The sequence below is a fragment of the Ips typographus genome, linkage group LG5 (assembly GCF_016097725.1).
Source record: "Ips typographus isolate SLU linkage group LG5, UJ_Ityp_2.0, whole genome shotgun sequence".
In the NCBI taxonomy this organism is placed as follows: domain Eukaryota; kingdom Metazoa; phylum Arthropoda; class Insecta; order Coleoptera; family Curculionidae; genus Ips; species Ips typographus.
Genome location: NC_138426.1, coordinates 4,834,090 through 4,959,498, shown reverse-complemented (window position 1 = coordinate 4,959,498; position 125,409 = coordinate 4,834,090). Strand labels below are relative to the sequence as shown.

The window sequence follows — 125,409 nt, the reverse complement described above, 5'->3', positions numbered from 1 at the left end:
ATAGCCGCTGTACCTTTGGCCGCGTAAAACTTATTAGCCACGCATTCATCAATTAGCGGTTTTCCGCGACACATCGCTATGACCCGAACGAAAAGTAACCGACGTCCCGATCCTAAACTGACAAGAACGGAGAAAATCCGACTGTTGGAACTTTAGCAATTAAAATGATGATTCCGGTTGATCGATTTAATTAAGAAAACGGTAAAAACTTAGTAACTTCGTTACAAGCTTTAAGATACGGACAGATGTAAGCATGCCATTATTGAGCAGTTGCTACCCAATAGCACGTGGGTACTTACCGTGCTAGAAATAGGCATGCTCATTTTGAGAATGCTGAAAAATCGCCAGTCGTTTGATTTTCGAGCGTGCTTATTGTGGAGCGGGTGGAAGGGGGCATGCTTTAAGCACGTCTGAACAGGTTTGCTTATGAGTGTGCTACTAAACACATTGCAAGTGCTAGTTCAATGCACCTCAGTCCGCGAAAAGTGTGTTTAAAAATTGCAAATATTGGACGGATGAAAAAACATAACTTTTTTTACTCATTATCGGGCTCAAGAATGTCTGTGGAACACACGATTACCTCTACAAAAATAATATAGTACGCAATAATGCTTATGAAGTTTTAATAAATGACATGAACGATCCAAGTTTAACTATAAAAATAATTAAAACTAAAATCTAAAATTTAAGGTCTGTGTGCCATTCACACTATTTTCTTCCATTTTAGACCAGAGCTTGCATTTAACTAGCAGGTGTGGCGAGTGGTTTGCGCATGGTTAACTGGTGACCATATACCAGGTGTCCAAGAGCACCCTGGATATAGGAGATTAACATGGGGAAAAAGGTTTTGATTTTTATGCGCCTGTACGGTTGATTCGATTGAAAAATCGTATTAATGAAAGTTGTGGTACCTATCAGGGACTAGCTGTCTGTATTTTTTTCAGATCTCTAACTTGAGCCCTTTCGTCGTAAAACAGGAACAACAATGAGAAAATTCAAACTTTTACGGTTCCTCGACTGAAATCGTTGCTAAGCGTTGAATAATGGACTAATGATAGGACGAAATTTAATATTTTTTTAATTTTTTTTTAATTTGCATGTGGTGCGAATGGTAAATGTGTGTTACATGTGCAAATTTGGCGAGAGTTTTCGTACTGATGTGAACTTAGCAGCCAATTTCTAGCAGCCAATTTGGCGGAAACACCCGAATGACCAGTGGCGTCGGGTATTTTTTAAATCATCAACTAATTGCGTCAGAGGATTAGTTATGTTTATCATAACTAAATGTTTTGTCATTAACAACTAAGAAAACGTCTTGTCAGACCACTTGTTATATAATATATTTATAATATTCGAATGCTATTAATGATAAATATTCAAATGCTAATATCTCAAAATCTACACATACTAACACCTTACAAATTTCAGGACTAATAAAGTACTACCCGAGGTAACAGAATCTGTAGAGATCAGCCCTTGGACAGCCGTCAGACATTTGTTATAACACATTGCTTATATCGGTCGATAAATATTCAAATGCTAATATCTCAAAATCTACACATACTAACACCTTCCAAATTTCAGTACTAATAAAGTACTACCCGAGGTAACAGAATCTGTAGAGATCAGCCCTTGGACAGCCGTCAGACATTTGTTATAACACGTTGATTATATCGGTCGATAAATATTTAAATGCTAATATCTCAAAATCTACACATACTAACACCTTCCAAATTTCAGTACTAATAAAGTACTACCCGAGGTAACAGAATCTGTAGAGAACAGCCCTTGGACAGCCGTCAGACATTTGTTATAACACATTGTTTAAATCGGTCGATAAATATTTAAATGCTAATATCTCAAAATCTACACATACTAACACCTTCCAAATTTCAGTACTAATAAAGTACTACCCGAGGTAACAGAATCTGTAGAGATCAGCCCTTGGACAGCCGTCAGACATTTGTTATAACACATTGCTTATATCGGTCGATAAATATTCAAATGCTAATATCTCAAAATCTACACATACTAACACCTTCCAAATTTCAGTACTAATAAAGTACTACCCGAGGTAACAGAATCTGTAGAGAACAGCCCTTGGACAGCCGTCAGACATTTGTTATAACACGTTGATTATATCGGTCGATAAATATTTAAATGCTAATATCTCAAAATCTACACATACTAACACCTTCCAAATTTCAGTACTAATAAAGTACTACCCGAGGTAACAGAATCTGTAGAGAACAGCCCTTGGACAGCCGTCAGACATTTGTTATAACACATTGTTTAAATCGGTCGATAAATATTTAAATGCTAATATCTCAAAATCTACACATACTAACACCTTCCAAATTTCAGTACTAATAAAGTACTACCCGAGGTAACAGAATCTGTAGAGAACAGCCCTTGGACAGCCGTCAGACATTTGTTATAACACATTGTTTAAATCGGTCGATAAATATTTAAATGCTAATATCTCAAAATCTACACATACTAACACCTTCCAAATTTCAGTACTAATAAAGTACTACCCGAGGTAACAGAATCTGTAGAGATCAGCCCTTGGACAGCCGTCAGACATTTGTTATAACACATTGCTTATATCGGTCGATAAATATTCAAATGCTAATATCTCAAAATCTACACATACTAACACCTTCCAAATTTCAGTACTAATAAAGTACTACCCGAGGTAACAGAATCTGTAGAGAACAGCCCTTGGACAGCCGTCAGACATTTGTTATAACACGTTGATTATATCGGTCGATAAATATTTAAATGCTAATATCTCAAAATCTACACATACTAACACCTTCCAAATTTCAGTACTAATAAAGTACTACCCGAGGTATCAGAATCTGTAGAGAACAGCCCTTGGACAGCCGTCAGACATTTGTTATAACACATTGTTTAAATCGGTCGATAAATATTTAAATGCTAATATCTCAAAATCTACACATACTAACACCTTCCAAATTTCAGTACTAATAAAGTACTACCCGAGGTAACAGAATCTGTAGAGATCAGCCCTTGGACAGCCGTCAGACATTTGTTATAACACATTGCTTATATCGGTCGATAAATATTCAAATGCTAATATCTCAAAATCTACACATACTAACACCTTCCAAATTTCAGTACTAATAAAGTACTACCCGAGGTAACAGAATCTGTAGAGAACAGCCCTTGGACAGCCGTCAGACATTTGTTATAACACGTTGATTATATCGGTCGATAAATATTTAAATGCTAATATCTCAAAATCTACACATACTAACACCTTCCAAATTTCAGTACTAATAAAGTACTACCCGAGGTAACAGAATCTGTAGAGAACAGCCCTTGGACAGCCGTCAGACATTTGTTATAACACATTGTTTAAATCGGTCGATAAATATTTAAATGCTAATATCTCAAAATCTACACATACTAACACCTTCCAAATTTCAGTACTAATAAAGTACTACCCGAGGTAACAGAATCTGTAGAGAACAGCCCTTGGACAGCCGTCAGACATTTGTTATAACACGTTGATTATATCGGTCGATAAATATTTAAATGCTAATATCTCAAAATCTACACATACTAACACCTTCCAAATTTCAGTACTAATAAAGTACTACCCGAGGTAACAGAATCTGTAGAGAACAGCCCTTGGACAGCCGTCAGACATTTGTTATAACACATTGTTTAAATCGGTCGATAAATATTTAAATGCTAATATCTCAAAATCTACACATACTAACACCTTCCAAATTTCAGTACTAATAAAGTACTACCCGAGGTAACAGAATCTGTAGAGAACAGCCCTTGGACAGCCGTCAGACATTTGTTATAACACATTGTTTATATCGGTCGATAAATATTCAAATGCTAATATCTCAAAATCCACACATACTAACACCTTCCAAATTTCAGGACTAATAAAGTATTTTTTCTAATGTAACAATTCTGATATTATCGCCATATCGTGATACATCAGTAGAGGCAGCTTATAAGTTTTTATTAGAAATGGATCATTCTCTTGGAGAACCTTCGATACATAATAATTTGAAAAGTGAGAACCTATATACACATCTTGACGATAATGATCCTTTATATTTGAAAAGTCCATTTTATCACCATTTTAATGATATAAAAAACGAAATGCAAGTTGCCAAAAGCGGGGTAACCAACTCTTTTTATAGCTTAGAGTTCCACGAAATACTTTTAAATCACTACATGCCCTACGTGAGCCTCTATGGAGTGCTTTAATGATAACAGATCCTGTTAAAAACCGGTACAGTAACTCGTATGTAGAAAATTATTTTATGAATTTGAAAATTGGCTCACTGGATTAAGTGTGTCCTTACTAATGCACATACTAAACGAAGATTCTCGTACACAAATAGTAGATGAAATAATAGCCACAAAAATATTTTCTGATACAATGTACAGCGATTATTTTCTTAAAAATATTTATTTAGATAAACCAAAAATAGTAATGCCGCATATTGTTAATGGAAATCACTTCTGCCTAGCAATGGTCGACTTACAAAACCAAACATTCAGTAATATTGACCCTTATAGAAGCTCCTATGAAAAATCTAAAACAAAATTATTAATTCTACAAAACTTTCTTAACAGGTATAATCGTTATCATAATACTAATATACAATTTCAAAACTTAAAAATCAAAATAGAAAAACTCTTTTTACAAAAGGACAGTTTTAATTCCGGTCCTCTAATTATATACTTTTTTGAACAACTTCACAAGGAAGGGATGCAGAAGTCCAATGTAACTTGGTGGAATATAGAAAGTATTTAAAGACCAAAATTTTGAATAACGCCACCTGTGTCAATACAGTATGTATGTTTTGTTCCAGAAATTGTTTGTCAACCGACAGTGTTGTCAAATGTCAATCTTGTTTAAGAAAAATGCATTCGAAATGTATAAAGCTTGGTGATCATTGTTGTATTAAAAACGGAATATGCGAGTTGTGCTATTTGTATTAATAATTACCTTACAAAATAGTGAAGGTAAGTAGGTACCGAGTTTATAATACAGATCCTAATTTTTTTAATATGTACATAAAGTTAACCTAATCGAACATCTTGATTACTTCTTTTTTTTTAAATGCTGCAGTGTTTTTAAAATGCTTACTGTTAGTATACCTACCTATACAGGGTATTCCATGACGAAAGACATACGATCGATATACGAAAAACTACCGATAGGTAAGTTTTGAAAATTTGGTAACATAGTAAATCAGCAGTCAGCATGCTCAATCCAACTAAAACATTTTCAACCTTATAACATTACCGGTTATACCGGAAGTACCAACTGACATATTTTAAATGGAACACCCTGTATATTATTATATTTTTGAATACTCCTATCGCTTTAAAATATTTTTTGTCTATCATAACCTATAATTACCTGCAACGGTTTTCGAGATACTGACATTTTCAAAATTAAAAATGTTACCAAATGACTGATTTTACTATGGAATCCAATTTTCAAAACTTTCCTATCGGTAGTTTTTCTTATATCGATCGATGTCTTTAACAAATGTCTGACGGCTGTCCAAGGGCTGTTCTCTACAGATTCGGTTACCTCGGGTAGTACTTTATTCGTACTGAAATTTGGAAGGTGTTAGTATGTGTGGATTTTGAGATATTAGCATTTGAATATTTATCGACCGATTTAAACAATGTGTTATAACAAATGTCTGACGGCTGTCCAAGGGCTGTTCTCTACAGATTCTGTTACCTCGGGTAGTACTTTATTAGTACTGAAATTTGGAAAGTTGGTAGTATGTGTAGATTTTGAGATATTAGCATTTGAATATTTATCGACCGATATAAGCAATGTGTTATAACAAATGTCTGACGGCTGTCCAAGGGCTGATCTCTACAGATTCTGTTACCTCGGGTAGTACTTTATTAGTACTGAAATTTGGAAGGTGTTAGTATGTGTAGATTTTGAGATATTAGCATTTAAATATTTATCGACCGATATAATCAACGTGTTATAACAAATGTCTGACGGCTGTCCAAGGGCTGATCTCTACAGATTCTGTTACCTCGGGTAGTACTTTATTAGTACTGAAATTTGGAAGGTGTTAGTGTGTAGATTTTGAGATATTAGCATTTGAATATTTATCGAGCGATATAATCAACGTGTTATAACAAATGTCTGACGGCTGTCCAAGGGCTGTTCTCTACAGATTCTGTTACCTCGGGTAGTACTTTATTAGTACTGAAATTTGGAAGGTGTTAGTATGTGTAGATTTTGAGATATTAGCATTTGAATATTTATCGAGCGATATAATCAACGTGTTATAACAAATGTCTGACGGCTGTCCAAGGGCTGTTCTCTACAGATTCTGTTACCTCGGGTAGTACTTTATTAGTACTGAAATTTGGAAGGTGTTAGTATGTGTAGATTTTGAGATATTAGCATTTAAATATTTATCGACCGATATAAACAATGTGTTATAACAAATGTCTGACGGCTGTCCAATGGCTGTTCTCTACAGATTCTGTTACCTCGGGTAGTACTTTATTAGTACTGAAATTTGGAAGGTGTTAGTATGTGTAGATTTTGAGATATTACCATTTGAATATTTATCGACCGATATAAGCAATGTGTTATAACAAATGTCTGACGGCTGTCCAAGGGCTGATCTCTACAGATTCTGTTACCTCGGGTAGTACTTTATTAGTCCTGAAATTTGTAAGGTGTTAGTATATGTAGATTTTGAGATATTAGCATTTGAATATTTATCATTAATAGCATTCGAATATTATAAATATATTATATAACAAGTGGTCTGACAAGACGTTTTCTTAGTTGTTAATGACAAAACATTTAGTTATGATAAACATAACTAATCCTCTGACGCAATTAGTTGATGATTTAAAAAATACCCGACGCCACTGGTCATTCGGGTGTTTCCGCCAAATTGGCTGCTAGAAATTGGCTGCTAAGTTCACATCAGTAGTTTTCGTCTCTTCGAGTGTTGGTTGTGAGAGTTCGAGTACATTGAGGGATGACCCCAAACTTGACCTACCAGACCCCAAGCTTGGTAGGTCGAAAATCGGAAGATCCAAATTTTACAGCAGTATACAAGTTATTTCTGTTTAATAATATACATAGGTATACAGGGTGTCCCACGACGAAAGACATCGATTGATATTGGAAAAAGTATAAATAGGAGAGTTTTGAAAATTAGGCAGGATACTGATGTGGGCATGCCCAATCTAACTAAAATATATACGGACATGGGTGTATAGCCGGTTACCTGTCAATTGATAATTCTGTATTGGGTGTAACACTAACAGTTACAATACACTAACTTTGAAAAATAAAATTGTGCTAAGAGAAAACGCTAAAAATATTTTTAGCTCAACCGCTAGGTGGCGCAACTTATAGCAAGTGTTCCCTGTCATAGTTTACTTTTAATCATCATTATCATATGCAGCGTTAGCTATTCCATCTCTGTACATACGCCTACTTTCTACGTTTCCATTCCTCTCTGTTTTGCTTTGTATTCATTTATTGTACGCGTTCTTGTTATTGTAATTCATCCTTCCACCTCGTTTTGGGTCTCTCGGCGATCTTCTCCCTAGGGTGGGTCTCTATTCTGTGACCTTTCTACTCCACCTGTCGTCCGTTGTTCGTGTCAGGTGGTCAGCTCATTGCCACCTTGATTTCGCAACACACTCGGTTATATCTATGACTTTAGTTTTATCCCTTATCCACTCTATTGTTTTTCTATCTTGGAGCCTTACTGCTAGCATCGATCTTTCTATCTTTCTTTGTGCGACATTGAGCCTTCTGATAAAACTACACAGCCTTCTCCATAATAAATGTATTCTCCTCAAATGTTACTGAGGGCGTACTGCTCCACATGTTTCGAGCACATAAGTGTCCATCATCAGGAGCTCAGATGAAAAACGGGTGGACGTACTGTCTTTTTACAAAGGGTGAGACAGCAAGACCCAGGTTTGTTGATTTTACATTAGAGAAAAAATTTGACATTAAAGTAGAAAATTTGAAACATTAACAAATCTTATTTTGCAGAAAAAATTGTTACACGAAAAACGTAAAACTAAACTAAAACTAAAAAGGGCTTTATAAGCCCTGGGTCAGGATGACCCTTAAAGTTTTTAATTTTGACTTTCACACTTTTTCAAAGTTCATTCATGGGAAAAGGGTTTTGATTTTTTGCGCCTGTACGGTTGATTTGATTGAAAAATCGTATTAATGAAAGTTGTAGTACCTATCACGGACTAATTTTATATATTTTCTCTAACTTAATCCCTTTCGTCGTAAAACACGAACAAAAATAAGAAAATTTAAACTTTTTACCTGCACTGTATAAGCGGTTGTTGAGCAACCGTTTCAGCAACAATGACCTGTTTATCCCATTTATCATATGGTTCTTTCTTTTGCAGTGGTCACATTGGATGTTGCTTTTCTTATGTAGATGTTGGTCGTCGCCTTTTTCGAAAAACTTCTTATACTAACGACGATGCTTAAAATTTGATTTGGAGAACTTAGAGACTGATGTTGTTGGAGCGGATGATAATTTATTTCTCATTGTATTTAGCACTTTTAATCCAGTTGTAGGCGCAGACTTTAATTTTACATCGTGATCAAGCAACCGTGTTATAACAAATGCCAAATTTAAGATGTCTTCACTTAACATTTCCAACGCAGTGATTATACAATCATAGCAGCCTGTCTGTCTCGTCAAGTCTAGCTCCTGCAGCTATTAGTTCACTAATAAGATCATCAAACACTGTATAAGGTCTGGAACATTATATTATGTAATCTTTGGTCACTTTAGAGTTTTAAACTTAACAAACTCTTTCGTAATGCTAGTTGACTAGCAAAGCTACGCCTTTCAAAAATTTTATCCAAGTTTTTAATAATTTGAGTAGAGTAAACACTTGTTCTATCGCGATAGTTTATTAATATCGCGAATCTTAATTCTTAGGCGATTTATTGATAGTTAGAGCAAAATAATTACTCTGTATGAACGATCCGGAACAAGTAAGAGTGAAGTAGTAGTCCATGTTACTCGCAGTGGACAAGGTAAGTTTTATTCAGTGCTTTTGTAATAAACACATTCCATACACCATGTTTGTTGACAGCGAAAGACAAACACAAAAAAAACATTAATTTTTCATGGCAATGTCCTATGTCCAGGATTCTTTAAGCAGTGTTTTCATAGTATACGACTATGAAAGCTTTCACGGCCGGTCAAAACTGAAATATGAAGGTTAACCGAGTTTATAAGCCCTTATCCAATGGAATTTCTTCCTGACGTTTAGTCCACATCTGCGGCGGACATTATCAAAGACAATTACGTAACGGTCGAAGTGCTCTTCCGTACCTCTCGACGATGACTGGCTTGACTGCGCCATTATTAATGACAGGAAAAGTGGCCTCAGATAAGCGGGTCAAGCAAGACTACTGCTTTCTACCCTCCCATCGCTGTAGACCAAAAGGAGAGGTCCGGAAGAAGGACTCCGTTAGCAGTCACTAGCGTTTCCCTTTCGGGAATCACCAGTGTTGCAACTGCGTACGCTGTCCTGGGTGAAGGGTGCCCCGGCTGACAACGGGGCCCTTCTGCGCTTTTCTTGTCTTGATTTCTTCTTTCTTCGTCAGCTGGTCATCCTAGTGGAGGTCTTGGCATATTTTTGGATGATCAAAAGAGTTAGTGGGCTAATCATTTAATCAACCAAGAATATTTGTGGGGCGTTTGGACCGGAGGTTAGGAGGTTGATGTCCGTACCCTCTAGCCTATATGGGCAGGCGGGGGGAAATCTGGGAGGTGATCATGGCTGCTGGAGCGTCAGTTGTATTTATACACAACGGTTACGCATCGGCGCGCACGGTGTCTGGCGCAAGACATCTCGGTTCGACTTGAGGTTCGTTTCCACTCCGAATCTAACAAGGTGATCCTCTTCCTTTCTGTTAATGATGTTCTCGTGCTTAAAGATCTCAATGGCTTCTCTAGCTAATCTAGGATAGTAACGTTGTTATCGATCCAAAACTTCCACCTCTTCAAAACGAATATCGTGTCCTCAGTGCATGTTCCAGAGGACACGACGAGCGGCTTGTGTATTTTAGGTAAACCATAAAGTCTGGGTGGAAGGACCTCTGACTTCTTGAATTTCGAGATATCTTCAGCAGCGACAGTTGTGGAATCTTTAATAAGTTGGTTTGTGGTCCTAAGTAATCGAGCTGTTGGGTGACGTGGCAACTTGTTGTAGGTTATGGGATATAGAAGGGTTTCGATCTTCCGTACGTAGTCAGTAGTTGATATGATCACTGTTGCGTTTCCTTTATCAGCAGGTAAAATGAGGATTTCTTTGTCTATATTGAGTAACAGTACCCTAACAGTAACAGTAAAGGTGTAACTCATTCTGAGATATAATATATCTTTTGCACCAATATATTTTCGAAGCAAAACAGCAATATACAATAACAGTATCTATTACAATCTAATAGCACTTTAACAACTTCCTCTTTTAAGGAGACACTCTGGGCTCAAAGTGCAGGTCCATGTGATTCCTAGTTTTCATTGAAATGCACGAGATAAGCTTGAACTCCTTCACAGACTTATGACTGGAATAAATTTGAAAATTTCTCACTACATTGGCTACAGTCATTTTCAATAAAACCATAGCCATTCTTTGACCTATAATGTTTATCTGTAAACTCAATGTATTCACTAGTGACCTAATGGCTCACCTATACAATTTCGAGGCCCACTGGAAAATGGTAAATACGATCCTGGAATAATTTTTGACTGATTTTCTGGTAAAAATCGAGTAGGGTCAAATTTTAAAGGATCTTCCCAGTAGTCTAGGTTGCGATGAATGTGGAAGATGCTTATACCAACGTTAGTGCCTTTAGGTATAACTTTATCTTCTGCAAAGTTAAACGCATTGTAATATTTTCGAAACAAGAAACAATGAAAATTAATTACCAAACTCAATATCCTCACTGCAGTATCGGCCAATCAGGGGAACGGATGGTAGAATTCTCATCACCTCTGAAATAACTGCCTCAGTGTAAATCAGCTTTTCTAAATCTAAAGTGTCGATTTCTTTGCCTGCTATCGTGGACACTACCTCATCAAAAACTTGTTGCTGTAATTTCAAATTGATTCAAAAAAAACTAATATGTAAATCAAACAAACTGACTTGAACATCGGGATGCATACCAAGCAAAGTGAAAATAAATGCTAACGAGTGTCCTGTAGTGTCTGTAGCCTAAAACGTTAAAATATACGAAGTTCAACTTATGAAAGCAGTATAATACTAAAGATATTTTTAGTAAACTTACTGCAGCAGCAAATAATGTAAATTCTTCAAACACATCAGATTCTTCGTTAGCACCGTAACTCTCATTTAGTAGAAGTTCAACTAAAGGAAGATCGGTCTTCTTATCAACAAATGCTGAAAACCGTTAACTTAATCTTATACTATCTTTCAATTAGGGAAATCTATGAATCTGTCCATATGTTTTTGTCTTACCAGTAGCATTACTCATTTGTTCTTTCTTCCTAATTAAAATATCGGTCAGAATTCTTTTTAATTCTTTGCTATACTTTTGCAAATTTGCTCCTGGTGGCGTCTTAATCCAAACAGAAACAGGTATAATTGGGTTGACCAACAACTTTATAAATTCATCTTGAAACCTATTATTATTTTTGTAAGTTTTATTTTAAAATAAAAGAATGATTTACTTTCTTACTTGTCCACCATATCAGCAAACTTTACGACTTCTGATGTTTGTACGTCTTCTTCCATCCAGCCTAACGACGTCACTAATATGTTAATTTTTTGAAAAAATGTTTATAGTCAATATGAATATGGGTGTAAACTAGAAACTTACAGAAAAAGCCCATAAAGGCATGGGTATTAAAGAACTTAAAATGATCATCTTCTGCTCGTTTCATTTTTATTCGATCAAGCAATAGACAACTTTGTTGATACAAAGTGGGAATAAATTGGTTAATGATCCCAGTATTGAAAGCACTACGCAGATAACGCCGACGACCTTTCCATTGCTCTCCTACACATTAAAAATATAATCAAAATTACGTTTTCTTTGTAGGCAAACTTACCAGGTATAAGAAGAATGGAATTTTTGAATACATATTGCACATCCCCGTAAAGCTGTGCTTTATCTAGACATTTGGGGTTATTCAATAACACTTTGGCATCTTCAGCACTTTTACTCATATAATGACATAGGTGGCCAAACCAGTAGCAAACAGGCAACCCAAAATATCTCTCGGCGAACAATAATGAACTTAACATGTTTACTGAAACACAAAAAGAAATAGTTATGATCCAAAATATTTGGTCAATGGGTATTGGGTAAGTATATAAAATTATTAAAAACTACTTTATCGTATCATTGAAGATTAAAACGATTTTATATGAAATCTTTATTAATAATTATCAACATCATAAATGTACTAATTCCTTCATAAAACCTTAGTTACTAATAATACGTTAGTTACGAAGGACAACAGGTTCGATCACAGAATAATATTACAACGACTTTTCATGAATATTCAAAACAATGTTTTGACAGTTTTCAAACTTAACGGATACTCTACTGCCTTTGGAGTCCAGGATCATATTTATGTCTTCTGAAAGCTGATTAATGGCCGAGTATGCATTCCTTTCCATTTCATCCGGTTTCCCTAGGGCTTAATTCACTGCCGGAGACATCGCCGATTTGAATTTTGCGAGCAATGGAAACATTCTTGGACACCTCTAGCAACCTTTGTTGATTCCCATCCACCAAGTTCTTGTAAATCCAATATATCTCCTCCAGCATTAACAAGAAAATTTGCCGAAGATCTTCTAACGCAGTTACCAGTATACATATTAGGATTTTCAAGTGAAAGATACTCAGCTATTTTTTGAGGTAGTTTAGCGAAGAAATGATTGCCGCAGGGCTGTACTGTACATTTTCCTTTTCTATATGATAGAAACAATCTTCGGTGAGTAACATGGGCTGGTCTTAACATTGCATACTTTTTAAATAAAAGCACAGGATTGACTTTGCCCTCAGATACTATCGCGAACGTCCGTTTCTCGTGGGTTTTGGAGTCGGGAATAGTAACAATCAGCTTGTCCTCTAAAACGTCAACATCTATCGTGGTCATCTTGGTTAGTTCATTAGTTCGGCAGGCTCCTCCAATTCCAATTATAAAGGCCACTATTAATATCAAAAACTCCTTGCCTGGAGCAGAACGTCCAAATTAGTTGATTTGTTCTCTTGTAAATACTTTTGATTTTTTGCTCTATATCCGACGTTTTTCTTCTTGATAAAACGTATTAAAGCGCCGTATTTGGCGATTTCCACTCTTTCCTTCAATTATAAGGTCGCTCGTAACATGAAATATTTTGGCCATAAGGACGAAACAGAATATTCTGCAGCGAGTTTTTCAAAATCTGCTAGCAACACCGTTTCTTCTGCACCTCGAACTTGTACTTGGTTTTGCCACACACAAAACTGTTTATATTCTTTCTCATACTGGACTTTCCTGGAAGCATTTTTCTGGAAGCAAGTTCAACCTTATAGTGTTGGCTGCAGCCAATATATTATCAGGAATATCTAAATTTTGCATGATTTTAATGCGGATAACAAAAATTAAATGACAAACAATTTTGTTGATTTTGTTATTTTAGATAAAGCTTTGAATGTAACTCGATTATTAGCGATTTAACACAAAAAAGTATTATTTGCAATGTTTATAGATTAAAGAATATTCAGCTTATACAACTCAGCTATCAACTCAGTTACTCAGCTATCTACTAGTTTTATGTAGCGGTTTATCATGTGAACCAATAAACGACGTTTAAAACAACAAAACAAAAAAATCTTTAAGTAAAGGAGAGTTTACACATGCAAAGATTTACTTGCGCCAATAAAAACTGGTGTGCAAGTAAATTCAATTTTGCACGTGTAAACATCGACTTTCAAAGATTTAACTTGAATGCAAGTTGCTGTTTACACGTGCAAGATTGAATTTATGGACAGACCAGTTTTTATTGGCGCAAGTAAATCTATGCATGTGTAAACTCTCCTTAAGGTGACCAAGAAAAATATGACGTTTACTTATCTCTCACAGATTTCTCACGTTCAAAACATACTAGCATACTTGTGTATGTATTGTTTTGAAAAGTGCTTCTATTCAACGAAAATGGTATTCTCCAAAACTATGCTTCCTCACGATGTTTCAAATTCAATCATTTCAAACCGTTTGCAACCTTTTAAACGGGATTTTCGTGCTACATTGTTTCAAAATAAGTAATGTTCTTGCAACCTCACATTTCTTGTATTCAGGCCCTGTTCGGTGATAGCAATATTGTTTCAACCTTACTTGATACTGTTTTCCAAATCCAACTAAAATTTCTTCGGCTTCACAAGATTCATGGTGAACTATTTTCATTTTCGCCCGATGTCCTCGCTGTATTCTGTAGACGACGTCGTTCAGACGCTTTATAACGTCGTAGGGTCCCTCCCATGACCTCTGTAGCTTCGGTGACTTTCCTTTCTTTCGAGCTGGATTGTATAACCAAACCTGATCACCGGCTTGGAATCCGCTGCTGTGGGCCCTTTTGTCATATCTTGTCTTTAGTCGGTCGCTTGCAAATTTCAACTTCTGCCGGACTTCCTCATGGATCACGTGCAAGCGTTGCGCCAATTTTTCTGAATAGCTATCACAAGAGGCTGGGGGTTCTTCCGGTCGTCCAAAAAGAAGATCCATTGGCAAACGAAGCTCCCTTCCAAAGACAACACTACCTGGTGTTTTGCCAGTGGAATCATGTACTGCCGATCGATAAGCCATCAGGAACAACGGAATGTGCTGATCCCAATCTGTCTGATTGTTATCGACGACTGTCCTTAGGTAGTTGTCTAGTGTCCGGTTGAAACGTTCCACCATTCCGTCTGACTGTGGGTGTAATGGAGTAGTTCTGGTTTTCTTAATTCCCAATCGGTCACACACTTCCGTGAATACTGCCGATTCGAAACTACGCCCTTTATCCGAATGCAGCTCCCTCGGTACTCCAAATCTGCAGAAGAAGTTGTCAACCAGAACTTCTGCTACAGTAGCGGCTTCCTGGTTTGGTATTGCGTACACTTCTGGCCATTTACTGAAGTAGTCCATTGCGACCAAGACATAGCGATTTCCGGAAATAGTTTTGGGAAAAGGTCCAGCTACATCAACGGCAATCCTCTTAAACGGAGCTCCGACATTATACTGCTTCATACATCCTCGGCTCCGAGTTTTGGGACCCTTGCTACTGAAACAGTCTGCGCAACGCCGACACCAATCTTCTACATCTGAGCGGCTTTGTAGCCAATAGAACCTTTTCCTAACTTTATTTAACGTTTTGTTGATGCCAAAGTGCCCTCCACCAATTCCATTTTCTTTTTAGTAAATCTCCATCAATAATAAGGGACTCCCATAATGCCCAATATCCCTTTAATGTTGGAGACTTAGCGGAAATCTCCTTCCAATTTGGTCTTTCTCCACGCTCTTTCCAGTTAATTATCTGTCCTAAATCGGGGTCTTCTCGTTGATCGGCAGCCAAGTTTTCCCGATCCCATGCGATGTCATTTTTCAGAGCGATCCTTCGACAAGGCTTTCCAAATTCAGCTATCTCCAGGCGTTTACAGTGATTGCAACCTTCCACACAAGGTCTTCGTGACACTGCGTCCGCGTTTCCGTGCAAACGTCCCTTTCTGTGTTCAATCTGGAAGTCATATTCTTGAAGTCTTTGCAACCATCGAGCTATTTGTCCTTCTGGATTTTTGAATTGAAATAGCCATTTCAGAGAGGCATGGTCCGTCCTTAGTCTGAATCGTTGTCCGTACAGGTATTTGTGAAACTGCTCGACTGTTTTCACTACGGCTAACAGCTCCTTCCTGGTTACGCAATAATTTCTCTCTGGCTTTGATAGTGATTTGCTGAAATAGGCGATCACTCGTTCTTCACCATCTTGGATTTGAGATAAAACTCCGCCTAAACCAATATTACTAGCATCTGCGTCCACAATAAACTCTTCCCCAGGTCGTGGAAAAGCCAAAACTGGTGGAGAACAAAGGGTTACTTTCAGATCTTCCATGGCTTCCTGACATGTTGTAGTCCATTCGAAGGGCTGGTTATTCTCCGTCAATTTGTGTAGGGGTCTGGCTATATCAGCAAATCCACGAACAAACCTTCTGTAATAGGAACACAATCTCAGAAAACTTCTTAATTCGTGCTTGTCTTTCGGAACAGGCCAATTTTTTACAGCTTCAGTTTTCTTCGGGTCGGTTTTTACTCCTTTTGACGATATAACGTGTCCCAAGTATTCGACTTCTTCTTGGAAAAAGCTGCACTTCTTCGGATTTAATTTCAGGTTTGCCCTTCTGAACTTCTTGAAGATTTCTTCAACGTTTTGCAGGTGTTCTTCAAATGTTTTGCCCATAATAATGATGTCGTCTAAATAAACAAGACAGGTTTTCCAAGTCAATCCTCGTAGAACAGTTTCCATTAATCTTTCGACGGTTGCCGGAGCATTGCAAAGTCCAAAAGGCATGACGTTAAAATGCCACAAGCCATTTCTAGTTGAGAAGGCAGTTTTCTCTTTGTCCCGTTGATCCATCTCCACTTGCCAGTATCCACTTTTTAGATCTAAGGTGGAAAACCACTTTGCGTTAGCCAGAGTGTCTATGGTGTCACATATTCTGGGCAAGGGATAACTGTCTTTCTTAGTAACTTCATTTAGTCTTCTATAGTCCACGCAGAATCTTAACGACCCATCTTTCTTAGTAACAAGTACCACAGGAGAACTCCAAGGGCTGGTGGATGGCTCAATGACGCTGCGATCCGCCATGTCCTGTATAAGATTTTCCACTTCTGCCTGCTTAGCCAATGGGAGTCGTCTGGGTCTTTGCTTAATGGGCAAATAATCCCCTGTTTCAATTTTATGCCTCACTAAATGAGTTCTTCCCAAATCCGTTTCATTTAAGGCGAACACGTCCTTGTAGTCGTGAAGCAAACGGCCAAAAGTCTGTTTTTCTTGATCAGTCAAAATTGAGCTCGTCTTTTTCATTAAGTGCACCAAACACTCAGGAAGGTCACTGTCGGGGTTTGGTTTTGTTTCGTGCGACTCCCTAGTCACCATAAGTACTGGTTCGGATTTGGCTATTATATCGCCTTTTTTTAATCTTTGACCACATTCTTTCAAATTGGCGACTTTTACGTATGCTTGGCCGTTTTTCTGCTGGACTAGGGTGCGGGCTACAAGAACTCCCTTCTTCACAGCATCATCTTCCTCTTCATAACTCGGTTCTATCAGCTGAAGTTTGCTCAATTCCGATTTTCTATCCAAATTAACTTTAACGATGGTCTCTGATCTTGCAGGTAAGTTGACATCTTCTTGCAACGTGACTTTCCTCACACGCATATCTTGTTCGGGTGTCATCATAACAATCTCGTCTTGTCCAGTCTTGATCAGTCTATTCTCCAAATCCAGCTGGAACTTGTGTTGCTCCATAAGATCTAAGCCCATTAAGACGTCATCAGTTATGTTGGCCACAAAAACGGTATGGTTGAAGACATGTCGCCCAAGCTTCACTTCAGCTTCATGGATTCCCAGAACAGGCATTGACTCACCAGCGGCAGTTTCCAATATAAACTTTGTACCAGTGTCGCTAATCCTGCAGTGTTTCACTATGTCCGGCCTTACGATAGTATGGCAAGAACCGGTATCAACAACCATTTGGCAATCCCGGCCGCAAATCATACCGGTCACTATTAAGCTGATGTTGTTGGATCTTGTATGTATACTTGTGTGAGATTGGAAGTACATAAAACCAAGCCTAGACCTAGAACACATTATCGCAATAAGTTCCTAAATAGGTATATTTAAAAGTTTTATAAAACATGAAAGTAATCAAGTTTTCAATTATAGGTATTAATTGAAATTTGAAACTGGTTGAAATAATTTATATAATGGTCTTGATTTATTCTTCATCTGCTGCATGTGAATAAACAATAAAATTCGTTTACATTTGAATATATACCTACCTATATAAAAAGAGAAAAGAAAATCTACATGTAGGTAGGTCTACAAATCCTTTTTAAGCAATAATACAAAACACTCTTACTTATGTTTTACAAATAATATGTGTAACGTGAACTAATAATCTATATCTATATCTATAAGTACCTTATAACCTATAGATACTATTAATAATAATGGTTTTCTACACAGGAGAATTTATATCCATATCTGGGGGTAGAAAATGTTTATTTTCAAATCCAATTGCATCTTAATATACTTTTTAATAATAATCCCATAAATTAATTTAAAGTTATAATGCTTTTTTTTAGTTTTATGTCATATATTACTTCTATGGTTTAATGGCTTTTTAATTCTACATATTATACAGGGTGTTTCGGGTGGAAAGGGAAATATTTTAGGAATGCGTTCAGGAGGTTAAAATAAGATAAATGAACCCATATTGTCCGATTCTTAACCGTTGCTGAAATAATCGGTCCCTAAGTTTTGTATGACTGTTTTTCATTTCAAAAGCAATACAAACAAATAATTGTGGTCTAAACAACAAAACTAAACTAATTTAGAATATTTTCGAAAATACCCCCACCAACTTCAATACAAGCTGCAGCACGCTTGCTAATCGGTCGAGTGATACGCTGAATAGCTTTGGGATTGTTTCTAATAAAATTTGCAGAATTGAAAATTAATAAAATAAGTACACCAAAATTTTACCCACCTTCAAAAAAAACGACTCATTTGAAGTTAAATGATTTTGCTTTCTAAGATGGTCAACTAGGGAGTTCATACCGGCTATTTTAGACTCTCGTCGTTTTAAACAGGCCTGCAGAATTTTAGTCTTTCTTGACAACATTTTTAGTTTATCTTGAGTTTGCATCCAATAGCGTTTTCTCTTTATAGGACACTCAAGATCCTTTTCTCTAAAATCCCCAAGGAATACTGGCTCAACTCTGATTCTAAAATAAATCAGCAAACCTTAAAAACATGGTCGAGAACATGGTGTTCAAAGAGAGAGTAGTAAAACCCTCTTTTTTCAGTTTTAAAGCCCTATTTGTTTTATTTTAACAATACCTATAAAGGGATTTAGGTACACACTGCTCAATAATATAGCCTTACTTCCATACCTTTTCCTATGACTTGATTTTTTCACTTCGAGGACAGTCTGTGTTTTTAGTAAAACCTCTTTCTCCCCTGCTGTGGTTTGAATAACTTTGTTATCTGGCTTTGATGTGGTAATGTCTAAATTATTAAAATGTTAATGAAAAAATGTTGCCAGCAATATGAATCATGTTTGTTCTTTAACTTACCAAACTGATTAGGGCTGTACTGGGTACTGGCTTGCTCGGGTTCATCATTATTTATATTAGAATTACATACCTCAGCTACTTGCTTAGCTAAAGGCAACAAACATGTATCTATAAATAAAAGTGCATAGTTGAACAACCAAGTTTGAGAACACTATTTAATGATTACCTTCCTCATCTTGTCTTTTTCGAATTAACACTCTTCTAGGTTTGGTTGTAGGGGTTGAGGTATTAATCAATTTGGCAGGAAAGTTGAATAAAGAAGGGACTGCTTCCTTTTTCAGAACCTTAGTTTCCATCACAGTTTCTTTGTAATCACTTTCAAGAAAATGTTTTTGGCAAAGCACTGAAGTTTTGCTAGGCTTGAAGTTTTTTCTCTTAGTGGCGTTTACCCATTTTCTTTGAAGCACAGGATCTTTAGCGAACCTAAGGAATGTTTATTCACTTTAATAGAGACTTATGAACTAATTGGAAGGATTGTTTGGCACAAGTTCAGTGAACTTTGCCTGATGCTAAAATGGCCTAACCTAACCCCATACCTGTGAAACTTAATATTGCACCCGCCAATACTTTTGGATGAACATCCGAACGCAGAGCAACTTTGAACCATTGTTCAGTGGGTTAGGTTTTAAAAAAACCGTTTTTGAGGGTAGGGCTAAAAAACTATTAGAAAAATACACTTGAAAAAGTAACAACGACACTGAAAACACATACAATTAAATGGGTGGGCGTGGCTTGTAATACTGTACTGTAGATCTGTCTCTCTCGTTTAATCTCGATTCGTTCTTCTCTGTCTTTCGCCGCGTCCATTTTAATAATATGTCAATGACAACCATCAACTCAACCACTAACAAACCAGGCCTGGTTCAGCTGCTTCTATAGGCTTCCATGGTTTCTAGAAAGTTCCCAAATATTCATGAAATTGACTTTCTCTCTCACACTCATTAAGCTATAACTCTCTCTATATAAGCAACGGAGCCGGTAGATTTTCTAGAACACAGACAAAAGAATGTAGAACGTAAACAAAGCAACGTAACATACAGGGGTAACAACAAATAACTAAAGAAATCCTAACTAATAATCAAAAGTACGCTTCGCAACAATACATTTATTTCTGTAACATTGGCAGAAAGTAGGTCGTGCCACTGTAGCCATTGTAGGGCGACAGCCGTTATCCTCGGAAATAAAGATTGCTTATAGGTACATGAACTAAGTAATAATTATTTTTGATATAAACTTAAAAACCATTTGTATTTTGAAAACCTCGAACTTTTGAATAAGACAAATTTACAAATACCTAATGATATAATTTCGTAAAGACGTTTTTTCACATTAATTAGAAACTCCTTGCCCGCATCCATCTGACATTCTGTGTAAAGGAAACTGGTGGCCTCCTTAGCTTTTCTACTTATTTTTTCCGTTATTTATTTCTAAATCTCTTGAAAAATAACGAATCTCTTCAAAATCAACAAAAAACAATAAAACATGTTTTACAGGAAAAAATAATTATTTTCATTACCCTAACTGGTTACCCCAATAAGCTGATATTTTTTGTAAAAACAATAATATTTACATGGCTACTATAAGTAAGATATACCAGGTGTCCAGGAGAACCCTGGACATAAGAGATTAACATGGGAAATCAGTTTTTATTTTTTTTTGCGCCTGTACGGTTCATTTAATTGAAAAAAAACGCTTTAGATAAAAGTTTTAGAGCACAATTTCAGGTAACAACAAATTTTCAATACCGTAGGTTTGACAATTAAGACCTAAACGGCTCTACCATTCGGAAATTTAAAATCTTGCGCCAAGCGGTCGTTAAGGAAAATGCCACTACCCGCAGTGCTACTAACATTTTAAAATTATAACAATTTGCGGTCCTTCATTCTCTAAAATCAAAACATTCAAAACTAGTTTATTTACTAATAATTTTGAGTTACTACCTTTATAATTCAAAGAAATTAAAACGAAAATGTGACAAAGATACTTTATGAGTAGCCACAGCCCAAAAATCTGGTACGTTGCATTTATAACCTCATTCAATGTCACATATTTACATTGTAGCTAAGTTCTTTAAGAAAACACTGGTCTTCTTTGCAAATATTTCATAAAGACGACAGAATCACCTATCTCAAGCCTCTTCATAAAACTACAAACGATTTAAATGATGATGATTGATGGACAACAAAGGCCTGCAGATCTTAGATAAGTTGCTAATCAAACTGGCTATAAAACCTCTGAGAAACCCCTTCTATGAACAGAATATAGACTTACACGGTCAAATTATCAGTAGGGTGGCAAAAGTTTTAGTATTTGAGTAGGTTGTAACGAAGTTACTAATTTTTTTTTTGATATGTAGAATTAGTTTAAAGAAAACAATGCGCAGCCTCACACGCTTAAGGTACAATGCGTCTTCGCGACAGAATGGTGAACGCACCGCCGCGATCGATAAAAGTTCAGCGCGCAGCCGCGGTAGCGTAAACGAAGCAACATCGCGCCGTCGCGACTCGCGAGCTGGTAAACAGGTAATGCGCCGCGCGCTACATTGTTGAGTTCTTCCGGAGTTCTTACCGAACCGAACCGACCGACGCTGCAGTCAGTTCTTCCAGGACCGCTTCAACCAGCTGAACGGTAAATTTTATTGTTCCGGGGGGTAAGCTTTGAAGGGGAAGGTATTTCGGAATCGTTTCCTTCGGACCGCCAGTACAGGATGTTATAACACTGCTGGTTAACTTCGAGGGCCACGACTCCGAAAACCTCTCGGTGATTTGAGTTGTTTCCTCTGGACTCCCAGTACCGAATGTTATAACACTGCTGGTCAACTTCGGAGGCTACAATCTCACTATAGCTTGGTTCACATGAATCCGGAACATTCGCGGAATGCAGACAGCGGAAAGTCGTTCAGCCAATCAGCGTTCTTCCGTAAGCGTTCTGTCCGTCTATCCGGACCGGATTGCATATTTTGATATTTTCCGCGCGTAAACGTCGTAATCATGACATTCATGACAGGGACAGAAAACAAAACAGAAACAGCAAAGCAAATATGTCCGTGGAGATGAACGAAAACGATTTTAACACTACGCTAATTGATTTTGTCCAAAGTTACCCCATTTTGTGGGATTCTAAGCACCCTCAACACAAGGATAATAATGTCTTGAAGAAGGCTTGGCTTCAGATTGCCAATCGAATGAAAACAATGATAGGTATTCGGTACAGTCAGAGAGAAAAGCGCTGTCAAAGTTTGAACTGCCAGAAACACAGTTTGAAAAGACAGTCAGCGACAAAATCGTCTGTTAAACTCACTTGGAGTGAGAAAATGACAGTTTTAAGCACATTTTTGGAATCCTCATTAAGTTTCCTATCTACTAACCTAAAAAAACACTAAAAAATCGAGTATAGTCAGTTAGAAAAACAGTGTCAAAGTTTGAACTGCCAGAAACACAGTTTGAAAGGACAGTCAGAGACAAAATCGCCTGTAAAACCCACTTGGAATGAGAAAATGACAGTTTTAAGCACATTTTTGGAATCCTCGTTAAATTTCCTATTCAGTTAATTGGAAAAACCGTATAAAATGTGGTACAGTCTGGGAGAACAGCAGTGTCAAATTTTGAACTAAAAGAAACACAGTTCGGGACAGTCAGGGACAAAATCGCTGGTAAAACCCACTTCTAGTGAGAAAATGTTTGATTTAAGTACATTTTTGGAATCCTCATTAAATTTCCTATTCAACAGCCAAAAAAAACAAAAAACATATCGGTACAGTCATGGTGAAAAATGGTGTCAAAGTTTGAATTGTTAGAAACACAGTTTGAAAGGACAGTCAAGGACAAAATCGCCTGTAAAACCCACTTGTATTAACACTATTCCGTCAACCATTCCGCAGCTGTGTCACTCGTCACATGTGAACGACAAGGACTTTTCCGTGCGTAAAAAGCATTCATTCTGCACGTTCCGCACCCCGCGCTCCGTTATAATTCCGGGTACATGAGAACCGAGCTTATCGCCTAGGTATTTCCGAACCGTTTCCTTCGGACCGCCGGTACTGGATGTTATAACACTGCCGGTTAACTTCGAAGGCCACGGCTCCGAAATCCTGAAACCAAGCCTGAATTCACCCAGCGCTTTCCGAACTGATTTCTTCGGACTGTCAGCTTCGGCCGTTTTAGCCCCCAACTGGTCAACTCCGAGGGCCGACCTTTTGAAAGCTGATACCGATTCTCTGACCCCGTCTGTACCCCCAGAGCACAGTTTTCGTACCGTCCGAATCTATCATGCATACCGTAACCGTCTGTTTACCTCGGCTAGGAAAAACCGTTTCGAAACCATCTTAGTTTTCCGTACCGTTCGCCGTTCTGAACACTAGGTTGTGTTGTCCGTTTGTTTTCCGTTTCAAAGTTACCGTATTAATTTAGTTGGGATCTCCAGGTCCGACTGTACCGTTTATTAATTTGAGCAGGAGGCTGTGTGTTCTCCGTTTGTTTGGTTCTGATAGAGTTTTTAAGTAAGTTAGGAAATGAATGATTGTTAACTGTTATTTTTCCGGGTTAACACGACTGGTTAAGTTTTGCTGACAACCCTGTGTTTTCTTATTTTTGTCCCACTCCCTTCATCCATTTACAGATAAACGTGAACTCTGTCTTCGACTGTGTAAAAGCTCCCCAGGTATACGAAGCGAGTTCCTTAGTTACGCGTCCCCAAATAAAACTAAGGTGGCGCCCGAGTTTCGAAGCACCTACCCCTAGGTGTGGCAAAAACCGTACCAGGACCGGTACGTAAAGGCGGTTACAAGGTATAATCGGAAAACCAACTTTTCAATCGAGATATCTATATGAGCTGTCCTGTTCTAGGTTTATTAACAAAAATGTGCATCAATGTCTTTAGTGACATGTAGGTTAATTGGTAATGAACCAAATTTGTTTATTTTATAATTATGTTATTTTTTCCACACACTCAATTGTTCCAAATAAAACTTAAAACTTTGTACACTAAACAATTACTACGTTTATTTCGCATGCCCAATCCGGATTTACATACGATTATCTTAAAATCAGGTTTGAAAGAAACACCTGGGATTAACGTCTAATCCGGATTATAGCTGTTAAGTCAATCCGTCAAATTAGGAGGATTGGCTTATGATTTCTTAATCCAACCTGTGAAATAAACGTCCAAAACTTGGATTAATTTTTGTTGGTTCTAACTTCAGCTATTAAAACGACATGACATTGATACTTTTGACGTAAATCATGTCAATGTCATTTGTTTTTATTGTTTATTATAGTCACAAAACACACTATAGTAACCGTTTTTTTTAGATATATTATTGGGGTTGTGCATGCTTACTCTAAAGATGAATAAGAAAATAAAAATGAATGAATTTCGAAATTCCAACCTCAAAAAATAATTATTTTTTTATTTAAAAAAACGTTTGATAATTTTTGGTTATGTTGTTTGGATTAAAATACCATTTATATACAATCCTAATACTCTAAAATCATAGGAAATAAACTGTCACCTGTTATGGATTAAGGTTAAATCCAATCTATTCTTAATCTGGGTTAGAGGAGCGAAATAAACAAAGTAAGTGATAAACAGTGATTGTTCCACAGATGGAGTCCGAGTGGGTAAACCTTTTACCATACAAGCTATGCTAAAAACTACTTTGTCTTATTAACGTAATGTTTGCTTGGATAATAGTGGAGTTCGAAATTAGCAAAGGTAGGTGAAATGTAGTGATTGAAAGTCTCTAAAGAGAAACAATTTGCTTCTATTCTAAAACAACCATTTCACAGGACATACCTTTAAAATCAAATGTAAACTCGAGTTACACATTACTTACAAATAGACTATTTTTGGTTAGTAGAAATTTTACAAGTATCCTTGTAGGTGATTGATGTTCAAATTAACTAATAGAGCTAATTAAATATCAGTACCTATTTACCTTACCCTGTAGAACTATGGAAAAGCATGGTCCCTGTATAGAAAAGCAACTTATCTTCAAAGATGTGCAAGGCTTTGTTGTCCACTGTTATCATCACTTTAAATCGTTTTTCTACTCCTACGGAGATTGGTTCATTCCTTAACAGTTTAGATAACGGATAAGTAGGCAATTACCACCGGCTAAAAGAATATGGAATCCTAGACTTTCCGCAATGGTGCGATATGATATAAACCAATCACAGGCAATTTTCAGCGTGCGATATCAAATAAACCATTCACAGACAATCTTCAGCGTGCGATATGACCAGTTACAGTTAATCTTGAACGCAAACAAAATAGTTCTTTTGATCGTCATCCTCACTGACAACGGCCATAAGAATTTACAAAGTTATCATCCATATCTCGGAAACCAATGACGATAGATTTTTCTAATTACGTCATCATGTTCTACGTAAAAAAGTGCCTCAATAATATCTTAGTTTCAAAACTCTCTTTGGCTTTGTTAAAGACTGTTTTAAATGCAGCATCCGACGTTTTCCCAATTTTCCGGAAAATGGAGAAAGATAATTTAATTTGGAAACCGGAAATAAGTTTCACATAAAATTCTTTAAAACTTTCTCCATTTAACCGACTCTGTAGCTTTTACCGTTTTTGGGATCCCAATTTATGTAGAAGCAATTTGGGACACACTGTATAGCAAAAATCTAAGTAAATTGGAGTGACGAACCAGTGTAATATAGAAACATAAACGTTTTGAATGTAACATTTGTTAACGTTTGGTTCCTCATTTGCCAAACTCAAAATATTTATCTTTTTGTGTCGACGTAGAAGTCTATAGTGCTCTTCCTAGACATTGATTTGCCTTTCTATTAAATTACTACGTCATCTCAATTTACTTTGATTTTTGCTATAACCGTCAAATTGTCTAATACCAAACCAAACAATAGCAGGTGACAGCTATTGTCACGTTGACTCAAGATGATAGTTTAATTTGTGTGTGTTATTAGGTCTGTTCGTAGAGAGAATCCCCCCCAACTAGTAATCAGAGAAATAGATATATCCATTTTCCCAAGTCAGAAAACGTCATAGTCACGTGAGCATTCAACAAATGAAACTTGACATTTACTGTTTCTGAGTTGGAAACCGAACACGAACAGACCTATACTCTTTCGTTTTGAACTACTACCAAGTCGTAGAACAAGTATAGTATTCTACTCGCATGTAATGGCTATTACTCACTTGATGATTTACTACACTCGCCTACGGCTCGTGTCGCAAACTTCATGTTTGTCAGTAAAATCTATCATTACATGCTCGTTGAATAATATACTATTAACCGCTCGGTAGCGAATATTCCATTCTGAGCAAGTATAGAAAACCTGAGAAATGGTAGTAGGTACCCCAATAAACGAAATAAATATTCTTAAACTTGCACTCATTAGCAACACAATATTTATTGACTTTATATCGTTAAAAACCTCAGCAAAATAAACTGTACTAATTGATAAGCGGTTGTTATTAAGCTTAGTTCAAAATGCTATGCTAAATCTAAATTGGACGACAGCTGTCCAAAATATTAATAGAACCATTAGTAAACAAATGACATTTACCGACGTGGTTTGTGCTATAAAAAGTAAGAACAGTGATCGAAAATGGATAAGGCAAATGTCAAGAAAGCATTTTAGCAAATTAAATTAGGTGGTGTGTATTTAGTGTAGATTGTTCACGTAAGAAACGCTGTTAAGCGCAAAGTTACATAAAATCAGACAAATTACAATAAAATTCAGTTTTTAACACCGTTTAACAAACGGACCAATTCGAAGTAATTTATAACGAAGCAAAGCACTTAACTTATTTTTGTCATTTTTGCAATTAAGAGTATTATTTTGGTAACCACTTTTCCTTTATTAGAACCACTCCACTTTCCCCATTAGCTAACATTAGACATATGTAAATGATCCCCATAATTGTTGTACATTTTCAATACTAGAGTAATTAGGTAATGAAATTTTTGTTTTGCCAATAGAAAAAAATCGTAAACAAATTGTTTTTAAAGATATGCTGTTAAACCAGACGATTTTGAAGCAAAAGCAAATAGTTGTCCTCATTTTACCAATCTGGCATCATGCCCGATCCATATACTTTTAATATACCTCCAAATTAAAAAAAAATAATTAAATTTAATTTAATTTAAATTACAAGTAAAATTAACTATAAATTAATGCAGTTTATACTATTGAAGATATGTCAAATTAAATGACATACAGGGTGTTACAAATTCCATCTCAGAAACTATAATTCATAGAGCTTTAGTTAAATGGAGGCAAAGTTGCGCATTTTATTGCTAAATAATTTGGTAAAAAAATGTGTTTTAGTAGCTACAGACATTCCAAAGCTAATAATGTGTCACACTTGTCAAAAAAATATACCTAGTGTATTACGTAATTGGTACTTTAATTTTTGTAAGTAAATTAAGCAATTGAAATTGATATGTTGTCATAATGGGTAGATAATTTAGTTTGATATAATTTAATAATTAGGTTTATTAAATTTCAACCTGTTATTAGTCAAATATTCAACGCTTAGCAATGATTTAATAGTATATTACACACCGGGGTGGGAAGAGTTTCATTACTGTCGAGAGATTAGTTAGATAGCAGAGACGCGAAGCGTCGAGGTTTAGCTAGGATCTCGAGACAGGAATGAAACTTCCTACCGAGGTTTGTATACTATTTTATTTACAACCATCATATTTCTATCAAAATTTACAAATCATTGTTTCATTCTGAACATATCTAGAATATTACATTTAACAAAAAACTACCAAGCAGACATTTTTCTATATGCTTTTCTTCTGCTTTTCTGTTATGCTGTCCCAACGTGCCATGTCTTCTGAAGCTGTTGCAAGTAGTTCACAAACCTCAGTCATTCAGCAGCAAATTAATTTGTCGACCAAAGAGACAACTGTTGGAGACGCCAGTGCTGGTACTGGCCTAAATATTTCTATAAACACTTATAATAATTCAAATGTAACCATTAATTTCAATAAGTAGTTTGTTTTATAGATCATGTTAATTTTAGTATTGTAATGTATTATAGGCATTATAACCGTTAGAATGCATACAATTCGAGTTGTAATCCAGGACATCACAGGAGAGGTCCGGAAGAAGGACTCCGTTAGCAGTCACTAGCGTTTCCCTTTCGGGAATCACCAGTGTTGCAACTGCGTACGCTGTCCTGGGTGAAGGGTGCCCCGGCTGACAACGGGGCCCTTCTGCGCTTTTCTTGTCTTGATTTCTTCTTTCTTCGTCAGCTGGTCATCCTAGTGGAGGTCTTGGGATATTTTTGGATGATCAAAAGAGTTAGTGGGCTAATCATTTAATCAACCAAGAATATTTGTGGGGCGTTTGGACCGGAGGTTAGGAGGTTGATGTCCGTACCCTCTAGCCTATATGGGCAGGCGGGGGGAAATCTGGGAGGTGATCATGGCTGCTGGAGCGTCAGTTGTATTTATACACAACGGTTACGCATCGGCGCGCACGGTGTCTGGCGCAAGACATCTCGGTTCGACTCGAGGTTCGTTTCCACTCCGAATCTAACAAGGTGATCCTCTTCCTTTCTGTTAATGATGTTCTCGTGCTTAAAGATCTCAATGGCTTCTCTAGCTAATCTAGGATAGTAACGTTGTTATCGATCCAAAACTTCCACCTCTTCAAAACGAATATCGTGTCCTCAGTGCATGTTCCAGAGGACACGACGAGCGGCTTGTGTATTTTAGGTAAACCATAAAGTCTGGGTGGAAGGACCTCTGACTTCTTGAATTTCGAGATATCTTCAGCAGCGACAGTTGTGGAATCTTTAATAAGTTGGTTTGTGGTCCTAAGTAATCGAGCTGTTGGGTGACGTGGCAACTTGTTGTAGGTTATGGGATATAGAAGGGCTTCGATCTTCCGTACGTAGTCAGTAGTTGATATGATCACTGTTGCGTTTCCTTATCAGCAGGTAAAATGAGAATTTCTTTGTCTTTATTGAGTAACAGTACCCTAACAGTAACAGTAAAGGTGTAACTCATTCTGAGATATAATATATCTTTTGCACCAATATATTTTCGAAGCAAAACAGCAATATACAATAACAGTATCTATTACAATATAATAGCACTTTAACAACTTCCTCTTTTAAGGAGACACTCTGGGCTCAAAGTGCAGGTCCATGTGATTCCTAGTTTTCATTGAAATGCACGAGATAAGCTTGAACTCCTTCACAGACTTATGACTGGAATAAATTTGAAAATTTCTCACTACATTGGCTACAGTCATTTTCAATAAAACCATAGCCATTCTTTGACCTATAATGTTTATCTGTAAACTCAATGTATTCACTAGTGACCTAATGGCTCACCTATACAATTTCGAGGCCCACTGGAAAATGGTAAATACGATCCTGGAATAATTTTTGACTGATTTTCTGGTAAAAATCGAGTAGGGTCAAATTTTAAAGGATCTTCCCAGTAGTCTGGGTTGCGATGAATGTGGAAGATGCTTATACCAACGTTAGTGCCTTTAGGTATAACTTTATCTTCTGCAAAGTTAAACGCATTGTAATATTTTCGAAACAAGAAACAATGAAAATTAATTACCAAACTCAATATCCTCACTGCAGTATCGGCCAATCAGGGGAACGGATGGTAGAATTCTCATCACCTCTGAAATAACTGCCTCAGTGTAAATCAGCTTTTCTAAATCTAAAGTGTCGATTTCTTTGCCTGCTATCGTGGACACTACCTCATCAAAAACTTGTTGCTGTAATTTCAAATTGATTCAAAAAAAACTAATATGTAAATCAAACAAACTGACTTGAACATCGGGATGCATACCAAGCAAAGTGAAAATAAATGCTAACGAGTGTCCTGTAGTGTCTGTAGCCTAAAACGTTAAAATATACGAAGTTCAACTTATGAAAGCAGTATAATACTAAAGATATTTTTAGTAAACTTACTGCAGCAGCAAATAATGTAAATTCTTCAAACACATCAGATTCTTCGTTAGCACCGTAACTCTCATTTAGTAGAAGTTCAACTAAAGGAAGATCGGTCTTCTTATCAACAAATGCTGAAAACCGTTAACTTAATCTTATACTATCTTTCAATTAGGGAAATCTATGAATCTGTCCATATGTTTTTGTCTTACCAGTAGCATTACTCATTTGTTCTTTCTTCCTAATTAAAATATCGGTCAGAATTCTTTTTAATTCTTTGCTATACTTTTGCAAATTTGCTCCTGGTGGCGTCTTAATCCAAACAGAAACAGGTATAATTGGGTTGACCAACAACTTTATAAATTCATCTTGAAACCTAATGTTATTTTTGTAAGTTTTAGTTTAAAATAAAAGAATGATTTACTTTCTTACTTGTCCACCATATCAGCAAACTTTACAACTTCTGATGTTTGTACGTCTTCTTCCATCCAGCCTAACGACGTCACTAATATGTTAATTTTTTGAAAACATTTTTATAGTCAATATGAATATGGGTGTAAACTAGAAACTTACAGAAAAAGCCCATAAAGGCATGGGTATTAAAGAACTTAAAATGATCATCTTCTGCTCGTTTCATTTTTATTCGATCAAGCAATAGACAACTTTGTTGATACAAAGTGGGAATAAATTGGTTAATGATCCCAGTATTGAAAGCACTACGCAGATAACGCCGACGACCTTTCCATTGCTCTCCTACACATTGAAAATATAATCAAAATTACGTTTTCTTTGTAGGCAAACTTACCAGGTATAAGAAGAATGGAATTTTTGAATACATATTGCACATCCCCGTAAAGCTGTGCTTTATCTAGACATTTGGGGTTATTCAATAATACTTTGGCATCTTCAGCACTTTTACTCATATAATGACATAGGTGGCCAAACCAGTAGCAAACAGGCAACCCAAAATATCTCTCGGCGAACAATAATGAACTTAACATGTTTACTGAAACACAAAAAAAATAGTTATGGTCCAAAATATTTGGTCAATGGGTATTGGGTAAGTATATAAAATTATTAAAAACTACTTTATCGTATCATTGAAGATTAAAACGATTTTATATGAAATCTTTATTAATAATTATCAACATCATTAATGTACTAATTCCTTCATAAAACCTTAGTTACTAATAATACGTTAGTTACGAAGGACAACAGGTTCGATAACAGAATAATATTACAACGACGTTTCATGAATATTCAAAACAATGTTTTGACAGTTTTCAAACTTAACGGATACTCCACTGCCTTTGGAGTCCACGATCATATTTATGTCTTCTGAAGGCTGATTAATGGCCGAGTATGCATTCCTCTCCATTTCATCCGGTTTCCCTAGGGCTTAATTTACTGCCGGAGACATCGCCGATTTGAATTTTGCGAGCAATGGAAACATTCTTGGACACACTTTCTTCTAGATACCCTCTAGCGACCTTTGTTGATTCCCATCCACCAAGTTCTTGTAAATCCAATATATCTGCTCCAGCATTAACAAGAAAATTTGCCGAAGATCTTCTAACGCAGTGACATACATATTAGGATTTTCAAGTGAAAGATACTCAGCTATTTTTTGAGGTAGTTTAGCGAAGAAATGAATTCCGCAGGGCTGTACTGTACATTTTCCTTTTCTATATGATAGAAACAACCTTCGGTGAGTAACATGGGCTGGCCTTAACATTGCATACTTTTTAAATCAAAGCACAGGATTGACTTTGCCCTCAGATACTATCGCGAACGTCCGTTTCTTGTGGGTTTTGGAGTCGGGAATAGTAACAATCAGCTTGTCCTCTAAAACGTCAACATCTTAACATCAAAAACTCCTTGTCTGGAGCAGAGCGTCCAAATTAGTTGATTTGTTCTCTTGTAAATACTTTTGATTTTTTCGTCTTGATAAAACGTATTAAAGCGCCGTATTTGTCGATTTCCAATCTTTCCTTCAATTCTAAGGTCGCTCGTAACATGGAATATTTTGGCCATAAGGACGAAGCAGAATATTCTGCAGCAAGTTTTTCAAAATCTGCTAGCAACACCATTTCTTCTGCACTTCGAACTTGTACTTGGTTATTTTGCATGATTTTAATGCGGATAACAAAAATTAAATGACATACAATTTTGTTGATTTGGTTTTCGCATCGCCGTTGCCAATGATACGATAAAGCTTTGAATGTAACTCGATTATTAGCGATTTAACACAAAAAAGTATTATTTGCAATGTTTATAGATTAAAGAATTTTCAGCTTATACAACGTAAAAATTACGAATGTCTCCAAGGTTACTCAGCTATCTACTAGTTTTATGTAGCGGTTTATCATGTGAACCAATAAAAGGCGTCTAAAACATTTGGAAAATCGCTTATTTTACACTTTTTACAAAAAAATCTTTAAGTAAAGGAGAGTTTACACATGTATAGATTTACTTGCGCCAATAAAAACTGGTGTGCAAGTAAATTCAATTTTGCACGTGTAAACATCGACTTGCAAAGATTCAACTTGCATGCAAGTTGCTGTTTACACGTGCAAGATTGAATTTACTGACAGACCAGTTTTTATTGGCGCAAGTAAATATATGCATGTGTAAACTCTCCTTAAGGTGACCAAGAAAAATATGACGTTAACTTATTTGTCAGATTTCTCACGTTCAAAACATACAAGCTACTTGTGTATGTATTGTTTTGAAAAGTGCTTCTATTCATCTACTTACTTGATACTGTTTTCCAAATCCAACTACAATTTCTTCGGCTTCACAAGATTCATGCCTATCAATACTTCATTCGTTACCTTAACCACAAAAGACAAACAGTCGTTTCTTAAAATAACTTTATACTAATAACTTAACAAACTACACACTTAAATCACAAAAAATCAGGATGCTTATTTATGGATATCAACAAAGCGTTTGACAGTGTCTGGCATAAATGACTATTGTACAAACTACATGAGCTTAAGACACCAAAATATCTACTTCACATTATTATAAACTTACTTGACAACAGACAATTACCACCGATTTCAGAATACATAAACGATACAGCTTATAAACTGCTCGTCAAAAAGAATGGGACAGCAAAATTTTTGCTCTTTTTTGAGCGGCTGCTTCTTCAAATTGATTTACTTGATTCTAATAATTTTTTTGAGGATTAAAAGGTATTTTCTTCCTCTTTCTTTTGACCTAAATGATCTTTTTGAAAGGTGCCACGTTTACACATTAGTAATCCAATTCATATCTCTAGACGTTTTCGCCAGTTTGGCGATTAAGGGGCTTTTACGATATTAAAAAAATGGTTCTTTTTAATTCCCTTGTTTTAAATTCGAAATTATTGAATTTAAAACAAGGTCCTGCATTCTTCCATATATTGTTCATTTCTTTCTCTCCACACCAATAGTTGACCGTCAGATTCATACAAATTGAACCGACATTCATCTGTGAACATACACTTACTCCATTCATCAATTCCCCATCATGACATCAATAATGTCATTCGATGCCAAAAATTCAAGGCGTCGAAATAAATTGTCACTATTGACAATAGCGTGTTGCTATGGTACTCAACACACGTCTACAAATGCATGCACATAAGATTTTATTTTGATTTTTTTTGGTTCACTCTGTATGAATGAATGCAGTTTATAAGTTTTTACTTAAATTGGGTAGTTTTAAGTGTAATTTTTCTAATCTCGTATTTCATCCGAAAAAGATCTAAAGAAATAAATTGTTAAGTTTAAAACAAGGGAATTAAAAATAACCACATTTTAAAAAAAAATCAATAAATATCGTAAACGCCCCTTAATCGCCAAACTGGCGAAAACGTCTAGAGATATGAATTGGATTACTAAACAAATAGTGTGTTTCTCTATCCAATATCATTATTTTCCATTAAAATGACTGAACATGCTAAGATTTATGATAAAACATATGATTTTCTTTTCAATTTTTTTTTGGGTCACTTTGTATCTCGCAGTGTATGTTTTTTACTTAAATTGGGTAGTTTTAAGTGTAAACTTGCTAATCCCGCTCTTCTTCCACAAAAGATCTAAAGAAATTGTTTAATTTTAAACAAGAGAATCAAAAGTAACCACATTTTAAAAATGTTGCAATAAATTTTGTAAACGGCCTTTAATCGCCAAACTGGCAAAAACGTTTAGAGATATTGACCGCAAGACTCGATTAAGGCTATTGTAAAACGTAAAAAATTTTTTTGCGAGAAATGGCGTTAGACCGAATTTTTCATTTTTTGACTACACCTCATTCACACCCTGTATCCGTGGCACCTTTCAAAAAGATCATTTAGGTCAAAAGAAAGAGGAAGAAAATACCTTTTAATCCTCAAAAAAATTATTAGAATCAAGTAAATTAATTTGAAGAAGCAGCAGCTCAAAAAAGAGCAAAAATTTTGCTGTCCCATTCTTTTTGACGAGCAGTTTAGTTTACAGTACGCGGACGACACGGCACTCGTTACACATGATAAATCTACTAAAAAAGCAGTAGAAAGACTTCAGACAATGACGGATCGCACAATGGCGTGGTTTTCCTAATGGAGACTAAAACCTAACGCTACTAAAAATTAACTCCTACTTTCCAACCATAAAATTACACCGGACTCACCAACAATTTCAGCAGATGGTCAAAGAACTATCCCTAAAAATGACATTAATTATTTAGGAATGACTATAGACAACAAACTAAAATTCACTAAACATGTAAAAAATACAAGAACTGAACTCATTAAAAGAACAAAACATTTTAGATCACTGACTTACAAAAATAAAGGTATCAGTATGAAAACTGCAAACAATCCATCTGCATTTACAAATTCATCTGCAGACCACTTCTAGACTATGGAAACATACTAATGGCAAACTCAACTCCGAAAATTAAACAACACATACAAACAACGGAACAAATTGCATTAAGACTAATCACAAAAATTAGACACCCTGAAAACCCATTACACAACCCTTCTAACGAACTTCTCTATGATCGCACGAAAATGACACGAATTAGCGAAAGACTACTTCAAATTCAAGCAAAATATAAAGGCAACAGATATAACTGGACAATATTGTTACGGTTTGGGCCTACTATGCTCGCTTCGGGATGAAACCGATGCGCCGCAATATCTGGCCGGGCGCGTATTAAAGTAGGCCACAGTTAGGAAACGCTACCTGGAAGATTCTTGAATGGTCAAGGCAACCCGCGAAGCGTTTCGCGGTCATTCTAGAACGTGGTTTGCGAATATAAAAGAAGCGGCGTCGACGACAGAGAGAGTGTTGTGTAGTAGTGAATTTAGGAACGCGGTTAAGTTTAAATAGCGGAGTAATTGTGGAATTGTAGTAGTGTTTTTAGTAGCTGTGTTAATTATTGTACGGAGTGTTTTGAAGTGTAAATAAATTTATTAATTGTTCAGTGAAATTGACTTTGTGTGAACCCACGGGAAAATCGTAACAATATTAAACCCACTCTGTATAACGCGACAAACAAGACAATCTCGATTTCATTTTCCTGCTCAATCCTTGATAGAACACTTTCAAGCATAAAATATAAAATTAATTATTAATATTATTATTATTATTATTTATTATTTATTAATTATTGACACTACCAGCTAATGTCAAAAATAGGTACCCGCAATCTACTATCAAATGTAACAATCAGGTAAAGGTGAGAATTACTATCGATAAACATGGGATACCATGAAAGCAAATTTCTCTTTAATAATTAAATAGCTGCCAAACTGTTCAAGATAACCATACAACATGTTACATGAAATGTGATCAGAATGAGAGAGCGAATCAGAAAACGTCATTAAAACATGGTCATTCCATAAGAAAAAACATAACCTCAATTCATTGCCATATTGTGGCTCACCCTGTATATTCCTGAATGTCACCTAACGGTAAAACGTTTAAAGTGCGTCAATATTTATATAGGATATTTTTCAATAAGTTGTATATTTTGCGAAATAATTCAGGGTTGCCGGACTTTTTACACACAGTGTATATATAAACAATCTTTATTTTCAATAGAAAAAAGGCTATCGACCACTTGGTCTTTCTGCCTATGTTTACAGTGGGATTTTTTATGGTTTTAGTATACATGTTAACTTATTTCTAATTATTTACAATTTATTTACAAAAAAAAAAAAAAAAAAATCTTAGTTAAAGTGTTCTAGTAGGGTGGCAGTGGGAAAGAGGTAACGGGATTGTCTGGTTTGTCTTGTTATGCACAGTGGGTTTATTATTGTCCAGTTGTTTGGATTATTCTTCCATTTGTTCTGTAGTTGTATAAGTCTGTCTGTTATTTTGGTCATGTTTGTACGTTCGTAGAGAAGTTGGTTGGATGGGTTGTGTAGTGGGTTTTCTGGGTGTCTTATTTTGGTTATTAGTCTTAGAGCAATCTGTTCCGTAGTCTGAGTATATCTTTTAGTTTTGTCAGTAGCGTTTGCTCTAAGTAAGTGTCCGTAGTCTAAAACTGGTCTACAGATGGATTTGTATATTTGTGTGGCGGTTTTCGTGCTAATACCTTTGTTTTTGTATGTCAGTGATCTAAAGTGTTTTGTCCGTTTAATAGTTTCAGTTCTTGCATTTTTTAAGTGTTTTGTAAATTTTAGTTTTTGGTCCAGTATTACGCCTAAGTATTTTACGTCATGTTTGGGTTCAGTTATGTGGCCGTCCGCGGTTATGTTTGGGGAGTCGTCTTTGATCCTATGGTTTGGTAGTAAAAGTTGGTTTTTAGTTGCGTTGGGGGTCAGTCTCCATCTGTAGAACCATGTCATAGTATCGTCAGTAAGTGATTGTAGTTTTGACGCTGCTTTTGAAGTAGTTTTGTCGTGTACTATAAGTGCAGTGTCGTCTGCGTATTGTAATATGTATGCGGTTTTGTCAAATTGATTTTTGTCCTGCTTGTTGTGATTGTATATGTCATGGCAGTATAGGTTGTAAAGTAAAGGTGAGAGGGGTGATCCTTGGGGTAGTCCTTGTTCAGGACTGAAAGGAAAGGAAAGTGTGTTGTCTATTCGAACGTGCAGTTGTCTATTTTCTAGTAAATTTCTGATTGTGTAAAGTAAGTACTTTGGTGTATCAAGTTTATGTAGTTTGTAAAGTAGTCCTTTGTGCCAGACACTGTCAAAAGCTTTGTTAATGTCCATGAACAAACAAGCTGTTTTGTTGCCGTTGAGGTGCGTTGTTTGTATGTTGTTAGTTAAGATAAAAAGTGGATGTATAGTCGAGTGTTTTGGTTTAAAGCCAAACTGGTATGATGGAATGTGCTGTCCAATCTGTTCTTGAAGTCTGTTTTTTATGATGAGTTCGAGTAATTTGCTTAGTACTGGAAGTAGTGTAATAGGTCTGTAATTTTGAGTTTGTGTGTTGTCGAGTCCATTTTTTGGAATGGGTATTATTATGCCCGTTTTCCATGCATCCGGTATTATGTTGTGTCGAATGCAGTTGTTAAGTGAGTCTAGTATAAGTTTGTGAGTTTCGGGGGTCAAGTTTTTTAGCAATTTGCTTTTAATGTTATCCTTGCCTGGTGCGGAGCATAAAATATTATATTAAATTTATCCTTTTTTTTGTACATTTTTTTTAACATGTAAATACGTTTATTTCTGTAGCAATGGTCATTGTAGGTTGACAGCCGTTTTCCTCGGAAATAAAGATTGCTTATACCTACATACTAAGTAATAATTTTTTTTGATATAAACTTAAAAACCATTTGTATTTTGAAAACATCGCACTTTTGAATAAAACAAATTTTCAAATACCTAATGATATAATTCCGTAAAGACGTTTTTTCACATTATTTGGAAACTCCTTGCCCGCATCAATCTGACATTCTGTGTAAAGGAAACTGTTGGCCTCTTTAGCTTTTCTGTTTATTTTTTAAGAGAAAAAAACGCTTTAGATAAAATTTGTAGAGCACAATTTCTGGTACCAACTTGTAAATTTTTCAACACCGTAGGTTTGATAATTAAGACCTAAACGGCTCTAAAATTCGGAAATTTAAAATCTTGCGCCAAGCGGCGTTAAGGAAAATGCATACCCGCAGTGCTACCACCATTTGAAAATCATAACAATTTGCTGTCCGTCATTCTCTAATCAAAACATTGAGTTACTGCCCTTATAATGCAAAGAAAATAAAACGAAAATGTGACAAAGACACTTTATCAGTAGCCACAGCCCAAAAACTTAGTACGTTGCATTTATAACCTCATTCAATGTCACATATTTACATTGTAGCTAAGTTCTTTAAGAAAACACTGGTTTTCCTTGCAAATATTTAATAAAGACGACAGAATCACCTCCTATCTCAAGCCTCTTCATAAGGCTACAAACGATTTAAATGATGATAGTGGACAACAAAGGCCTGCAGATCTTAGTTGCTGATCAAACTGGCTACAAAACCTCTGAGGACCCCCTTCTAGGAACAGAATATGGACTTACACAGTCAAATTATCAGTAAGGTGGCAAAAGTTTTTGTATTTGAGTAGGTATAATAGGAAAACCAACTTTTCAATTGAGATATCTACATGAGCTGTCCTGTTCTAGGTTTATTAACAAAAATGTGCATCAGGGCCTTTAGTGACGTAGGTTAATTGGTAATGAACCAAATTTGTTTATTTTATAATTGTGTTATTTTTTCCACACACTCAATTGTTCCAAATAAAACTTAAAACTTTGTACACTAAACAATTACCACCTTTATTTCGCCTGCCCAATCCGGATTTACATACGATTAACGTCTAATCCGGATTATAGCTGTTAAGTCATTCCGTCAAATTAGGAGGATTGGATTATGATTTCGATATCCAACCTGTGAAATAAACGTCCAAAATTTGGATTAATTTTAGTTGGTTCTAACTTCGGCTATTAAAATGACATGACATTGATAGTTTTGACGTAAATCATGTCAATGTCATTTGTTTTTATTGTTTATTATAGTCACAAAACACACTATAGTGACCGTTTTTTTTTTTAGATATATTATTGGGGTTGTGCATGCTTACTCTAAAGATGAATAAGAAAATAAAAATGAATTAATTTCGAAATTCCAACCTCAAAAATAATTCTTTTCTTTTATTTAAAAAAACCTTTGAATAATTTTTGGTTATGTTGTTTGGATTAAAATAGGATTTATATACAATCCTAATGCTCCAAAATCATAGGAAATAAACTGTCACCTGTTATGGATTAAGGTTAAATCCAATCTATTCTTAATCTGGTTTAGAGGAGCGAAATAAACAAAGTAAGTGATAAACAGTGATTGTTCCACAGATTGAGTCCGATTGGGTGAACCTTTTACCATACAAGCTATGCTAAAAACTACTTTGTCTTATTAACGTAATGTTTGCTTGGATAATAGTGAAGTTCCAAATTAGCAAAGATAGGTTTTTTTTTTTTTTTTTTTTATTACTCCTAGATACATCAGCAATCTGCCAATAAGGCAATGAGCTTTACATTTGACAAAGTTAATGAATGACATGTAGAGTTTCACTCCAGTGAGTGATCTCTTTATAAATAGATTCAATTGCTACAACCTAACTATGTTTAAAACTAATTAACTAATTAAACTATTTGAGTACACTATAGTCTTAGTATTACACTTATTGTTGATTAGACCACCCGTTTGGACAGATCAGATGGCAACAGACGCTTCAGTCTGCGCTGTTCCCCAGCCTCGTCCGATTTTATTTGTCTAGCTAATGCGTTGGGATGCACTGACAGTCTCTCGCTGTATCTCACACTGTATCGTTGGACAGTTGCCAATACGGACTCCAATGGAATGTCGTGTAATATTATTTCGTTGGAAATGTAGAAAGGCGCATCAACAATCATACGCAATACTTTGTTCTGGAACCTCTGAAGTATAGCGATGTTAGAGTCACTAGCGGTACCCCATAACTGAATACCATAAGTCCAGATGGGCTTAAGAATGGATTGGTAGAGCAACAGTTTGTTGTCCAAAGAGAGTTTCGATTTGCGGCCTATCAACCAGTACATCTGACTCAGTTTCAGTCCTAGTTGTTTGCGTTTTGTGAATATATGTGAATATATGTTTTTTCCATGTAAGACGCCTGTCTAAATGCATGCCAAGATACTTAGCTTCTTCTGCTTGTGGGAGCTGACAGTTATTGATTTTTACTGGCGGACAGGTTTCTTTCCGTAGAGTGTATGTGACATGAACGGACTTCGTTTCGTTGGCTTTTATGCGCCATTTTTTTAGCCAGATTTGCAACTTGTTAAGGTTCAGTTGGAGGTTTCTTGAAGCAGATACAGGATCCGTATGGGAGGCCAAGACAACAGTGTCGTCAGCGTATGTCGCCACCGAAGTCGTCCTTGTTGTGGGTAGGTCCGCAGTGTATAATAAATATAGTATCGGGCCGAGCACGCTACCTTGGGGAACACCAGAATGTATGGGATATAACTTGGTGTATTCGTTGCCATGCTTGACTTGAAAGTGCCTCTCCGATAAATAAGATTCTAAGAGCAGATAGTAACAATGAGGAAATAGTTTCTTTAATTTTATCTGCAGCCCAGTATGCCACACTTTGTCAAAAGCCTGTGATATATCAAGAAACGCAGCGGAACAGTACCGTTTCGCGTTTAGATCTCTGTTGATATGACATACCACACGATGTACTTGTTCTATTGTTCCATGCTTGTTACGAAATCCGAACTGGTGATTTGGAATAATTTTTCTTTCTTCTATTACAGTGTTTAGTCTTTTGGCAAATAATTTTTCGAAGACTTTAGAAAGCATAGTAACAGTCAACAGCGTAGTAAACTTATGGGCCTGTATGACGAAACTTCCTCAGGCTTTTTCCCTGGTTTAGGAATCATGATGATTTGGGCAACTTTCCAGGCGGAAGGAACGTGATTGAGTCGCAATATGGCATTAAATATATAAGTTATTAGTTTAAAACAATTTTCGGGCAACTCTTGTAAAACTTTTCCAGATATTAGGTCAAAACCAGGTGCTTTCTGTGTATTAATTTCGTTCATAATTGTTTGCTTTATGTCAGCGATCTTGAACTTCCGATGACGCACATGTTCGGCTGCACAGGGACCATTTAGAAGGTCAGTTATATCTTTCTCTTCGGTAGGAGATAGTTGAGAAGGATGTGGTGTAAAAACATATTTTAAATGTTTTGCATAAGTCTCGGCTTTATCTTTATCACTTCGCGCCCATGTATTGTTGTCGTTTTTTAAAGGAGTATTGTGTTGTTGTGGTCTTTTTAACCTTTTAGTTGCTTTCCAGAGTGAATATTCTGTAGCTTCTGTTGGTGTCAGATTTTCTAAATACTTTTGGAATTCCTGGTTCCGGTTTTCCTGAATAAGATGTTTGAGTTCCTTGGTAGCTCTATTTAATTTTCTTTTATTGATTTCTGTTCTGTTATATTGCCATTGCTTCCTTAGTTTTCTTTTTTCTGCAAGCTTGTCTCTAATTATTGTTGGGATTTTACCATTAATTAAACGTGTTGTAACTGGGGGAGTTGCAGACCATGAGGCTGTTTGTATATTTTGTGTTAAATTTAATACAGCGTCTTCTATGTCTATTTTACTTTTTAGTGGCACGTCCAAAGAAATGAGGCGATTCAGATTACTTCTAAACGCGTCCCAATTTGTTTGAGAGCTATGCAAAAACGGTTGCCTTTCTTTGTTTAATATTTCTGTGTGAACTGTTAAGATAATTATGGAGTGATCAGAAGATAGGTCAAAACAACTTTCTACATTACATTTTTTGGCGTCGACTCCTTTTGTGACACAGAAGTCTATAACATCTGGTATTTTATGGGTGTCAGATGGCCAGTATGTTGGTTCACCAGTAGACAAACTTTGTAGGTTATTAGTTTTTATGGCTTTAAAAAGTTCTCTTCCTTTTGAAGTTGTCAGTCTTGAGCCCCATTCTGGGTGTTTTGCATTGTAGTCCCCTCCTGCAAAAAATTTATTTCCTAACGTTTGGAAAAAGGCTTCGAAATCTTCTTTTTTGTTAAGGTGTTTAGGTGGACAGTATACAGCAGACATAGAAATTGGCCCATGTTTTCCGTCAATAGCCACAGTAGTGGCTTGCAGATAGTCCTTGGAAAATTTTTCACTCTCATAGTGTTGAATATTATTTCGTATAATGATTGCAGTGCCTCCATGTGCATTATTGCTTGGGTGTTTCGTGTGATATAGGTTGTATTTGGGGATGTGCAAGTAGTGTTTGTCTGTAAAGTGTGTTTCAGATATCATCATAATGTCTATGTTTTCACTATTTAAAAATGTTTTTATTTCTTGGGCGTGTTGCTGAAGGCCATTGGCATTCCAGATAGCAATTTTAAACTTTAATATATCCATTAAGCTAGTTTACTTACAACGACAGTAAGTAAGTTAAGCATGGTGCTCATTTGTTCCATTAATTTACTCATCATTTCTTCGAGTTTAGTGATACTATTTACAGGTAAATGATTTGTTGGCACTTCTTGTTCAGTTTGTCTTTGATCACCGTTGACTACTTGGGCATAGGATTTTTCAGGTTGGTTTTGCAGACTTGATTCTATTTGAGTGTGGTGTCCTAGATTTCTGTTTTTTCTTAAAGTCGGATATAGTTTTTGTTGTAGCTGTTTGTGTACTAGGCATCCTCTATAGTTGGCGGGATGATCGCCACCACAGTTAGCGCATTTCACTTTGTCGTCGCGCGTTTTGCGAGTACAATTTTTGGTTTCGTGTTGGCCTGCACATTTGACACATTGAGCGAGTTTCCTGCAATACGTTTTAGTATGACCATAAGATTGGCATCTTATACATTGAGGAACTATTCTTTTTGTGTGTGGAGGTTCGCATTTGATAATGTTGTTGCCCAGTTTGTCAATGTTATACACTTCTTTATTATTTTCTTTTGGTTTTATGTCAACATAAAACATTGGTAGCGGATCTTTTGTGGTGCGGTGTCTAATATTGTGTACATTTACTACTTCATGTCCTTGATCGGCAAAACTTGCTTTTATGTCTTCGGTGTCTGTGGCATGATGCAGTCCTCTTAAAACAAACCGAAATGTTTTTTCACTTTTTGGCCTAAATGTGTGATATTGTGTTTTTTTAGAGTCCAGTTCTTTGATTAAATTTTTAAATTGTTCGATATCAAAGACTTGAATTTTTATTGTTTCATACCCAGTCGTCTTAACGGTGTATTTGCTGTTGGTTATTTTTTTAAGAAGTTCGTGAATGTGTTGAATTACACCTACATTATAAACAGTTACAGGTGGTGGTTTTGGGGCGTTGTTTAATTCAGTTGTATCTTTGTTTTCTTCATCACCATCTTCTGATAAATTGCTAAATTTATTGTTGGTTTCTATTGGTTTTTGAAGCCAATAGTCGCTTAGTCTTGTTTGTTTTCTAGATAGCGCTACTTCGGGACTTCTTAAGCGTTTCTTGTTATGTACAGTAGTCCAGTCTGATTGAATCTGTTGTATAAGAGATGAAGTTGAAGGTTGAACAGGTTGAGATAATATTGGTTGATGTTGGCCTATTGAATGAGGGGTTACCACTGGCTGCGTTAATGGAAGCGCTCCTTGTTGATATTCAATCTGTTGCAGTGTTGTTGGCCCAGATGTATGATTTTGGAGATTAGCCATTTTTGGCCAATCTCTTTATTAAAGTTGATCTATTTTCACATATGTTTTATTACACCTGTATTGTTTATTTATATTTTTTCCGCACGACCTTGCCCAGATAAGTCTTTGTTATTATTTAGTTTATCGCTTCGAACACTATTATAGATTATACTCGAAAACACGTCCGCTCTTTATGCTCGACCGAAGTGAACTGAAAGTCTCTAAAGAGAAACAATTTGCTTCTATTCTAAAACAACCATTTCACAGGACATACCTTGAAAATCAAATGTAAACTCGAGTTACACATTACTTACAAATAGACTATTTTTGGTTAGTAGAAATTTTACAAGTATCCTTGTAGATGATTGATGTTCAAATTAACTAATAGAGCTAATTAAATATCAGTACCTACTTACCTTACCCTGTAGAACTATGGAAAAGCATGGTTCCTGTATAGAAAAGCAACTTATCTTCAAAGATGTGCAGGGCTTTGTTGTCCACTATTATCATCACTTTAAATCGTTTTTCTACTCCTACGGAGATTGGTTCATTCCTTAACAGTTAAGATAACGGATAAGTAGGCAATTACCACCGGCTAAAAGAATATGGAATCCTAGACTTTCGGCAATGGTGCGATATGATATAAACCAATCACAGGCAATTTTCAGCGTGCGATATCAAATAAACCATTCACAGACAATCTTCAGCGTGCGATATGACCAATTACAGCTAATCTTGAACGCAAACAAAATAGTTCTTTTGATCGTCATCCTCACTGACAATTGGCATCAAAACATTGCATTTTGGTTTATGTTTTAAGGCATTGAAAAAGCCGTTCATATTTCAGTTAGTGTTCAATTAAAGAATAAAAACATCTACTTTATTATAAGTGAAAGCAAATGATACAAACTTACACTTTTCAATGAATCAAATCCATTCAACACCTCAACCTAAAAGACGAAGTTAATCAGCTGTCACACAGTGTGTCCCAAATTGGTTCTACATGTATTGATTTCTCTCTAACCGTAAGAGCTCGGTTAAAGTCGGTTAAATGGGGAAAGTTTTAGAGAATTTTATGTGAAACTTATTTCCGGTTTCCAAATTAAATTACCTTTCTCCGTTTTCCGGAAAATTGGGAAAACGTCAGAGGCTGCATTTTAAACACTCTTTATCAAAGCCAAAGAGAGTTTTGAAACTAAGACATTAGTAAGGCACTTTTTTACGTAGAACACGATGACGTAATTAGAAAAAATCTATCGTCATTGGTTTCCGAGATATGGATGATAACTTTGTAAGCCATCTTGAAGGCGGCCATAAGAATGTTTTTGACAAACGGACCAATTCGAAGTAATGTATAACGAAGCAAAGCACTTAACTTATTTTTGTCATTTTTGCAATTAAGGGTATTATTTTGGTAACAACTTTTCCTTTATTAGAACCACTCCACTTTTCCCATTAGCTAACATTAGACATATGTAAATGATCCCCATAATGGTTGTAAATTTTCAATACTAGAGTAATTAGGTAATGAAAGTGCGTTTGTTTTGCCACTAGAAAAAAATCGTAAACAAATTAAAGTACTTTATTACAGTTTTTAAAGATATGCTGTTAAACCAGATGATTTTGAAGCAAAAGATGATGAAAAGCAAAGAGTTGTCCTCATTTTACCAATCTGGCATAATGCCCGATCCATATACTTTTAACATACCTCCAAATTAAAAAAAAATAATTAAATTTAATTTAATTAAAATTACAAGTAAAATTAACTATAAACTAATGCAGTTTATACTATGGAAGATATGTCAACTTAAATGACATACAGGGTGTTACAAATTCGATGCATTAGCATTGCCATCTCAGAAACTATAATTCATAGAGCTTTAGTTAAATGGAGGCAAAGTTGCGCACTTTATTGCTAAATAATTTGGTAAAAAAATTTGTTTTAGTAGCTACAGACATTCCAAAGCTAATAATGTGTCACACTTGTCAAAAAAATATACCTAGTGTATTACGTAATTGGTACTTTAATTTTTGTAAGTAAATTAAGCAATTGAAATTGATATGTTTTCATAATAGGTAGATAATTTAGTTTGATATAATTTAATAATTAGGTTTATTAAATTTCAACCTGTTATTAGTCAAATATACAACGCTTAGCAACGATTTAAAAAATTTTTATTCACTAGATGTTTAAAAAAATTTTACCTACGATCTCAGTGTAAATAGCTAATTACGCATAGTTTTCCGTTACGTAATGAACCTCTTTACGCACAGTTGTAAAAAAGCGCACAGTTTTAAGATCGGCCACAAACTATTGCTCTAATGATAGGAAAAATTGATTTTGTGTACATTTCCTCCTTTATCAGAGTATGGATCATCGATGGAGATCATCGCGTAATGCATTGTTCATACAGTTTTAAGTAACTACCACTTTGTCTAGAATATTCTCTGCAATAGCAAACACATCAAGTAATATTACTGAAAGTTTTCCCTTTCTTCTTAATAACTGTAATGTAACCATAAATAATTATTTTAAGATCAACACTAATAATTATTTAAGTAACATGATTTGTGAATTTTTTTTATTACGTTAGTATTTTTTTCTTTAGTGGCACGTACGATTAGTACAAATATGATGTCAATACGTTGAAAATATACTTTTTTAATTAAAAGTAACTTTGAATTATATGAATTGCGAAAACAGGACTTTCCATTAGATCGTAGGTAAAGTATAGTACGTCACACCTGCTCTAAGGCATTTAACGCACTCATGGAATTACACACTCGCCGCTACGCGGCTTTGTGCGTAACTTTTTCCATATCGTGCGTAAAATGCTTTTTACAGCACTAGTTATGTAATATACTATTAAATCACTCTGAATGACATTGACCTATTTACAGATTTAAACAAACAAACATCAATGTCACATCTACGGGGCGCAGTGCAAATTTAATAGAACTGTAATTTTAGTTTTTTAAAATATAAGAAGTCGAAATTTAATAAAATATTGTATAAAACACGTGACTTAAACCGGTTTATTCACTCGTCACAAGTCCCTTGCTGTATAAATAACTATTATGTTTCTTTCGAAAAAGAGACTTTTCATTCATTTAAAAAAAAAAATATGTATTTGGTTAATTATTGATTTTTCATTATTCACCTGTTTGAATTCTAGGTTGTGTTTTGATGAAACAGCTTAAACTTTATTTTTAGTGTTAAAAAGAGCAAAACCTAATTATTAAATCATATCAAACTAAATTATCTACTCATTATGGCAACATATGAATTCCAATTGCATATTTAAAAAAAAAACAAGTTCCTAAGTACACTAGATATAATGTTTTGACAAGTGTGGCAAATTTGACTTTTTCGGTTTTTGGTCAGATATCTCCGGATGTAATTAAAATTTTTTGAATTTTTTTTTACCAAATTATTCAGCAATGCTCAACTTTGCTTTCATTTAACTAAAGCTCTATCAACTATAGTTTCTGAGATAGCAACACCCTGTATAGCCTGATTATTATAACTTTAGTTGCACGTCCGTCATAACACAGGTGATTCTATTGCCTTCCTAACTTACTGGAATGGAATAACATTGCATAGATACGGAAATTTAAATTACGCGTCTTAAAATATGTTTTCCTACGATCGTGCGGAAAAGTGTACTGTGCCGCACGATTTTTCATGGCGTAAGTACCACTTTTCCTCTCTAGTGTGGTAAAGTACTTTACCGCACGATTTTGATTGCATTGATAATTTAATGTCTTTCGTTAAATTAAACGTTATATTTAGATTTTTTTACATGTTCAGTTTAAGTGACTATTTAATAACTACTTGTTAATGCAATACAATGTAAATGAACTGTTTTGCCTGTTTTGAAAAGTATTTTGACAAGGTCTAAAATTTCAACTGACAACCCACCTGCAAGAAATTTAATTGACTGGTTTTCTATTGTAACCCCTTCATCTACAAATAGCATGACATAAACACTAATTGTAAAATGCTAATGTTGTAATAATGCTGTAATTGTAAAATGCTAATGTATTGTAGTTTTTTGCAGGATCGTAGGAAAAATATTGTACTTAATACGTGCCGGAAGTGTCTTTTCCGCACCCGATAGCGGAACGAACTCCGCTTCGCGTCGATCGGTTCAACTGCAATCAGCGTACGGAAAAATGTCACTTCCCGCACTTGTTAGGTAAATAACTATAGCAATTGGCGTTTCAATTTAAGATCGCAGCGCCAGTTGCGGTTGTTCCTAACCTAACATTATAAATAATGTGACACTGCCACTTTCATATTTATGAAACCAGTGCTAAATTCCTAACCAAAATCAATGTAAACAAACAGAGATATGATAGGTGGAATACCCGAAACTGTTTTCAAAACTGATCATCAGAGGGAGTATCTCTTATCTTGAAACGCCAATAGTGCGCAATGTTATCGTCTGTTTTCCGATTTTCTTGCTACCGAGCTATTCCGATCATCGATTATCTAACCCGATCCTTATACGTTTCGAAGTGTCAAAGATTGACGTAAATATCAACGTTTTCAAAATTTCTTGTGACTTGTGAACCTATTTTACTTTCCTGTGGTCATTAAACGGTTTACTTGTGGACAAACAACCTGCCACGTAGCTGTCTGTTATGCCAAAATCATCGAATACTGGATCCAAACAACTGTATTCTATTTTATTCAACCAATAAAAAAACATTGGGTTGTTAAGCCCCTACCTGAAAATCTACGCACATAAACATATCTCCATTATTACTCAAAGTTTATACACAAATGCCCAGTAAAACCCATCAAATCTCAAAACTCTCAACTCAGGGTCTAAACACGCTTAAACTAAGCTTCCCTCAATCTCAATACCCCAAAAGTTTAATTAAAACAGTAAAAACCACTCAGACCTTTCTGAAAATTCAATTCAAAATACCTATAAACAAACACGGTTCTGACATTAGATGTCACATTTGAAAGTAAAATCATATTAGTAAGTTTCACATTGTGTCATAATGAAAAATGAAGGGTTCACGAATTAACCCGATTCCATCCACAGTTGAAGATTGGTCAACTTTTAAGTTAAAATTAGTTTAGTGTCAATTTTAAGTATAGCTTGTCCTACGCTATACAAGCGTGTATCATCTTTAACTTAAGAAAATTATTTTGACTTTAATGAAAATTTAGTTTAATTGTTAATTTGGAGGTATAAACCGAGCATAACAACTGGTCCAGCAAAAAAATTGTATTTAATACCCAAATATTAATTTTACACTTTTGTTGGTATGTAATGTTTTTATCTTATGGCATTAGAACGTTCATTCTTATATACCCAGTTTGTCATGTATGTACATTTTTTAGCCCCAATCTTGAAAAATCAGCTTTGTCCTTATAAGTTGGATTTAGTATTCGAATTGATACGTTAAAATGACAAATCATACGATCTGGTTTAAACGGGCATATCGAATGCCAAACGTTTACAGCTTGATTTGAAGTCAACTTCAACGGTTAACTTGCCAATTTATAAAAACTGTTTTGTTTTGTAAATTATTTGGTTTATAAAAACTTTGTTTTTCTCCTGATTATAGATATAATAATTCGTCTAGACTGTGCTATTTTGCATCTAATCTGTCACATTCAAAACTTAACTTTGCTTAAGTTGTACTTAAAATCGACTTGGACGTGTCGGGAAAACCGGCATTACTTACCCTTCAGAAGAACGTACTCTGAATATACTATTCTCTTTTATCAAATATTAAATTTTTTTAGTGTATAATTCTAACCTTTAATTCCAGTAAACAAAGCGACGTAGGCATTTCCAGCAAAGGGTAGAAGAACAAACCATCGTGCTTTCTTATTCACGCTCCAAGAGAAGCAATATATTCGGAAGAACTTAACGAAAATAAACAAATTATAAAGAAACGTTAAGACCACTGCTAAGCATGCTACTTTGATTGTGAACACCAACATGTTTTTAACAAACCCTGATGAGAACTGTATTATGGTGATATTGCAACTTGAGTTGTTTCAAATCTATTTTAAACCTAGACGTCATTAATGTCTATTAAATACCAGTAGTGTTTTACTACCGCAAAAAAATTATAATAATTGGTTTCAATTCATTAGGCCAGTAGAATTAGAAACCAGGTAGGGAATATTTGCTACTAAAATTATATAAATTTGTTTTAATGTCTTTACTTGCTGCTCAATATGACTATCCAAGGAAAGATATCTGCAGGACTATACAAGTGTACTCTTTTGTGTTTTACGGTTATATCCAGTCATAAAGTTGACATATTTTAAATCCATGTAAAATGTAGGCCCCGAAAACACAGCTGATGAAACTGCCCCGGTATTATCGAAGATGAATTAGCTAGAGAGTTCGGGAAACGCTAAGCGTAAGTGAGTACTTTCCACCCGAGTGGAAAGTAAAAGCAGGTAATTTTCATCTTTCCACCTGGTTTACACATAAGAAATAACGTTTTTACATACCTGGTTAAAAATTAAAAAAATAACTCTCCGCGCAATCACTAATACATTTTGAGATGACGCAACAATGTAAAACCTAGTAGTATATTATTAACCAAGGTTTAGACAGAAGCTTTTATTGACCGCATGTCATAAGGTTAATACAAGCTGTCTAAACCGTGGATAATATAGCATTTTTTCGACTATTAGGTAATAATATTTTTGATGGTTCTTTTATTGAAAATTTAAAAATTTAAGATAACAACAAAACAACAACATGAAGGGACAACCCACCGCCCTCTATACTAGAAAGCCTAAAATGTCACTTTTAATGGCGGCGTTAGCGGTTTTCGTTTTATACACAAACGTATGCAGATGCAGTAAGAAATATGTTTTTTTTAATTATTTCGTGTAGTTGAGTGCAAGTTGTGAGTGAAAAATCAAAAAAATTTGAATTTCTGATCCAGATATGTATAGATAGAGCTTTTTTACACAATCAAGTCCAGCCTAAACAAATTGGTTACAACACAGAGCAAACTGGTTTAAACACAGTTCAGTAGAAGAAAATCTGTAAATCTTTGAAACTAGGTAAGCAAAGCTGGTAAATGGTTCTTATGTTATTACCAAGAACAATCATTCAAAATTATTTTTGTTGCTCTCACAATGAAGGATGCTTTAAAATGTAACTCACATACCTGTGCATGTAACAAGTACCTAATAAGTTTACTGTACTAAAAAGCTCTTGTACCTACCATTGAGTATAGTGTTGGAGTAAAATCATCCCACTTCAAAGTGTTCAACCACTGTGGAGTTGGATCCGGTTTTCTGTAAAGTAAAAACCTGACACGGTTGGGCTTTTTTCTGAATTGCTGTTACAATGTGGCTTGAAAAATTTATGAACGGCAGCAAACAAAAATAACTTACGCAAATAACCTCAAGTTTTGATTTTAAACCGTAAAAATTCATCTAATCCTTAAAAAACTCAATTTCCACAATACAAACTGTCACCACTATTCCCGCCATATTGGAATTTTTGACAAGCACCTTCTAGGCTTTCTAGTATAGTAGGCGGTGGACAACCTAATTTATCTGTCTCTGTCAAAGTCAAGTATATTTCATATGTCAGATGTCTTAATGGACATACAATTTTATTGATCTAGGTAAATAATAATGTCAATTTTGTGTTGTGTTATTGACCTAGGTCAACAATGACCATTAAGGTAGAGAAAACTAATTTCTCAAGTCACTAATCGGTCAATAATGGTATGTTTATTATGTTAGTAGTGGAAAAAAGTAATTATTTTGAAATTGACAAATAAAGAAGCAAACGTTCACCAACGTTACATTCAAAACATTTATGTTTTTATTACACTGTTACGACACTCCATTTACATACTTTAATTACATACATGTATCATACTTTTAATTCGTCATTAATAGGTACTGCTCGCGGGTGGCCCAAACCCGTGAGTAATAACAATGAATAATCTACTAATAACTCATTACTTAGAGGTGTAATTTTCTATTCAAAACTAGTGAATAATAAGCATATTATTAAACAGTCATAGAAAAACACATTTGGTTTTTCAACTTTTATTCCAGGTAACCAATTGTATGTATTTTAAACCATTTTGAGAATGTTGTTATGTAATTTGTCCTTATATTGGACACAAAAATAATATTAAAATTAAAGTTAACAAACTCTATAGAAGTCACGTATACACCGCCATTAAATATCCATTAGTAGTAAAACAGCATTACAATCTTTGAATTTCAATGTTTATTGATCATACAGTGTGGAACAGCCAAATGGAATAAATTCGATAACGAATAAATGAGAGCGTGTTGGGAAAAACGCTTGGACACGTCGATTTGTATTTTTAGATGCACATTTAAAAAAAAATAAAATTATATAGGGTGTGTCATGTGACAGTGGCCGATACCAACTTTCTTATTTTAAATACAACCCCCTGTATATTATTAGTTTTTTGGATTCTTCAGAAAATTCTAGACATAATTCATGTACAATGTCCCATACCTATCTTCAACTGTTTCGGAAATATTAAATGTTTTCAGATGTATTACAAAAATTAACATTAAAAAAAGAAAATGATTTTATTTCACAAATAATGTAAAAAAAAACAAAAAAAACATTAATTTCAATGTAAGAGATGTTCAAAATGTTTGCGAAAATAAGTATTGAGTGTAATGTAGCGAATTTGTGAAATAAAATAGTTTTTCTTTTTTTAATGTTAATTTTTGTAATACATCTGAAAACAGCAGCAGTGCACATGTCATCAGCATATTGAATTATCCTAATGTTGGTTTTTGAAATTTTATGAGAGAAGACCTCTGAGGCAATCCTATGATAAGCTTTCGCGGTCCCAAAATACTATTATACAGCAAATCTACATAAATTTCTTAAAAATGAGATTTTTAATATCGGTAGATATGCAAGCTTCTCCCAAAATATCATATAATTTATGAATGCTTACATTATCGTGGGCAGCTGAAATATCCAGAAAGACTCCCACCGTATACAGTCTAGGATGTGTATGCAGTCTATCTCCATTGAAATGGAATCTCGTGCACAAAGAGTGCCTGATTATATATCCCTAACAACAACTCCTTTAAGTGAAAGCAAAACTCAGAGTCGATCTCCACAAATATACAGGGTGATTCCAAAGTTGGTGCTTTCCTTTCAAGGGCGTTTTCCTGCGAATAGGGCTTCAAAAAATAAGTTTTTTTTTTCGTTGACGTTTTTTCGAAATATGAACAATAACGAAGATACAGGGATATGTACAAGATAGGGAAACCAAGAGAGAAGGCCCCAAGTAAGGTATTGAGAAGTATCTAGTCTGAATGTCATGTTCTTTCACTGAGAGCTTCCTGTTGACAAACTTCTTAAAGTGGTTGTAGTAGATTTTGTTAACTAAACTTACAGGGAAACCATTGTTGGTAGCTACAGTTCTGATCCATGAGAGTTCTTTGTTAAAGTTGGGCTCCAGCAGGGGTATGCTGAATAGTCTGTGGAAAAAGCAGTTCAAGGAGGCAGTCTTTTCGGAAAAGGGGTGATTAGAGGAAAAAGGAATGATACTATCTGTGCTAGTGGGTTTGTGGTATATTGAGAACTCTATATTGTTGTTTACTCTGGAAATCAGAATGTCAAGGAAGGGCAGTGATTGTGAAGACTCCAGTTCCATACTGAACGTAATAAAATTATGTAAGGTATTAAGAAAATCAACGGATTGGTGGAGTTCAAGCAAAGTGCCATTAAAGATGCAAAAGATGTCATCTACGTATCTCCTGTAGAAGAGAATTTTGGAAAATAAAGGAGATTTATTAAGGGATAATTCAATGTTCGACATAAAGATTTCTGATAAAAAAGGAGAGAGACCTGAGCCCATTGCCAGGTCGTCAGTCTGAGCATAAAATTTGTCTTTAAATTGGAAAAAGTTTTGATCAATGACGAGTGAAACCAGAGCAATTATGTCATTAATGACAGATGGGGCAAGATTACCGGGTTGGGAGAGAATATTTTATAGAAGGGGGATGCATTGTGTGGGGGGTATACTGGGAAACAAACTGGACACGTCAAATGAGACCATAAGCGCTGTAGATGGTACGTTAATATCTTTGAGTTGACCGCAAAGTTCTGTAGAGTTTTTGATAGCATATTTACTTTTAAAGTTAGAAGTAAGTAAAATAAAGTTATTCAACCATTCCGCTAGGCGGTGACATGGTGAGCTACAAAAGGAGATCACAAGTCTGATTGGAGTGTTCAGCTTGTGGATCTTAGGTAATCCATAGAGTTTAGGGACTGAAGGATTGACAGGGAGAAGTCTATATTTGTTACAGTTCAAAGAGGAGAGGGTGGTTTGTGCTGTGTTGATGACTGATTTAAACTTAGAGAGAAATTTGTCAAGAGGGGATGTAGATAAAACCTGGAAGGAGGGAGTATTCAAAAAATCAAGGACCTTAGTGTCATACTGTTCCCTGTCCATCACCACCACACAGTTACCCTTGTCCGCCCTGGTCACTACCAGGTCATGGTCTTTAATTCTGCGACGCAGAGACATGACATTTTTGTTGAGATTTGAAGGAAGGGGGGTTTGTGTTTGTTCAGAAAGTTGGCGGTGGTATCTGTTTAAATAAGAGGCATGAGGCATGACATGAGGAACAGACTATTCAGCATACCCTTGCTGGAGCCCAACTTTAACAAAGAACTCTCATGGATCAGAACTGTAGCTACCAACAATGGTTCCCTGTAAGTTTAGTTAACAAAATCTACTACAACCACTTTAAGAAGTTTGTCAACAGGAAGCTCTCAGTGAAAGAACATGACATTGAGACTAGATACTTCTCAATACCTTACTTGGGGCCTTTCTCTCTTGGTTTCAAATCCCTGTTTAAATCCTATGGCATCTATATCTGCTATAAAGTCTCACACTCTGCATCCCGTTTCCTTGTCAACTCCAAAGATCCAACTCCGCTCCTTAACAAGTCTGGTGTTTACTAGCTCTCTTGCTGCACAGCCAACTGTGAAGTTGTCTACGTTGGTCAAACAGGTAGAAAATTTGCCACTCGAATACATGAACACAAGAGAGAGTTTGAAAAATTTATTAACAACCAAAATTTGGACACTAGTTACATGAAATCACTATTTTCACGCCACCTTCGCCTCAACAACCATGACTTCAACGTTGAAGAGGGCTTCAAGCCTCTCCATTTCTGCGAAAAAGGCAATCTACTGGACCCTCTGGAGGTTCTCAAAATCAACAAGGCTTCATCCAACGATAATGTGGTCTGCCTTAATGACCAGCTTAGACACGGCTCCACCCCTTTCTTCAGATCCCTCAATTTCTAGTTTCACAAGACACTCTCCCGGTCCCCCTGTGCTAGATTTCTACCCCTTCTTAACCTGCCCACAATTAATTCCCACTGCTTGAATACTTACGTTTGCCTGTGACCAAGAACTATGTTTAAATCTGTACTTTTATGTCTCCAGTTTGAAGGTTGCTTAGGGTTTAACTTTAATTTTAATCTTCATTCGTTAACTAGCCATGTCATTATTTGTACAACCCTATAATTTAGCTGTCCGATAATTAATTTAATCTAACTTTGTTATTTGTTTACACTGTATTGTTTTGATGAAGTAGACCAACTACACATGTATTGTCACCTGTCAGCTGTCTGTCATGTCCGGCTTTCGGTTTTTTGACCTTTTCCGCTTTTTGGGGGATTTGGTTTTTTGTTTTTTTCGGATTTGGCAATATGATGCTGCCCCCTAAACTTCCGTTTCCTGCAGCCTGCCCTTGGCGTGTGGTAGGAACCATTTTGTCCACTTCATGTCCGGCTGCACCCAACCCATGAAGCCCCGCACGGTCACACTACCATAGTGATAAAAGGGAAAAGTCTCCCCCTCTTTTAACCTGTTCAGTGTCCAACTTGTGAATGTCCACCGCGGTTTTTGTTGTGTGACGTCCCTTTCGTGTCTACTTGGTCTCCTTTAGGTAAGATATGCAGTTTTGCCCTTTTGACTTATCTGCCGCCCCCATTACATATACTCTTCCAGGACATCCTACTTGTACTCATGTTCTTTTATTACAGATAAACATGCAGTTTTGACATCATTCAACTTCCTTGGGTTTTGATTAAGTTTTTTTTTCCCCCTTCAAGAATAAAAAACCAAGCAACCGACTTCTTCTTCTCTTTGACATCAACAGTGGGTTTTGATTAAGTTTTTTTCCCCTTTGAGAATAAAAAAACCAATCACCGCCTTAAGTACATCTGGGTTCAGCTCTCCCCCCTTGTAGAATGACAGCCAGCAGACTAGTGATCTAGTTAATGTAGGCTTCCATGTCCTTAGTTTTGTAAGTAATTAACTAACATACTGTACAACTTTCAGCCTCTGAAGATGGTGTCTGAATACATCCGAAACATGTTAGGCAGATAACAACTTATTAATATATATTTGTGGAGATCGACTCTGAGTTTTGCTTTCACTTACACTCGCTACTCCACTGTGTGCATATGGACCACTACTTTTCGAAACAACTCCTTTGCTTGGATTGGAAAATTCTTAATCATAGAGAAACATTGACCATTCCTGGTGATTTGTCCCTTTTACCTCTAAGTGCATATTCCAGTTCCAGTAGGGAGAATGGAGGATCTCTCTTCGAGCGATGATATTTTGGTAGTGAGCCAGTCTGGGTTCCGGGAAAACCATTCCTGTGAAAGTGCTATAGTAAATATGTGTGATATTTTTAAAAGAGAACTAGATAGAGGCAAATTAATATTGGCGGTGTTTCTGGATCTTAAATTGGCGTTTGAGACGGTGGACAGGAGCATACTATTGAAGAAGCAGTGTGTAAATGTAGGATTGAGTTGTTTGCTGACGATACGATGATTTACTTGGTTGGAGAGGACCTGGGTCGCATGCAGCAGAATGCAAACCATGATTTGGTTTGCCACACCTTCAGTATTGCTCCACAATTCTGTATGGTTTACCAGCATTTAAAATCGAACAAATTCAAATTGTGCAGAACGGAGCTATGCGAACAATACTAAAATGCAATAGATACACTCCAATCGCCACAATGACAAATGTACTGCAAGGGTTAACGGTAAATCAAAAAATATTATTTAATGTTTATGTTTTTATCTATAAAACTAAGAACAACATGTTATCTTCTTATATTTGTAATAGAGTAAAATGTTTTAAAGACGTACATAGGTATATATAACACTAGAAACTGTTATGATTTTATCTTGGTTGGAAAATGCAACAGTGAGCAGGTGCGGTTTCATATAGAGGATTACATAATTTTAATATGCTGCCAACAGAAATAAAAGACTGTACTGATTTAAATGATTTTAAAAAATTAGTAAAAATGCATGTATTGCGCTACTTTTAGAATTTATGGTAGTGCATAATTTTAATTTTCATTATATATTTATGTCTTTTACCTTTTTTTTTTGTTTTTATAACACTTGATATTTTATTGAAAAGCCTAGTGCTAAATAAAGATGTTATTATTATTATTATTAATTACATGTAGTAGCTGTAGAAAATGTACATTATCATATCATTTACGTATGTGCTCTTTGGGTTAGTTTTACGTTTTCTCAAAACTAATTCAAACCACTAGAAGCAGGTTAGTATATCAAATAAACTATTTGTATATTATTTTCTTTTTAATAGGCGTTTACTCTATACACAAGTATACACGGTTTTGGACCAGAGCATCTAAAAGTAGTTCCCAGAATAGTTTTACATGTTGAACCCGTCTAATTGTGTTTTTTCCGATAGGTTCTAATTTTGGAGATATTTAATAAATAAATATTTTGCAGGTTTTTTAGTTAGAAAATAATTTGTTCAACAGTAATCCCTCAGCATATTATCGCCTTAAAAACCTTGGTATCTTTTCTCGATTTTTGCAATATCTTGGTGTAGCTGTTGTCTTTGTTCATCGCTTGTATCACCCAAGTTTTAAGTACAAAAAAATAATAAATAATACCTAATATATTTACGGATTTCAGTTCAATCCACAAGAAATCGGTTTCCATGCAAATTATCTTTGAATAGAATTAATCTGAAGTGAAAGTACTGGCCCTAAATAATTATTTAGCCGCGAGAACTCAAAAGTGAGAATCAATATTGACAAACAGATTACAGATTTGGATTTGGCTTGTCAAATAACGTCAAAAATTGTTCTCATCTGCGCAGGTCCAAAAACTGAGCGAAATTTGTAAACTTGTGTAATCAATGTAACCTATATATATTTTTTTTAATCATCGTTAATTGTTATGAAACATGTATTGATTTAAGTAGGTTTTAAAAGTTCCACCCTGTAGCTATGGAAGAGAAGCTTTTTGAACGTCTATAATTGAGAGATATTTATAAAATGTGAGTGAGAGAAATACTTGGATGGTTTGGCAACCCTGCTTAAGGTACTAACCAAATCCCAAACCTAAAAATGCAATCCGCATGCTTTGAGCGTCCCTTCTGGTTCTCTTTTAGTTTCATTTCATGTTGGTTCGTTGCCTTGTTTAGGGTGTTACAGTTAACGCTTATTCAGTGGGTTAACGTAACTTACAGATTGTAGATTTTCTAATTTAATTTCTTCAGTAATTTACTCGAAAACTTCGTATAATAGTCAATAAAAAAGTTTATTTGAATAATACGTGTGTAAAAAAACTAAAAGATACTGAAAACGTTGGTACCTCGGGGTAGTTATTTGCAAAAGGGTCAAGTGAAGATAAGGACAAGACAAACAAGGTAATTATATTAAACTTATAGTTTTGAAGTAATAATGTGCAGCATTTGCGAAAATCACAGCCGTGTTAGTAATCTGCATCATTTAATTGCAAAGTAGTGCTGTGATTTCCGTCAATGCTGCATATATGAACTTACTGTAATCACTGATAATCTTTTGATAATATGACTTCTGGTATTTTGCAAAGTTGCATTACAGTAAAGTAAATTCACAAATAAATATACAAAGGGAGAATTATATTTTATAATGGTCATAGTAAGTAAAAAAATATATTTATTTAGCACCTGGCTTTTAGAAGCCAGTAAGAGCGGTTTTCAATTTGAAGGTCTCTATATAGGGACAAGAAAAACAGAATTTTTTTGGGTGAAAAAAAAAACATGGCCGCTAATCCCCTATTCATTGGAGCCGTATTCTTATTCTTTTAAATTATATGATACAAATTTTCAAACTAGTTCAGTTGGCTACAAATTGAAATATTGAAGTAAACCGAAATTGCACATTGAAACTAAATTAATCAGATCTAAAACTATAATAATTTTGAGCAGTATAGGTACTTAGTTCTTGTTAACAAAAAATGTCCGTGTTTACTTCTTAAAACGTGTTAGAAAATAATAATTAAGACCTTTGCAAGTCTATTATATCAACAGTCCAAAAATACAAAGGACTCACAGATTTCCGGTATTTCTTTACCTGCCTTCTGCCTTTTTGGGTAGTACACACACATTCCTAGTGGTTATTTAAAGCATGCAAAATCACACTCAGTGGCGGACATGACAAAATCAATATCGAACGCTTATACAGGGTGTCACAAATTGAAGTGTAAACGGTAACAGAGGTAAGAGATACAGAGTTGGTTAAATGAACGCAAAGTTGCGCAGCTTTGAGGTACAATCTTTTGCTTTTTTAACAATTAAAAAATTCCGATTACTTCCAGAGATATCCGAAAAAACCGAAGTTTTGGTAATAATTAGAAGAATAAATAACACTTTGCCGTTGCCACTTTTCCTCTTCTACAGCGTGGCAATATCATATTTGAGATCCGACATTTCGGTTTTTAGTTACCATCATCAACTTTCATTTTTCTTATGGACAACATATTGGATTTTTACATTTTTGACAGAGCTTTTTTTCTGGTTACGGTGGCGTATTATTAGTTATATTTTTTTCCTTTAAAAAATGATGAAAACCTATTTTTTAGCAGATTATTAAAGGGTTCTTATTTAAATGATGTTTAACACGTGAAGGGCCTTTTTGTTTTGAATTGAATACACTTAGATTGTGGTTTACGGATTGCCTACCTGGTTGGTGCATGGGTGTTTTTTGCTTGATTTTCTGCAATACTTGTATAAAAAGTGACATGTTTGGAATGGTGGTTTATCATTTTGACGATAAATGTTTACCTTTGCTTTGCTTATGACCGTGTCTATCTATTTTTAAACCAAAATTATTTTGTTGAATTTGTCTATAGCGTTGTGGTTCGGTTTTACAATATAAAGTGTAAATTTATTTTCTCCTACTGATTTGAACTATTGTAATTTTCCTTAACATCATTATGGATTTAATTATTGATTTTTGTAATCAAGTTTAAGTAACTTGTATCACGGGTAGTGATCAAGTTTTTTTTTAGTTGTTCAAATCAGTTGGATCTATTGAAATGTCACAATTTGGCTGTAAAATTCGATAGTTGTTTATTTTTTTTAATGCTAAACTTGAGGTTTTTAATATTATTATCCTGGCTCCTAATTAATGACTTTCCAGTTCATAATTTTGTTATTACAATTATTATTACTGAAGTTTTAGATGTTTCTGAATTTTTTTGGTCGGCTTAGTTGGCTAGAAGTATATTATGTTACTAGGAGTAGAAAGAGGCGATTATTATACTGAGCTCAGCGTTGCCAAAGCTACCCCGATCGGGGTAGATCTACCTCATTTCCAAAAACTTAAAACAGTCATTTTCTTACTCCAAATTATTCTATAAAACCACGTGATGTCTGTCAGAATTATCAACAATTTACTAGAATTTGCAAGAATTACATTAAACACAGTTTTCGAAACAAGACGATTTTCTGAGATTTAACAGTTTTTTGACAATTGTCACTTCATAGTCTAGCTAAATAGTTTTCCTAAATCACGGGACAACTGTCAATAACGTCAAAACTGTCAAACCATGCTCTAAAGTTGCAAAAATCAGGGTTTAGGAACGTTTTCTTGCAGTATTTGACAATAAAACGTATTTTTGACATTTATGACAGTTATTTTGACAATTGTCACGTGACCGTCTAGCTAAAGAGTGTTCTACGATCACGTGACACCTGTCACTAACGTCAAAACTGTCAAACTATGCTCTAAAGTTGCAAAAATCAGGGTTTAGGAACGTTTTCTTGCAGTATTTGACAATAAAACGTATTTTTGAGATTTATGACAGTTATTTTGACAATTGGCACGTGACCGTCTAGCTAAATAGTGTTCCACGATTACGTGACAACTGTCATTAACGTCAAAACTGTCAAACTATGTTCTAAAGTTGCTAAAATCACGGTTTAGAAACGTTTTCTTGTACTCGTAGTATTTGATATAAAACGTGTTTTGAAATTTATGACAATTATTTTGACAATTGTCACGTGAACGTCTAGCTGAATGGTGTTCTACAATCACGTGACAACTGTTATTAACGTCAAAACTGTCAAACTATGCTCTGAGGTTGCAAAAATCAGGGTTTAGAAACGTTTTCTTGTATTATTTGATATAAAACGTGTTTTTGAGATTTATGACAGTTATTTTGATAATTTTCACATGACCGTCCAGCTAAATAGTGTTCTAAAATCACGTGACAACTGTCACGAACGTCAAAACTGTCAAACTATGCTCTAAAGTTGCAAAAACCAGGGTTTCGGAACGTTTTCTTGTACTCGTAGTATTTGACATAAAACGTGTTTTTAAAATTTATGATAGTTACTTTAACAATTGTCACGTTACCGTCTAGCTAAATGGTGTTCTACAATCACGTGACAACTGTTATTAACGTCAAAACTGTCAAACTAAGCTCTAAGGTTGCAAAAATCAGGGTTTAGAAACGTTTTTTTGTATTATTTGATATAAAACGTGTTTGTGAGATTTATGACAGTTACTTTGAGAATTGTCACGTGACCGTCTAGCTAAATAGTGTTCTACGATCACGTGACAACTGTCATTAACGTCAAAACTGTCAAACAATGCTCTAAAGTTGCAAAAATCAGGGTTTAGAAACGTTTTCTTGTAATATTCGATATAAAAAGTATTTTTGAGATTTATGACAGTTATTTTGACAATTTACACGTGACCGTCCAGCTAATTAGTGTTCTAAAATCACGTGAACTGTCACTAACGTCAAAACTGTCAAACTATGTTCTAAAGTTGCTAAAATCACGGTTTAGAAACGTTTTCTTGTACTCGTAGTATTTGATATAAAACGTCTTTTGAAATTTATGACAATTATATTGACAATTGTCACGTGATCGTTTAGCTGAATGGTGTTCTACAATCACGTGACAACTGTTATTAACGTCAAAACTGTCAAACTATGCTCTGAGGTTGCAAAAATCAGGGTTTAGAAACGTTTTCTTGTATTATTTGATATAAAACGTGTTTTTGAGATTTATGACAGTTATGACAATTTTCACATGACCGTCCAGCTAAATAGTGTTCTACGATTACGTGACAACTGTCATTAACGTCAAAACTGTCAAACTATGCTCTAAAGTTGCAAAAATCAGGGTTTAGAAACGTTTTTTTGTACTCGTAGTATTTGACATAAAAGGTGTTTTTAAAATTTATGACAGTTACTTTGACAATTTTCACGTGACCGTCTAGCTAAATGGTGTTCTACAATCACGTGACAACTGTTATTAACGTCAAAACTGTCAAACTAAGCTCTAAGGTTGCAAAAATAAGGGTTTAGGAACGTTTTCTTGCATTGTTTGATAATAAAATGTATTTTTGGGATTTATGACAGTTATTTTGACAATTGTCACGTGACCGTCCAGCTAAGTAATGTTCTACAATCACGTGACAACTGTCACTAACGTCAAACCATGCTCTAAAGTTGCAAAAATCAGGGTTTAGGAACGTTTTCTTGCAATATTTGATAATAAAACGTCTTTTTCAGATTTATGACAGTTATTTGGACAATTGTCACGTGACCGTCTAGCTAAATAGTGTTCTACGATCACGTGACAACTGTCATTAACGTCAAAACTGTCAAACAATGCTCTAAAGTTGCAAAAATCAGGGTTTAGAAACGTTTTCTTGTAGTATTCGATATCAAGAGTGTTTTTGGGATTTATGATTTTGACAATGGTCACGTGACTGTTTAGGTAAATTATCCTTTATGACCACCTGGTCTAACAATTATTATTAAAAAAATTTAAAAAATCTGTATTTTTGAAGTACGGTTTTATTATTTATAGCAAAAATCAATAGTTAAAATTTTTGATTTATAATGTAAAATGAATGAATTTGTTTTGATCTACCGTTATCTACCGTTTTTTGAGTGATTAATCTACTGTCATTAAATATTTTGACTTGGCAACATTGCCAATAATAACAAACCGATACGGTGTGAACTCAGCAGGAGTAGGAGTTCATCCTGATCAAATTTGTCATCCTCAAAAATCCCCAAATATGTAATTTCAACAAAAAACTTCAAGTTGTTGGTGAGTTATTATAAAAAATCATTAAAAAAAAACTTTGAGTTCCTGTATTTCTTTTTCCGTTGACATTTCGTCTGAGGTAAGTTCTGCTGAATCAAATTTTTTAGTCCACCATTAAATTATTTACCATTACTTATAGGACAGCCCAATAATGACAAATTTATAATTTTGATTACAAAGTAGTTTTTTTCCGCTTTTGTCAAATGTTCCACACATACTTATTAATAAGAAAGTAAGAAATTTAAAAGACTCTAACTCCTGTATTTTTACCGTTTTAGACCATGCCCAGGTTCAACGAAGTTTCTACTTTGGAGACGCTGTCTATCAAAAGTGTAGGAAAGTTTATAGCCAATCTGCCGCGCCGAATACGGTCGGACATCCAGATTGATATCCACAAAAACCCCGATTGTTTCCAAAAATACCTTAAGAAACTCAGCGTCATTCTGATATCGCACATAAATTGCTACTTGTACGATACAGTAGCAGTTAAGGTGTTGCAGGCAGTGGATTGTTACGAAAATGAACAACTGGCCGAGTTGATGCTGAATTCAAGATTAAAACACTTGGATTTTTCAGGATGGCCTGAAATAGATCGGTCGATATTTTACAAAAATTTAGCAAAATTGCATGGTTTAGAAACGCTGAATTTGGGATCCGAGATTCCAAAATGGCCCACATTTGACTGCAAAACTCAAATTATAACAGCATTTAAAACAATGAAAAACCTACGTTTCCTTTGCCTGCACTGTGATTGTACCGATCAAATAATTCAATCAATCTCGGAAAATTGTAGACATATCCAGTTTATTGACGTCACTTTCTCTTGCTCAGTCACAGATCAAAGCGTTCAATACTTAGTTCAATGTCAGCAGTTACAGGAGGTTCACTTACATTGCACTTCAGTAACTATGGGTCAACACGCGATCTTATTCTCGCAGCTGCCATATTTACAAAGTGTAGGCAGGTGTGATTACTTTGAACGGATAGCAAAAAGCCTCAACCAGGGTCCTTACAACAACTTTAGAAAGGCAATTGTAGAGGTTTTTACAGCTAGAATTTTAGATTGGTTGGCCCCTCTTTTCCCAAAACTTGAGAGTATATGTTTACATCCGTTGTTTAGTATTCAAGTGGATTTATCAAAGCTTATCTATTTCAATTACTTAAAAGAACTGAAGTTAACCAGGGTTGGTCAATACATACAGTCCTTCAATCAGGTTATTAAATTAGTTGGGCCGCAATTAATGCACCTGCATTTGGAGGACTCTGAAGCAATTCCTTTAAACTCGTTGTTATTAATAGGGAATTGTTGTCATAACTTGACTAGCCTGGTTATACTCAACAGTTATTTTGTAACTTATCATAGCTTTGATGAATCTGTAAGTGACTTTAACAAACAAACTTTCAGTAAGTTAACAAAAATCTATTGGGATGTGCGCAACAGCGCAATCTTACTAGAAGACATTGTTTGCAACGCTGTCGACATTGAATATCTCCACGTAGGATACTCCACTCGCATTGAACACGAAAATTTTTTAAACATTTTATTTTTAAACCCAATGAAATGTTTAAAAGAACTGAGTGTGGAGCACAGTGATAATATGAATATGGACACTGTGCAAATTATTCTAGATAGTTGTCCCAATTTGGAAGTTTTATCCGATTTGGGGCAATGGTCGGCAATTTCCGAGGTTGACTTGAGAACTTTCGAGAATTCAATTAGATCAAGGAACTTTAAACTAAATGTCAGCTCTCCTTGGAAATCATTGTCATGTTGTTGTAGGACAAGCTATGGTTATAGCTGTTATCAATAATTATTTAACTTAAAACTATACATATAATTCTGTCTGTTAAAATTTCTGTGTGATAAGTAAGGTATAATCCAGGCAGCAATTTTGCGTGTGTATATTTATACTACATTTTACAATCTTTTTTATTTAGTTTATATATTTGTTTTTATATGTATATGTAATGTCTTTATCTTTGGTTAATTAACACTCGAGTTTCATACTGAAGAACATTTTTATTCCTCTCGGTTTACGCCATTACTCTACTACATTTCATGAGGCACAATGCGCGAAACCGTTCAGGTCCAAGCGCAGAACACTCGGTGACTTTACACTACGTCACACTCTCCCCTACTTAATTATAAAACATAACCGAAAATAATTGTTACCCTTATTATTTATTCCTATGGACTACATATTTACATATTAACAATTTTGTTTCTCGACAATTTCTTTTATAGCTAGTCGTATCTTAACCTGTCTGGTGATTTACGAGTTCTCTGAGGTCGATTATGTATAAGAAGTGATGTGCGAACGGATGAGTTGTTCGATGAAGATTGTCGCGATGGAACGGTTTCACTCTCGTCAGCCTTTTCATCTAACTCTAGACTCTCGTCAACGACACTTACAGACTCTGATACCGATCCCGATTGGGTGTGTGTCTCACATTGTCGCAATTGATTTTGATGTCTTTTCCAAGTCAAATCACTTTTATGCACTTTCACTAAATATACGTTTTTACCCAACACTTTAATCACATGACAGATTGTCCAAATCGGTTTTTGTATGTTACGATAATCTTTAGCGAAAACACATTGTCCAACCGTGAATATCTCCTCTCTCTTCCCCTTAAAATATTTCTGGTTTCGATCTTGCGACTTTTTTAAGTTATCAATCACTTCCGACGTATTTTTCGGTAGTATATTAACATTATCTGGTCTAATTAAATCAAATCGAGACCGAATCTGCCTACCCAAAAACAAACGAGAAGGTGACTCACCAGTTGAACAATGTTCCGTCATTCGATACATCATTAAAAATCTATCTAACGAACGATTTAAGTTTATAACGTTATTACATGTATTGAGTTCCTTAATTAAGAAGTTCTTTACCGTTTTTACACTATTCTCTGCTGCTCCGTTTGACGCAGCATGATAAGTTGGTGAAGTTATGTGTGTAACATTGTTTTGTGTCAAGAAATTTTTAAATTCATGAGAGGTAAACTGTGTACCATTGTCCGAACAAAGAGTTTTTGGTAATCCGTATCTTGAAAACAATCCTCGTAACCTGTCAATCGTCTGCTCTGACGTAATACTCGACATTAGGAATACCTCCAGCCATTTTGAAAACGCATCAATCACAATTAAGCAATATTTGCCCTTTATAGGACCCATATAATCTATATGAATGCGATTCCAAGGATAATTTTCAATTGGCCAGGATTGGAGTATTCCAGTGTTTACATTACGTTGAAAAGTCTGACATATATTACATGATTTACTAATGCCTTCAATATCATTATTTAGGTTTGGCCACCACACATATGACCGAGCCAGAGATTTCATTTTTACAATACCCATATGCGTGTTATGTAACATTTCTAAAACTCTTGATTGGAATGATTCCGGAATTATAACTCGATGACCCCATACCAACACATTGTTTACTATATTTATTTCCTCTTTTTTTCTAAAGTATGGTTTTAGTGCTGAATCTTTGGTTTGTTTCGGCCATCCAGACTTAACAAATGTAATTATTTTTGATAAAATATTGTCTTTATGTAAAGCACGCTCAATATCTAATAAATTTAAATTTAAATCACTAGCTTCAGTCAAATAGTTTATTTGAAGCGCATCGCTATCATCATTTTCAACTTCAGCAATGTGAACTGGTAATCTTGAAAGAAAATCGGCAATATTATTTTTTGTCTGCACATATTTAATGTCAAAGTTAAAACCACTTAAAAAACAAGCATATCTTTGTAATCTATTTGCTGCCATGGTGGGAATTCCTTTTTTTGGTCCAAAAATTGTCACTAAGGCTTTATTATCGGTTACTAATGTAAATTTGTTTCCAAACAAATATTGGTAGAATCTTTTAATTCCAAAAATAATAGCGAAGGATTCTTTATCAATTTGGCTCCAACGTTTCTGTTGGTCAGTCAACGTCTTAGAAGCAAAGCAAATTGGTCTTTCGACACCATTCTCAAAGATATGTGATAGTACTGCACCGACTCCATAATCAGAAGCATCTACTGTGAGTACTAAAGGTAATACAGAATCGAAATGTACTAAAACTGTGTCTGATATAAGAATGTTTTTTACTTTTACAAATGATTCTTGACACTCCCTGCTCCAATTCCATTTAACGTCCTTTTTTATTAGCTCGTAAAGTGGATGTAAAAGAGTTGGAATGTTAGGTATGAATCTATTATAATAATTAATTGCTCCAATAAAAGATCTCAATTGACTAACATTTTGTGGTTCTGGAATTTTACTAATCGCTTCTAGTTTATTTTTTGATTTATGTAACCCTTTTTCGCTAATGTCATAACCTAAGTAAGAAATACTCTCCGCAAAAAATTTACACTTTTCAGGTTTGACAGTCAAGTTATTGTCTTTTAAAATGTTTAAAACACTCTCTAAATTTTCAATATGTTCCCTGTCATCTTTGCCAGTGATCAAAATGTCATCCAAAAATACTGAAACACCATTAACATTCGTGAAAAGTTGATCCATTAGTCTTTGAAACTGACCAGGTGCGCAACTGACTCCAAACGGTAACCTACTATAATAAAATAAGCCTTTATGAGTAGATATTGTAGTTACTTTAGCACAATCTGGATCAAGTACAATTTGTTGGTATGCTGAACTCAAATCAATCTTTGAAAATCGTTTACCCCCACTTAATTTAGCATACAAGTCATCAATTCGTGGAATGGGATATTTATCGTCAATCAAAAATGGATTCAGAGTAATTTTGTAGTCACCACATAATCGAACTGACCCGTCCGGCTTTAAAACCGGTACAATGGGTGTACCCCATTCAGAATACTGAATTGGAATTAATATCCCCGAATCAACCAATTTATTTAATTCAAGTTCAACTTTGGATTTTAATGCATAAGGTAACGGTCTAGGTTTAAAAAATTTTGGAACAAAATTTTCTTTTAAATACAATTTTAGTTTGAAGTTTTTGAAACAACCGATTTTATCAGAAAATACATCCAAATATTTGCTTAATAATTTAGATTTGAAGTCGTCTGAAATGTAATTTATTTGCTTAAAAACAATCTTAAACTTTGAAATGAAATCTCTGCCTAGTAAAGCCGCTTTACTGTTTTTAATAACGCAAAATTTTATCTCATCTTTGTTATTGTTATATTCTACCGGAACACATATTTCGCCTAAAGGTGCTATTTTATCACCAGTAAAATTAACCAAAGTGATGTCGCATTTCTTTAAAGGCACATTCCTAAAATTATTAACATACATAAATTCCGGTATGCATGAAACAGCTGCCCCAGAATCTAGTTCAAATTTAAACGGTATTTTGTTAATATTTACGTTTATTATAATAGGCTTGGAAATACTGTCATTAATAGAGTAAACAGGAAAATCATTTAAATTAATATTAAAATTAGAAACCTCGACGTCACTATCGTCAAGATTTAAACTATTTACGTTCTTATTTTTGTTTCTACAATTGGACGAATTGTGTGTTTTAACTTTACAATAAGTACAATATTTAGAGGAATTTCGATAAAAACATTTATTTTCCTGATGTTTACCTTTGCGACAAATAGTGCACCACTCGCCTGTGTTTGGTTTCCTGCTTCCAGCGTTGCCAACGCCACTCGCCTGTCCAAAATTTCTATTAGCCGTTCGTGCACGATTGCCATCTTGTTCCCTTTGTCTCCAGCTCGTTGCATTTTCTCGGCCTCTTTGGAACCTTTGGAGTCGAAAAACTTCTTGTGGTTGTTGGTTTGCCGGAAAATTAATATCTGACTGTCGATTCACCCAGGTCGTTTCGGCTATTAATGCCATATTAATGGCCTCGTCAAACGTAATACTGCTGTTTTGCTCTAATAATTTTTCCAAAACTTTACCCGGATTCATTCCACAAATAAATCGATCTCGCAAAATGTCCTTAAGGTGGTCTCCAAAATTGCATCTCATACTTAAACTACGAAGCCTGACTGCCCAGTCTTGAACGCTTTCGTTTGGTGACTTGTGTGCCGAATAAAACTTACATCTTTCAGCAAATACGACACTTCTACCCTTGTAGTAAGTATTTAAACACCTCACCAGGTCTTTGAAGGTTGCTTCGGATGGTTTAGTGGGATGGCACAAATTTTGAAGTAGTATGTAAGCTTCTTGCGTCAGCCCATTTAACAAAATTGCCCTTTTCCTTGCCTCCTCTGTGATTTGATTAGCTACAAAAAAACTGTTCCAACCGGCTTATGTGGACACTCCAATCATGAACCTTGGGATCAAATTCCAATTGCAATCCAATGGTCGCCATTTTAACACTGCACTTTTACACGTATTTACTTTCCGTGAATTAGTGTTAAAAAAAAAAATTGTTTTGTAGTAACTATCTTTATACCACGAAGTCGAAGGAAAATCCTATATCCTCGTCGCCACTTTGTAATGTCTTTATCTTTGGTTAATTAACACTCGAGTTTCATACTGAAGAACATTTTTATTCCTCTCGGTTTACGCCATTACTCTACTACATTTCATGAGGCACAATGCGCGAAACCGTTCAGGTCCAAGCGCAGAACACTCGGTGACTTTACACTACGTCACAGTATATATTGTAATTAACTTTTGAAAAACATAAGAGTGCACGTCAAATACAAATAACTTCTAAGCCATTGAATATCAATAATTTACATAAACATACATAAAAGATGAAAACCAAATTGAACTATTCACAATATTGTTTCGCTTTTTAAATAAGTTACATCACAGTGACTAGAGTAAAATTAGAATGTCTAGTATTTTTGATACCACAAAAACTGCAAGAAACGCAATTCCCACTAAAATTTATTGGTTTGAATTAATTTTATTCATTTTTACCTTTCCTCTTGGAGGATTTAGAAATTAGCTATTACTCATATGTAATGTAAACATATCTTTAAAAAGTACCTGACTTAGAAATATGTGAACACAAATTACAGTTACTATAAAGCAAACTTTAACGTGTTTTTAAATGTATACTAATTAAAATTTACGGGGTTTCCATAATTAAATATATCGACAAATTTTCAAAAGCGTAGAGCGTTTCAACTTTTTGACTTCATTTTGAGATAAGTTTCTGATATCATATACAATACATAATAATACAAAGCAGCACAAAAAAGTAAAATCCCGCTGTAATTGCAACTTTAAGCTTTCTGTTAGACCATCAACTAAAACCTTTTTTCCCATACTTATTCTTGTCAAGTAGTCTTGTAGGCAATAATTCAGAAATGCAAAGATAGGTAAATATCTTAATACAAGTAGAAGATAATTGAAAGATGATTGAAAGCTCAGATATACTGATTTATTAAACACATAAATAAACATATTTCAAAATTCCCAAATTCCGCAGAAAACAATTTATATAATGTAAGCCTTTGCTACTATTTGTTGAATTCTTACTTACAACCTTAACTTTCCTTTATCCGATTTGCTTTTTTCTTTGTTTTGTGCTTATTTTAGTTTTTTTGTGCTTATTTACTGCTATTTTTTGTATGGTTTAACTAGTTTTTTACAAAACAAGCTTTTCAAGTTTTTAGAAATAAACTAAACTAATAACTGCTTTGACAAAAAATTGCTATATTGAGATATTGAAAAAATGTAAAAACATTCCAAAACACTATAAAACCTCTAAAATGTGTTGCAAAGCTTACAAAGCAGCCTAGAACCTTCTAAAAGCTTTTAGAACAGTCTAAACGTTCCTAATGCTTTTCAATTTATCTAGAAACTCTCAAAAGCTTCCGTATGCTTCTAAAGCAGTTTAACAGCGTCCAAAAGTTTCTAAAACCGTCTACAAGGTTAGAAATGTCTTAAAGGTAGTCCAGAACCTTCAATGCTCTTTAAACAGCCCAAACCCCTTCCAAATGCTTCTAAAGTAGTCTAAAAAGGTTTTAAAATACTACAGAAACTCTAAAATATGTCTAAAGCCTTCCAAAACAGGCTAGAAGCTTTCAAAAGCTTTAAGAACACTCTAAAGGCTTCCGAATAATCTTGAACTAGTCTAGAAGCTCTCAAAAAATTTCAAGGCAGTCTTAAAGCATCTGTATGCTTCTAAGCAGTTTAAAAGCTTCCAAAAGTTCAAATTCACATGTCTTAAAAGCAGTCCAGAGCCTTCAATGCTCCCAAAGTAGTCTAAAACAATTTCAAAATATTACAGAAACTCCAAAATGCTTCTCAAGCAGTCTAAAGCCTTTCAAAATAGTCTAGAAGCTTCCAAAAGCATTTAGAACAGTCTAAAAGATTCCAAATAATCTTCAACTAGTCTAGAAGCTCTTAAAAAATTTCAAGGCAGTCTAAAAGCTTCCGTATGCTTCTAGAGCAGTTTAAAAGCTTCCAAAAGTTCAAATTCACATGTCTTAAAAGTAGTCCAGAACCTTCAATGCTCCTAAAGTAGTCTAAAAAGATTTAAAAACACTACAGAAACTCCAAAATACTTCTCGAGCAGTCTAAAGCCTTCCAAAATAGTCTAGAAGCTTCCAAAAGCAACAGAACAGTCTAAAAGATTCCAAATAATCTTCAACTAGTCTAAAAGCTCTTAAAAAATTTCAAGGCAGTCTAAAAGCTTCTAGAGGAGTTTAAAAGCTTCCAAAAGTTCAAATTCACATGTCTTAAAAGCAGTCCAGAACCTTCAATGCTCCTAAAGTAGTCTAAAAACATTCCAAAACACTATAAAACCCCTAAAATGCCTTGCAAAGCTTACAAAGCAGCGTAGAAGCTTCTAAAACCTTTTAGAACAGTCTAAACGTTCCAAATGCTTTTCAATTTATCTAGAAACTGTCAAAAGTTTCCGTAAGCTTCTAAAGCAGTTTAACAGCTTCCAAAAGTTGAAATTCACATGTCTTAAAAGCAGTCCAGAACCCCAATGCTCCTAAAGTAGTCTAAAAAAAATTTCAAAACACTACAGAAACTCCAAAATGCTTCTAAAGCTGTCGGAAGTCTTTCAAAACAGTCTATAAGCTTCCAAAAGCTTTTAAAACACGCTAAAGGCTTCCAAATAATCTTCAACTAGTCTAAAAGCTCTCAAAAAATATTAAGGCAGTCTAAAAGCTTCCATATGCTTCTAGAGCAGTTTAAAAGCTTTCAAAAATCCAAGTTCACATGTCTTAAAAGCAGTCCAGAACCTGCAATGCTCCTAAAGTAGTCTAAAAAGATTTTAAAACACTACAGAAACTCCAAAATGCCTCTAAAGCAGTCGGAAGTCTTTCAAAACAGTCTAGAAGCTTTCAAAATCATGTAGAACAGTCTAAAAGATTCCAAACGCTTTTCAACTAGTCTAGAAGCTCCCAGAAGATATTAAAGCAGTTTAGAAGCTTTCAAAAAATTTTGTGAACCGTGTAAGAGATTCCAAATGTCTCTAAAGCATTCTAGAACCTTCAATATGCTGTTTAAACAGTCCAAAAACCTTCCAAATGCTCTCAAGTAGTTCAAAACACTTTTGAAAGTCTTCAAAACAGTCTAAAATCTTCCGTATGCTTCTAAAGCAATCTTCTAGAAGTTGAACTGAAAAAAACTTTGCATCTCTGCCTCTTTATGCCTTTTTGAAGAAAATAATTTTGCTTTTTGAGCGCTCTTTTTCAAGATTTTAGTACATTTTAATCCGGACTCTACTTATCTATTTTTGATTATCAAAAATTTGTCTTTTTATTGAAATTGATAGACCTTCAAATTTTAGCAAATCTCAATTAAACAATTTAACTGAACTTTACCTGAAAACCTAAATTTAACATGTTTCTACTTGTAAATTTACTAAATTTGGCTGAATATTTGAAAATAAGAAAGACCTAGATTAGTATATTTGCCGAGATATTTGCCTATCGATCTGACTTTCAAGAAAACTCTATCAATATCAAGCTGATAAAAGCAATCAAAATGACAGTGACACATTATTAACGAAGATTTTTAGTTTTTGATATTTTTGTTCACTTTTTCTTCTAAAATAACAACAACCTGTAGCGGAAATACAAAATAATTTTTTTTGTAACGACGTTTTCTATATCACACCTTTAGGGTTTGTCGATATGTTTATTGGACACCCTGTGTAACTATGCTCTTAGTAGAATAATTTTGTATAATTGTTGTTAATTCGTGAATATACTAAGACATTGTCAGATTTTTGATTCTAGTGATATTAGAAAGGTTACAATTTTGGTGTACATGTATAGCTATCAGTTTATTGATTGAATCTAGAAGCACTTGGTACAATATGTTGAATATGTGCTCAAATTAAAACAACTTCCTAGACTGTAACTGTAAATAATAATAATTATTAGCTTAGCCTGTAATTCTTTCTTCTTCTAACTAACTAATTAAGCTGTCTGGGCTCTAACTTATAATCTTTTACTTATAGTTCTCATATCCAGTTAACTTAATTCTTAACTCTATGCGTTATAATTTATTTTCTACTCTCTTTATTTTTTATATAATGTAATTTCTCAATCATTTAGACTGCTTGTTCATATTTTGAAGACTTGTTTTCATTTGTGTCTGAATTATAGTGTTCTTTTGCGCTCTTTTGTGCCTGTTGATTTCAAGCTTTGAATAAAAATTTGGCTTTCCTTGGTGTGTTTTTTCTGCTTGCTTTTGCGATTTTAGTGCTTTTTAACTTCTGAGGTGGAAATGGTAGTATTAATGAATAAGCTAAAATAATTTTAATAAACGTTTTGTCCTGTGCGTTTTTATGGAGGGAATGGTGGGGCTTTGCTTATATAGAATGTATAGTACAGCTATGGATAAAACTACATTTCAGGTGAGCTTTAGGCTGCGGTTCTTCTGTTTTACGTTTTTTTTAAGTTGAGTTTACAGATCGACACAACACAAGAAAAACCTTGTGCCCATCCAATCAAAATGAACAACAAAGTTTGATGAAAAGAAGGTTAATGGTCTAGCTCTGATTACTACATATGGATTGGTTTGGAAATGTAAGTATAAAGGTATGTACTGCTTATTTGAATTTAAGAGTTTAACACCGAACTTTCTGCTATGGTCACTGCTACAGTCAAAAATACCGGTGTGATTAAAAATTTTTTTAAACTGAACCAAGAATTCGGTTTTTGTGAAAGAGTAAAAGAAAAAAACATTTGAAAATAACATCAATCATCATGCCTAACTGTAGGCATTAAAAAGTCACTTGTGTTTCAAATTTAAGCTAAATATCTCAAAAATGGTTGGAGATATACAGGGTGATTCACGGTGATAAAAAGTATCTAAAGAACGAGTCAATATTTTTTGCTGAAATTTGGGTATATTGGTAGTCCAATATTTTGGACTTGGCGGTGTTGCCAAATCAGTCGGAAATAACACCAACTTTTGAGTTTCAAATGGAACACCATGTTTCTAATCTCATTTTTGTTTTTTGCGTATAGAATGATGTAAAATTTGGCTGGCATTATAAAAAAACTGTGCGATTGCGTTTAGTTTTGATTTTGAGTTTGAAGATTTTGAAGTTGCTATCAAAAGGGTTGTAAATTATCTAAATAAAGTGAAAAACATATGATAACATACATACAATAACACATTTTTGATAGAGCTTTTACTTAACTCAAAACTAAACGCAATCGCACGGTTTTTTGATTTTTTTTTATAATGTCTGTGAAATTTGACATTATTCTGTATGCAAAAATCAAGTAATGGAGTCAATAAATAGAACATTTTTTCCCGATTTTGTAAATTATAAAAATTTGTAGCACACTTCAGCAGTTGAATAATAGCACAGAAATTAGTAGCACAAAGCGCACTGATTGTCATTTGGTTTCCACAATGGCGGCGACATTTTACCATTGAAAAGCGCTTTCCAAAAATGCAAAAATTCAAGATGGCGGCCATAAGAATGGGCCTATCCCACATATCATACATTTTTGTTTTAATAAACGTACGTAATTCTGGACGATTTTATTGGGTGTTTCACGCCATCTATTTCACTTCTTGTCGCTGATTGGTTGATAGTGTAGTACGTCACCGGCGGCGGGCATTTTAAACATTAACGTTAACATTAATGTTGCTTTTATCATCATTTTTTTTCTATTTAGACTTAAAATTTTTGAAAACAAAAAAATACGGGTATGACATTTTCAATCCGTCTTTGTAAATATTAAATTTTAAAAAAATGTGGGACAGGCCCATTAACAAAGTTTATGACGATAGGTTTTTTCTAATTACGTGATCGTGTTCTACGTGAAAAAGTGCTCTAATAATGTCCTAGTTTCAAAACTCTCCTTGACTTTGTTAAGGAGCTGTAAGCAATTGTTTAAAATGCAGCCTCTGACGTTTTCCCAATTTTCCGGAAAACGGAGAAAGATAATTTAATTTGAAAACGGGGAATAAGTTTCACATAGAATTCTCTAAAACTTTCACCATTTAATCGACTATGTAGCTCTTACGGTCACCGAAATCCCTATACATGTAGAACCAATTTGGGACACACTGTATACAGGGTGGTCCAAATTGATTGCAGGATAGTTCAAGGGTAGAAAGAAAAGAAAAACATACAAAATGAAGTCCAAAGTGTCATATAAACTATAGTCAAAAAGTGCCTCCTAGCGGAGTTAGCGCACCTTAAATGTGAACCACTAAAACCATTTTTTATTTTTAATTCCTAAACGAAAAAAGTTACTGAAATAAAATTTGGCATGCATGTTCACCATTTTAAAGTTCTTCTTCTTCTTATTCATGTTTAAGATCTCGCGATCTGTTAGTTTTGCAGGTTCCTCTGGATCAGTTCCTGGGAGGTGGACTGCCAGCTGTCCTTCCATCTCTTAGGTGGTCCCGGGTGCTCTTTTCCCTATTGGTTTCCCTTCAAGTGAGATGCATGGCAGTCTTCCCTCTTCCATTCTTCTCACGTGAGCGTACCAATATATTTTCCTTTGTCTCCCCCATCTTACGATGTCTTACACCCCACATTGTTCCCTAATGTCAGTGTTCCTAATTCGGTCTATATTATCTACCTTAAGCTGCCCGACATAGCAGACGCTTTGTTGATCTGACTTCTTAGGTCTTTCACTGGGGCGTGATAACTCGACAGATCCATACCCAGATATTTTAATTGTGAGACTTGCTCGATAATTTTGTCTTGAACTACCACCTTACACCTTTGGGACCTTTAGCAAAGGTTATGCTTTTCGTTTTTTCTATAGATATGGTCATGTTCATCGCTTGTGTAGTTGTCTCTTTAGATCGTCCTCCGTTTCCGCGAAAATAGCTGCATCATCGGCGTAGCATACCATGCTGATTCTTTTATTCTGTCCCATTCTGTATCCCATATTTAGTGATAATACTTCTTCTATAATTCTGTCCATAAGAGATTGAACAGAAATGGGCTAAGGCTGTCACCTTGTCTGATGCCTCCTGGTGTGGGTATCTCTTCCGTATAAGTGTCTCCTGCCTTTACTTTAGTCATGTTGTTCATATTGAGACTGCGGACTGCTCTTACGATGGGGATTGGCGTTTCTTTCGCTATCAGAAATTTAGGCGAACCCTATCAAATGCCTTGGTCAAATCGATGAAGCAGACATATGCTGGTGTATTAAATTCGATTGATTTTTCTTTTAGTTGTTTGATAATGAATATTGCGTCGGTCGTGGATCTGTTTCGTCCGAAGCCTTGTTGTTCTTCCCTGTTGGTTATTTGTGTTTCAAGTCTTTCCTTCGAAATGCCGATTCAAAATGAGTTTCATGCTTGTGTTCATCAGCGTTATGCCCCTGTAGTTGTCTGGGTGCGTTTTCTGTCCTTTCTTGAATATAGGGATAGTTATAGTTTTGTGCCATTCCGTAGGTATTTCCGATGTTTCTAAAATTTTTTTGTAGAGGATTTTTAGATGTTTTCCTAGTTCACGTCCGGCATATTTCAGAAGTTCGTTTGGGATGAGGTCTGTCCCGGGAGCTTTACTGTTTTTCAATTTTTTTGATTTTTGCCATTACCTCCTCTTCGTTTAGTGTTATTTCATGGTTTGTCTCGTAGTTTTCGATGCTTATGGCTTCTTCGGTATTATACAGGGTGATTCCAAAGTTGGTGCTTTCCTTTCACCTGCGAATAGGACTTCAAAAAATAAGGTTTTTTTTTCCTTTGACGCTTTTTCGAAATATGAACAATAACGAAGATACAGGACGTCAAAGCTTGACTGAAAAAATAAAAATTTAATGATTTTGGCCAAACCACTTGAAGTAATTAAACAAAATTTTGTAGGTGTCAATAGCTACGTGGAAAGGAAATTTTCCAAGAAACAACAATTTTCTTGCGTTTACCAGTAGCGCGAGTACAATTTTTTTCAAACATTTTCGGAAAAAAATATTACCCTACTGGATTTTACATGGAACATAAAATTAGTTAAAATTAAATTTAAGTTATTTTTTATTTTGTTTTTTTTTCAGTAAAACTTTGACACCCTGTATCTTCGTTATTGTTCATACTTTGAAAAAGCGTCAAAGGAAAAAAAACCTTATTTTTTTAAGCCCTATTCGTAGGTGAAAGGAAAGCACCAACTTTGGAATCACCCTGTAGAGTATTTTTCCCATACATATTTGGTGACTCCTTTTGTTTTTGCACAAACTCATTTATTGTATTTTAAAGTTAATAATTTGTATTTTTTTAAATATTCTGGACATACGGGGGCTGTTCAAAGGGTTTGACAACTTTAAATTTCTTTAAGCTGTAATTTTAGAGCGTTCTAATGGGGCACATCTGGTAGACCATACTTTTTTCTAAGATAAGTTTGTCTAAACATTTCTTTTCATTTTGCATAGTTTTTCAGATAGTGACATTTTTATACGCGAATCCATAATGAAAAAAATTAGTATCTGTGCAGATTAGGTAAAAAAATTTAAAAAAACGCCAAATAATTATTTCAAAATGATGAACAAGCATGCCAAATTTTATGTGAGTTTTATTTTAAAAGTGATGGGAAAGAACACACTATTTTAGTTTATTAATTAAGATAACAAACTTTTTTCTTCGGGCACATTTCAACCATAGTTTATATGGCACTTTGGCTTATGTACTTATGGCTTATGTTTATTTTTTATGTACTTTCTCCCCTTTAAGTACCCTACAATCAATTTGTACCACCCTGTAATATAAACAACGTTTCTTGTTTTTTGACCTCTGCGCTACACTTTCTTTGATTATTCGGATTGTGAAGGTTTTATTCTGGTTACTTTGTTTTTCAATTATACATATGTATATGAATAAATATAAAACAAGTAAATAGAAAACTGTATAGTTATTTCTTATTATGTTTCAAGAGATTATTATTTGGCAAACTCTGCATAGTTCTTGTACAGTCTAAAAAATGTTCAATTTTTCTTGGAATTACTGGAAGTAATAAAAATACGGTTTTGAGAATACTCTGCACAAATATTGAAATATCCTGAGTAATTGTCCAAATGGTACCTACTAAAATCCATAAATAAATTTAAATTTGATCAATAAATCTGTGTCTGGTAATTGTATATTTTCTTCAGTTTTAGACCACTCGCAAGTTCAGGGGGACTTTTCAACTTTGAGTAGGAAATGCGTTAATACTTTAGGGGTCAGCTGCGGAATACTTTGGACCACTCACAGAGCAACTTTTAAATACTATCCACAAACATATCGACGCTGTATTCTAGTATCATACTTTCTGAAGTGTTGTAGCGGATCTTAATGAAGAATTTGAACACTTAACACAAAGGACTTTTTGACTGATACAAGTAAGTTTTGTGTTAGCCTAAATTATTCCCAAAAGTTATTTATCACAGTTTATAGGTGCAATTCGGATGACAATATCATTTGAACAGAGTTCATAAAGATGATCAACTTATATTGTGTTTGCTTGTGCCTTGACTGGATGTGCTCACCTTATTTGACGGTAACCCGAACTATAAAATGGGTGATCTCAAAAACATGTTTGCACATCTGGTTTATTAATCTCAGCTTCTCCAGCTCAGTTAGATCCCGAAGTCTGCAATATTTAATTAAAGCAGTTGCACTTAACGTGTTTCTTGCCCTGAACTATGGGCTTGGAGAATAACAGCAGAATTGCCGATTTTGAACTCTTTGTAAATTGCTTGGGCCAGGGTCCTTATAATAATTTATTATTGTAAGGACCCTGGTTCAGATAATTTACGAATTTTGACAACCAGAACTTTAGATGCTTCCGTCCAATTTAATTAATTTAATTCTTTAGTCCGGTGCCGGTGTCCAGACTTAATTCCAGTTTTCTGCATTATCAAATAATAATAAAATTAGGGGTAGCTGAGTAACACACAATCTTCTCTCTCTCTCTCTCTCTCTGTGTGTTACTCAGCTACCCCTATCTACTACGACTCCACTGAGTGACTATGGACTATACTTCACTCTTCAAACTGCTGGTCAAGCATTTCTGGTTCGTGAATTCAAGAAGAGCCTCCTCAAGAGGAAGCTTACACGTTTGGATGTCTGGTTCAACAGCGAGTGTCTTCGCAGAGGCCTGAAACCAAGGTACGTCTTCCTACGCTGCGGCGCGACCTCCATGGCCTCAACAACTGGCCACAAGGATCTGGATTAAGGAGATCAAGACATTTTTTTTTTGTGGAGAATATTGTGTTTTACTCATCTACCCCTATCTACTACGACTCCACTGAGTGACTATGGACTACTACTTCACTCAATAATAAAATTGGTTTTCTAGCAGATGACAGTAGTTTTTTTAAACCCTTTGTTAATTTTAGCGGCCAGCAAATATGAGTCCGACGACGAAAACATGATGTTCGATATACTGAAAATTATACATAGTTTTTAAAATCTGCTATACAGGGTCCTTCACCTGAACTACCTTATATGCGAATTGCAAAACTCGTTTTGCTCGTTCTGCAAACTTTCACATGCGTGCCTTAAAAACGCACTTTTAACACTCGTGTCATGAATAGCTATTTATGCGGTTTGAACAGTCTTGGCTTAATTTATTGGCTTTTTGCTGATGTAAAAAACATTTTCTTTAATGCACTATAACTGCCTAATACAAGTCAAAGAAGCGCGTGCAAAAAAGTGATATTTTCAAGTAGTCTCCAATTGACCATTAATTTTTTTAGTTTTGTTTTAACATAAGAAAGCGTTGTTTACGTCAATATTTCAGGACGTTTTTGGGCGTTTCTTACTTAGCGTCCCGTGTCTCAAAAAATGATGATTTATCCGAAAAAGACGACATTACAGTGCTCAAGCTCGAATTAAGTTATGGCAGCAGCTTTTTATGTGTCATTTTATTTGGGTGCAAATCCATTATAATCTGTGACATAATTTTAAAGCAACCCCATGACCAATAAGACTATACAGGGTCTCTGAAAAACTATGAAGTTACAGTCACTTTACTAATTAATATTTTTTACTTTTTTCTTATATAGCAGCTTGTTGCCTAGGGTAATGCCTCGGGACGTTTTGGAGAGTTTTTTAATTAACGTCGTGTTCAAAGATATATCTATTTTTGAAAAATTGATATTACAGTTCAACTTTGAATGAAGTCATATTAGCAGGTTTATATCTATCATTTAAATGTCGTTGTGTGTTCAAAATTATCTGTCTGAAAGAGAATAAATTAAGCCCAATGATAGTCCAAACCGCATCAAAATCTGTCGTTATGAAATTGGGAGGTTTTAAAAATGTCCCAAAAATATCACTGTCCCGGTTGAGGTGGCTCGCAGTTTAATTTGGACTTTGTGGTGTTGCCAGATCAGTCGGAAAGAACCCCAACTTTTGATTTTCGAATAAAACACCCTGTTTTTAATCTCATTTTTTAATTCCTTGCAAGAAGGCTAGTAATTATTCTTAATACCTACTTCCCTATAACTATCTTGTACCGCTTCTTAGATATTTCATAAAAATAGTCCAAAGTTTCAGCAAATCATTAGTCTAAACAATAATTAAATTATCAAGTCCTGAAAGGTTTGCAGGTGTGACATTTTGTCTTCAGGTAGACAATACTACATGGTTGAAAAAACCAGAGATAAAAAAATAAAAAAAAACATCTATCAGGTGGCCAAGATTTACCTTTTAGTCGGACAGATAGAAAAACTGTTAAAAGTTTGTTTTTTTAAATGGATCCATTGATGTTTTATGGTTTGTAATAAAAAAATATTATATTTAATAGACATCTATGTATACATTTCCTAGACCTAACTTCAAAGGATGACTTTTTTCTTAACAGTTTTTCGCTAAAGTGGACATAAACTCATACTAATCTGAAGACGGACACCTTTCCCCTCGTGAGCCACTTTTTCTCTCTACAACATGGCGGAGTCAACAACAACATGATAAAAATTATTTTCTGCTACTTCATCGAAATCTAGTCTATCAATTACAAGAAATGCTAATGGTTTGACCTGGAACAGCCGCAAGAGTGATTTTAACCTGGATTGATCTCTAGAAATATCTCATCTTCTTATTTTGGTCTTCAAAGTGGTTATATGGTAATTCGGAACTCATTAATTTTAGTGGGTATACAGTTTTATAAATAAGGTTTTCACAGTTCACCATAAATAAAAATGTAATGGCCAAAGATCTGGTGAGCGTGTCGGCCAATGGAACTCCATTATTTGCAATCAGTCTCTGTGGAAATAGTTCCTGCAAATAATCGGTTACCCCCTTAGCAATATGTGGCCATATGCAGAAGGATTTTTTTTGAAATTCTTTTATAATGCTGTAATCAAAACAAAAATCAAAAACAAATTTATCTAAAAAATGAATAAATTATAGGGTGTACCATATAAAAAAATTTGGTGTATCAAAACAAAATAGATTTGCATGTTTTGGTGACGGAAAAATGTGATTTGTAGTGACATAGTGATTTTTAATAATACAACGATGAAAGTTCTCAAACACTAATTTTTTTTAATTTAAATTATCGCCATTTTGTGTATCTGTCAGTGTCCGCCAAGGAACCGGAAAGAGGAATCACTACACGTGTACCCTGTGACACGGGATACATCACGTGATACATTATACTCTTAAGAGATAGTTCAGCTACGTGAGCAATTGTCAGAATCAATCCAATTTTCAAACGAAATTATTCAACGCCACAATTGATCTTGCATTCCTTTTCTTTTTTAAATATTATATAAAGGCATTTGAAAAAATTCTAGTAGTTTTGATAAACAGGAGAGTTAGCCGTAAGCATTTTAACTTGTTTATACATACAGGGTGCCCATCTAAGAATGCGCTTTACTGTATCTAGGAAACCAAAACTGATACATGTTTGAGACAAAAATTTTATTAAGTAATATGGCATAAAGAATACATCTAAAATATTTTCGTGATTCCAGCGTTGTCGCATCTACATGAAATCAGGGGCAACAACGGATTTTCGTTTGACAACCCTAGTAACTCATGCTATTTTTTTACTCTGTTGCTTAATCTAGTGAGTTTTTGTTGAAATCAGTATTTCTCTAAATGTCGTCGTTTTCGAGATATTGATTATTAAACATTGGAATTTTCACTATTTGTATTACACTTATGTGAAACCGTTTTGCTCTATCTTCAACCGTTCGCCTGCTACAGTAGTGAAAATTTCAATGTTTAACAGTCAATATCTCAAAAACGACAATATTCAGAGAAAAACTGATTAGAACAAAAACTGTTTAGAATCAAGAAATAGTATCAGTTACTAGGGCTGTCGAACAAAAATCCGTTGGTGCTACTGATTTCACGTAGATGCGGCAACGTTGGATTCACGAAAATATTTTAGACGTATTCCTTATAGCCATATTAACTTAATCAATTTTTTGTTTCAAACATGCATCATTTTTGGTTTCGGAGATACAGTACCTCGCATTCTTAGTTGACCACCCTGTACAGGGTGGGCCAAATTGGACGTATTTAAATGGGAAGTGCTCTTATTAATAGAGATAGCCAAAAACTAATGTCGGTGTCTGAAGCTGAAATTTGATACGAAACTTAATGACGAAAAGCATTGATTAATATCTGTCACCGTTTGACAGATGTTGTTTCTCAGAATTCAAACTTTTCTTCAAAACTTCCAGGTGCATTATTTTTTATTTCTAAAAATACATTTCTACAGCAACTTTTCTTGTAGAATCCAGTAATGTAAATAGTTTTTCTCTATTAGACACGGGTTTTGAGATACTCATTAAAAAGAAAAAAAATTGAAATATCAAGTGTTATATGTTATACCATGTACCATTAGAATGGTAATTTTAAGATATTTTCAGAAATGAAATAATATACAGGATGTTCCATTTAAAAAAATAATTTTTATGTGCATATCTCAAAAACCGTGTCCAATAGAACTACCAGTTATGCCCACCTTTATCACTTTGGTTTAGTTACTTAACGTATGTTATTTCTATAGGCGATGTCACTAGTGTTTAAGCAATGCTCTCTTTTTCCAACTTATTACTAAATATGCAGCCGTTCGAACCCATTTTAGTGAGTCCAAAACAAACAACAATAAACAACATGTGGCATGTCGTTAATTCAAAGAATAGGCATTTAACAAGAAGAGACAGTTGAAAAGAGAAAGTGAATTAAAGAGAGATGGACTCTTCCTACCAAAATTAAGAGACAATCGACTGATATCAGCTTTGATCGTTGAATATCAGAAAGACATTCAGGTTTGTTGAAGAACGTTCCCATATCTCAGACCACAACAAATATTTGTTTTAAAACGTCAGTTTAAAGCTAATAATAATTAATAAGGATTGATATCTTCCAATGATTAAGAGGCAAATTTAAAACACTTTGACTCAGAAGAAGAGACAAACTGCAACATGTTTCCTACCAAAGGTAAACTCAGGTCAGCCACAAACATCATCAAAACATGAAAGGATTTATGCCGGCTGTCCCTTCTTGTTAAATAGCTTTTTGGTTAAATGTTGCCTCTCTCTTTAGGGAAAACCACAAATAAATTGGTCGATGAATTGATTGTACTCTATACCAGGAATCATCAAAAATGCAACATTCAATTTACGGAAAATTAGATATGGAAATTGTAGTTAAGCAGCCAAAATATTTATTTTACATCCAAGAATAGTTAAGCACTTCTAATGACGCAGAAAAACTATTCAAAGCCAGCAAATAGACCTACGTACCTAATAAAACTTTTTTTATCTAAAGGAATGAAATGTGAATTAACATTTGTCCCGACTCTATTATAACATTTCAAGAACCGACATCATGAATATTGCCGATGCTCACATTCTGATACTTACTAAGTTTCTCAACATGCACCCATACGTTAAGCCTTTATGCAAAGTAATGAACGGTTTGATGGTTGTTATCTTTTTAGTGCAAACGTATGAGTTTAAGCAACATTTTAGTATTGATGATTTTTTTCAGTATTCATCATTTTACTTCGGATGTTTATATGTACCAATACCAAAGTGTTAGAGCGACAAGTAAATAAAATACAATTTTTAGGCAGGAACTATAAACTTATTGTATCCTATAGCAACGCAGATGTACACTGAGAGGTCATCATCACTCCAACTTCTGTTCTCTGATCTGAATTCTACCAGTGTTCAAAAGGAAACAAAATGCCAACTCAATACCATGAAAAAAGAAACTGAGTATTTATTTCTCACTTGGGTAGTTGTGAGTTTGGGTACTTTATCAGTACTCAGTTACAGTTATCTAATACATAGCGAAGATACTTTGCTAATTATGGTATTTTTTAAGCGGCACATTGGTTTAGGTATTTATTGCTTATCCTAAATCAATGTTTAGAAAGATATTATTTATTTTTTTAGATAATTTGCTGGCGCAATCATTCCCATGGTTGATTGTAATCTTCACTATATTTTTGTGCATTCCGTCAGTGTCCACACCTTTGTACTTTATTTATTTCGTATTCGATGCAAAAATGCAAATTTTGCTTTTAACAGATTACGTCATCAGTTTGAAAATTATTGGAAATGCTAATGAGTTGGATAGAGAAACATATATTAAAGAGTGTTTAAAAAATATTATAATAAAACATCTAGACGTTAAAAGGTACAGTTAAATGACTGTTTGAAAAGAAGTTGCTGCTTATTTGTTGATAGATTTAATAAGGAAAAAACAGCATCAAACCAACTGTACTACGCCATTTACCTTACAGTTGGACTTCTGGTAGGTGGTGTCAGTTGCTGTTCAGTGTATTCTGTAATTTTTCTCTTAGTTTTTTAGTTGAAACACATTTATAACGTGTAATTCTAGGCAAGATCGAACCTACTTGAAACATCAGCTTTATTTGCCTCATATTTCGTCTATGCATTTGGCATATGCAGTTACCTTCAAAGTTACGTAGATTATGTAAGTAATGTAAAGATAGTTTGAAAGTTTTTAACATTAAATTGTTCAATCCGTAGAGTGCTGACTTGGCAGCGGCCATACTCGATTTGGACTGGTACAAATGGGATTTGCCAAACCAGAAAATGTACTTGATTTTGATCACTAACATTACCAAGCTGATGAAAGTATCGTTGATTGTCATTATTGACATTGATCACATACTATTGGAAAAGGTATAACATTATTGTGTTATCGTTAGGAACTTGAAATCATTGGACTTTAGTAGAATGTGGTTCAGAGAGGGTCTTAAAGCATTATTACTCTTTTGAGATAACTTGGTTGCATTCACTACTAACATTGCCTAAACCAAATCCCACCATATTAAGTTCGTTCGATCTGAGCAAATATGTGACTCAATTTGGAAAATAGTGACAAAAAGGTAATGTGATCAACTGTTAGGTGATGTCACGTTTGTTCTTCTTGCCTAAACATTAAAAATTTTAGAAATAAAGATAGTGGATAAACTTTCCACGTCCTGTATACTAAGACAAGAAAAACATAAATAGCCTTATTTTGCACGTTAGAAACTAAGTAATGGTATTAACAAGTGCAACATTGAGAAGAAAAATTCAAGATGTAAGAACTCTCGAGGGTACGACTCATCATGTTCTACGTCAAAAAGAATCTTAATATGGTTAAGAAGCTGATGTTTAAACCTCATCTTTTTTCCCAATTTTCCGGAAAACGTAAATAGATAATTCAATTTGGCAACTGGTAATAAGTTTCACACAAAATTCTCTATAACTTGTTCGTCTCACAGACTCTGTAGCTCTTACAGTTACCGATATCCCAATACGTGTACAACCAATTTGGGGAAATCTGACATCACTGAGACTAAAATCCACCTTCGCAACTCATGCTCACTGAAAATCACAGTTTTAAGTTTTCCGAAAGCACGTTCTTCACGAGTGTCCAAAAGGCTTAAAGCTAACCCTACTGGCAAAAATACCAAAAAACCATACTCAGTTGCGCTCAGTTGCGTCAATAATGTTTCGATTAAGGTTCAATAATTTTAATAACATGTACTGTAGCGGAACTCCTGAAATATCGAATGTAATTATCTCGAAATCGAAATCATATCGGTTTCGAATAGATCGAAACGGCAAATGTTACCCCTGAAATGTTTCGAAATAACGTTCGTTAAATTTCGGGATATTACGATTTGAAACACGGTCCTACCAACCTTAAAATTAAAAGTTTCTAGCAATATTGTTTCTATCCTTATTTCTCATGTGAACATCGTTTGCAATATATACCCTGATTATTATAACTTTAGTTGCACGTCATCAAGGTGAAAATAAGTGGCGTTGCCAATGTTATAAAAAACGAACCAAAATTGAAGAATATGATTGGACTTATAAATGTGACATATGTGACCGATGTGTTTTACTCGGTATTTGTGTATAAACTTTGAGTAATAACGGAGATATGTTTGTTGCACCGATTTTCAGGTAGGAGCTTAACAAATCAATGATTTTTTATTGGTTGGATAGACTTAGTTATGCTAATAAATAGTAGTGCTTTACCTTTAGTATTTTTTAGATCAAACTATAGACCTAAGCTTCACACAATAATCGTTTCAAAAACTAGCAACGGCGTCTGCACGGCTTTCCAGTCCTTATTTAGCAATATATAACCGACGCTCACCCGCTCACCCTGTAAAAGAGAAAGCCGATTCCAGCCATTCACGGCAACAACGGGATTGTCTACGAAAAGAGGGGCAAAGCAGAAGCCTTTGCCGACACATTAGAGAGACAATTTCAGGAGAACGACATCGACGACGATGACGCCGACGCGTAAGAAAACATCGTGAACTTGCCCTCCTGTCGAACGACCAACCAATCCGGCACGCGACGTCAGAGTACAAGAAATCCTGCGGCACCTCAACATCAGAAAGGCACCAGGATGGGACGAGATAGGAAACATTGCGCTTAGAAAACTTCCGAGTTGCGGGATAGCTGCTCTGTTGAATATGGTTAACGCAATACTTTGATTGCGGCACTTTCCTGCTGACTGGAAGAGGGCCGATGTTATCTTGTTCCCGAAGCCACAAAAGGACCCGCTGTTTCCCTAGAATTATCGGCCCATCAGCCTCTTGCCATCATTGGAGGCAAAAAAGAGGACCTGCACGTCATCCCCGAAGCAATTTGGATTCCGGAGGACACTATCAACGGAACTCCAAGTCCTGAGGATGACCGAGTACATCACGGAAGGGTTCAACAGGAAAGAAGCGATAGGAGCCGTGCTGCCAGACGTCTCCAAAGTCTTCGACAGAATTTGGCACAAAGGACTTCTAATCAAGGATGCCGGCTTTTCAGTCGGCCTGATAAAACTAATTAGATCTTTTCTTTCAACTCGTCGCTTCCGAGTCAAAATCGGCAGCGTCTACTCAAGTTATAGGGAAATGGAAGCAGGAGTGCTGCAAGATGCAGTACTGTCGCTATTTCTCTATAACATTTAGGTTTCAGATCCGCCTAGAACTCAGCGAACCAGTTTAGCACTCTACGTGGATGACACTGCGATCATGGCCCGGAGCAGGAGCGGCCGACTTCTGACCCGATACCTGCAAGAGGAGACCACAGCATTGTAGAAATGGTGCAACAAATGGTGGCAGACCTAAACGCGGAAAAAACGCAGGGGATAGTCTTCAAAAGAAGACCAAAGATGAGGATAGAAGGCAACGTCAGGTTAATAGACATGGACATCGAGTGGAGCAACGAGGCGACGTACCTTGGGGTCAAGATGGACAAAAAACTCACGTGGGGAAGCCACAGAATACGCCAGACAGAAAGCCAGAGCGACCAGAGCAAAACTGTACCCCATGACAAGCAGGACATCGAAACTGGGCTCTGACTGCACTCCTGGCACTTTCCCCCGCTTTGCCTATGTCAAAGGGGGGAAAACCATCCCCCACTCGCCAGACCCTAACTCCCCAAAACTTTAGGATGTAAAAACAGACGGACAAAAGCCGGCTGTTTGGGCATCCTCTAGTTTGCCAGGACCACCAGAGATGGACGAGCTGACGAAAAAAGGGAGGAGAAGATGAGCGCCAGAAGAGCCCCTCCGCCAGCGGAAGCATCCTTCTCCCACGACAGAGGATGCCAATGCAACTCTGGGAACTTACCAAAATCGAAAATTCCTGGACTTGTAGCGACTTCCTCTTCCAGACCTATCCTTTTGGTCTATAGCGATGGGAGGGTAAAAAGCAGTAGTCTTGCTTAACCCATCTGTCCGAGGCCGCATTCCCAGCCAAAGAATATTGGCGCGCTCACCCTGTCGAGTCTGTCGACAGGGCGAGCCTTGTCAGTGTCAGGTGTCGGTCTAATTTTTAAATTTGTTCGGTGTTTGTTTTTGTTCGCTTTTGTATCAGTTTCCTGTGCTTTAAATTTAAAATTCGATTTATAAGCTTTGGATAGTTAGTATTGATAATACATAACTTGATTTTTCCATCCTTTTTAGACTAAACAAAGTGATGGTTAGGTATCTGCGCCAGAAATTAGAACCATATTAGCGACCAGCATGACGAACTTGTGAAATCCATCCAATGCTCAAGATATTTTGTACAGGGTGGCTAACTAAGAATGCATGGTACTGTATCTAGGAAACCAAAGATGATACATATTTGAAACAAAAATTTTCTTTTTTTTTCGTTTTTATTATTTCTTAGTGCGAAACAGATTAGAACAAAATCTGTTTAGATTAAGCAACAGAACCAAGATATACCATCAGTTACCAGGGTTGTCGAACAAAAATCCGTTGTTGCCCCTGATTTCATATTACTTCATAAAATTTTTGTTTCAAAGATGTATCGTTTTTGGTTTCTTAGATACAGTATCTCGCATTCTTAGATGGCCACCCTGTACTTAAAGATTTTATGCCACAGGTGAGTACCAACGCAGCATGGGAACTAATAGACTGTATGCTATGAGTCACCAATTAATAAGCAGAAATGTTGAACTTCCAGCGGAAAAAAATAGTTTAATTTAAAAACTCACCTAAATTTTAAGCCTGCACCTAAACATTGAGCTTTTCTCCAAAGAGCATACAAAAGGACACACTAACAAGTTATAAGAAAAACAGAGATGGCAGGAGGTTCGAAACGCTTTCGTCGACTAATGTGAATGTCTTTTCGATAGTCGTAAGTGTAGATTTCGAAATAATCTAGGGGTTACTGATTTCGGGAGTACCGTATTATCAAAATAGTATAGATATCAATGCTTTGTTGTCGTTTCGAGATTTCAGGAGTCTCGCTACTGGCGGCGTCCGTCTCGAAGGACCATGACTATACTAATGTATGAAACTAGATTATCATCAAACGAAATTTTGTTGTACACAGTAACTTTGGTTTAGTCTTAGAGTTAGATTAGTACATTTGTTTATATACAAATAGCTCTGTAATGTTTGATTAGGCCAAGGTTTCCTTGTCGGAAACAATGGCTTACGCCCTAGAGCTTTCGATCATTTTTGCGGTCTGTCTTTCAGGATAACGAACGGAAAAAGTAGTAACAATGAACTGTACTAGTTCTTCAGTACTTTTCATCTAAAAACCATTTATGAGTAAAACATTGTACGTACCATGGGCCGAAAGAAAGTTTAAAAAAAGTCTCCGCTTCGAAGCTCAAATTCGGCCGCAGGCGTAAACTTCTTCTTTCAACTCTTAATACGTAAATGACTAGTTTTCTTGTTTTATGGATTTCACGGCGTTCAGATGCCAAGACTGTTCGGTTGTACTTTTTTTTAAAGGGTCTTTCCTTAGATGTCTCAATTTTTTTCTTGATACTTTACGATGCGTCAAGAAAAGTGCATCATTCTAAACTCTAGATCTAAACGATATTACCGTAGTCAGGTGACAACTTTCGAATTATCTAAAATATGAAATTAAATTATCTAAGTATAAGTCTAAATATACAGGGTAATTCAAATTCGACCCTCACCATTGGGATCTCGGAAACTATAAGAGATACGAGAAAGTTTAAATTGGGGCAAAGTTGCGCAATGTAAAGCTCAACCAAATGCAGTTTTAAAAATTTCGATTTTCCGAGTACTTCCGAAGATATCCGAAAAAAACTGAAAATTTGATTTTTTGTTTTTATTTATTTCTAATCTTATTTGACGAGATATTCCAAAACTAAAAGCATCTTTTCATTGCCACTTTTTCTCAGCTATTCGATGATGGATTCAAATTTGCCACACGACGTTTCGTTTTTTGGCAGCCATCATCAACTTCCTTTTTTCTTATGGGCGCCATATTGGATTTTTAGCCCACCAAATAGTACGTTTTATTCTGATTTTAGTGATGTATAATAATTTATGATTTGCTTCATAAATAACAAAATAATTCAATAAAAACAATTTTTACTTTAGTTATTGGCTTTGAGTTAATGGGCCGTTTTATAAAATGTCATTATTTGACAGTACTTGTCAAACACGATAATTCGGACGATCATTAGAGCTTTTAGAGATTTTACCTTAGTTAGCTTTGTTAATGAGACGTTTTATGAAGATTACTTGGTAGTACTTGTCACACGCAATTGGCCTGAACATACTTAGTCACAAAGGTGTACACGTGACTTGACTTAAACCGGTTTATTCACTCGAAGAGCTTAGGCCACTCGCTACGCTTGTGGACCTAGTTGTTCTTTTCGTGAATAAAAAATGGTTTAAGTCACTTGCTGTATAAATAACTATTAAATCACTCTGAATGACATTCGCCTATTTACAGATGTAAACAAACAAACATCAATGTTACATCTACGGGGCGCGGTGCAAATTTAATAGAACTGTAATTTTAGTTTTTTTTTTAATATAAGAAGTCGAAATTTAATAAAATACTGTATAAGACACGTGACTAAAACCGGTTTATTCACTCGAATAAATATGAATGAATAAAAAATGGTTTGTTACTTACTGTATAAATAACTATAAACTTGCACTTAACATTATACAAAATTGAAATTTGGCAAAAAATTAAGTTCTTAAAATGATGATCTTTCTCTTGGAAACATAAATAAGCCTTTTAAGTTAGAGATAATGCTAACAAATCTCTTTTTCTGATTAACCTAAATAGTTCAGCAATGCTTGTATAATAATAACATTTTCTGCGGGGGTTTCTTTTCTAATTACATTTTTAACTATGATTGACGCTCTAATGATCATCCGAATTATCGTGTTTGACAAGTACTGTCAAATAATGACATTTTTTAAAACGGCCCATTAACTCAAAGCCAATAACTAAAGTAAAAATAGTTTTTATTGAATTATTTTGTTATTTATGAAGCAAATCATAAGTTATTTTACATCACTAAAATCAGAATAAAACGTACTATTTGGTGGGCTAAAAATCCAATATGGCGCCCATAAGAAAAAAGAAAGTTGATGATGACTGACAGAAAACGAAACGTCGTGTGGCAAATTTGTATCCATCATCGAATAGCTAGGAAAAAGTGGCATTGAAAAGATGCTTTTAGTTTTGGGATATCTCTTCAAATAAGGTTAGAAATAAATAAAAACAAAAAATCAAATTTTCAGTTTTTTTCGGATATCTTTGGAAGTACTCGGAAAATCAAAAATTTTAAAACAGCATTTGGTTGAGCTTTAAATTGCGCAACTTTGCCCCAATATAAACTTTCTCGTATCTCTTATGGTTTCTGAGATCCCAATGGTGAGGGTCGAATTTGAATTACCCTGTATATTATCACGATCTAATTTTTAGTCGTATGCGTCAGGGTAGACTTCCCTTAACTTTCGCGACCGAACCGTTTAGTTTTGCGAATAATTTCTAATTAACTTTTCCTCTGCTATTTATTGTAAGACATTTCGATCCCTTAGTCAGTTCAATTTCTTAATTGCTTGTCTAAGCACTTGGATGACTTATTGCTGACTGGCGATTGCAACACCTTCGCTAGCTTCCATTCTAAAAAGTTCGATTGCTTACTTTTCAATTTAAGTGGTCATCGACTTGTTTCGATCAATGGCTGGTTTTTTGCTGACTTGTTCATTAACGAAAATCCACTTGTGACAATATTATTTTTTCAGATATGTCGTTTTACGTATGGAATAGCCAATTGTTTCTACTCACTCAGACACGGATAACTTTCCTCACCGATGTTTACTGTATAAGTTGAAATTTTGTTTTACTGTAATTAAATAAGGCAAAAAGTATTCGCATTTTTGTTTAATTTCAAGGATTTTCGTCCACAAAAACAAACCTGTTTTTATAGGAACGCTAAAGTCATCAGGAATAAAACCACTTCATCATAAACCTATACTGTTCACTGCTGAACAAAAGCCTCTCCCATACTTTGCCATTCCCTCCGGTCCTGTGCCATCAGAGGTTACCACATTCGCAGTTTCCACTTTCCAGCGGGTCTCCCTATGTCGTTCGTTTCTTCATCGGGCTGGTGAGCGTCCTCTGTTTTTGTATACTTGTAACGCTTTTGTAACGCATTGGCTCAATACCTTCTTTTTAAACACCTTGTAAGGCTGGATCGGAAAACTTGTGTTAAACCTATTTTAAGCTTTATTTTGTGTGTTTGATTGTCTCTTGCAATACTTATCTCGTGTCCCAGGTATTTGTATAGGCCTACTTGTTCTATGTTATTGCTGTTAATTTTGATGGAATCACTCAAGACGAGATTAGTCATATACTGAGTATATTGTACAACAAGGGTGAAAAAGTTGTCCCTATCGGACGAGGACGAAGGCCAAAAGAATTATTTTGTTTACGTTCAAGATTAGCTGTAATTGGTCTATTTCTTTACATACGCTGAAGATTGTCTGTGATTGGTCTATTTCTTTACGCAACGCTGAAGATTGTCTGTGATTGGTCTAAATCTTACGCACGTAAAGATTGTCTAGGATTCTGGCAATTGCCTACTTATATGTTTCCTAAACTGTTAAGGAATGAACCATGTAACGCAATTATAACACGTAGGCGTTTATAGCACTACCCAAAGCAAATCGCTGCAACCTTCCTTAGCCCGAAACAGGAAGAGTGTGGATTCACCCAAAATATTAAGTTGTCTATAAACCAACTTACCAACAAATTTCCTCCCCTAGGTGGTGATTAAAATACTCTAGCTCAGACGGGGGTTCGTGAGGTTTTTCCCTCTGTATTTCAAACTGCTGCTTTGTCAAAATCGAGAATAAGTTTTAGGCGCCACCGAAATTTTGATTTAACAACTAAAGTTCTTTAAAGTTAGCTGCAACAAACCCTAAACAAAATATGGAAAACAAATACTGACTTGTTGCCCGTAATATGGCTTCAAAATCTAATCAAAGAAAGGCCACACCATTAAGTGAACAAAATACATTTAATCATTATCGGAATAATGACAAAACAAATAGCAAAGGTGTGCAGCAAATAATTACAACGCTGGGCACCCTGCGGACGCTACCAAACAGTAATAAAAACAATAAATGAGTGGGTTTACACCGCTGTAGGTTAAACCCTTAAAAATGTAATTACGCTACCAAATATAGCACTATGTACCCTGAGTACACCCCCAAAAGAAACCATAGTCGACTGTGATTAGCTTTTTTACACTGGGTCAAAGCAATTAAAATATGAAAACCCTTAACAATATGTTGAGCAAATACAAATTTGTAGAGCCAGTAATAAATGAAGTAATTAGTTGTTGTATGATCAAATTACACTAACAGAAACTTAGATATAGGTACTTATCTTGACAGACCTCCGAATCTAGTGACGTTTTAGATTAATTAAACCATCTATTGACCCACATATGAAGCTATCCCGATTGGTCAACTCGTGAAATACTCTGGTGACTTGTTAGGTGAAAAAGGTGCGTGAAAACGGTTCTCCCCAACTCCGGTCTCAGTGTTTCAGACCCTCCGTACATCCATAGACAAATACAATTCCCAATTTACCTATATGAACTAATCCAAACGTCTTTGGAAAAGCCTTCTGGACTAAATGACCTTAGTCCTGGTACTAGTTCCTGTAAGTTCAACCCTATATATAATACAAATACACAAACTAAAACCAATTATTTACCTCGTTTAACGAGGAACACCAAAAATTAAAGATCCGCGTCTTTATGACAACCGCCGATAATATAGCCGATTTAAAATGGCCGAAGTTCGAACCTTTATAACGCCACCATGCGGCTAATTAATTGCCTCCAGAACACAATGCGATCGCTAAAACTCATACGGCGATGCTACCAAAACTATGGCAATTAATTGATAAAAACAGAGGCTATACAAAGTCCCAATCAGTGGGGTAGAATCAATTCAGGATTCTAAATAGAATTGCCTCCATTTTTCGAACTTCACACGTGAAAAGGTTTTGTCAAAAGCCCTCTCTAGATTCCCTTTTCCCTCAACCAAAAAAGAATATCTCTACCAGCAAAAAAAAAAATGACCCTTCAACGACAATCTACTGTCCACAAGCCAAACGAAGACAGAGAAAGAATATCTCGTGGCAACGTCGAAGGCGCGATTCAAGAAGAAAGCACCTGTCGCGTCGATCAATACTCGTACCAGCAAGAGGGCGCAGACGCCTCAGAAAGCGGGCAGTACGTTAGCCCAATCCGGCGTAGGTACGACCGTATGTGACCGAAACTGCAATGCGATGTTGTCACGTAGAGCTGGTAATACTACGTACTCCCAGACAAATCTATTCTTGCCAAATCAACCCGTAACAACCAATATCCCTGTAGGAGTAGAAAAAATATTTATTTCTAGCTCTACCCTTTCAGTCGCCTTACAAAGGTTTTGCGTCCTAGTCTGTGCTTATGGCATGTTGTCTGTTACGAATCGAAATTATTGTCGAATTGCCGAACTCACCACAAGGTCAAATAATGAGCAATAAATGATAACACACCAAATAAAACATTTTGGATTAAAACAATAAATTAAAAAAATAATCTTGCTTTATACTAACCGATTTAGTAGGTACCAATATTTCTTACTGATCTGTTATACAAATAATACCAAGTGTTTCAGAAAAAATTTACAATATTTACACAAAACTCTATTTTGATAATTTTGAAAGATCGAATACTCATTAGTAATCCATCGTCTAATTTGATATTAACAGGTATTTTAGTCATCAGTGAAATCTGTGGTTCTTTACTAAGTTTATTCGAAACTGGCCAAATAGAACTTTGTCAAACCTTTGACCGCTGATTATAAGAATTTTGGACGACCATACATATTCAAATTATTACTGATCGTTATAAACAAAAATGGTGGATGTCGCAAAAATCAACCGTCAGGAGTTAGTTTTTTTTAACCTTACGTGATATTCCAAAATTTAATTTTTACAGCTTTGTCAAGTAGACCCTTCTGGAACATTTGGAATACCCTGTATATTTCTAAAAGCATTTTTGCAATATAAGGTTTCAAATAGACTTTTAGGGCGGACGTAATTCCTATATAAATTCCATCAAAATGCCTTTTTGGTTCAGTAGAAATTTAATTTTTTGCTCATATAATTCTGCCATAATTAGAATTTCCGCAAAAAAAATTAAATTAAAATCGCTAAATTTTATACTTTTTTTACCACGAGAGATTTAATAATAATCGATAATTTTCAGGATAGCATGTTTTACATATTGTAAGCAAAACATGCTAGAACGAAAAATTCTCTGTTTAATTCAAAGGCTCGAGCGGTATTTAGTGACATTATTACATGAAATCGTCTTATTTTTATTAGGTTGAAATATATTTGGGCATTAACCATTTTAAACAAACCAAACGAACAGTGGTATTATTATGATTCCATAACGACCTGAAATTCTCGATGTAATTTTCTCGAAAATTATCGAACCACTTTAATATTATTAATACATTAATGTCCGACAGGGCTATTATTTCATCAATAATGATACCTATTAAGGTCAATTATCTAAGAAATAATGCCCAAAGGCATTATTTTTATAATGCCCTATGACCATTATTTAAATACATATCTACAAAATGAAAGTCGGACATTAAACATTGAAGACATCACAGGCATTATAGGAAATAATGCCCTTGGTATCTTAATTACTATTTTTGCTCCATAAGGTTACCATGGTTGAGTAAAATAATCTAACATAATATTTTAAAAGATGCGTGCTACATTATCTAGCGGCTAGCGCGTTGTGCTTTTAAAGTTTCGTACATAGGAATAGAATAAAATGTATGTTTTTTTAAGCCAACGACTCCGTTCTGATAAAGTTTCTTATTATCAGCGACAAAATTATAGTAGGTTTATTTATTACTAATAACGTTTCCGCTATCAGCAACTATAGCAAAAGTTGCTGATCACCGTTTAGGTATTGAATTGAGTTCAAATATTGCTAAATTTTCGTCTTATTTTTAGCTAACCGTTCTAATAAACTTTCTTTTTCAGGGGAATAATATAGTAGCTTTATTAAATTCTTGATATTGAGTTAACTTGAAAAAAAACAACTGTTGAAAATGAACAAAAATCCGTTTTTCAACGTTAATAATAACATGCCAGTAAATAGCTATTTTATCGACGTTCCAGACTTATGGGATATTGGACCTGACGGATCCATACTAGTTCCCTTTTAACCATAATTTTAAATATTTTCGAAAAACGCTTAGTATTAACTCTAAGGGGCAGTACTTTCCCTTCAGAATAATTTTATTTGAAAGAAAATTTTTGTGAAAAAATCAAATCAGACTCTATTTTTGGTTAAATCTGTGATTTCTATAAAAATTATTCAATGAATAAACTTATCCATAGAGGAAAGTACCAGTCCTAAGTTGTTTTTTATAATACTTTTATTGACAGGTCCCAAATAGGCTTTTTAGTGTGATGCATACATAAATTTCAATCAAATTCAAAACATCTGCCATGATTAGAATTTTCGAAAAATGACCGACAATCGGTAATCTTTACCCCTATTTAACATACAAATTTTAAGTTAAATTTAAGTAGTAAAACTAAAAAACGTATACTTAACTTTTGACGACCGGATGACCGCAGTTCAGAAATATGTCTAATACAGTTTTCGACTTACTCGTAGTTGCACTTTACTGCACCGAATGCAAATCTGTTGAAAATCGTACGCACAGAAATTGGGTCTTTGGCTAATCATGCAAAGAAAAAAGAAAGAGACTATATTTGATAAATTTGCAATCATTAAAAAAAATTGTGCAATGCAAAATGGAATGCACGAACATATCAAAAATGGGGTATCAAAATTTCGTGCCCATCCCTAAAATATAGTTAAAACGTCATTAGTTTCATCTTCATCTATGGATGAATTGGAATTTCCAAAAGGTCTTCAACTAGTGTTAGTAGACAATTTTTTTTATAATGACTGCAAATTCATCAAATATACTTTCTTGCTGCAGTAATGGAATGTATACAAAGTTAGTCATCCAAACCGTTCATTAAAAGTTTATCAGGATCAAATATTTATAGACATTTAAAATTTTGGAAGTAAGATAAATTCGATGCGTGCTATATTTTAAGACGATGTCATCGGCGAAGCATAGGTGGTTTAATTTTTTCCGGTCATTATTAATTCCTATGTTGTCCCAGTTTATTTTGTTTAACATGATCTGTAACAAGGTGACGAACAGATCAGGAGAGATTGCATCACTCTGCCTCAGTCCTCTCTCGATTCTAAATTTTGTTGTGTATTATTCGATGGTTAATTTTACATTATTATATTTATAAAACCTCTTACATCCAATAAAATTTCAATCGTTGACGGCAGCATTTTACACAAACTATTCATAGTTGTGCTAACGAAATGCAGAGAGTAATCTAGGACGCGAATTATACAAACAGCTTGGCAAGTACATACAAGATTAGCTGATTAGATTTAATTCAAATAAAACTCAAAAGAGGTCGATAATGTTTCTTATACCACGTTCCAGTTACCAGTTTCTTACCAAACAATGGTCAAGGTCAACATAGACCCGGGGCAGTTTTCTGAGTCAATTGGACGAAGGCGATATGGACTGGAGTTTTCCAGCTGAACTCAAACCAACTACTTTTTTCTTCGTCGTTAAAATTAATTTTTTATTATTTAATCTGATGTATTGGTCCTTTTTCAAAACTTTTACGGGAGACAGGGCAATTTGGTGTTAGAGCCGTTGACCGTGTGGGTCGTCCTCAAGTTCGTAATGCTGCTGTTGAAGAGGACATTTTAAACAGGGTCGCTGAAGACCCAAATATTAGTAGTCGCCGTTTAGCACTGGAATTTGGCGTACCAAAAAGTACAGTTAATTGCATCACAAGACGGCAACTCCTTCATCCATATTATGCAACGCCTGTTCAGGAGCTTCTACCACCCGATTTTGACAAAAGACTTCGCTCTTTATTGAAGATGCGCGGGCATGTAACCTAAATTTTACCGGCAAAATTTTATTCACTGATGAAGCTGGATTTACTAGATCTGGTGTTCTTGATTCACATAATTTCCATCATTACGCAGAAGAAAACCCTTATGTGAGGCGTATTAACCATTTTCAGCTGGAATTCCGCATAAGCTGTGGGCCGGTATCATCGGAAACATTCTTCTGGGTCCTTATGCCCCATGGCTTGAATGGGGAAAATTATCTTGAATTCTTAGTGAATACTTTGCCTGTTCTAAAGGAGGATGTCCTTCTCAATGTGCGTGCTCAGATGTGGTTCATGCACGATGGTGCTCCTCCACACATTAATAGAAATGTAACTCATTTAAACAACCCAATTGGGGAGAGATGTTCCTGTCGAATGGCCCCCTAGGTCCCCCGACTTAACACCATTATATTACTTTTTATGGGGTGCCTTAAAAAATACAGTCTACGCTACTCCTGTGGAATCCGAGGAAGAGTTAATACGTAGGGTGCAGAACGAGGCGAACGTAATTCGGGATGATGCAGAAATGCTGAGGTTGAATTCAATTTCATTCGAAGGATCTAGCTATGCATCCGAGAAAATGGTGGGCATATCGACCATTTGTTGTAATTTCTATTTTTTTCTCTTCTGCTTTTGAGATCTGGCTGGTAGTTTCAATAGAAAATTATGTTTTTTGACGACGGACTTTGAAAGTACCTCATGTACGCTTCCATTTCAAAGCAGAAAGTGGTTATTCGCCGCGCTTGCGCAGAAAGTGAATCATTTTCTGCTCTAGAGCGTTTTCGCTTTCTACTAAGAATCTACTCACCAACTTTTTCGGCGTTTCCATAACAACGCTTGACATACCTGTTTGAAATAAAGCCATTCCGTCAAAGTGATTTATCGGTGACAATGAGTTCGAGCTACGAAAATGGTGTGAGTTGTCCTTCTAATCCACCCCACAGCAGTCGTCGAAAAAATATCGTCTATATTTTGAGCCGAAAGTACTTTTGCCGCTTTTACATGATTGCAGAGTTCGGCTTCGCCTCAAGCTGCAATTTTCATGTGCAAGCGGCAAATATGTGCTTTCCGCTCTTAGTATAGAATATACTATTTATTTGTTTTTTTTTTTACCAACGTCAAAACTTTGATAGTTAGTTAAGTCCATCGAAACGTTCTCCAAATATTTCTGAAAATAGATGTTTTTTCAAGAACTTTGACCATCAATAGCATTGGAGCCATATAAAAGTAACTACATGGGGATTTCGGAAACGGTAAATATATGACCCAATCAGGTCGTATTTTTCAAAAAACTGAAATATTTTCGTCAACTTTTAAATTTCCACGGATAGGATAGGGTCGATCTAAAAAAATCGTGAACAGCCTACATAAACTAATTTTATTTTCCAACGTCTTACAACATCAACTTTAGAATACCTTTCCTACACCTTTAAAATATTTTCACTTTTGAGGTAGCGCCGTAGGTATCCGAATTTGTTACCAACTTCAATATTTTAAATGGAACACCCTATATATTATTTTATTTCTAGATTCTCCTAACAATTTCAAGTATCTTTCAACATCTATATTCAACTGTTTTTGAGATATTCACGTTTAAAAATTACATTTTCACATTTTGGAGTGTTAGCTCCTAACCAGAACGAGTTAGAGCAAAATAGCTTACATGTTCTCTTCTCATCTTAACTTCTCCTAATTTATGATACTGTAAAGTTTGACAGGTGTACAATTTTTTTACTCTTATAAACTTTTCACACCTGTCAAAATTAAAAATGTTACCGAGTAATAGACCTCAAAAAGTTAAGATAGGAACATTCAAGCCATTTCGCTCTAACTCGTTCTTGTTAGGAGCTATGACACTCCAAAATGTGAAAATGTCATTTTTTAAAAAATCAATCACGTCAATTTTTCAAACCGACAGCGGTAGTTCCACATGGGACACCAGGTATATCTAGCTAGTTAATAGCTAATAACATATTGTTACGGTTTGGGCCTACTATGCTCGATACTTCTGAACGAGCACTCGATTCGGGATGGAATCAATGCGCAGCAATATCTGGCCGGACGCGTGTTAAAGTAGGCCACAGTTAGGAAGCGACACACCTAGAAGCATCTTCAATGTTCGACGTAAATCGCGAAGCGTTTCTAGAACGTGGTTTACCGAATATAAAAGAAGCGGTTTCAGACAGTGGAGTAGTGAATTTGGGAACGCGGTAAAGTTTAAATAGTGGAATAATTGTGGAATTGTAGTAGTGTTTTTAGTAGCTGAATTAATTATTGTACGGAGGGTTTTGAAGTGTAAATAAATTTATTAATTGTTGAGTTAAATTGACTTTGTGTAAACCCACGGGAAAATCGTAACAATATCTTCGAATGAGTAATAGTCATTACATACGAGAAGAATACTATACTTTTTCTAGCACTTTCTATGACAATACAAGACATACATTTTTAATAGTTTTATTAAGACATTTAATAGACTATAATAGAAATGTAACGGAACTAGATATCCCCATTAGAGCTAAATCTTAGTAATGGTGCAACTTAGCCTAAAGGAGCTTGGTCGCCAGGAATAATAATAGGTAAACTTATGGATATATGTTGCAAGATAAAAATGTAGAAAATGTATTAGTTAGACATTTTTTATGGTTTATGAAACAGCAATGTACAATTTTCGCAGAGTTTGAAGGTTTTAACAAGAAGGAAGATCAGTCTGTAAAAATATTATTAGAATTACAAGGTAGCTCTGACACTCCTGACACGTTTAGTGTATCAAGTGAAAGCATATCGGCTGAACTATACAGAAGAAAATAGTGGATATTCAGATGTCAGTACTAAAGAAGGTAATGAAGATGTTTTCGCAATCGGATGTTAGGATAGTGATAAGAGTGTCCATTTAATATACGATCTAAAGCGTGACAGAAGTAAAGTAAAAAGTAAAAGTTTGGGAGGATTTATGTTGGGAGGTATATAAGTATATAAAATGTTTAACTAAAAAATCTGTTAAATAGCATCTGGTTTCACTACAATACTATAACACTCCTAGTTCCTGAAAACCCCATTGATCTTGTAATGTAACGTGAATGCATAAATTTTGTTGGTGGTTGAATTTAAAACTTAAAATTACTTAGGACTGTTTTTTTTATTCCTAGTTTTGTGTACTCCTCTTAAATGTGCATTCAAATTACTTTTATCCGCAAAACATTTTGCGCACTCTGAGCATTTATAAGGTTTTTCGCCTGTATGAATTCGTAAATGAACCTTCAAGTAATTTGCATCTACGAAATATTTCTCACACTCCATGCATTTGTACGGTTTCAGGCCAGGGTGAGTTCGCAGATGATGAGTCAATTGTGGTTGAGTTGTAAAAGATTCATCACATTCCATACATTTATACGGTTTTTCGTCACTGTGAATGTGCATGTGATCTGTCAAATCACTTTCATTTGTAAAACATTTTTCACATTGTTCGCATTTAAACGGGTCTTCGCCAGCGCCAGTATGACTTCGTAAATGCTTCCGTAAGCTAACTTTATGTGAAAAACATTTACCACATTCATTACATTTGAACGGTTTTTCACCAGTATGGGTTCGCAAATGAATAATCATTTTTGATCTACTTATAAAAGATTTACCACATTCCTGGCATGTATGCGATTTTTCACCGGTGTGACTTTTCAAATGGATAGTCAAAGACCCTCTTTGTGCAAAACATTTTCCACATATTTCGCATTGATAAGTTTTTCTCTCAGAGGAATTTGGTATAGAATCATGTATTTCTTTATCAACACTTTTTTCAGGAGATTTATCAGAGCTCGGGTACCTTAAAAAATATCTTCCAAATTGGTGTTCAGGTGTATCATCAGTAAGGTAGTTTGCAGGATCAACTTTTATGTCATCGGGCTCTTGTTTAATATCAATACTCAATTCATCAGCAAATGTGCTCAGCTCACTCAACCTACAAAAAAGCTGCTCTTAGTAAATTCTAATTAAAACAGAAAGGAAACCAACACATTATCCAGAAACTTTTTTTCTTACGTACATTACTTAGTTATCTGCGTAAAAGTGTACAGGGTGCTGCATTTTCGATGGTTTTACGGGGTACAAAGAAAACGGTAATGGATAGAAAAAAAGTAGCATACGTGTTCTGATCTCTTTTTCTGAGCTGAGATGACTGGCGAAAAGTGGGCGGCGCAAACTTCTTTTGTTTCAAAGATACGGGGGGTTTTTGAAAATTGGTCATTTTGAAACCTCCTCTGTATTCATTTGCTATTAAAGTTATCGAAAAAGGAAGAACGGTTCCCGGTAGAAGTTTTCATGTAGAATCCAATGTGTTTTCATGTAGTCAGTTTTTTTCTATTCCGTTTAGTTTCTGATATATGACAGTAAGTTACATTTTTTAAATAGAACATCCTATATATTTTTACGTCATTTAATTCTGTTGATTTTTACCTTTTCAACGGTGTATTTTGCATCAGTGTTGTCAAACTGACTGAATGTACCGACTGGATTATAATTATTTAGATAACTTTGTTATTAGAACATTCCTAGGCCAGACGGTGTTATCAATCAACTCATGTGGGCATACTTTTGGAAAGCTTGAAATCTGTTCTGTCTTTTGTTTTCTATGACATTTTGACATAATTTCTCAAATAGGGGAGTAACAAATAACAAAGTTCAAGTATCTAAATAATTATAATCCAGTCGGTACATTCAGTCAGTTTGACAACACTGATGCAAAATTATGGCCTACTTAAAATTTTTGGAGGTGTTCTGTCTTTGTCACGCGCATGCAATCATCTGTGTGTCTCTGTCCGTTACACGGTTTTCCTATGGTCGGTTTTGGATTTACCACACCTGTATAAGTTTGTAGAGGTTAATCCTGTTATTTTAAAAAAAGACCTTTGCTAAGCTAGAAAAAGGCCAATATCTAAAATACCAAACAAAATCGGAAATCATATAAACTAACACATCAGAAAATTAAATATTTTTAATAAATCTGATTAAAAAATCTAAGTTCCAACCAGTTCTGCCGTCACTTTAATAAGAAAAGTGGCCATTTCTATTTTCTACTATTTTTAAGGTAGAAGTTGAAAAAACTGTGTATAAACGACATGTAACATGTTAATATGAACATAGCCAAATTTTGTTTTGACTGTGGGTATTTTTATACATATTATTTAGCACTTTTTTGTTAAGGAAACGCTTTTTTTTCTAATTACCAAGATTAACTTTTACAAACTTATATGTTTTAATACACCGTTGAAAAAGTAAAAATCAACAGAATTAAATGACCTAAAAATATATAGGGTGTTCCATTTAAAAAAATATAATTTACTGTCATATGTCAGAAACTAAATGTAATGGAAAAAAACTGACTATGCCATTGGATTCTACGTCAAAACTTCTACCAGAAACCGTTTTCCCTTTTTTGATAACTTTAGTAGCAAATGAAATACAGAGGAGCTTCCAAAACGACCAATTTTCAAAAACCCCCCGTATTTTCGAAACAAAAGAAGTTTACGCAGCCCACTCTTCGCCAGTCACCTCAGCTCAAAAAAAGAGATCGGAACACGTATGCTACTTTTTTTCTATCTATTACCGTTTTCCCTGTACCCCGTAAAACCATCGAAACACTGCATTTCACACTGCATTTTCACATTTTGCACGGAAACTGCTTTACCGACAGAGCAATCAGCTGATACAATACAAATATACACATTTGATGATAAGGTTTATCAAACTTTATTTGTATTTACATTTTGTCTATCACATTTTAGCAAAATATAATATAAAATCTAAAACATAATAATAAAATCTCACTCTTGAGTCTTACAGTCTTGTTCCTTTGTTTGTTTTTGGTAGTCAGTGATTCAATCTTATCCACATCAACAACCTTTCAATTTTGAAGACAGCTTTAACAAGTTGCTTCCAAATCCAAACTGTACCTCCAATTCTGTACGAAATCCATACTGTAGCTCCAATTGTGTCTGTGTTGTGCTGTAACTTCAATTTACTTTTCACTCCCATCTCTCAGACAACATTAGCCAGAAAAGAAAATCTTTCCACCCTAGAAACAGTACTTTTTTGGCGATGTTTTCGGTTTTTGTTTTATTTGTGTCTTAATGGCTTCTGTTCTGACCAGAACAATTTGCCAAACGGTTTATGCTGTGGGTTTATGTTTCAATTTTGATTTTGAATTTTCACAATTTAATAAACAACACTTGCGCTTGCCACAAAACCACAATACTTTAAAGACAGTGACAGTAGACAGCCGCCGATTGACACTAAAAGCCCAGTTTGAAGATAGTAGTGGCGCCGCCAAGTTCTTCTGGACGAACTAGAATCTCTCAGCCAATCCGTACATAAGCTTCGAACACTCTCCTTTAGTTATTATATCCTCGTTGGTAGAGGCCCTTTGCCAATTGGGAGAAGCAACGATAAAACGTTCTTTGAGTATTCATATTCACATTTCTTGATTTTATTGAACGAATTGGCTGGTGGTTGTTAGTGGGTTATTCACACAAAGAAACATGGTGGATATACTTGTTACGCAACACATAATACAGCAACATGGACTGATAATAAATAAACGAAATGCAAGATGTTAATAAATATAAGTTATTCATACAACGTGTTTAAAAAATACAATTTAACCACGCTTCAATTTTCCGCGGCATCCTGTATAGTCCTGGTTACTTTTAAAATGTGCCTACACATATTTGGATAGGAAATAAATCGCTAAGCATCCAAGTATACTGTATATAAAAGCAAAATCCTCAAATTGTATCCAATTATGGTCGCAGATGGGGCTGTTGTTGCTGATGGAAACAGTATCCAAGTAATCCCAATAACCGTGCTTGATGTACTGCTTTCTGGTAATGAGAATTCTTCACCCCGTAAGATATAAATATTCGAAAATTAACAAAGAGCAAGGACTATTAAACACACACACTGGGACAACTGATTTGGTGATGCATGGAGTTAATTAGGTCGAATAAAACTACAATAATAAAAACTGTTGTTAAACATAAACTGAAATTTATCATTTTATTGAACAGTAATATACAATATAACCTAACTTAGGTACATTTTTATTAGAAAACTATTATATTGCATGAATTAATTAAAAATACTCAAAGTGCCTTGAATACTACTAAACCCCATTTTACTTAAACCTATAGACAAAAAAGGAGTTATGAGAAGAACTGCGAGTTGAAATTTAAGTGAACTGTTTGTAAGTTTGTAATTAGTATAAAAGGTTGTAAATAAATTATATTTTGATTTAAATGTGTTTTTCGGAATTTCTTTAAACCTCGGTGACGTAAACCTTTCTAAACCCAGTTTTGCTGATCCTGGTGCAGATACAATTTTGTAAAAAAAAATTGAGAAAGATATTTGGAACATACAGTGCGTTTTTTTTAACGCGCAAGATTTTATTGTTTCATACTCCCTGTATGCATTGTTGTTCTTTGTTGTTTTTGATACTGGCAGAGCAGGTAGCAGGTAGAGTGACACATTTTGACTGCATCACGACCCGACATCTTTTGAACGTCAAAAGGGCATTTTATTTACATTTACATTTTACATTATATTTATTGTTTGGGATACTGTTTGGCTTCATACGGAGGTCACTTTGAACAATTCATTTATAAAAATACTTCTTTTGTTCTTAACTTTCTTGATATAAAGTTAATATTCGCATTTTGATCACCCTGTTTTACTTTCTACGCCAAATTTTACCTGCTACCTGCCGTGCCAGTATCAAAAATAACAAGCACCTACCATGCATACAGGGAGCATGGAAAGATAAAATCTTTTCAAAAAAAGATGATTTTTCGTTAGTTTGTAAATACTTTTTAGACCGAATTGGTAAACTTACTTAAGCTTCAGGGTACTAAACACACACCCGTCAAGTTTTACACTTGTAGTTCCAAAACAACATGGTCTAACATGGGCTTAAAAATTTAACACGTAAAATCCTATGTTGCGCGTTAAAATAAACGCACTGTATATACTATTTAACCATATGGATAAAGAAGCATAGTTGAAAGGCTTTAAAGCTTAAGTAAGTTTACTAATTCGGCTTAAAAAGTGATTAAAAACTTGGAAAAAATCATATTTTTTCGAAAAGATTTGATCTTTCCATACTCCCTGTATGTATGATAGGTGCTTGTTGTTTTGGATACTGGCACGGCAGGTAGCAGGTAAAATTTGGCGTAGAAAGTAAAACAGGGTGATCAAAATGCGAATATTAACTTTATATCAAGAAAGTTAAGAACAAAAGAAGTATTTTTATAAATGAATTGTTCAAAGTGACCTCCGTTTGAAGCCAAACAGTATCCCAAACAATAAATATAATGTAAAATGTAAATGTAAATAAAATGCCCTTTTGACGTTCAAAAGATGTCGGGTCGTGATGCAGTCAAAATGTGTCACTCTACCTGCTACCTGCTCTGCCAGTATCAAAAACAACAAAGAACAACAATGCATACAGGGAGTATGAAACAATAAAATCTTTTCGAAAAAAAATGATTTTTTGCCAGTTTTTAATTACTTTTTAGACTAAATTGGTAAACTTGCTTAAGCTTCAGGGTACTAAAAACACACCCGTCAAGTTTTAGACCTGTAGTTCCAAAATAACGTGGTCTAACAGGGGCTTAAAAATGTAACATGTAAAATCCTACGTTGCGCGTTAAAAAAAACAGTCCATAGGGTATACATACAGTATTCTTTAAGAAGTCTTTTACTACAAAACATGAAAATGTGAAGAAAATCTGGAGGACTAGAATATTATCACGATTAATTTGTAACCATCACTATATTTGACGTAACTGAAACTTTATTGGTAAAAGTGTTAACCTGAGTTTTCAGCTGTAGTAACAGCCTATCTCGTTTTGTCAGAATACATTAAAATAAGATACATGACAAGTAATACGATAAGATACTCTAATAATCAGACGTGTTTTGGTGTAAGCGTCTATCGCACTTTAACTTATACTGACAGAAGGGGATGATCTATGTTCCAAACTACGCCAAAATACGTCATTTATCTTTAACAGGCTTAAACGCAAAGCTGTATTCCGTTTCCAACTTTGATTGTGGTTGCACGTTCCGAATGACTTATCCTGAAAAGCCGGTTAAGATTGAAAGTTACCGGCGATTTTGGTTTTGTTAGTTTTGGATTCAGATTTGACAAAGCACAGTAACAAGACAAGGTTGAAGCAATTTAACTAAAAAAAATATCAAAAAAATCTGGAATTAATATAAAAAGTAATAAAACCTGGCAAATAGAAAACAAAAACAAATCGGTTAGGTTAAGATTTAAATGTTTTTTTTTTTTCATCACATGGATTGTCGAAACTGACTGAAGAATACTCAACAATACAAATACGAGTTAAACGGGATTCAATTTTGACTGCCCTATCCGCTTCCTTGATTGGATTATTGTTTCACAAAATAAACGTAGTCATAGAGTTAAGTAATATAATACAAAATTATAATCATCCATGTAATGTAAACAGATCCTCTTCAATCTTAAAATAATAGTATATTGTACAACAAGGGTGAATAAGATGTCCCTATAGCACGAGAACGCCGAAGGCGGACTGCTCAATCGGACGAGGGCGATATGGACAATTCGCCCGAGTTTTACAGGCTATTTTTTCTACGACTAATTGGACGTACTTTACCAAATTTTACACAAATAAACACTCAATGTTTGAAACGTTTCCGTGTTTACATTATCACTTTTGACGCAGCCAAAGTTTGACCGGTGTCCCGGATTGTCACTAGGTGATAGCTGATTAACAGGTCCACTAATCTCATATAGGCAATATGAAGCCTTGTTTTGGATTCTTTCGAGACCCAGGGGGAGCTACTGTATTGTTTTTACCTGTAGATGGTTTTGTGGTTAAGCAAAACAAAATGAAAAGGATGTACACAACTTTTGACAAATTCAAATTTTTTTAGACAAGTCTATTTATAAAAATATTGATATTACGGTTGAAGTTTTTAATTTATAACTGTGATTTATATATTCGTGCACGGTGTTTTTATAGTGTTTCTTTCGTTTGTGCAATTTTTGCACAATAGGTTTTTTTAGTTTCCTTTTTAGCTTTTGGTTGGGTTTTACAAAGAATTTTAACACTATGAGCAAGACGGGATGTGCCATAAAGGGATGCAGCCCTTCAAAACATTCCCGACGATTTCGTTTTCCTAACCCGGAAAAAGACAGTGTTACTTTTTCACTGTGGAAACAATTTTTAGGACGATTATTTATTTTACTTCTTTGTTCTAATATGGAAATTTATAGCAGGTAGGTTCTCAAGAAAAGTTCATTTTTATTCATTATAATGTTAAGGTAGTAAGAGGATTATTAATAAGGGTTTTCAAGGAGGCAAAGAGAAAATAGGTTTAATGATTTGTAGAACTCAACATAGCTCCTTAGTATATGACGATCATTTTGGTAAGTATAGTGTGTTAATCTATGCCAACGGTTTTCGCCATTAGGTTTTCTATCAATTTTGAGCTTCAAACACCGACATCAGTTTTTGCCTATCTCTATTAATAAGAACACTTTAAAATAAAACAAAATGGGTTGGATTTAGGTATAGGCAAGTAAATTGAAACGTATAGTATTTTTTAATGCTCAAAATGATTCCAAAATTTTTCATTTTTTTTAGTGACAAGTTTATGATTTTTTTTTTTGACGACCCTGTATACAAATGAGTCATTACGCACCCTCAGTTTAATAAAACGATATCTTTATTTACAATAACCCAAAGTTTCATTGCAAAATGAATTACGGTTTTGACAGAGTACAAAAATATATTGAGCGTTGCAAGTGTCACTTTTTTGGAAAAACATCAAATATTTCGAAAACGGCTAGAGATAGGCATAGGGTATTGTACACAAAAGTTGGTCAGAATTTTTTGAGGAATCCAAATATGTAATAATATATAGGGTGTTCTATTTAAAATAAGAAAGTTGTGATCGACTTCCGGTATAAACGGAAGTGCAACCATCTTTAAAATATTTTAGTTAGATTGGGCATGCCCACATCAGTATCCTGCCAAATTTTCAAAACTCTCCTATTTATACTTTTTCCAATATCAATCGATGTCTTTCGTCGTGGGACACCCTGTATAAATCATGGTCCAAAGATGTTTCGTTATGGATGTACAGGGTTCTAATTTTGGAATGAAAATCTAAAATTAATTATTTCTTCAGAATAGCTGCAGATATTTTCATAAAATTTTGTACGTGTCAACGATAAAGCACGTTTTGCAATAAAAAATATGTTTTTTTATTTTTTTACAGTGGCGTCCAATAAAACAAGTTTTTGAATATTTCTACATTAAAAGTATGTACGCCAGTGTTTCTCCACAAAATGCAAATCAGTTCTGAATTCCTCATTCAATTTAGAACAGAAAATCTGTCTAGTAACAATTCGGTACACCTTTCCGTTTTCGAATAAAAAATTAAAAATAATGAAAATATACTGATAAAATAAATACTAAATCATCGACTCTGTTTACTATTCAATTTCTAAATTTTTATTTACTCAATTTTTTCAAAAATTATATTCTTCATTCGATAGGAACCAGCAGTATCTTGCCATTTTTTCAATAAAAAATTGAAAAAATCAAAAATAGTGACGAAAGTCGAAGATTTAGTATTAATTGTAATGGTACTTTTGCATGATTTTTGATAATTTACTCAAAAATGAAAAAACTTACCAAAAAATTTCAAGATAGATTCAGAACTGCTTTGCATTTTTTGGAAAAACATTGGGGTACATTATTTTTTTTTCAAATATATTCAGTAATTTGTTCGATTGGACGCCACTGGCAAAATTTATTAAGAATTTATTAAAGAAATCATTATTAATTCTAAACGTCTTTTATTGTTGAAAGTTGACACCTACAAAGTTTTATAATAGTTATTTACATTACTAGTGGGGTATGAGCATTTTTATAGTCACGAGTGGGAGTGTTGCCACGACGAGGTCGTAGACCGAGTTGTGGTGATCACACGAGTACGTTAATTTGCCATACCCCACGGGTGATGTACAACATTTTATCTACGACCATCAGAAGCAGCGTAAAGTAAGAAAAAAATTCATATTTTGTGCAATGTGAACTATTTAGGAACGTCTCGTATATGCTTGCTACGGGTAGTTATTTGTTACCCTTAAATTTTGTCATCTACGCTGTACTGTTTTGGTGTTGTTGCTATGGTGGCCATTTGTTTCCACATATTACTTAAGCGACAATTTAACAGTGTCAGTCACAAATTTTTAAAAGTGCATTTCGTTATGAACATGTCTGAAGAACTTCCGTCAGATATTGAAGAAGCTGCCGCAAACGTGGTATCTGGCTTGTTGCCTGCCAAGTCAAAGGAGAAATATGAAAAAATGTATCAAAGTTATGTTTAAATTCAATAAACAATTACAGCAGAAATTTTCATTTAAAGTTGTTTTATCGCACTAGTGCGATAAAATCGATTATTATCGCACTAGTGCGGTAAAATCGCTCATTACGTAACTCAAAATGAGCTATGTAATGAATGATTACCATGCTAGGAGTAGATAATAGTTATTTACATTACTAGTGGGGTATGAGCATTTTTATAGTCACGAGTGGGAGTGTTGCCACGACGAGGTCGTAGACCGAGTTGTGGTGATCACACGAGTACGTTAATTTGCCATACCCCACGGGTGATGTACAACATTTTATCTACGACCATCAGAAGCAGCGTAAAGTAAGAAAAAAATTCATATTTTGTGCAATGTGAACTATTTAGGAACGTCTCGTATATGCTTGCTACGGGTAGTTATTTGTTACCCTTAAATCTTGTCATCTACGCTGTACTGTTTTGGTGTTGTTGCTATGGTGGCCATTTGTTTCCACATATCACTTAAGCGACAATTTAACAGTGTCAGTCACAAATTTTTAAAAGTGCATTTCGTTATGAACATGTCTGAAGAACTTCCGTCAGATATTGAAGAAGCTGCCGCAAACGTGGTATCTGGCTTGTTGCCTGCCAAGTCAAAGGAGAAATATGAAAAAATGTATCAACGTTTTGTCACCTGGTGCGAGACCAAGAACATAAAGAGTCCCTTTCAAGAAAAAGTGTTACTCGTGTACTTTGAAACCTTGGCAGCAACCTATAGTTCATCCAGCCTTTTTTTTTTTTTTTGTGTAAATTCGATCCAAGAACTTTCTAATTCAGGAATTCATTTCACTTTTAATATTTATAAAAAGTAAAATATAGTTATTATTTAAGATAGGTCTGTTCATGGTTTTATCAAAGTTATGTTTAAATTCAATAAACAATTACAGCAGAAATTTTCATTTAAAGTTGTTTTATCGCACTAGTGCGATAAAATCGATTATTATCGCACTAGTGCGGTAAAATCGCTCATTACGTAACTCAAAATGAGCTATGTAATGAATGATTACCATGCTAGGAGTAGATAAAAATATCTACAGTGGTTTTAAAAAAATAAATATACAGGGTGTTATAAATTCGAGGCATTAGCATTGCTATCTCAGAAACTATAGTTGATAGAGCTTCAGTTAAATGGAGGCAAAGTTGCGCATTTTATTACTAAATAATTTGGTAAAAAAAATAAAAAAATGTTAACTACATCCGGAGATATTCGACAAAAACCGTTTATTACCGACGTTTATATGCCCGTATTATGCCGTACTTATGCCCGTATTTATAAACAATGCTTCGCTCGTTCTCAGACTTGAGTCGTACTCAAGTACAGTTTTTTGTTTTATAAACCTAACTTAACCTCTAAGGCGTACTTCTGTCGTGCTTACATCGATACTTGCTCAAGTTAGGTATTGACCTGACTTGAGCATTGCTTGGTTTCATTTTTGACGTTTAAAAATAAAACTGTCTAAAATTGAAAATTAGAGGCTTTAAAAACTCAAATCAAAACACAATAAAAAAATCAAAAAGTTTGTGGTTTATTTCGTCAACTTTTCAGGAAATAGATACTGTGTAAGCATAGTTACCACAAATTGTTCAAGTATTAATCATAGATCTTCAATATAATTAATAATTGCAGTATGGCACATGCTGATATAGAGGATACAGATGAATTTTTGGAATACATCAATGATGAAAATATGTTACAAAGGTGGGCCTCCTCCAGTTGCTAGTCGGTGAAATGTTTGTTCTGTGTTTTGTCTTCTTTTTCTACGATATAAAATTATATAGAGCAACCCACATAAACATTTCTATTGACCATCTTACTTCTGTTTTAAATTATTCCACAGTTTCTTACGTTTGACAGCATTCCTGGGCACAGTTATTATAGATCCTTGGGAATTATACTCTGTAGCAATTTCTGTCCATTCTGCTTGTTTTTTTTTGTAGAGTTGCTGCGTCGTTCGTTTGTCCTCCACTAATTTGTGTTTGTCTACTAAATTAGCCAACAAAAGCTTCTCTTTTTGGGTATAGGCTGTTATTTTAGCCATCAAAAAATTTCTTTATGATCCTATAGGCATATAGATGGTAAAGATATGTATAAAATTATTGTTGAATACGTACCTCAAGGGAAATAATTAATATTTTAAAAAGAAAACCACCAAATCAAACCAAATTCAAATAACTTACAATCAAGGCTCAAACAACAACTTCCGCGTTCCAGGTAAATTGCCAAACATTTTTGACATTGGCAATGAATGTAACACGAAAGTTAATAGAAAATGAAGTTAAAAAATTAAAAATTACTAGCAAAACTATCTTTGGTTATGCTTTGCCGAGAATTACCGAAGTTTTGTTTATAAAACTTGTGTCGTACTCAAGACTCGAGACGTACTTCGCGAAGTTGTACTTGAGTCTGAGATTGAGATTCGTTTATAAATACGGGCATTAAGAACTTGTTTTTTTTTAGTACGCATTTGGAATTTTTATGTTGTCATAATGAGAAGATAATTTATTTTGATATAATTTAATAATTAGGTTTTACTCTTTTTAACACTAAAAACAAAGTTTAAGCTGTTTCAGCAAAACTCAACCTCGAATTCAAACATGTGAGTATCACATTATCTAATAAAAAATATTTTCATTTAAGAGCGGAAAGTAAATATTTGCCGCTTGCAGATGAAAATTGCAGCTTGAGGCGAAGCCGAACGCTGCAATCATGTTAAAGGGGCAAAAGTACTTTCGGCTCGAAATATAGACGATATTTTTTCGACGACTGCTGTGGGGGTGGAGTAGGACAACTCACATCATTTTCGTCGCTCGAACTCATTGTCACCGATAAATCACTTTGACGGAATGTGGTTATTTCAAACAGGTATGTCAAGTGTTGTTATGGAAACGCCGAAAAAACTTGGTGACTACATTGTTAGTAGAAAGCGAAAACGCTCTAGAGCAGAAAATGATTCACTTTCTGATCGCGCGCGGCGAATAACCACTTTCTGCTTTTAAATGGTAGCGTATATAAGGTAGGTACTTTCAAAGTCAGTTGTCGAAAAACATTTTTTAAACCTCTAGTGAGTAATAAATTGTTTAAATCGTTGCTAAGCGTTGAACAATTGACTAATAATGACACGAGATTTAATAACTTTAATACTTAAACCACTTTTTATTCACGAAATGAACAATTAGGTCCACGAGCGTACCGAGTAGCCTAAGTTCTAAATATTGTTACGGTTTTCCCGTGGGTTCACACAAAGTCAATTTAACTCAACAATTAATAAATTTATTACACTTCAAAACACTCCGTACAATAATTAAAAAAGCTACTAAAAACACTACTACAATTCCACAATTATTCCACTATTTAAACTTAACCGCGTTCCCAAATTCACTACTACACTACCCCTCACTACTACGCCGTCGTCAACGCCGCTTCTTTTATATTCGCAAACCACGTTCTAGAATGACCGCGAAACGCTTCGTGATTTGCCTCGATTCTTCCAGGTATGCCGCTTCCTAAGTGTGGCCTACTTTAATACGCGCCCGGCCAGATATTGCGGCGCATCGGTTTCATGGAGTATCGAGCATAGTAGGCCCAAACCGTAACAATATTTAATAAGGACGACCGAATCAACTATCTCAAGCCTTTTCATAACACTACCAAACGATTTAAAGTGATGAAAACAGTGGACAATGAAACCTGCCAAATTTTTGAAGATAAGTTGCTTTACTATACAGAGACCACAAAAAAGGGCAAATACTTCCCTCAAAAATGATGCGATTTAGTGACCTATGTGACTGCTAGTTTTATTGTATCCTTCTGTTTTGTAGTCTTGTCAACACACCATAGTGTTTAAGTGGTTTTATATTGTATGATATTAATTAAAAGGCATTTTTTATAACTGATTATCAATGTTTTTTCCTTAGTTCTACAGGGTAAGGTAAGTACTGATATTTAATTAGCTCTATTAGTTAACTTGAACATCATTCACCTACAAGGATACTTGTAAAATGTCTACTAACCAAAAATAGTTTATTTGCAAATGTGTAACTGGAGTTCACATTTGATTGGTAAAGGTATGTCCTGTGAAATGGTGTATTTAATTAGAAGCAAATTGTTTCTCATATGAGACTTTCAATCAGTACATTTTACCTACCTTTGCTAATTTGGAACTCCATTAATTTCCAAACAAACATTAGGTCCGTTAGACAAAGTTGTTTTTAGCATAGCTTGTATGGTGAAACAATAAATATTAAGTATTTAAAACTGTGTCTTATTTAGTCAATAAAATAACAAAAATTGGTTAATTAGCATAAGCCACTGTAAAAGTAAAGTAAGTTTCAACCTCCTACTATAGGTAGGTACATACGCCATTAAATTGGTCTCAGAAGTTTTTTTTAAGTAAGTGTATAACTGATTTTTGTTTTGTACACAATGGAGGAAGAAGCATAGAGAAGTTGAGAAAAGACACAATTGTTTTCTACGTAAATTTAATTTTTGTTTTTTTAGAACCCTATTTAATTTTTCGTTTAAAGATTGCTGTTTTTCTTTGCTGAAAGCAAAACTTTCCAGAAGTATCAAAAAATAATAATTACACACATTTCACTTCAAATGGTGTCCCACTCAAAAGGGCCCTTTAAGGGGATCGGTAGTGACTTTACGTGTTTTGATCGCGTGTAGGTTTGATGGCCTACACGTAGAAAAATATACCAGGTGTCCAAAAGCACCCTGGACATAGGAGATTAACACGGGAAAACGGTTTTGATTTTTTTGCGCCTGTACGGTTGATTTGATTGAAAAATCGTATTAATGAAAGCTGTAGTACCTATCACGGACTAGTTTTCTGTATTTTTTTTCAGATCTCTAACTTGAGCCGTTTTGTCGTAAAACACGAACAAAAATGCGAAAATTTTAACTTTTTACGTGCACTGTATAAGCGGTTGTCGAGCAACCGTACCAGCAACAATGACCTCTTTACCCGTTGCTCGACAACCGCCTATACAGTGCAAGCCAAAAGTTTAAATTTTCTCATTTTTGTTCGTGTTTTACGACGAAAGGGCTCAAGTTAGAGATCTGAAAAAAATACAGAAAACTAGGCCGTGATAGGTACTACAACTTTCATTAATACGATTATTGATACGATTTTTCATTTTTCATTTTTCAAAAAATCAAAACCGTTTTCCCATGTTAATCTCCTATGTCCAGGGTGCTATTGGACACCTGGTATAAAAAGCTGCGTTCGTTCGTTATTTCTGTCAACAAAACTACGGCAGTGTTAATGTAGACATTACTGTTTAATAAGCGACGATGCTCCTAGAGAGAGTGATGTGGAACAAAGACCCCTTATACATCGTAGGCTTAATCAAGGCGCTTGAACATATAAACGGCTTGAAAAACTGCGATATATACTCTACAAGCTGCTATCTCAAGCGGCTTATTCAAGTCAAGTCTCTTTTTTAACAGGCTTGAACTTACCAAGTTGTATACGGATTGTGAAGTTTTTAAATGACATTTGGCTATTTGCAAAATTTTTTGTAATAAATATCTCAAGATTTGGGGAATGTGCGAAAGTTATTTTTGTCACCAAAAAGTTTGGCAGGTAAGAAAAATAGTGAAATAATAATGTTATGATAATTCTTGCATTTTCGGAAAGTCGGAAAGTGTGGAGTTTTTCCTATTGAATTTCTTCAAGGTAGTGTGTGAGCAGTGCCAATTCTCCTGGGAACGGAGAAGGGACTAGAAATTCTAATGCTGTAGCGTATTTTTAGTAAATTAAAAAACTACACCTACGTCTTGTCAGCTTTGTGTGGAGAGCTGGGTCGTTGGTACTTACTAACAATTGTGACGAGTCACACAACTACAATCCCTCAAACTCTGAATGTAACTTCAGGGTTTCTTTTGCTTCCTTCTTTTTCTTGCTGAAGTGGGGCGCTACTTCAGCAGGTAGTGGGTGGCGGACGAAATTATCAGGGTATTCACACTTGGAAGTTGCAATGAAACTAAACTCGTGTGTATAAGTGATATAATCAGAGATTATACAAGTGCCTGAAGGGCTAATTACTGTTTTTAGTTACTAAAGTTCAAAAATGGTAGCGAGAGATTATATAAATGCCTGAAGGGCCAGTTATTATTCTTTGTTACTAAGTTTCAAAAATAGTTTTCATAAAGTCACAAAAAATTAAGTCTGATGGACTAACCACTTAGATGATTTTCAAAGTGAAACCCCCAACGCTAGGTGAAAATTCATGAACTTCCCGCACAAGGTTGGAAAAGTTAAAATATCTACGGTGGGTTACAAGTTTGTAAATTCAAAGGTTCCAAATCAAAAAAATCAAAAATTGAAGCGCTTAAAATTAAGTGTTTTCTCTTACGACTCCTTATCGGTTTGCTATCCCTTTATGGGGGAACCCGTCTTAGACCTATTTTTACGTGTTCACAACGGTGACGGCGAGGAAGTACGAATCAACTTGTCTGTACTCAGCATCCTCGCAGGGTGAAAGGTGTAGATCTCACCTACATGGTAGTTACCTCCAAGCCCACTTGAGGATTGAAAAAAAGAACCTCGGTGGAAATTAAGGACCCTATTTTAAATATCCCCAAATGAGTCAAAAGTCTGACAATTGCGACTGGCGATAGCCAGAATGAACACCCACCTAATCCACCAAATCAGGAGTGTGCCAAATCAGGAGTACCTATCCCAAAAGCTGCGGTGTTGAACTAACGCCTACATCGCTTTTCAAGTGTCGGCACAAAATGGCCGCTACCATACTTTTATCTAAACGGCGTAATACGGGAAAATAACAACCTGAATTTATACTATTGATAGGAATTACTGAAGATATGAAGAAGTCGACTCACCCAAGTCCTCAATATTCCAGGAAAGATTTAGGAGCTCACATCGGACGAAAGGATCGACCAGCTGGACGAGGTGTTTTAGGCCTACACAAATGTACTCAAACCGACCATAGATGTACGCATGGTTTCTTGAGTGCAATGAATAAAAAAATATAGCAAGAAGGAGCAATAGCAATCAAAGGGGGGGACAAAAATCGTTAGTTATGGCGGGCGTAAACTCTCAGAAAATCAGTGACGATAATCAATCTGCTGTTGCCCACTATTCACAAATCCACTCGTCATTAATAATTCGACTAATTTAAGTTTGTAAAAATTAACCTTTAACGGACCGAAAAGCAAAACAAACAAAAACAAAAAATCTTTGCGGTTTTTAACTAACCTGACGATCAGCTGCGTTCGAAGCGATCAACAACCGAGGTGGTACCAGAACGTAGGCAACCCCACGCACATAATATTATATAAAAGGAAAACGCTACAGGTACTCTCTTCAATTCAGCGGTTGATTGTACAAGTTGAAGCAGCCACGTATAGAGGGCGCTGAACACTGAAAATCACTGATATGTAAAGGAAAAATGGAAAGGGGAGAGCATTGTCTATGCCTTTCTAGGTACTCTCTTCAATTCAGTGGTTGATTGTACAAGTTCAAGCTACCACGTATAGATGGCGCTGAACACTGAAAAGCACTGATATGTAAAGGAAAAATGGAAAGGGCATAGCATTGTCTTTCTAGGTACTCTCTTCAATTCAGTGGTTGATTGTACAAGTTCAAGCTACCACGTATAGATGGCGCTGAACACTGAAAAGCACTGATATGTAAAGGAAAAATGGAAAGGGCATAGCATTGTCTTTCTAGGTACTCTCTTCAATTCAGTGGTTGATTGTACAAGTTAATAGATAAGTAATCATCTTGCAAACACCCCCTCGCAATCTGAAAGCTCTGAGGGCATAAGTGAAGCATTTTGAGAGGCATCGCTGTATTTGTTATAGAACTTAGGCCACTAGGACCAGACGCCCTAGATGACCCTGGGTATCTGTTGGCTAAAGACCAGCAGGATCACTAACCTTCTTAGCCAACCCTCATATACATTTTTCTTATTTTTAAATATTTTGAAATTCTAATAATATGTATGATAAACTAACAATAATAGCTATTATAGCCTAATGATCAGCAAATAAATTTATTTTTGCCAAAAACTTTTATAACACATATGGTAAATTAAATTATACTGGTTGGCATTGAAAAATTGAATAGAAAAAAAAAATCAAGGTAAAAATCAAAAGTTTGTTTAAATACAATCCTGTTTAGTAATACTGTAGTTAGATACATACTGTAGTAGTGGGAATTGGATAGTAGATACTGTTTGGGAAGAGTTGTCTTGAGGTTAATTTTGTCATTTTGTTCAGAAATTTAATTACAAAGATCAGTCTGGACACTCGCTAAGCTTTAAGTGATGGCAGCGTCACTATAAAAGCTCCTGGCATTCCTAATTTTTTAAAATGAAAATAATTGATAATCGATTAGTAAATTATATTCGAGGCTTTCTTTAAACTGATGTAGTTAGAATGGAAATTTTATAAAACTTTTAAAAACTTAAATTTTATTAATTTAACAGTGTCACGCAACTGAGACGGAAGCTAGTGTTGAGGTTTCTCCTGTGGCTTTCTCGGTCTAGTTTCTTTTTGTTTAACTGTTGCCGGCTTAGAAAGTCTAGTCTCTAGTGACTTAACATTTTTTTAACTTGACAGCTTGGAATTTATTACAGCTAGCAAAACCGGTCAACATACCCCTGAAGTTTAGAACCTTGAGGTTATTTATTTTTCCCTTTCAGTGAGATTTTTGCAGTGCACTTCGATTAATTGCAGTGGGTGGGCTGATTGCCTTTTGGGTATACTCCTTTCAGCTTTAACATTTATTGTCGGTGAGGTCTGGTGGCTGAGCGCGGTCCGGGGTGTCCCTCATCCTTTTGTGAGCCGACCACCGCGGACGCCGTTAGTGTACACTCATAAATATAACACCAGGCAACATCCTACGACCCAGTCTTCCTCAGAGGACACAGTCCTCATCGTCCCCTCTCGACCTGGGTACGACTCGATCGTTGACCGCAGGTTCGATTTCTAGTACCTCAGTAGGACTAGATTTTCCCCTTCAAATTATTACCAACTTGTTCAAACCGATTTAACTCAAGCGTCAGATTTCTTGCATGGACAGCAGCTTCGGAAGGTGGGAGCTACTTTGAAGTTCGGGGAGTTGGGAGGAATGGACACACCAAATTTGGACCATTTACAAGTCACCGGAAGAGACCGTGGTCATTTGGACTATTATGGGGCACTGAATAGAGCCAATATAGATAATTTAAGTACACAACCGTTCGAAATAAGAGAATTTGACCAGCTACAGTTGCTCTACGACCGCCTTTTCGTTGTCCACCGCTTGCGACTACCCTAGTTCCGATTGTTGAGGAACGGAGTTTCATCCCTTTGTTTGACGATTCTTATGAGGCTGAGCTTTTAAATCACGTCACTGCTCGTGGTAATCCACGTGCTATACCTGGAACGATTTCGGAGCCTCCAGTGAGGGTCTCGACGCGAGAGCAGCTTCCGTGCCGCCCCTTAACTGTTGGTTTAGCCTTGTATCCTGATCGGTAGATTCCTGATTTTACTTTGTCTTTTCCCGGTCTTCAACCGCGTGTATCTGTGAAACCCATGAGTTCCTCACACCCACCGGTGGGATCAGAGAGTAGTTTTCAGCGGGGTTTCGTTTACGCTCTGCGAGACACCCTGTAATCTTGCTGGCAACAGCCTTTCAGCCACTTGGAAATGTTTTAGGCCGAAATAACGACCCCGAACTTAAACATCCACCCCCAGATCGTATGGTAAATGATCAATTGACCAGCCTTTTTTTAAACCGGCTTATAACCGGTTTATAATCAAAATATTAATAAACCGGCACTGACTTGTAGTTTTACTTTTTCGGGACTAATTCATGAGAACCCCACATTATTTATAGAATATCTAAATGAGTATTTTAGGGAGGCCCAAACCGCCGCGAAAATCCGCATTGTACATTTTTGTTTTAGGGCTTCTGCACTAGACTGGCTCGAACCCCTGAGGCTTTATCCATTAAGAAAAACCGGAAAAGATCGATTCCGGTGTTGTTCTAGTTTGCATATTTGTTACTTCTACGTCTGTTGGGACTGGGACCCCATTGGACGCTGAATTTGACTCGTTCGTGGTCAATCTGTGCCAAATTGTATTCTTTTGTCTCAAAACGGGCAAAGATCGATTCCGGTGTTGTTCTAGTCTGCATATTTGTTACTTTTGAGCCATTCTACGTCTGTTGGGATTACATTGGATGCTGAATTTGACTCATTCGTGGTCAATCTGTGCCAAATTGTATTCTTTCGTCTCAAAACCAGCAAAGATCGATTCCGGTGTTGCTCTAGTATGCATATTGTTACGATTTTCCCGTGGGTTTACACAAAGTCAACTTAACTCAACAAGAAATAAATTTATTGACACTTCGAAACACTCTCTACAATAATTAATTCAGCTACAAAAAACACTAGTACAATTCCACAATTATTCTACTATTTAAACTTTACCGCGTTCCCAAATCCACTACTCGTCCACCGTCGAGACCGCTAGTTATGAACCCTTAAGTGCACATCATGCATAATATTGTTTAGAGTTAGGCTAGTTCTAGGATCTTATTGTTTACATTTAATATTATTATAAATATGAGTACGATGTTATTACAGTTAGTTATTATGCTTCATTCACGCAATACATGTAACTCCGTTCTGCAATAAATCATTTTTTTTAAGTGATTTTCGTGGTGATTGAATTTAACTGGCGCAGTCGGTAGGATTCTCTGATCGAACGGGGAAGACAAAAATCGCGGAACCGGTCTGTTTTAACAGTTCGTCGATCAAGAATCAACATCATCCATCAACCACCACACAGAACGTCCAGGGTGAGGTCCAACATCGACCAAACCTCTTGGAGCCCCTAGTTAAGCCGCCTGAGACTCCTGAACTGGTTCTTCTAGGCAATAGATTAAGGATCGAGTTAAAAAGACTAGAATGAAAAAATCAATCATAGGATTATTGGAGTAAGTGCTCATTATCCGTTTACCATTTTTCCTTAGTTATTTTCTATTATTGGTCAGTTCTATTTTTTATGTTTTATATATCAATTATCTTTTATTTATCAACCTTTACTAATTAGTTTTAAAGAAAAGTAATTTACTAATTAAATAACAAATTTAACCTAAGTATACTAAAAGTATATTTTCTTAATTTTATGTCTGATCCCATTGAGGCATTAACTCAGACTTTATCTCAGTTAAGTTTACCCGGAAGTCTACCAACTTCAAGTACAGAAGATCTTTACGAAACAATTTGTGAAAGTGAATCTCTTGAACAAATTAATACATCTCAATCCGAAATGAGTAACAATGATATTTCCCTTCTCAGATATCAAGCTGACAATATACCACATTTCGATGGTAATGCAAGATTGTTACAAAGATTTATTTGTTCTTGTGAAAATTTCTTGATAAACTTTCAAAATGCGAATGACCCAACTGATGCAATCAACATCATACTCTTAGACACAATTTTGGGAAAATTACGTGGGAGAGCAGCAGATCTCATTGGCTCTAGATCCGAATTGAAAACTTGGCAACAAATCAAAAACGCTCTGAACGTAACTTTCTCAGACCAAAGAGGTATTGATTGTCTTATCCAAGATTTAATTTCCATTAAACCTTTAAAAAATGAAACTCCTATAAATTTCGGAATGCGTATTCAAGACGCCAGAAGTCTCTTATTTGCTAAATTATGTTCTTTGATTGTAAACGAAAATGAAAAATTAATTAAAATTGCCCATTATGACGATTTTGCACTAAAAACATTTTTGGCAGGTTTACCTTATCATATGCAACTTGTAGTAAGACTAAAAAACCCAGAAAATCTTGAGCAAGCTCTTGCATATACAACCGAGAAAGAGAACTTTATTTACTTTAGTAATGGAAGAACTAACAATTCACACAATTTAAATTTTAAAAATAATGCACTACCATTGCACGTCCCAAAACCCCAACCATTTACCCCTTCAAGACCATCTAATTTTCAACCTAACTTTAATCATGCCAAACATCTAACTATGTTTAATCGTCCCTTCCAACCACAAAACAATTCCTTATTTAGAAACCCTCAACCGAGTTTTCACTCAAATCAAAATCTTTTTCAACAACGCCCTTTCCAAATGAGACCACCTCAACAGTTTCAAAATTTCAGAAACCCAATTGCTCCACCATCATTTAGACCACCCCAAAATTTGAATCATAACCCTTTCAGACCCCAACCTCAACAATTCAAACCTCAAAGTTCTGTAATGCGAACTCAACAACGTCCTAATAGTAATCTCGATAAAGTAACACCAATGGATACAAGATCAGGAAACACTGTATTATATAGTCCCCCTAAACCTAAGTATACATTTGAAGAGCTTTATGCTCAACAAATAAATGAATACCCATCTACATCCGAAGAAACACCTCAACATTTCGTCTTGCCTGATAATGATGCAACATCCCAGATTAATTCTGAAATTTATAATAATTCTCCTGAATATTTTTATGATGCTTCGAATCTAGATTACAACGAACTATATTATAATTCCCAGAATGACCATTATCCAGGTGAGCAACCCGAGTACCCACCGGTACTTGAACCCCAAGAAAATTTTTCCCAGATTCAGCAAATCAAAGACCAGACATAATACAGCTGAATACAATACGATCCGACCTTCCATATATTTATATTCCGCTAACTTTTTAGTTGACACCGGCAGTTCTCGTAGTTTAATAAACCCTAAACTTGCATATCATTATTATAAACATTTTATGCAATTTCAACATTCAACGCAAATGTTAACTTTAGCTCTGAAAAGATTGAAACACCAGACGTTAAAATTCCAATCATATTTGAGGAAAAACAAATTTCAAATTCTTCTAATTTTCAGAATAATTCAATCATAATTCCGGGAAGAACACAACAAATAATTAAGCTTCCAGTTACATTAAGAAACGGAATAGGTATTCTAAATTACATACACTTTGGCAAAAATTTGGAATCACCTAAGGCTTTAGTTAACGTATCAAATTACTATGCCATCACTTCAATAACAAATTCAAATGAAACCGATATTAAACTAAATTTTCATGAACCTTTCGACATTGAACCAATTAATATTTTTGATGTAAATTTTGTTGAAAGAATGGAGACAGACTTAACACAATATCATGACGATCTTCTTAAAGAAAATTTAAAGAACATCCGCCTAGATCATTGCAATCCTGAAGAGAAAAATGCCATAAGAAAACTATGCTTTGAGTTTAGAGATATCTTTTACTCCGAAGGAATTCCCCTTACTTTCACTAACAAAATTAGACATAAAATTAACTTAACAAACGACAGTCCCATTTTTACAAAAAGTTATCGTTACCCTGAAATTCACAAGGCTGAAGTAAAACAACAAATTTCAAAAATGCTTGAGCAAGGTATCATTCAAGATTCAGTTTCTCCTTGGTCCAGTCCAATATGGATAGTTCCCAAAAATCTTGACGCTTCAGGAAAACGAAAATAGAGAATGGTTATTGACTATAGAAAGCTCAATGAAAAAACTATTGATGATAAATACCCGTTACCAAACATATCAGACATTTTGGATAAATTAGGCAGAAGTCATTATTTTACAACTTTAGATTTGGCAAGTGGTTTCCATCAAATCGAAATGGACCCAGAAGATATTAAAAAAACTGCATTTTCCACCGAAAACGGTCATTACGAGTTTAAGAGAACGCCGTTTGGCTTAAAAAATGCACCATCAACGTTTCAACGAGTAATGGACAATATTTTACGCGGTTTGCAAAATGAAATTTGTCTTGTTTATCTTGATGACATTGTTATATTCAGTTCATCTTTGCAGGAACACTTAACTAGACTAAAACAAGTTTTTCTCAGACTTCGTGAGTCCAATTTCAAAATACAGT

The 125,409-nt window shown here is 35.1% G+C and overlaps 4 protein-coding genes and 3 long non-coding RNA genes across 10 annotated transcripts; 2 read left to right on the top strand and 5 right to left on the bottom strand.

Annotated features, from left to right (window-relative positions):
- Window positions 1-10,441: 10,441 nt before the first annotated feature.
- Window positions 10,442-12,372, bottom strand: LOC145729197 (cytochrome P450 4C1-like). Of its 2 annotated transcripts, none has more exons than XM_081979858.1 (9): window positions 12,138-12,372; window positions 11,906-12,085; window positions 11,765-11,837; window positions 11,545-11,708; window positions 11,354-11,466; window positions 11,212-11,280; window positions 10,995-11,157; window positions 10,757-10,936; window positions 10,442-10,703 (listed from the first exon to the last, which is right to left on the bottom strand). In XM_081979858.1, the coding sequence occupies exons 1-9, from the start codon at window positions 12,331-12,333 to the stop codon at window positions 10,534-10,536; spliced, it is 1,308 nt and encodes a 435-aa protein (XP_081835984.1). In that variant the 5' UTR covers window positions 12,334-12,372; the 3' UTR covers window positions 10,442-10,533. The 2 variants fall into 2 exon arrangements, with proteins under 2 accessions (XP_081835984.1, XP_081835985.1); XM_081979859.1 differs by having other exon boundaries at window positions 11,765-11,825.
- A 5,947-nt stretch (window positions 12,373-18,319) lies between these two features.
- Window positions 18,320-20,159, bottom strand: LOC145729552 (52 kDa repressor of the inhibitor of the protein kinase-like). 2 transcript variants are annotated; one of them, XM_081980355.1, is made up of 6 exons: window positions 19,949-20,140; window positions 19,579-19,835; window positions 19,413-19,520; window positions 19,230-19,344; window positions 18,824-19,061; window positions 18,320-18,765 (listed from the first exon to the last, which is right to left on the bottom strand). In XM_081980355.1, exons 1-6 carry the CDS (start codon window positions 20,017-20,019, stop codon window positions 18,724-18,726), a joined length of 831 nt encoding a protein of 276 aa, XP_081836481.1. In that variant the 5' UTR covers window positions 20,020-20,140; the 3' UTR covers window positions 18,320-18,723. The 2 variants fall into 2 exon arrangements, with proteins under 2 accessions (XP_081836481.1, XP_081836482.1); XM_081980356.1 differs by lacking the exon at window positions 18,320-18,765 and having other exon boundaries at window positions 19,037-19,176; window positions 19,949-20,159.
- A 9,279-nt stretch (window positions 20,160-29,438) lies between these two features.
- On the bottom strand, window positions 29,439-49,956 carry LOC145729397 (cytochrome P450 4C1-like). 2 transcript variants are annotated; one of them, XM_081980134.1, is made up of 10 exons: window positions 49,753-49,956; window positions 31,129-31,329; window positions 30,897-31,076; window positions 30,756-30,828; window positions 30,536-30,699; window positions 30,345-30,457; window positions 30,203-30,271; window positions 29,986-30,148; window positions 29,748-29,927; window positions 29,439-29,694 (listed from the first exon to the last, which is right to left on the bottom strand). In XM_081980134.1, the coding sequence occupies exons 1-10, from the start codon at window positions 49,937-49,939 to the stop codon at window positions 29,525-29,527; spliced, it is 1,500 nt and encodes a 499-aa protein (XP_081836260.1). In that variant the 5' UTR covers window positions 49,940-49,956; the 3' UTR covers window positions 29,439-29,524. The 2 variants fall into 2 exon arrangements, with proteins under 2 accessions (XP_081836260.1, XP_081836261.1); XM_081980135.1 differs by lacking the exon at window positions 49,753-49,956 and adding an exon at window positions 34,983-35,111.
- Window positions 49,957-58,466: 8,510 nt separating this feature from the next.
- On the top strand, window positions 58,467-65,351 carry LOC145729275 (uncharacterized). Its single transcript, XM_081979957.1, has 2 exons — window positions 58,467-58,718; window positions 63,683-65,351. The coding sequence occupies exon 2, from the start codon at window positions 63,686-63,688 to the stop codon at window positions 65,213-65,215; it is 1,530 nt and encodes a 509-aa protein (XP_081836083.1). The 5' UTR covers window positions 58,467-58,718; window positions 63,683-63,685; the 3' UTR covers window positions 65,216-65,351.
- Window positions 65,352-70,018: 4,667 nt separating this feature from the next.
- On the top strand, window positions 70,019-73,988 carry LOC145729286 (uncharacterized). The gene is made up of 2 exons (XR_014178327.1): window positions 70,019-71,826; window positions 72,584-73,988. It is a non-coding gene; the product is annotated as an uncharacterized LOC145729286 (long non-coding RNA).
- Window positions 73,989-98,081: 24,093 nt separating this feature from the next.
- On the bottom strand, window positions 98,082-99,171 carry LOC145729842 (uncharacterized). The gene is made up of 3 exons (XR_014178472.1): window positions 99,056-99,171; window positions 98,394-99,025; window positions 98,082-98,329 (listed from the first exon to the last, which is right to left on the bottom strand). It is a non-coding gene; the product is annotated as an uncharacterized LOC145729842 (long non-coding RNA).
- Window positions 99,172-113,129: 13,958 nt separating this feature from the next.
- Window positions 113,130-113,955, bottom strand: LOC145729558 (uncharacterized). The gene is made up of 3 exons (XR_014178406.1): window positions 113,621-113,955; window positions 113,324-113,567; window positions 113,130-113,266 (listed from the first exon to the last, which is right to left on the bottom strand). It is a non-coding gene; the product is annotated as an uncharacterized LOC145729558 (long non-coding RNA).
- Between the last annotated feature and the right edge of the window lie 11,454 nt (window positions 113,956-125,409).

Bases quoted from the DNA above. Each gene is read 5' to 3' on its own strand.
- LOC145729197 (XM_081979858.1), bottom strand. From the start codon at position 12,333: ATGTTAAGTTCATTATTGTTCGCCGAGAGATATTTTGGGTTGCCTGTT. The intron at 11,838-11,905 runs GTAAGTTTCTAG...TTAACATATTAG, and splicing joins TGCCTTTATGGGCTTTTTCT to TGACGTCGTTAGGCTGGATG. The intron at 11,467-11,544 runs GTAAGACAAAAA...AACGGTTTTCAG, and splicing joins ACAAATGAGTAATGCTACTG to CATTTGTTGATAAGAAGACC.
- LOC145729275 (XM_081979957.1), top strand. From the start codon at position 63,686: ATGCCCAGGTTCAACGAAGTTTCTACTTTGGAGACGCTGTCTATCAAA.
- LOC145729552 (XM_081980355.1), bottom strand. From the start codon at position 20,019: ATGGTTCAAAGTTGCTCTGCGTTCGGATGTTCATCCAAAAGTATTGGC. The intron at 19,836-19,948 runs GTATGGGGTTAG...AACATTCCTTAG, and splicing joins TGCAATATTAAGTTTCACAG to GTTCGCTAAAGATCCTGTGC. The intron at 19,345-19,412 runs GTAAGTTAAAGA...TTAATAATTTAG, and splicing joins GTACAGCCCTAATCAGTTTG to ACATTACCACATCAAAGCCA.
- LOC145729397 (XM_081980134.1), bottom strand. From the start codon at position 49,939: ATGTTGGTGTTCACAATCAAAGTAGCATGCTTAGCAGTGGTCTTAACG. The intron at 31,330-49,752 runs GTTAGAATTATA...TTTGTGTTTCAG, and splicing joins TTTGTTTACTGGAATTAAAG to TAAACATGTTAAGTTCATTA. The intron at 30,149-30,202 runs GTCAGTTTGTTT...TTGAAATTACAG, and splicing joins GTATGCATCCCGATGTTCAA to CAACAAGTTTTTGATGAGGT.